This window comes from Mauremys reevesii, linkage group 6, assembly GCF_016161935.1.
Source record: "Mauremys reevesii isolate NIE-2019 linkage group 6, ASM1616193v1, whole genome shotgun sequence".
In the NCBI taxonomy this organism is placed as follows: Eukaryota; Metazoa; Chordata; order Testudines; family Geoemydidae; genus Mauremys; species Mauremys reevesii.
In genome coordinates, this window is record NC_052628.1 from 69,125,802 (window position 1) to 69,247,697 (window position 121,896).

A 121,896-nucleotide genomic window follows, 5' to 3' on the forward strand; every position below is an offset into this window, starting at 1 on the left:
ATGACAATGAAAATATATGTCCAAGGCCTAGTCTAAACTATAAGTTTCTGTCGAATTTAGCAGCGTTACATCAAATTAACCCTGCACCCGTCCACACAACGAAGCCATTTACTTCAACAACCTGGTTAGGTTGTTATATTTGTTAAAGGGCTCTTAAAATCGATTTCTGTACTCCTCCCCAACAAGAGGATTAGCACTTAAATCGATATCGCTGGTTCAAATTAGGGTTAGTGTGGATGCAATTCGATGGTATTGGCTTCTGGGAGCTATCCCACAGTGCACCATTGTGACCGCTCTGGACAGCACTTTCAACTCAGATGCACTGGCTGGGTGTACAGGAAAAGCCCCGCAAACTTTTGAATCTCATTTCCTGTTTGGCCAGTCGAGCTCATCAGCACAGGTAACCATGCAGTCCGAGAATCGAAAAAGAGCTCCAGCATGGACCGTACGGGAGTTACTGGATCTGATCGCTGGATGGGGAGATGATTCCGTGCTATCAGAACAATGTTCCAAAAGACAAAATGCCAAAACATTTGAAAAAATCTCCAAGGGCATGATGGAGAGAGGCCACAACAGGGACTCACTACAGTGCTGCGTGAAAGTTAAGGAGCTCAGACAAGCATACCAGAAAACCAAAGAATCAAACGGATGCTCCGGGGCAGAGCCACAGACATGCTGCTTCTACGCTGAGCTGCATGCAATTCTAGGGGGGGGGCCACCACCACTACCCCACCCCAACTATGGATTCTGAGGATGGGGTACACTCAGCCATACCTGAAGATTTTGCAGACGGGGAAGATGAGGAGGAGAAGGAGGACGACCTTGAGGAGAGCACACAGCACACCGTTCTCCCCAACAGCCAGGATTTTCTCACCCTGACTGAAATACCCTCCCAAGGCGGTATCCCGGACCATGAAGCCATAGAAGAGACCTCTGGTGAATGTACCTTTGTATATATAATACATGGTTTAAAGGCAAGCATTTTTTAATGATTAATTTGCCCTGAGGACTTGGGATGCATTCGCGGCCAGTACAGCTACTGGAAAAGTCTGTTAACGTGTCTGGGGATGGAGCGGAAATCCTCCAGGGACATCTCCAGGAACCTGTCCTGGAGGTACTCTAAAAGCCTTTGCAGAAGGTTTCTGGGGAGAACCAGCCACGCAGTGGGGGGAGGGGTAAAGCGATCATCCAAGAGAATTGGATGGAAGGGGGGAGTTACTTTGGTTTCTGCTGCTGCATGTTAACACGAAAACCGCAGCACTCAATGGGCTTTGCTTGTTTGTATGGGAAAGGAGGGCGCTGCTTTTATGAAGGTTGCAGAAGCCGAAAGACTATGGCTTATCGTGGCCGCCTGCAAGCCAAATTCTGTTGCCAGACCCTGCATCTGTGATCTCTAACACCAAAGTCACAGGCACTCAATATAAAAGACGCAAAATGCGACCTTGTACCAAAATCACATGTGCTATGTAATGTGAATAGTGTTGTTCACCGTGAAAGAGTATACCCACTTGTCTGTAAAATGTATCTTTTTAAATACTTCTCTCCCTTTTTTCCCTCCCGCAGCTGCAAATTTTCCAAGCCTTTCTCCTCCGTCCCGAAGGCTATCTCAGATAAGGCGGTGAAAAAAACGCACGCACGATGAAATGTTCTCTGAGATCATGCAGTCGACCCGCAATAAAAGAGCTCATCTGAATGAGTGGAAGGACACAGTATCATAGTACAGGAAAGCAGCCAATGAACGTGAGGACAGGAGGGACGAAAGTGAGGACAGGAGGGATGATCAAGGTGAGAGGTGGCGGCAGGAAGATCAGAGGAGGCAGGATGCAATGCTGGGGCTACTGCAGGATCAAACGGACATGCTCTGGCATCTGGTGGAGCTTCAGGAATGCAGCAGGATCACAGAGTGCCACTGCAGCCCCTGTTAAACTGCCCTCCCCCCCCCAAGTTCCATAGCCTCCTCACCCGGAAGCCCAAGAACGCGGGAAGGGGGGGAGGCTCCGGGGACCCAACCACTCCACTCCAGTGGACAGCGCAAGTAACAGAAGGCTGGCATTCAACAAGTTTTGAAGTGGCCTTTTCCTTCCCTCCTCTTCTCCTCCCACACCCCACCTGGGCTACCTTGTTAGTTATCTCCCTATTTTTATAATCAATTAATAAAGAATACATGGTTTTTAAACTATAGTGACTTTATTTCCTTTGCAAGCAAGCTGTGATCGAGGGGGGAGGGTGGGTGGCTTACAGGGAATGAGTCAATCAAGGAGGCAGGTTTTCATCAAGGAGAAACAAACAGAACTCTCACACTGTAGCCTGGCCAGTCATGAAACTAGTTTTCAAAGCTTCTCTGATGTGCAGCACTTCCTAATGTGCTCTTCTAATCACCCTGGTGTCTGGCTGTGCATAATCAGAGGCCAGGCGATTTGCTTCAACCTCCTACCCCACCATAAATGTCTCCCCCTTACTCTCACAGAGATTGTGGAGCACACAGCAAGTAGCAATAACCATGGGAATATTGATTTCGCTGAGGTCTGAGCAAGTCAGTAAAGTGTGCCGGCGACCCTTTAAACGTCCAAATGCACATTCTACCACCATTCTGCACTTGCTCAGCCTATAGTTGAACAGCTCCTGACTGTGTATGGCTTCATGAGCCATGGCATTAAGGGGTAGGCTGGGTCCCCAAGGATAACTATAGGCATGTCAACATCCCCAACAGTTATTTTCTGGTCTGGGAAGTAAATCCCTTGCTGCAGCTGTTTAAAGAGACTAGTGTTCCTGAAGATGGGAGCATCATGAACCCTTCCCGGCCATCCCACGTTGATGTTGGTGAAACGTCCCTTGTGATCCACCATTGCTTGCAGCACCACTGAAAAGTACCCCTTGTGGTTTTTGTACTGGCTTCCCTGGTGGTCCGGTGCCAAGATAGGGATATGGGTTCCATCTATCGCCCCACCGCAGTTAGGGAATCCCATTGCAGTAAAGCCATCTACTATGACCCACACATTTCCCAGAGTCACTACCTTTGGTAGCAGCAGCTCGGTGATTGCTTTGGCTACTTGCATCACAGCAACCCCCACAGTAGATTTGCCCACTCCAAATTGATTCCCGACTAACCGGTAGCTGTCTGGCATTGCAAGCTTACACAGGGCTATCACCACCAGGGGCGGCTCTACAAATTTGGCCGCCCCAAGCAGTCATGCCCGGGAGGCGCCCCCGAGCCGCGAGAGCAGCGGACCTCCCGCGGGCATGACTGCGGAGGTCCGCTGGTCACGCGGCTCGGCTGGACCTCCCGCGGCTCCGGTTGAGCTGCCACAGTCATGCCTGCGGGAGGTCCAGCCGAGCCGCGGGACCAGCGAACCGTCTGCAGTCATGCCTGTGGGAGGTCCACTGGAGCTGGCAGCCGAGCGTCCCCTCCGCCGGCCCAGCCTGCCGCCCCCCCGGGAAAGGGCCGCCCCAGGTGGGTGCTTGCCCCGCTGGGCTCTGGAGCCGGCCCTGATCACCACTCACTTCTCAACTGTGAAGGCTGCTCTCATCTTGGTATTCTGGTGCTTCAGGCCAGGGGAAAGCAAGTCACAAAGTTCCATGAAAGTGCCCTTACGCATGTGAAAGTTTTGCAGTCACTGGGAATCATCCCACACCTGCAACACTATGAGGTCCCACCAGTCTGTGCTTGTTTCCCAGGCCCAGAATCGGCGTTCCATGGCATGAACCTGCCCCATTAACACCATGATCTCCAAAGCGCCGGGGCCCACGCTTTGAGGGAATTCTGTGTCCATGTCCTCATCACTCTCATCACCACGCTGCCGTTGCCTCCTCCTTGCCTGGTTTTTCAGGTTCTGGTTCTACATAAACTGCATGATAATGCGTGAGGTGTTTACAATGTTCGTGACTGCTGCATTGAGATGAGCTGGCTCCATGCTTGCCGTGGTATGACGTCTGCACTGAAAAAAAGCACGAAATGATTGTCTGCCGTTGCTCTGGGGAGTGGCGACTGACGACGTGGCTTACAGGGAATTAAAATAAAAAAAGGAGGTGGTTTTGCATCAAGGAGAAACACAAACAACTGTCACACAGCATGGCCCCCTCGAGGATTGAACTCAAAACCCTGGGTTTAGCAGGCCATTGATTTCACGGAGGGAGGGGGGAGCAAATGAATACAAAACAAATCTGATCTATTTCTTGTTTTGATCCACTCCGTCTATCTTTTACATCTTAGGCTGGCAGCAGATGGTGCAGTATGACTGCTAGCCATCATCATCTCCTGGGTGTTCGGCAGAAGATGCTGCATTACAACTGCTAGCCATTGTCATCTCCTCGGTGCTCGGCAGAAGATGGTGCAGTACGACTGCTAGCCATCGTCATCTCCTGGGTGCTTGGCAGAAGATGATGCAGTACAACTGCTAGCCATCGTCATCTCCTGGGTGCTTGGCAGAAGATGGGAATGACCTGGCTGAGTCACTCCCATGTCTGCCCAGGTCGGCTAAAAGAGCACCCAGAAGTACAATGATGATGGCTACCAGGTGTAATGCACCGTCTGCTGCCAAAAGGCAATGAGCTGCTGCTGTGTAGCAATGCAGTCTCAAGTCTGCCAGCACTCAGGACACTTACGGTGACTGTCAGCTGAGTGGGCTCCATGCTTGCTGTGGTATGGCATCCGCACAGGTAACCCAGGAAAAAAGGCGCGAAACAATTGTCTGCCGTTGCTTTCATGGAGGGAGGGAGGGAGAGGGGGGCCTGACGACATGTACCCAGAACCACCTGCGACGATGTTTTTTGTCCCATCAGGCATTGGGATCTCAACCCAGAATTCAGGGGAGACTGCGGGAACTATGGGATAGCTACCCACAGTGCAACGCTCCGGAAGTCGACGCTAGCCTCGGCACTATAGAGGCACACTACCGATAATGTGCTTAGTGTGAACGCATGCACTCGACTTTATACAATCAGTTGCCAAAAATCAAATTCTGTAAAATCGGAGTAATTCCGTAGTGTAGACATACCCCAAGTAAAGCAACCCCAGTCCTGAGACATACCAAAGGGCTCAGTCAGAGACCTGTGTTAATCCATTTGCAGATCAGCTGGAAGCATCAATTTGTTCCAATAAACTATGGCTGAATGTTCTGCCAGGAAGAGGCCCTAGAAAGTGGACTCTTTAGAGTCTGTAAAACACAAAGCTGTGGCCAATTTGATCACGGGTGATAAACAGCCATCTTCTGTGGTGAAACACAAAGGGTTTGTCTGATTGATAAAGGTTCTATAACATTGCTGTGAACTCTCCTGGAAGCTTATCTTGCAAAATGATACCAGAAATCTCGGGGAGGGAGAAGTCCACTTGTGAGCTTTAAAGCTGCTTAAATCATCACTTTTCATTTAATTCACTGCCAGCATGAATCCAAACTCACATCGCTCAGGCATTGTTTAGTCTGTGTGATTTATGATGATTTTAATAGAAAATCAGTTCTGCATTGCAAGGCCTTCCATGATGACCACATAGATGCCTTAATTTTAGGTTTGGAAGGAATAGATTTGTATAGGTAAATGTCAGTCAACATCAGTTTCACTATACACACACAAACCAACAAATACTTCCATTGTTAATCAAAATGTACAGATAGGCAAAATAAGAAAAATACAGTTGAGAATGTGAATTTGATTTAAAGATACTTACTTTATATATTTTGACATGATGTTGACTATTTGTGTTTTAACATTCAAGGCTTTAACTGTTAAAAACACAATGTCTTACTGTCACTAAATAAGTGTCTGATAATTGACTGGACCTGCCCATATGTCACCTGTGAAAATTTATATTGGTGATCTTAAAAAAAGCTTAAAAATAAATCTTATCCATTGAGGTTATAAAAAAAATAAAAACTGAATTCTGTCAGGCCTACTTAATTTCCATTGCTTTTTAAAATCACGCTGGACTACTTGGCATATTGTCAAAAATAGAATCCATCTTGATTTACAAGATAATGGGACAGATGTTAAAAACACTATCAGCAAAAGAAGTTTGTATTATTTTTGGGCTGTTTTGTGCATGCACCCTGCAGCTGTCATTAATTATGTTGTGCTGAAACAGCTGTCCATGGACAAAATGAGCAATGTGAGTCAAGGCTCTGGTAAACATTTCGTGCCATTCAAAAAACTTGGCCTTCTTTAAAAACCGATAAAACTAGAGGAGACAAATTCCTCCCTGGTCTAACTCATTGAGTAGAGTTATACATCAAGTTTGATATGGCCCAGGGTATCCACTATATGGCATTTGATGTGCTATGGCTGATAGAGGATTCATGGATAGGCCCACCAAGAGAAATTCTGGGTCCCAGGACAGAACAGTCAATTGGCACTCTTCCAGCATGGACAGGGCTTCCACATGCCTGCCCAGCTGCCTTCACTGCCACCGGTACCACCCCACGCACGCCTAGGAGCCCTGCAGCCCGCCTGGGCAATTTAAAAGGGCCCAGGCTCCCGGCTACCGCAGCAGTGGCGGTGGCCGGGGGGCCCCTGGGCCCTTTTTAAATCACCCAGGCCTCTGGACAATTGCTCCCTTTGCCGCCTCCCCCCTCCCCCACCATCAGCAGGCCTGTTCATGGAATCTAAGTGCGTTTTGCACTGAGGCGACAAATACCACCTTCCTGACTCCATTACAACTAGGGTTACCAGATGTCCTTATTTTATAGGGACAGTCCCGATTTTGGGGGCTTTATCTTATATGGATGCCTATTACCCTCCCCCCCAATACTCTGTCCTGATTTTTCACACTTAGTAGCTGGTCACCCTAATTACAACTATGGAGTTGGCTGGAGATGGTGTGAGCCTTTTATGCAGTTAATAGGGAAAATAAGCCCAGAACAAATACTTATTTCTTATGGCTTATCTGCAGCTTGCATTTGCTGGGCTAGATTCTAACTGACTTCTTTTCCTAGGGCCCTAGGGCCAGATTTTTAAAGGTATTTAGGCATTGCTGTACTCAGTATTGTAATGCCTAACTGATTTAGGAGCCTGTCTTGACTTACAAAGGGATTTAGGCACTTGGGAGACAAAATCCCATTGACAGCTGATGTCATTTAGGCTCCCAAGTGCCTAAATCCCTTTTGAAAGTGAGACTGAGGCCTGGTCTACACTACAAGGTTAGGTTGAATTTAGCCGCATTAGGTTGATTTTATAAGCAATGTGGCTACACAACAAACCCTGTTCCGCCGACCTAAAGGGCTCTTAAAATCAACTGCTGTACTCCTCCCCGATGAGGGGAGTAGCACTAAAATCGACCTTCCTGGGTCAAATTTGGGGTAGTGCAGACGCAGCGCTGTGCAATTCAATGGTATTGGCCTCCAGGAGCTATCCCACAGTGCTCCAATGTAACTGCTCTGGACAGCACTTTCAACTCCAATGCACTAGCCAGGTACACAGGAAAAGCCCCGGGAACTTTTGAATTTCAAATTCCGGTTGAATTTCATTTCCTGTCAGCGTGGCGAGCTCAGCAGCACAGGTGACCATGCAATTCCAGAATCGCAAACGAACTCCAGCATGAAGTGAACTGGAGACACTGGATCTGATTGCTGTATGAGGAGAAAAATCTGGGCAGGCAGAACTCTGATCCTGCAGAAGAAATGCTGATATATATGCCAAAATCGCACAGGGCATGGTGGAGAGAGGCTACACCAGGGACACACAGCAATGCCGTGTGAAAATTAAGGAGCTCAGGCAAGCCTACCAAAAGATAAAGGAGGCAAATGATCGCTCCTGGTCAGAGCCCCAGATATGCCGCTTCTATGATCAGCTGCACACCACTACCCCTCCACTGTCCATGGACACCTGCAAGTGGGGAGCCTCATGCAACACGGATGAGGATTTTGTGGATGAGGAGGAGGAGGAGAAGGAGGAGAATGTGCAGTAGGCAAGCGGAGAATCCGTTCTCCCTGGCAGCCAGGACCTTTTCATCACCCTAGAGCCAATACCCTCCCAGGGTGAATTATTCCTGGACTTTGAAGGTGGAGAAGGCACCGCTGGTAAGTGCACATTTGTAACTACACTATGGGGTTAAAAGCAATTGTGTTTAATATTTGATTTGTCTTGAACAATTGGGATACATTCGCGGCCAGTACAGCTACTGGAAAAGTCTGTTAACGTGTCTGGTGATGGAGCAGGGATCCTCCAGGGACATGTCCCTGGAGGATCCCTGGAGGTACACTGAAAGCCTTTGCAGAAGGTTTCTGGGGAGGGCTGCCTTATTTTGTCCTCCATGGTAGGACACTTTACCACACCAAGCCAGTAGCAAGTAGTCTAGAATCATTGTAGCACAAAGAATGGCAGCGAATGGTCCTGGGTTTTGATCACATTCGTGCAACATTCGGTCTTTATCTTTCTCTGTCAGCCTCAGGAGGGTGAAATCATTCATGGTCACCTAGTTGAAATAGGGAAAGTTTTGTAAGGGAACAGTAATCCCCTCTGTTTGGTGATCCCCAGCACATTAGACCCCGGTCATGCTGGGATGTTTGCGCTTGGCTAAAAGGGATCATCCCAGAGAATAGCCATGTGGGTGGGGAGGGGTGTGCTTCACATCCACCCCAAAACCCACAGCACCTCCTTTTAAACGGCAATTGCAGGCCCTCCTTTTAAACGGCAAAACCAACCAGCATTGTTGCTATGGGAAAGGAAGGCGCTGAAGTTTGAAACCAATCCCACATGTTATGAACGCAGAAGAAGCCAACCCGCATACCCTTTGGCTTACCATGGCTGCCTGGAAACCGAATTCTGTTGCCCAGCCGTGTGTGATGTGTCACCATACTGGCAGACACTCAATATAAAAGGCAAAATGCAACCTTGTACCTAAAGCACATGTGCTGTCTGCTGTGAATTGCTTGATTCACTGTGAAAGAGTCTCCCTTTTGTTCTCAGAAATGTATCTTCTTAAATTCTACTGTCCCTCCCCCCTCCCTGCAAATGTTCTATGCTTCCCGTATCAACTCCATCCCTGAGATTATCACAGACTAGAAGGCAAAAAAACCCACACTCACGATGACATGTTTTCAGAGCTCATGCAGTCCTCGCACAATGATAGGGCACAGCTGAATTCATAGAGGCATTTGGTAGCAGAGGCCAGGAAAGCATACAGTGAGCATGATCAGAACACACAGGAGATGCTGAGGCTAATTGGGGAGCAAATGGACATAATGAGGCATCTGGTGGAGCTTGCAGGAAAGGCAACTAGAGTAGAGACCTCTGCTTCATCCATTGTGTAACCACCTGCCCTCCTCGCCAAGTTCCATATTCTCCTCACCCAGACGCCCAAGAATGCGGTGGGGGGGCCCCTCCGGGCACCCACCCACTCAACTCCAGAGGATGGCCCAAGCAACAGAAGGCTGTCATTCAAACAGCTTTGATTTGTAGTGTGGCTACAACAAGCAATGTAGCCTTGTCCTTCCCTCCTCCCTGACTAGTCAGTGTTGTCAGTGATCTCAATTTTTTTTTAAAATAAAGAATGAATGGATTCAAAACAATAGGGACTTTATTTCCTGTGCCAGCTGTGGTCGAAGGGGCGGGGAGAGGGATTGGCTAACAGGGAAGTACATTCACCAAAGGGGGTGGCTTTACATCAAGAACAAACACACACAACTGTCACACTGTAGCCTTGTCAGTCATGAAACTGTTTTTCAAAGCCTCTCTGATGCACAGCGCGCCTCAGTGTGCTCTTCTAATTGCCCTGGTGTCTGGCTGTTCAAAACTGGCAACCAGACGGTTTGCCTCAATCTCCCACCATGCCATAAATGTCTCTCCCTTACTCTCACAAATACTATGGAGCACACAGCAAGCAGAAATAACAATGAGAATATTGGTTTTGCTGAGGTCTAACCTACTCAGCTCAGTGCCAGCACCCTTTTAAACATCCAAAGGCACATTCTACCACCATTCTGCACTTGCTCAGCCTATAGTTGAACTGCTCCTCACTGCTGTCCAGGCTGCCTGTGTATGGCTTCATGAGCCATGGGAACGACATGTAGGCTGGGTCCCCAAGGATAACTATTGGCATTTCAACATCCTCAATGGTAATCTTCTGGTCTGGGAAGAAAGTCCCTTTCCTAATCATCCCACGTTGATGTTGGTGAAACGTCCCTTGTGATCCACCAGTGCTTGCAGCACCATTGAGAAGTATCCCTTGCAGTTTATGTACTGTTTGGCAAAGTGGTCCGGTGCCAAGATAGGGATATGCGTTCCGTCTATCGCGCCACCACAGTTAGGGAACCTCATTGCAGCAAAGCCATCCACTATGACCTGCACATTTCTCAGAGTCGCTATGCTTGTTAGCAGAAGGTTATTGATTGCCTTGGCTACTTGGATCACAGCAGCCCCCACAGTATATTTGCCCACTCCTAATTGATTCTTGACTGACTGGTAGCACTCAGGTGTTGCAAGCTTCCACAGGGCTATCGCCACTCACTTCTCAGCTGTCAGGGCAGGTCTCTTCTTGGTATTCTTGTGCTTCAGGGTGGGGAAAGCAACTCACAAAGTTCCATGAAAGTGGCCTTATTCATGCGAAAGTTTCACAGCCACTGCAATCATCCCATACTCAGAACACTATGCAGTCCCACCAGTCTGTGCTTGTTTGCTGGGCCCAGAATTGGTGTTGCACTGTATCAACAAGCCCCAATGCCACCATGATATCCCAACTGCCACATCCCGTGCTTTCAGGAACATCTGTGTCCATGTCCTCCTCACAATCTTCCTCGTGCTGCCAGTTCCTAGCTAGGCTCTGCACATACTTCAGGATAATGCACAAGGTGTTTACAATGCTCACAAAAGCAGTGTGCAGCTGAGTGGGCTCCATGCTTATCATGCTATGGCATCTGCACGGATAACCCAGGAAAAAAGGTGCAAAATGATTATTTGCTGTTGCTTTCGTGGAGGGAGGGAAGGAGGGAAGGGAGACTGACAACATGTACCCAAAACCACCCGCGACAATGTTTTTGCCCCATCAGGCATTGGGAGCTTAACCCAGAATTCCAATGGGCAGCGGGGACTGTGGGATAGCTACCCACAGTGCACCACCCCGTGAGTCGATGCTAGCCACGGTATTGAGGACACACTCTGACGACCTAATGCACTTAGTGGGGACACACATGATCGACTGTAAAAAATTGGTTGCTAAAGATCGACTTGTATAAAATTGACTTAATTTCGTAGTGTAGACATGCCCTAAGGCACCTAAATCAGTTAGGAATTGCAATACTAAGTGCAAGAACAGCTAAATACCTTTAAAAATCTGGGCTTAAGTGATGTTTGAAAATAGTACTTAGGCTCTCAAGTCACTTAGGGTATGTCTACACAGCAAAGAAAACCCTCGCGGCTGGCCAGTGCTGGCTGGCCAGTGCCAGCTGACTCAGGCTTGCAGTGCTTGGACTGTGGAGCTGTTGCATTGCTGTCTAGACTTCTAGGCTTGGGCTGGAGCCCGGGCTCTGGGATCCTCCCACCCTGCAGGGTCCCAGAGCTCAAGCCTGAGCCCAAAAGTCTAGACAGTAATGAAACAGCTCCACAGCCTGAGTGCCGCAAGCCTGAGTTGGCTGGCACTGGCCAGTCACAGGGTTTTTTTTGCTGTGTAGACATACCCTTAGACACTTTTTTGAAAAATTTATCCTTTATCTATTTAGCTAACATCAACTTAATTTACTTTAATGCAATGCCTACTTAACAAAAATTGTCTTTACATGTTAATTCTTGGCCAACCATTTACTCACTTCACACAGTCTCTCAAACACAACTCTGAAACTGTATAACTATTTAATTGAGTTAATTTGATTTATGGTGAATCAAATCTTACTTTTATGTTTTAAGATATTTATTTAATTCAGTTACATATATGGTACATAGAATATTTTTTCAGTAACTAAATTTCAAATTAAATTTCTGGCACTTTTTAGAGAATATAGTTTTATAGCTGCTTAAATGCAGTAAAAATCATAATCAAGTTAAACTTTTCTTTATAAAAAAGCATAAGTTCCATCTGGACTAGATTTTTCAATATTGAGTATAATTCTTGCACTCAGACATTCTTTTCATCTCAAGTTGTAACAATACAATTTTCAAACCTCAGTTCCAGTTAACAGTGTGGTTTTTTATTCACACCAAAACTAACTGAAGGAAATATAACTAACTTGTTTGCTGTATATCTTTCTTTGCAAAGGTGTCGGTTTTCCCAATCCTGGAAATACAGGTGCTTTTTCCAGAATTTTCCAGGCATCTCTGATTCCAGCTGATGTAGCCTAATTGACTTTCGAACCCACCATTGATACAACTACAGCCTCTTTTATTCCAAGTGAGGCAGACTGATGACATCCTCTCTTGCTCATATCCTGGGTTGTTGCTCTCACACAAATACACACGTAATCATGCAGCTATGGTTAATTGTCCAGCCATTAGTTTAGAGCTTTATGGTGAATGTCCGGGGGGGAAATCTCTCATTAATTTCCTCAGTAAACACCATGTCATAATAATCTTTTCCAAGTCACTAGATATATCTGTACAAAAGGCCAAAGTGAATTTTAGTCTGCAAAAATTAAGGTATTAGTTCAAAGCATGGAGGCAACATGCTCCTTAGAATATTGCATTTATATACCAGAAAGACATTGATATGTTGGACGGAGTTTAGAGATGAACAACAAACCTAATCAGAAGATTGGAGAAATTACCTAAAAGGAAATATTGAGATATGGCTAGCTTTCGCTAAGTGACATCATAGGCTACAAATGTTATTACTTTACCAAGGAGAGAGAAGAACTAGTGTAATATATGGGAGTATAGCTAGAGGTAATGAGATGAACTAAGAGAAAAACTAAGACATAGGGTGTGAAATAGTCTCCAAGAATAAATAGTGGAAGCCCCATAGCTTGGAACTTTTAAAAATTAGATTGAACAAAATGACAATGTTATTAGAACTGGGTAAAATTTTTCAACTGAAACTTTTTTGGCAAAAAATGCAGATTGGGTGACACTGAAATATTTAGCAGATTCATGTTGGTCTCACCAAATTGTTCAAGTGGAAAAACAGCCTCCCACCCCCAAAATTCAAAATAGTTAATGCTCCACTTATACATTTATAAAACAAAACATTTGATTTTTTTATTCAAAATGACATATTCAGAATTGTCCTTCATATTTATTTTTTAAAAAATCAAAAACATTAAAAAAATGCGTAATCTGAATTAAATGAATTTTTTTACTTTTTTGATTCACTGAAAAATTTTGTTTTTAGGTTGACCCAAAATGTTTTTTTTCAGTTTTACAGAATTGCCAGCAAACTGTAAAATCTGTTATTCATACAGTTTTAAATGTAATTTAGGGAACAATCCTGCAGTCTAAAAGGTGATTTCCATTTCTAGAATTATTAACTTTATTTGTATGGTTTTAGAACTATGCCCTGGTGCTTTTCACAAGAATAAAGCTGCTAACTAAATGTCCTGATGAAATTTCAGTCTGAATTGGTTTCATATTCTGCTTATTAAAATTTAATTGAAAATTTCAGTTGTAGATAGTTTAGATCAGGAAGTGAGACTATCAAGTGCACTATTGATTATCACATTTCACTTTAAAAGATGGTGCATGAAGTGATCCCATCAGGTCATATTTTTCCTTTGTCTTTGTCTTTTTTTTTTGTTTAAAAATCTGGACATCAGTAGGACATCTGCATAAAGAACAAGGGTGAAATCATGTCTGTAATCTGTAAATCAAATAATAGAATAAAGTTTGAAACATTTTTCATATCCTTAAGAATGCAAGGTGTCTGAGTACTTTTATATTATGTGATTTAATTCTACATTCAGATGTGTAATTTACTTATATGGAAGCCTCCTGCGTGCATCCAAGGTCAGAATTTGGCCTGATGTAGGATATGAGTGTAAAACATACCTGAAGTATAGTGCTTAATTGGCTGTGTCTGACCATATGCTTCATATAATTTCCACCCCAAAATCATAAATGTAGTAATTCTGTCATATGGTCAGCAAAATGGTGAACTTAACTATTTATAATCTACTGCATACTAATCTTTTTAAAATTTCAAATTGAATATTTTTTGTTACTGCCAAGGTGGGTAATCCATAACAGACAAATTTCAGTCCTCACCCTTAATTTACACATGTGCACAATTAGAACAACAAACCCCATACAAAATAATGGAATTAACAAGATGTTTAACTCCACGATGTAGTTACAATGCTTTTTATTTCTCCGAACATTCTATTACTTAATGTTCTATGTTAAGATTATAACTTATTTATTTGAGACCTTCTCTTTATTTCTGTCTGAAAAGCTCCTAGGAAACTATTGATACTATACATAAAATAATAATAATTTAGTTATTTTTATTGTAGTATGCAGATTGCAAATTGCTTTGATCAATTTCACTTTTTAAAGAAAGCATTATTGACAAGCTGAATTCTGAAACTAGGTGAAACTGCAAACTTTTTCAGAAAAAAATCATCACAAATTCATTTGAGGTGATTTTTATGTGTAAAATATTGTTGTTGCTTTTTCATAAAATTTCACAAAATGGTGTCTTCTAATGGAAATGTAGAATCTGATCTTCTCCAAACTGCGTGTCAAAAACATTGGAATTTTCACTCAAAATAGTTATTTTTAAAGCCAAAAAACCCCCAACCAACCAAACAAAAAACCACAATCTTTTCCATGATTTTTCACAATGTTGACTATTTTCACAAAATCATAATTAAATGAACAAACATCAGTTCCGATGTTTTGAAATATTGTGCACAATCCTACTCTATATTATAGATGGTGCAGTTAGCAAAGCCTATAGTTAAGATTGCCTGACACTTTCCATTATCTGACCCTGTTTTCAGTTGCTTATAACTTTGCGAAATGTAAAGTTTCAGGCTGAAACTTTCCATGCTAAGGGTCTGCTTAAGGCTGAATACTTTTGGAAAATTTCAACTGAAACATTACAGCTATTTTCAAGAATAATATTAGAGGAAAATACGTTGTTTTGCCAGTGTTAAAAATATTCTTACAACTGTTTCATTGATAAGGACTAGTGTCTCCATGCTTTGGAGCAAAGGCTTGAAATTTGACAGGAAAAATTGCTCCATTGTCAGAGAAGTGCCATTTCCCACCCTATGAAAAACTGACATACGTCTCTGAAAAAAAAATCACAGTTTGCACATACTCAGTAGAGGCTTGTTAGACTTTGGCTGCTAAATTCTCTGAAGAATTCATCTCCATTGAGAATGCTTCATTCTCTCTCAGATTTTATATGCTAACCAGATTTTGAGCATACTCCCTTCCAGGGCTGCAGGGGCCATGCAGGACTTTCAATGTCACTGCTCCTCCTGGCAGCTGGGGGGCTGCTGTGGTGCCAGGCACTAGAACTGAGAGCAAGCAGAGAGGCTGTCCCTCCTGTGCTTTCAGTGTTCCCCAGCTGGCTCCCAGGTGAGGAGGAGAAAGAAGCTGCCTGATTTGAATGGAGTGGGAGTAAGGGGAGAAAGGTTGGGCTCGATGGAGGGAGTATGGGAGCTTGCACGGGAAGAGAGGTGTTAGGAACAGGAATTGGGTGAGTGGGACAGCAGCAGATGGGGGAACAGAAGACAGAGGAAATAAGAACAAAGGAGGGAGTGGAGAGAGGGAGGGGGTGAGAGAGAAAAACAGAAGAATGAGCTCTCCTGTGACTTGTGGTAAATCTATAGAAGTGATGCCAAAAAATACAGCATGAAAAGATTTGAATCCTTGCAATCATTGTTATTGCATTGAAGTTAATACTGGCTAGTTGTTCTCTGATCTCACAAACAAAAGTTTCCTTTACTGTTTAGCACAGTCTGAGGGGAAACAAATGTAAAAACTGAAAAACACTGCAATTCTCCTGTGACAGTGGGAGGATCGCTGGAGAACTTATTGAACTACCAGGAAGGACACTAATGTTTTCTTCAGTCCTGTGTTCCTGCAGTATGTGTACAGTACTTTTCAAACAACTACAAAAGAGTACATTGCAGCACGTGTAGCACACAGCAGCCTTTTGAAATCAGTTCAGGTTCTTACTACTAGTTGTGCTTAATCCAGTGCAATTATTTAAAAAAAAAGTGCCATTTTTTGTTTCATTTGTGCACCACATTGCACTAATTTTCCTATATAATGACTTTTATTTATGATTCCCTCATCTGATTTTTTTTGGCTTGCTGGAAATGCAGCTGCCCAAGACACATACACTTTGCACATTCTAGACACTAGACTAATCTTGCTTCTGCAGAATAATTGTCTTAATAGTGACTTCCCATAATTTTCCCTTAAATAGAAGTTGGATTAGCAAATGGATAGTCTTCCTGGCCCAAATTCATCTTTTTTTTAATTTCTGGACCTCAACTCTTTGATCTTGCACATGACAAATCCTTTTGCCTGTATTTTGATTCAAAGCAAAGGAATACTGAGAAGTGAGTGTATTAGTGTGAAACATCTATAAGCATTGTAGAAAGTATCAGTGCATCTAAATGGTTTTTGAGATCCCTGTTTGAAGCGATTCTGTTTTACAGCTGGAGTAGATCTGAGAAGTGTTTCCGGAGACTTTGGAAATAAAATATTAAATTCCCATTAGTCTTCCTCTCACGTGAACAACAAAAAGATGCATTCAAAAGAGTTTCTGGTTTCCTCCAGTTAATTACTCCATGATATAAACTTCCCAGGAAAAATAGTTTTTAAAGTCTCAAGATGGGGACGGACGGGGCGGGGGGGGGGGGGGAACTTATCCATTCACTCTCCCCTTTGCATGGGGATTACACAGTACAAGCAAAAGTGTTTTATCTTTTTTCGACCTGAGCAGTTTGTCAAAATGTAGGATCCTGCAGGTTGTTTCAGTTAGGAAGGGAAATTGATGATGGAGTCCGGGTATTTCTTTGATGTAATCTTTTCTATTTACAAAGAATGTATACAAAAAATGATTACTTACCTGTACTGTAACTGCTGATCTTCAAGATATGGGTGCAGACATATATTCCACTCATGTGTGCATGGGCCCAGCATATTGAAGCCAAAGAACTTTGCTTAAAAGTACCCATCAGGCAGCACCTCCCCTTCCTAGGGTGTTTAAGGGCAGTGCCAAGCTGACTGTCCCCTCAGTGCCTTCGCACGAGAAAGCATGAGTGGGGATTCTGAGGCAGAAGAGATAGAGGGTGGGTTGTGGAATACATCTGCACCCACATCTGAAGTACAACAGGTACAGTACAGGTAAGTAATTGTTCCCCCTTCTTTGAGTGGTTGCAGGTGTGTATTTCAGTCAGGTGACTCACAGGCAATAACAGAAGGAGGGAGGACTCAGTCTACTTAAAGAACATCTGCAGAACTGCCTTTCCAAACTTTGCATCTGATTCAGACGTGGTCATAATAGCATACTGTTTGGTAAAAGTATGCACTGAAGACCGGTCAGCAGCCCTGCAAATGTTCCTGCAAATGTTCAATATAGAAACATCACTGAGGAATGTGATTTGAAGCCGCGTGGGCCTTCATCGAATGAGCGACAAGTCTCTGTGGTGATGTGGTGTGAGCTACCCATATGCTGTCGTAATGCAGGAAGTGATCCATCTGGAAATCATTTGTGTGGAGGCTGCCTGATCGTTTTTCTGATCCACATAGGAGACCAACACTTAAGGCGATGACCAAAATGGTTTAATTTTCTCCACACAAAATGCCAAGCATCATCTCACATCCAACATATGAAGACACTGTTCATTTGCATTTGTGTGCAGCTTAGGAAAGAATACAGGTAAGTATATTGTTTGGTTAAGGTGAAACTGTGAACTCACCTTAGACAAACATTTTGGATGTGGCCTTAGGGCTACTTTGTCTTTGAAAACCTGCACATATGGAGGCCCTGCCATTAGGTCCTGCAGTTCACTTACTCTCCTTGCAGATGTTATGGCAATCAAAAAAGGTGTCACTTGGCAAAGGAGGGACAGAGAACAAGTTACTAGGGGATCAAACAGAGGTCCCAAATGGGTGGGCAATACAGTGCTAAGGTCCTACAATGAAGCAGTTTCTTTCACAGGTGGAAAGAAATGGACCACACCTTCTAGAAATCTGACTACCATTGAGTTGGCAAAAATTGACATCCTCTGGATTGGAGAGTGAAATGCCGAGATCATGGCTAAAAAACCCTCAACAAGTTCAAAGTGAGACCTGAGAATTTCAGATATAACAGGTAATCCAAAATTACCTTAATGCAGGCAAGCCTTGGCTGAATTCCCTGAGTCATTAATCAAACTGAAAAATGTTTCCACTTGGCCAAATTAGTAGACGGCTTTCTACTACTAAGTAGGACATGCTGAACTGCCACTTTGCCACTGAACAACATTGCCCTTCCTCCTCATCTAACCCTGCAGTATCCATGCTGTGAGGTGTAGGCTGCTCAGTGCTGGATGCAATATCTGATTGTGGTGCTGCATCAGTAGGTTGGGAAGAAGAGGAAGATGTTTGGGGGGGCTGGACAGACAGACAGTGAAGACTGGAAAACCAAAATTGTCTTGACTGGTGCATTGAGTACCAGTTCAGCATGATCTAGCTTAAGTTTGAGAATAACCTGAGGGATGAGTGGAATCCGGGGTGGAGGAAGGTATACATCAGAGTTCTCAAACACGTGGCCTGCAGGGCCATTTCCTGTGGCCCGCCCAGCAGCCCGTGCCTGCCCTTCCCCCCCACCCCCGGCCTACCTCCAGGCCATGGGTGGGCAGACTACAGCTGCAGGATTGCCCCCCTCGAGCCCCTCATGGTCATTTCAGTTTGAGAACCCCTGGTATACATCGAGGCTGATCCCCCAATTCAGATGGAAGGCTTGAGATTGAGACCTCTTTGAGAGAAAAACTGATAGCAGTCCCTGTTGTCTTTCATTGCAAACAAGTCGACCAATGGAATGCCCAATTCTCTGAAGATAGATCCCTGGATGTTGCTCTTCAGAGACCACTCATGATTCTGGGAGAAATTCCTGTGAGGTGATCAGCCAAGTGATTCTAAACAATGCGTAAGTCATTGGCTGTTGGAATAATGCCTTCCTTGATACAGAAAAGCCACAACTTCGTTGCTTCCTGACAGAGATGGTAGATGTGCAGGTGAATGACCCCTGATGGTGTGGCTGATGTGGTTAGGTCCTATGATGGTGTCCCTTGAATAGCTGCGTGGACAGACCACACAACAGAAACACTAACCCAGGAACCAATCCCTGCAACAAACCACATTGCCAACTCTGTCTGCATATCTATTCAAGGGACACCATTATAGGACCTAATCACATCAGCCACACCATCAGGGGCTCATTCACCTGCACATCTACTAATGTGATATATGCCATCATGTGCCAGCAATGCTCCTCTGCCATGTACATTGGCCAAACGGGACAGTCTCTATGCAAATGAATAAATGGATACACATCAGACAGCAAGAATTTGTAACATTCAAAAACCAGTAGGAGAGCACGTCAACCTCCCTGGACACTTAATAACAGACTTAAAAGTGGCAATTCTTCAACAAAAAAACTTCAAAACCAGATTTCAATGAGAAACTGCAGAACTGGAATTAATTTGCAAACTTGACACCATCAAATTAGGTTTGAATAAAGACTGGGAGTGGCTGGGTCACTACAAAAAATAATTTTCCCTCTGTTGATATTCACCCCTTCTTGTCAACTTTTGGAAATGGGCCACATCCACCCTAATTGAATTGGCCTCCTTAGCACTGACCCCCCACTCGGTAAGACAACTCCCATCTTTTCATGTGCTGTGTATTTATATCTGCCTACTGAATTTCCATTCCATGCATCTGATGAAGTGGGTTCTAGCCCATGAAAGCTTATGCCCAAATAAATGTGTACGTCTCTAAGGTGCCACAAGGACGCCTCGTTGTTTTTATTTATTTTTATGCATTAGGGGGAGCTACACTTGTTCTCTGTTCATGCCCTAGAACAGTGGTCCCCAATGTGATGGCGCCCGCCAGGACATTTATGTGTTCCCACCTAGTGCCCAGCAGGGGAGAGACGCCATGGCCCCACGCCTGACGAGGACAGAGAAGTCAGGCTGCGGGCACAGTGTTCTCTGTTCCCGGCAGGCACAGGGCCTGTCTAGTGCCCAACAGGGTAGAGAAGCCATGGCCCTGCGCCTGCTGGGGACAGAGAACTCCAGGGCTGCGGGCGCCGGTGTTCTCTGTCCTTGCGGCTTCTCTGCGGCTTCTCTCTTCTCTCTGGATTCATATATTATGTAATATTAAATATGATGTTTTTTGTATTATTTAATGTACAAATACAAGATAAGCCTTGAAAAATTGTTGGCGCCCGCCACACTTCTGAAAACATGAATGTGCCACTGGCCACACAAAGATTGGGGCCCACTGTCACAGAATGTCACGGGGGAGGGCCAAAAATTGACTGGGGATGGCCAGATCCAGGTAGTGGCTCTAGGTTTTTGTGGGGCTGGCATTTGAGGATGTGTCAGGATAAAGTATTTTTGGTGTTGTAGGAGGAGCTAGACTTGTCCTCTATTTAGGTATTAGAATGTGAGGAATCGGGGGCTAAAATGTGTCTGACTCACCCATTACTGTACCGAGAGGCATCAGGAACCTGTGTGTGTGAGAGAGAGAGAAATAGGAGCGTCTAGATTCGTTCTCAGTTTTTGATTATACACTTTGAGGGCTTGGGGCCAAAGATGGGCAGGATCCAAGTGGATCCGCCTCTTACCTTTTCCCACCTCCAGAGCAAGCGGGGAGCCCCGGAGCATGGGCACCTTTCCCCTTCCTCCTGCCTTGCCCCTCGCCGGAGGGGCTCCACCTCCACCCGCGCTCCCAGGGTATTTGTTCGTTGCGCGCAGGGTGCAGCCCAGCCCCAGCCCCACTCGCTGCCGCGCTCGGAGAGTAACTGGGCGCCCCTAGTCAGCGCGGTGCTCCCGGCGCCTGCTGCCATGGGACCCAAGGCCGCCTCCGGCTTCTACCTGGGCAGGAAGCCCGCCGCCCTGCTCGCGCTGCTGCTGGCCGCGCTGCTGCTGGCCCTGGCCGTGCTGGGGGCTCTGTACGGGCGCTGCCTGGGGGAGGTGGAGGAGCTGCGGGCGGCCGCGGCTCCCGCCTCGCCCACAGCCGGCCCGGAGGAGGAGGGCGCCGGCTGCTGCCCCCCAGCTCCCAGCCCCCGTCCCAGTCCCGGCAGCACGCGCCCGCCGGGGCTCTGGGACAACCCGCGCCTGCCCCGCGCTCTGCTGCCCCTCCACTACGAGCTGCGGCTCTGGCCGCGCGTGAGTCCCGGCCAGCCCGGCCCCTTCGTCTTCTCCGGCCAGGTGAACATCACGGTGCGCTGCGCCCAGGACACGGCCACCGTCCTGCTGCACAGCTCCGAGCTGGAGCTGTGGGGGGCGGCCGTGCGGGGGCCCCTGCTCGAGGGGCCGGGCGGCGGCGGCGGCGGCGGCAGCATCGAGGTGGCGGAGCTGTGGCTGGAGGAGCGGCAGGAGTACGCGGTGCTGGAGCTGCGGCGGAGCCTGCGGGCCGGCGGGCGCTACGTGCTGCAGCTCAGCTTCAGGGGGCCCCTGAACGAGGATCTGGACGGGCTCTTCCTCACCCGCTACACGGACCAGGGGCAGAGCAGGTGAGCGCGCGGGCAAGCGGGCAGCTAGGCGCTGGGTTTAGCGTAGGGCAGGTGCCAGACCTCAGCGCCCAGCTCCGAGAACGTGGCCCCGAAGGGCGCCTTGCTCCAGCCAGCCCCAGAAGAGTTGCTGGCTAAGTCCCGAGCCAGTTTCTGAGATGACCGCCCGGGAAAGGGCTGGGGACACTTTTGTTCCGGACCCGGTCAAAGGCTGGGACACCAGCTCCTCCTGACTTTGGAGGCGCTTGTTTTCATAGTGCCATCAGATGAGCCTCAGAGGACCCGATCCAAACCCATGTAAAGTCAATGGAGAGATTGCCCTTGACTTCAGTGGGCTTTGGCTAATCCCCTAAATCAGTGGTTTTCAACCTGTGGTCCGAGAACCCATGGGAGTCCGCAGACTGTCTGATTTCCAAAGGGGTCCGCACCTCTGGTTGAAAAATGTTAGGGGTCCGCAAATGAAAACAGGCTGAAGACCACTGCCCTAAGTGCTTGTTTTGGTGGGGTTTGAGGAGGTGGGGGAGTGGGGGACACAGCCAGGTATCTCTCTTCTTTCCTCTTTTCCCAAAAAGGAATTATAAGCTTCTTAGAGATGGAGGAAGCTAAAACCAAAACCTCAGATCTGAACACATCTTGCATGTTAGGAAAATCAATACAAATTTGCAATCACACACACATCTAGTTAGTAATGTCGTCTAGGTGTATGCCAGGAAATAGAGAAAGTGGTGTCTCTATTTTGCATCTGATCTTAGCTGAAGAAAATTTCTTCTTTGCCGATAGCTTAAGTTCTCTTTTTGTCTGTTATGTGGAGTTAAACAAGAAAAGCACTTTTGTGGCTATAGAACATGTAAAAGACACTATAAAAATAAAGTAGTCTTGTCTGACAAGAGGAATATCCCTCCCCCACCCTCTGCCTTTCAGGTTTAAACAACCATACAGTTTGTTATTAGATAATGTGTTAGCAGATGCTCTATGAAGGAAAAAAGTCACTGCAACATACATTCATAAGTTGCTCCTTAACCTGTTCCATGCTTTTTATTTACCAAGGTCGTGGAGGTACTAATCAAGACTGTAGATTCCCTCTGCTGGCTTGCAATCTGTAGGTCAGGTTCTAGAGTCCTTATTCTTGCTGAGCAGGTAGCACTTATGCAAGTAGTTCCATTGACCTCAGTGTGAGAAAGTGCAGGATTGGGCCCTATGTTAGCTGTGCTTTATGGTATGTCTCTTCCTTCCTTTCCCCCCACAATTACATTGTGACTTGTTACGAAAAATAGATTTGGCAAAAGCTTGTGTCTGTTAAAGTTAACTGTTGCTGGATTATTGGCACCGGTTTCCTCTCAAAAGAGCACTACATGGTCAGCACTGTTGCAGTTATATAGAAGCTGTAGTTGACTTTCCTGTGATTATCTGATGTGACAAATCAGACCAAATAGTTGAAGGCTTGCAGAAAGATGCTGGAGCCCCTTATTTATATTAGCCCAGGTGTCCACCATAGAACCAATTCCCACCAAAACCAATTATGTGAGTAAAACCATACTGCAAAATGCAGCTCAGACATCTTTCAGCCTCCTGTAGATAAAGAACTACAGTCCCCATAAAGTACAAGTTTCTCATACATATTAGCATAACAGCTCAGGAAAAGTCAATATTCAAATTTTAAAGTGAAATAGATGGGGAGTTGTTTTTCTACCTACTCTAGGTCTGCAAAGACAAATCTGAACAGCCCAGACCTACTGGCCACTTCTGTTCTCCCAGACTGCTTCCCCAGCCTCATCTCCCTCCCTAGTTTACTGTTACAGCCTGTAGCCTAGTTGCCACAATGCCTTCCCACTCCACCATCTGTGATTCTTGTCATTCATGCCTCCTCCCCAGGCTCTGAGTTGTGTTGCCAAACTCTCCCCTGGCAGCACTACTCCTAGTCTCAAGAAAATCTACAGGCTTGTCAGAGTAGATTGTCAGACCCCCCTTCTCAGGAATTACAGGAGGTTCATCCTAGACAGAAGAGCTCAGTAGGGGAGCAACAAGCTCCTCATCACTGTTGCCATTAGCTTCCCTGATCTAGCCCCATCACATGAACAAGTGGTACAGACACATGCTTTGTGCTAAAGATGACAAACGTGGAACTTGCCATTCTGCTTCCAGTTTTGCTCCCCAGCCTTCTTACCATTCTGCATGTCTCCTTCTCCCCAACCTCCAGGGGCGGCTCCAGGCCCCAGCACGCCAAGCGCGTGCTTGGGGTGGCACACCGCGGGGGGCGCTCTGCCGGTCACCGGGAGGGCGGCAGGCGGCTCCGGTGGACCTCCCGCAGACGTGCCTGCGGAGGGTCCGCTGATCCTGCGGCTTCGGTGGAGCATCCGCAGCCAGAGCCGCGGGACCGGCAACCGCCCCCCGCTGCGTGCCGCCGTGCTTGGGGCGGTGAAATGGCTAGAGCCGCCCCTGCCAACCTCTCACACTTGCTAAGCTTGCCAATGCTACTTCTAGTCCAGTAGACTTTCTCAGGTCTCCCAGAGTGGGGCTTCACTCTGGCAAACCATAAAAGGTTTGTCAACAGAGGCAAACTATGCTGCTCTGTGCTCTGACTGCTTCAGATCTCCCCTTCCATTAATGATAATATGAGGGACTAGGACAGCACACACATCCAATGTATCATAGTCAGACTCAAATGCAAAACCTCAGATGTTTTCATGTACATATGACACATTATGCACTTCACCTGTATGTCTGCAGAGAATATATCTTAATTGCATTAAGGTTAGAGTTCAGGCTGTGTGTTTGAGGGTGGGTTTTTTTTGTTTTTTTGTTTTTGGTTGAGGAATTAGATGCATGCACTGCAGGTGTATGTTGGAATAAAATGGTACTTAGATGTAGAGTGGAGGAGTCTGTGAATGTTGTTGTTAGGTGGTATGGATGTTAGCATTTGCTTAACTGCAACTATAAAAATCAAATCACCAATGACAGTGCTTTGCACTTTCAAAAACCTGTGCACACAATATAGAGACACTATCAACTTAAACTTGGTCCAGTACAAGTTAAATAAAAACATTCATTTTAAATAAATTAACCTGCAAAAGAGCAATTATGTGCTTACATGCTGCATAGACTTTGTGCTGGCAAATTTCATCCTAAGAATCTGGAAACAAACTCATTAAACAAAAGTGAAACTTAATTCATTGATTTTTTCATTGTCCAAACTGAGATGCACACGGTAAACAAAACACATCAGAAAATGGGATTTTAATTTTTTTTTCATCTTTAATAATTTAAGGAGTAGTGAATTGCTCAAGGTCAGTAAAGCTAGAATTAGAATACTGGCATTCTTGGGTCCCAATCTACTGATTAGTTCACTAGATTAAGCTGTCTATTAGTGGGTTGGATATTATGAGAACGTGCCAAATAGATAATATTCATTTTGCTAAAAAAAAAATCATCCATTCATGCATGAACACACACCAATAAAAAAATACCTTAATTTTTTTGTTTTATTGAAATAAAAAGTGTCATGTGACCTTCATATAACCTAACTCCACTAATACCAAATTTGGAGAAGTTAACTTCCAATGACTGCTTTTTTCCTCTTTTGTGTGTGTGTGTGTGTAAAGTTGGTTGGTCTGACTGAAAAACAATAGGAGCTTATTTGTACAAATTTCTTCTATTTTTCCTGCAATCTTCATCTGTTCTTTCATGGATCTCTTTATACAATGGTATTTGTCTAATTATGGAGTTTGAGGTAAGGAAAACAAGAATATTTTGCTTAATTTCTTTAGAAAGCCCCTTTAGTTTTATACAAATAGGCATAGAAAATTACACCACTAAGTATATAAATGAATATCCTGTGTATGTATTCTTAGTACCCATTTACATACTGTTCTTTATGTTATGACTTCATTTTATGGTACAACCTCCCTAAATAGCTTAGCAAAGTGGCAAAATATTTATATGAATTGTTCCATTCTATCCTTAATTTACCCTGTAGTAACTATGGTATGTAAGATTGCAGTCTGGTTAAAAGATTCCAGTTATGTCCAGACAGTAGATTGAATCAAAGGAAGTCTATGGGTTGCAGATTTAACGTGTTGCTTTGCTTATCTGCTCTTGCCTGCGTTCTTGATGTTCTTAAGTCAATTTTTGCATATCTTTCCTTATTTTAAATGACTTTATCTGAACTTGATCCATGCAACACTATTTTGAAACTTCTCCTTCTTTCAGAGTGAAGTCTTCAATCTTACCATAGTAGCAGTTTCCTAGCTCTAAGTCTCTCACAGTTTGTGCTGCAGAAACTCAATCCTTCTCCGGCAGTATGGATGTATTTTTGGGACATCATTTGTAAGGTCTAATAAGGTACCTGACAAGGTTATTTTAATTATTTTAGAAGACAAATTCTAGTGGAGGATTAGATAGCCCAGGCGCTATGCAATAGGGCACCTTTCATCTCTAGGTCTTCAGTTCAAATCTAGTTTGATAGTCATTTTGGTAAAGTCACTGTACAACTTGCAGAAGATAATGGTTTTCTATCACTTTGTGCTAACAGTTTCTCCTGCTCAGATGTCCACACAGCTGTTGGCAGCTTAATAGAGGTGAAAGGCTTAATTGGCATTGAGAATGAACTTCTCTCTCACTTTGCCAAATCAGAGTTGAGACACATTGGTGAACTGGTGTGGAAAACCTGTGTCCATCTGTGCTATAATTCTTATAGAGCGAGAGCTCTCTAGTCCTCTCATAAGCACTAAACTCACAAATAAGAAAAAAGTAATATGAATAACAACACAATAACCATTAATGATCTGTTTGATTATAGGTAATGGCAAGGGATCTACGTTGCATGCTTAATCAGGTCTTGAAGTGTGGGGGAGGAAATGAAAAATGAAGGCACTATTTGTAGCCACTATGGAGTACATTTCTGCAGTGCTTACAGCACCAAAGGGAGTCAAATATAAGCCTGGCCCCACTTCTGGATGCTTTGCACTGGTCAGACAGTACAAAGTAGCTGGAAAGCTATCCTTATGGGGGTCAAGCTGGGAAATCCATGGGTGGCATATAGGTAAGAGAGTCATTGTCAGGATTAGAGGAGGCAGAAAGGTGTTTTAAAGACACTCTTGTCTTCCTTCGTCCTACTTCAGTTGTATTGGATTAAGTCCATGGAATTTGGGAGGCATATTTTACCATCAGACTACATGCAGAACTTTCACTGCTGTGAATTGAGTGCTGTGTGCTCAGATCAAGAGTAGTGCATGTCCCTATGGAATTTGTACTAAAGTACTGGCTTAATTTCATCTACATTTTAGGATTTTTGGGTACTATCCTAATCAGTGCAATTTTTCTTGGTACCCATTTTTTACACAATATAGTGTTGCCCTCTGATAGCAAATGTAACTGATTCTTGAAGACTCACAAGTTATTTACTGCTTCTCATAACACAAGAACTAGGGGTCATCAAATGAAATTAATAGGCAGCAGGTTTAAAAAAAAAGGAAGTGTTTCTTCACACAATGCACGGTCAACATCTGGAACTCTTTGTCAGAGAATGTTGTGAAGGCCAGGACTGTAACGGGGTTCAAAAAAGAACTAGATAAATTCATGGAGTATAGGTCCATCAATGGCTATTAGCCAGGATGGGCAGAGATGGTGTCCCTAGCCTCTGTTTGCCAGAAGCTGGGAATGGATGACAGGAAATGGATCACTTGATGATTACCTGTTCATTACCTCTGTGGCACCTGGCATTGGCCCCTGTCGGAAGAGAGGATACTGAGCTAGATGGACCTTTGGTCTGATCCAGTATGGCTGTGTGACGGGTTGGGTCACAGGACCCCCTTGGGACTGCCACCTGATGTGCTGGGACTACCTTTGAGCCTGTTTTTCCCTGTCAGCTTGGGACTTCAGTACACTGTCTTGTTGTGCCCGACACGCTAGCCGGCCACGTCCCCCAGGAGCTGCAGGCTTAACTGAAAGCAGCTTAAGAAGTGCTCCTGTCTCTAGCACCCAGATGCCCAGTTCCCAATGGGGTCCAAATCCCAAATGAATCTGTTTTTACTCTGAATAAAGCTTATACAGGGTAAACTCATAAATTGTTTGCCCTCTATAATACTGTTAGAGAGATATACACAGCTGTTTACTCCCCCAGGAATTATTTACTTGCTCTGGGTCAATTAATAAGCAAAAAGTGATTTTATTAAATGTAAAAAGTAGGATTTAAGTGGTTCCAAGTAATAACAAACAGAACAAAGTAAATTACCAAGCAAAATAAAACAAAAACATGCAAGTCTAAGCCTAATACAGTAGGAAACTAAACACAGGTAAATCTCACTCTCAGACATGTTCCAATAAGATTATTTGACAGACTAGACTCCTTCCTAGTCTAGGTCCAGCAATCACTCACACCCCTGTAGTTACTGTCCTTTGTTCCAGTTTCTTTCAGGCATCTCTTTGGGGTGGAGAGGCTATCTTCTGAGCCAGCTGAAGACCAAATAGAGGAGTTTCCAGTGGCTTGTATAGTTTTTCTCTTGTGGGTGGCAACCCCTCTGTTCTCCTATGTAAAATCCCCTCAACAAGATGGAGTTTTGCAGTCACCTGTGCAAGTCACATGTCTATGAATGATTCAGCTTTTTGCAGGCCAACGCCATTGTTTACATGTTAGTTTAAACGTTCCCAGGAAAGCTTAGATGTGGATTGGCATCTCCCAAAGTCCACTGTTAGTTAAGGACTCCCAATTACTTGAATAACCCCTTCACACTATGTTGACCAAATCTGCCTTATGTACTTCTACAGCAAACACTTTAAATACAAGCATAGAGCCAACGCTCATAACTTCGGATATAAAAATGATACATGCATACAAATAGGATGCATACATTCAGTAGAACATAACCTTTGCAGAGATATGTTACATGGCATATCTAGCATAAAACATATTCCAGTTATGTCATATTTACACTCATAAGCACATTTCTATAAAGCATTATGGGGTGTAACGTCACAGGCCATTCTTGTGTTCTTATGTTTTAAATGAACACTGGTAGGTGTTAATGGGCAATCTACTAGCTGTTCTGCTTTTTTTTAAATTGCCTGTATTATGTCAATTGATAAGGACTAGAAACAGGACTAATATGGATTACTGAGGATGATCCATTAAGAGTTACATACTAAGGCCTGTTGTCCACCCTAAAACTAAGATGGTTTACACTAAGCTATCTTCAAGATTCAATCCCCATACATGGTTCAAAGGAGTTGACTGTGGTTGTAAACAGCTTTTTTAAATTTGTAGTTGTGTGTAAACAGTGTTAACGATTTCAGAAATGTTACTTTCCTAAACAGTTGGGACATGGGGAGAAGGTGGAGACTGTTGTACTTCCAGTGTCATCCTAATACTATTATGTTATAGCAAGAAGGCTGTTAATAGGAGTTATTGCAGAAATGCCAGCTTATCACCTATAAACATGAAGTCTTTTTACATGATGAAAAAGATTTCTAGTGTTTTTAATTGAGTTCATTTCATACAAGGTGAGATACAACTTGGAATAGCTGAAGTAATTATGCCTTATTCTTAAAGAGCCTGTTAACAGTCAGGTTGCTCTTATTTGGGAATACTCTAATTTTGATTTTATTTTGCTAGCCTCTGGCACGGTTATACAACATTTCTTAAAACAGTTTATAAAAAGGTTCATTTTCTACAAATTTATTTGTGCAAAAGAGGAATAGTCGGGGGAGTTAATTTATCTGCTTATACAATCCTGGGCCGTAGGAAAATAAAATTCCATTTGGACTGATTTGTGTCAAATGTGGTAGATTTGCAATGTGGAATAAAGTTTACTAGCAATTCAGTCACATTAGGATCTTTTAAAAATAAGCAAGCAAACAAGCAGTGACTCATACCACTGCCTGACCTGAGCAACTAGGGGTGAAATACCCACTGTTTATGTACAGTAGATTAAGCATTTTCATTTTCTTTTTATTTTCTTTTTATGTGGAAATCTGCTGGAAAAACAACCTTTAATTCTTTTTGTAATAATGCCTTGGCCAACATATGTGTTGTGCTTTGTAATGAGAATTATTTGCAGGCAGTGTACCAAATTCATGCAGGCTCTCTGCTAGCTTCTACTGGCACAGATCCTGGCATGGTGTGTGTGTGGGGGGGGGGTGGGCAGAGACAGAAATTCCACTGGGGTTGGGGAATTTGCAGTGGTGTAAGGTGCCCACAACATCTCCCAAGACCAACAGCAAGCACTACCCTAATACTGGGCATTGGTTGGGGAGGGGCATGGTTAGGTGTCAGTTTTATGCACTGATATACTCATTAGGTCCACTCCTACATAGCCTACATAGCCTGTGCCATTGCAGCTCCTATGGAATCCATAGAGATTAAAGGTGCTCTCTAACTCTGTGGAAACCCTAAGGGAGGGCTATCATAGTTTAAGGGTGACTGCCCCTGTATTCCTCCTCTGTGCTCCCTTGAGGGCACCCATTTAAAGATTTCTGGCTCCCAGCCATTACCTCTTGGGCAGAGACCCACGTCTCACTCCACCCTGACTGGAGTTCTTTAAAGCTGCACAGCTCCCTGGATTTACAATGTGATATCCCCAGCAAGCCAGACTGCCTAAAAGGCCACCAGCTGTACTTTGTTTTCTCTCTAGAGAGGCTATGAGCTATGTGTTGCTTGCAATTTTAGGTTACCACAGAGCTCTTTCTAAGCAAGCACTTTTATTGTTACAGGGAGAACATTAAAAACAATAAAAGATCTTTAGGTGAGCAAAAATGCTTACCAGAGATCATCCCCAACTCCACCCTCAAGCTCTGGTCAGTCTTTCAAAACCCACAACTGGGTTTGCCCTGTTGTTACATGTTCATGACAATCTCAGATTCAGAACCAGATCCCTGGCTGGGCAGTTGAGCTGTTTCTTTATACGAGTCCTTCATCTCCAGTCTCAGAGAGGAGATAATGAGCATACAATGACCCCTTCTTCAGGGCTTAGCTGCAAAAGGCTGAGTTTTTGCATAACTAGAGATGGGGGATTTGCATTAACCTCTCCGTAAGTATTCCTCAGGAACTCCACTTCAAACTTATTGTCAAAAAGTTTATTCTTGTCTGGCACATTTTCAATATAGTCCTTTGAACTACCAGACTTCACATCACATCTCCCCTCTAGAGGGGTTACATATAATCCCAGCTCTAAATAATACATAAACTTAATACTATAAAGATTTTCAAGGATAAGTGCAGGAAATTGCCATATATCGCATCTCCCCTGCCAAAGTGGGTGTAACTAGGGCTATGTCTACACTACAGCTTGTCTAAAAAATTTATGTCGCTCAAGGATGTGAATATTCAACTCCCCTGAGTGACATAAATTACACTGACATAAGCGTTTGTGTGCATAGCGCTGTGTTGGTGGGAGAGCTTCTCATGCCAACATAGCTCATGCCGCCTGTGGAGGTGTTTTTTTATGCTGACAGGAAAGCTCTCTCCTGTTGGCATAGAGCATCTTCACCTCAGGTGTTGCAGTGGTGCAGCTGTATCAGTACAGATGCAGCACTGTACATACAGATATGGCCTAGAGTGGTTGACCTGCATCCTAGGGGAATCCATTTTCTTATTTCTGGACAGGGCATCAGCAACCAAATTTGCATTCCCTTTAACACAAATAATTTTCATCTTAGTCTTGGAGCACTAATCTCTATTTTAGCAATGTGGTATTTGTCCTTTTTATTTGATGTAGCCAGGTGAGTGGGGAATGGTCAGTGCATGCAGTGAAATGTCATCCAAAAGAGTAGGGCTGTAGTTTTCTGAGGGCCCACACCATAACCAAACATTCTTTTTCCATTGTTGCATAGTTGTTTTTTCTCAGGGATGCCATTTCTTGCTCCCATACACTATGGGGTGCTTCTCTTTTCACCTGCTTGCATCAGCATAGCCCTGCGCCTGTGTCAGAGGCATCTGTGAATACCATGGAAGCCTTTTCAAAGTCTGGATATACCAGAAATGGGTCTGTACTTATGTCTTCTTTCAGGTCACAGAAGTTGTATTGACTCTGTTTGGACCAGGTAACTTTGTCTGACCTACAGTGAGGGACAACCTCAGGTAACATTTGGCCATCCCAGTAAAGAATTGTACCTTGTTTTTCTGTATGGGGAGTGGGGCAATTCTTAATAACCTTCACTCTTGCAGGCTGCGGTTTTATGCAGCCCCTCTCCACTCCATGGTCAGAATAGCCCACTTCTGCCATCCCCACCTTGCATTTTTCCACCTCTACAGTCAGGCCTACCATCTGAATGCTGTAAAGCATCTTCCTTACAGGGGTCACATGCTCTTCCCAAATCTGACTGAAAATACAAATGTTATCTATATATGCTGGAGCAAGATTGTGACATTTTCCACAACATCAAACCACTTTATGCTCAGGATTTGGCACTGACAGCACATGTGCAGTGCCTCTAACACTGGAATGATCATCATAACTTGGTCCCCTGTACTATATGTCAGAGCACGTGTAGTGTGGTCATGCCAGACTTTCTGTTTCTTCCAAGCTCTAGATAGATTCTGTCAGTGAAAACTCAGGAGCTCAATGAATTTTTTCCCAGAAACCCAACAAGTACTCCACCATGGACATTCCCTTGGGAGAGGCTGTATGTTCCCACTCTGCCCTCATTAGGTCCAGGGGGCCCTGTACCCTCCTCTGATAGAGAAGTTCAAAAAGGAAGAATCCTGTGGATTCCTGGAGAACCTCCTAATAGGCAAATAACAGGTAAATATTTATCTCAATCACCAGGCTGTTGGTCCACAAAATTTTCAATATTATTATAAGGATTCCATTAAATCTCTCAACCAGCCTGGTAGTGTGGGAGTAGCAGGGAGATGACCAAAATTGTGGAACTGCACATTTCTCTCATAGCCTTTCATGTAGGGCAGACATAAGTTTACCCCGTGATCAATCAAAACCTCAGGGAAAACCGCCCCTGCCCCCAGCTGAATGTTGCTAGCAAGGTATCAGCCATCTTGTCTGCCTCTATGGAGGAGAGCTACCGCTTCTTGATAGCAGTACTACCACAAGAATATATTTTTTCTCCATATGGGTAGTTTTGCTAAGGGGTCCCACAATGTTCATAGCAATCCTCTGAAAGGGTTCCTCTATAATGGGAGGAGGAATCAGGCCAGCCTTGCTCTTATTCCAGCCATTTCCCACACTCTGACAGAGGTCACAGCTCTTACTGTATTTTTGCACCGCCTCAAAACCCCAAGCCCAGTAGAAATTCTGGAGTAAGCACTGTTTGCTGAGCTGTATTCCCAAGTGTCCCAACTAGCCTGAGTAGTCTAAGATGGTACTTTTGTGATACCACCAATTGTCTCTGTATACTCCGTGGCTCAATATTCTTAAGGAGCATCCACTCTCTGTAAAGCAACCTCTGATCCCAGAGAAACCTTTCCAGGTGCCATCCTGCCAGGAAGTTGCCAGGGGAGTCTGCTGCAGCCCTAGGTTTTCCTTGAGGGATCAATTAATTGTTTCTGCTTTATTTCCAAAGCGGAAACTGGGAGAGCTTAGTCTGATCACTGGGGCCCACTTACACAGACCTCAGAGGGGGAATCAGGAGGACTCTGCCTAGGCCCAGGCCATGCACTTACACTGTCAGGCAGCAGCTCAAAGCTGTGTGCCAACTTTCAGCTCGGTCTGAGGCAGGGGCTGTGGCTTTCTGCTTCTGGCTCCAAGTAACCATAACAGTGGTGCAGGCCCAGGACTATAGGTCATTTCCTAGCAAGACCTCTTCTGGTAGTTGGGAGGGTACCCCAACAGTGTTAGGGCCCTGATTGCCACCCCATTTCAGGTGGATCTGAGCCACAGGGACATGGAAATGGGGACCTATTATTCCCTGAATGGTCATGAGTCTATGTGGAATGATCCATGAGGGGTCCACTGATCATGGGCATACCAGTTACTTGGGTTCCAGTATCCCTCCATCGTTGGACTGTTTCCCATCCACCTCCACTGGGAAACAGGGTTTAATTGATTCCCATTTGGAGTCTGATAGAGTCACGTTCACTGATGGGACTAGTTTTGGTTCCACTGCTGGTGGAGTCATTGCCAACTGGATCTGCTGTGTGCTACAACTAGCCTCTGATCTTCCTAGAACCAGGCAGTATTTTGTCTTATGATCACTTTTATGGCAATAAAAACATACCTGCTCCCCAGGTTCTCTTTTTGGGCCCTTGTTATGGTTTGCCTCCTACCATTTCTGGATTTAGCCCCTTCTCCCTTCACGGGGGAGGAGGGGTCTTGATTGGGTGGTCACATTGGTGCTATCTCCCTTGATTTTTCTTTCACCTGCCGATGGACTGTCTGCATGTTGGTCGGCCCATTTCCCAGATATGGTCATGCCTCCAGGATCTTTGTCTATTAACCATTATTTCAGGTTGGGGTAGCAGAGTTTAAGGAATTGTTCTAAGCCCATTAATTCATACACCTCATCGACCATGGAAACCCTCCAACCAGTTCCCAATTTTCTTACATAGTCCATCATTTGAATTGAAACCTCAGCATAGATCATGTCCCTTTTTTTCTGAACTCCCCAGACCTTCTATATGCAGGGAGAAGTTTGAACTTTGACAAGAAAGCTTGTTTTTGTTGCCCATGATCTTTATATTTCTCTCTGTCCATAAGGGTGAAAATGTCTAAGTCCTTCATTTGTGATAGTAATGGAGCCAGGCACCAGACCATGTCCTCCTGCCCTATCTTATTCAATTCAGACCCCATTTTAAAAGAATTTAGAAACACATCCATATCATTCCCTTCCGTAAAGCAAGGAAGTCTCTGCCACCCATTGGGACAGATATGTGGGCGTCTGGTTTCACCTACTGGATTAGGGTTTTGCAGGTGCAATCTGTCCATTTCAAGGTGATATTGACATTCCCCGTCCTTCTCTCTTTCCTCATGCTGGCAGTGGCACTCCTTGTCTTCTGCCTCACATTGGTGCTACCCATCTTCTCTCTCACCTTGGTGATACCCATCTTCAACAGCTGGTTTTCAAAACACAGGTGGTTCATCTCCAGCTGTATCCTCTCATGGTCTACCTGTAGATCTGCCTCTAATCCCTGTTACAGTGATGTATTTGCATTTGGTTTGTACAGAGAATGGAAATTACCTCTGTCAGCATCTTCCCTGCTTCTCTCCAGTAAGGATTTTCCTCAGTTGTCTAAAGTTGGGCACCCAAAACCAGTGGACGCTTTTGAAAATTTGGCCATTGGGTCCACCAGCTTCTCCCCTGGTCTGCTGCACTCTGCCCCAAAGCCCTCTTCCAAACTACCACAAGTGGCATCTTGGAGCAGAGTTCTACAGCACGGAGGTGCTACAGGGTCCCCATAAGCATTCTGTCCATGGTGTTCCCCAGTGCCATAGAACTGCTGCTGTGCTGCTGATGTAGGGTTCTTCTGTGCCTGGTTTGAGTGGAGATGAGGGGCACGTTTTGCACATAAACACGTCCTATAATTCTTAAAATCCTTTAATAAACTCGACCTTTTTTAAAATAAGAAAGTTTGGATTAGAGAGAAAAGAAGGCATCTGCATCAAATCTACTTCTGATGCAATATGGGTGGCTACATAATTTCTGAGCACTTGACTGCTGTAAGTGGTCTGAACTATGTGTGAGACTTTAACACCGTATTAGAAATCAAATTAGAAAAATAAAAACAAATATATAAAAATGTGACCTCTTCAGTTAGAAAAGAAAGACATGTAAGAAAAGAATTAGCCATTAAAATGGCTAAATTAAACAAGGTGCAAATCTGCACATGGATCTCTGTGGGGGACAACTGAGTCATACATTTCTCTAAATAATGACTAACCCTTTTCTAAATCCACATATGTATATGATTTACCTTTTCTTTTTCTAACTTGGCAGATTTTGTGCACTATATAATGTTTTTGATCAGCTGCAACATGCTGGATTAACCCTATCTGTATTTCCAATTTAGTATGCTGATTGCATCACAGTTTGAACCAACATATGCCAGGACTGTTTATCCCTGCTTTGATGAACCTGCCATGAAGGCAACCTTCAATATCATAATTGTCCATCATCCCAGTTACGTGGCCCTTTCCAACATGCCTGCTATAGGTAGGTTAAACAATGGACATCTGTATTTCTCCACGTTACCTTAATAAAGGTTTGAATTTACTTCAACAGTGTATAATCATAGCACATTATTTTACTGTATCATCCTGTACTATAGTGATTGGTTATCCATGGACTAAAGGCTCAAATATTTGAAAATTCTGTTCAATTAATGTGTTCTGTCCTAGCAATACAGAGCAATAATACAGAGCATGGACTGGAGGTTAACTGTAAAAAAAGAAATGTACGTGGAAGGAGGTTAGCAGAACATGATGTTGCAGAGGTCAGGTTATCAGGTCTGTGTGGAAAGACTTTGAATGGTCCTATGGTAGTCCTTGCTGGTCAAAAGAGTGATGTTGATAGATTACTGGAGGAGGACTCCATCTCCTAAAAGGAGGCGGTTGCTCTCCTGTTTGGGGACAGAAAGGGTTAGGGTTTGTCTACATGGGGAGTAGGGTGGGGAAAACTGCTCCCTGGAGTGCCCCCACCCCCACCCCGCTCAGGCCCCTGCATAATGTCACTGGTCTCCTTATTTCCAGTGCCTTTTGCAGGCATCTGCCTCTAACAAGATCTTCCATGGCTCAGCCTTCCGGCCAAGTCACAAAGTTCAAACCCTGTTTGAGGTAACCGAAAGGTTCAAATGAAAATCAAAACAAGTCTGAATAGGTTTTTTTTTCTCCCTTGGGCTACTTAAGTCTTCTGCTTCCACTTACAAACCCTATCTCAGGGTTTCCTGACACAAAAATCTACTCTACTCCCTGTGGGCTTTTCTCCAAAGGAGAGTCCCGCCATCTCTGCAGTCTCTCCCTGGATCTTGCCCCCATTTCAGACCCACTACAGGGATTGATTCTATTTCTTCTGCCTTCCTAGTGAGAGGGAACTCCCTGCCTCCCCTCTCCCGGGTCTTCTTCCCTCAACTGAGCTCAGCTCCATTTAAGTTGTCCTCTGCGTCTGGGGTCAGTCATTCTAACTCCATTACATCCAGCTGGGATCACTAATTATCCCTACCTGGCTAGATCAGAGGAAAGATTGATGGGTAACTGCTAGGTCATGGGCAAGGCACAGTCCAACTTGCCTTAAAGGGCCAACCAGCCTGAGAGAGGGACTGATTTCGGAATAGCTATTCCTGATTAACTCCATGTGCAAACTTCCCCCTGGCACCCAGAATATGAGTGTCTTATTTTGGAATAAGAATCTGCACATGGAGTTAATCGGGAATACTTAATCTGTTTTGAATTCATACTTTTTTCCAGATTAGCTTTTGTGTGTAGGCAAGTCCTAAGAGACATGGGTTGTTGAGGCAGGAACATTATTTAGTAGGTCTGAAAAAAAAGTCAGAGAGGGTTAGTAAATATCTATAAATTCACAGGCAAATATGCACAGTCACAGTCTTGAAAGGTGGTATTGGGTCACCTTCCAATGGTGACATATCCATGTCGGGTAGCTATGGTGTTTGATAGCGCAACAGTTCATGTTTTGAGTCTTACCGTACAGTGTTTACTCAGTATATTTTACTGCATGACTTTTACTTCTGAAGTTGTGGTGTTGTACGTGTGAGAGCTATACTTCTGTTATTTAAGGACAGGGGGCAGGGGAGATTGTGTGTATCTTAAAAAAAATTCTTGGGTGCTTATGAAAACTGTCTTAACAGTCACATAATTGAAATCATCTGTTAATCCACAGAATAGACATGACAAGGTCAGCAGCAGTGCGAGCTGTTATATACTGCCCTGGCAATGTTTCTCACCACTGATTCTTACCTAATGTGGGATGCTCTGTGTGACAAAGATGCCAAATGAGGGACAGATAGTATTCATGCAGGAAACCTAAAAAGCTGTGAGATTCCTTCCTTTCGTGTGTAAATAAATGTCTCTTTTAATATCCTCATTGTCATGACTCTTTATTTCTCATGTACATAATTTTAAGTAAGAAAAGTCAATGGTTACCAAATCTGTGAAGCCATGTAACTTTGAGACTAAAACGGGAATATCTGTGAAGGTAGTCTGCAAATATTTCCTCTCTCAGAACATCCTTCCATGGGTTTTTCTGTGGATGGTTTGATTGGCCCTTTATTTGAAGCATGTGAGATTTAAGTATTTGATAACTCTCAGGCATGTTTCATATTTACTTGAGTGATATTATGAACATACATATTGTAGAAGTATAGCATGGGAGAATATGTTTTATGCTTTTCCACATTCCAAAACTAATGCACAGTTTGATATGCTTCATAGATTTTGATTAAGAAGTTGACAAGTGGAGTAGTAGAGTCTTTATATTTAAGGTAATAATTCCAGTACATGGAATGAGCTAAGTGGGAAAGTTGGCATGGTGCTATTGCCAAAATTATATGTAGCCAGTGCTGTCATACAGAGTATTGAAATGTAATAAAGAGATGTATAAAAGATTGGTTTGAAAACACAAACTCTTGTTTTATTGTATAGTAGCGATAGTTTGTTTCTATACTAAAATTGTTTTTGTTCTAGATACATCTGAAATGAAAGATGAGAATGGAAGCCTATGGACTGTTACCACATTTAACACGACACTGAAAATGTCAACTTATCTAACTGCTTTGGTGGTTTGTGACTTTGATTACATTACCAGGACTGAAAGGGGCAATGAGGTAAATAAGAGTTTGCATCACTCGTTAGAGCAGCTAACAGAATAAATTGGTTCTGTGGTGCACTGTATGTTTGATAAGCTGTAACTTGTATTGAATATATATCCTATTTTGAAAGTATTTGATTACATGGTAAAACTGTTAACATTTATCCAATAAATACATGTGCAGAAAAATTTCATTCATAATAATTAGAGTTTATATACTCTGTACAGATCACTACATGAATACATTCTGATGTGAATGATGAGCAGAGTAAAACGTCTCTTAAGTTCCTTTGAAAATCCCAACCCTAATGACTTGAATGGGAGCAGTGCTGTGCTTCAAGTCCTTAGTGTAGACTTATACTGTATAACATACTGTTTTTTAATATTGACACAATTTTTAACTTTTAAAAGCTCCTATTGCATGCCCTCAAGTTACTTTTTCTATGCAGTGAATGATGTCCATACCATGTTACAATTGTCCTGTTGTGGTATTGTATCTATAACTCTTTAAGGACAAAAATGTCAAAAAGATGTTATTTTATTATTATGTTTAATTTTGGTTGTTTTTTTATTTGTTGAAAAACAAAAGGCAATTAGATATAAAAATCTAGGCTAAAATAATATTAAGCCAAGGGTAAAGTTTACCCTTAGTATTTGATTCACTCAATGAATGACAGAGAAGTATTAGTTACATGGTGGGTCCCATAGCCATCCTACTACTGCAAAGCACAATGGCTCAGGCTGGTCCATAGAAGACACTACAAATGTGCAGCAGAAAGCACTCTACTGCTCCTTTATAACGGAGAAGCATACACTGATATGGTGCCTGTTGCACACCACATCAGACATGTTGGGAGCTTGGAGATCTGACCAAGCCTCCAAAATTGCAGACTATATCTTGCTGAGCCAAGACGTACTCATTAGGACAGTAGCCAGGCCCCCAAATTAGTACTTGTGAGCATTTGGTTGCAATCTTCCCTGCTGTTGTGAAGCAGAAGGGGCAGGATTTTGTCTTTAATTTTCAAACATAGATATCCAGGTTTCACCTCCAAAGTATGTGCATTAATGTACAAACAGTTAATTCTTTGTCTCTTTTGCAAGAATTATTTACAATAAATGTCTATTTGAAAATATATCGATGAGAGTCTGCTATACGCCAGGGTATTTAAAGTTAAAGCTGTCACTATGATTTTAACTCTACCCTTTGTGTCTGGGTATTGAAGAACACAATGGTATGCTGTTTTGAGACTCTTACAATACATTGGCAGAAAAGGGGATCTCAAGGCTGGAAAGACTATGTTAACTGAATACCAGTACTTTTTCACTTTAAATTAAATCTGGAGATCAAATGCCTCTAAAACTGTGCCCAGAAATTTTACATGTACAAGCACTTGCATGTGCGGAACTCACATCTGGGTTTAATTTTGCTAACTGCTATGTATTCAAAACTTGCTGGCTAAATTTTCAAAGGGCCTCAGATTAATGCATGTGCCCATATGGGCATGTTGATAGGGTAACAGTATATTTATCAGTTTATGCATGCAAACACCTAATCTGCCTGTCCAAAAGCCCATTTCTGACCACAGACAGGTGCACATGCCATTTTGCTGGTACAAGTTAAAATATCACTTTTAAATATGTGGTCTTCAATGTTATTACGTTATAAGGTGGTGTTTCATATTTAATAAAAGAATAATTAGGAAACTCTCTATATACATTTAGACTCAAATCTTGGTCCCTTTGAAGGCAGTGCCAAAACTTTCAATGACTTCAATGGGATTAGGATTTGCCCATTAGTTTGTTAGGACAAGTGATAAATTTGGTCTTTTTTTCTTGTATGAAAAGTTTAATTGCAGAATCTGATGCAGCATTTCCAAAACAGCTATTCAGAAATGTTACCTTCACAGAAGAGAGGTGAAGATAGTGAAAATTTAAATTGTCTAAAATAACATTTCCTTGTTTTATTATAGATACGTATTTGGGGTCGTAAAGAAGCAATTAAAAATGGGCATGCTGATTATGCTTTAAATATCACAGGCCCACTTTTTTCATTTCTGGAAGATTTATTTAACATCAGCTACCCTCTTTCAAAAACAGGTGAGGTACCTTCCTTTCATTAAACACAAATGGTTGCTGATGATATAACAGCTACAGAAATACTGGGTCCTGTCTTGCCAGACTCTTATTTTCAGCGAATACAAGCCCTAGGGTTGCCAGCTTTCTAATCGCGCAAAACCAAACACCCCTGCCCCACCCCTTCTCTGAGGCCCTGCCCGTCTGCTCGCTCCTTCCCTCCCTCCGTCACTTGCTCTCCCCCACTTTCACCAGGCTGGGGCAGGGGGTTGGGTGCGGGGCGGGAGGGGGAAAGGGCTCCGGCTGGGGGTGTGGGCTCTGGCATGGGGCCAGGAATGAGGAGTTTGGAGTACAGGAGGGGAGTCAGGGCTGGGGCAGGGTTTTGGGGTGTAGGGGAGGGTGCAGGGTCCAGACTCCAGGAGGAAGTTTGGGTGTGGGAGGGGACTCCAGGCTGGGGCAGGGGGCTAGGGTGTGGCAGGGGGTTTGGAGTGCAGGGACCCGGTGGCACTTATCGCGGCTCCTAGGAAGTGGCCACCAGGTCCCTGTGGCACCTAGTCCCATGGGCGGCCAGGGAGGCTCCGCACACTGCCTTCATGCCCGCAGGTGCTGTCTCCGCAGCTCCCATTGGTCATGGTTCCTAGCCAATGGGAGCTGCCGAGCCGGCACTTGGGTGGGGGCAGCGCATGGAGCCTCTCTTGCTGCTCTTGTGCCTAGGGGCCGCAGGGACCTGGCAGCCACTTCTGGGAGCCACGTGGAGCCAGGGCAAGTAGAGAGCCTGCCTGAGCCCCGGGCCCCCACTGCACTGCCGACCAGACTTTTAATGGCCCGGTCAGCAGTGCCAACCGGAGCTGCCAGGGTCCCTTTTCAGTCAGGCATTCCAGTCGAAAACCAGACACTTGGCAACCCTAACTAGCGCTAATCCTTTATTTTTCAATTTCTCCCCTTTTCCTCCCTTCTTTCTTTGCAGCATATTTCATGAATCTATGTCAGTGACTTCTTTCCACACTGACCTGGCTTTCTCTGAAACATCATTCCTAACATGTAATTAACCCACACCTCCCCAAACTTTCCTTGCTTCCTGTACTATGTCCCCATCTAACTTGTAAGTCACCAGCATCTCTTTGCACCTTACTAGCTTTTTGTACAGTGTCTTATCCTAACTTGTAACTCACAAACATCTCCCTGCATCTTCCTTCCTGGAAAAAAAATCTCCTGTATGCAAATTCTATTTCTGCTTAGAAAGAAATATGCAATAGCCATTTCTTAAACCTCATTATCTTCGTTTTATGTATACTCTGTGCAAAGGTGCTAGACATCATTATGGGTCCTGATTCACCACTGCATTTCTCCAGTTTTACACCAGTATAACTTCATTGATTTGAACAGAGTGACACCCGTATAAACTAGATCAGTGGAGTGGTGACATAGGCTTCTTAGTAACAATTTCAGCCTTGTGGTGATATGAGTTACTAAGTGGACTTCCTTTTGACTTCATTTGAGAGTTTGGCTTAAAAATCCATGGCATGACATGACCCATTGTGAACGGTTTCATGTAAATACTAAGCACATTTATTATGAGCTCAAAAACAGAAAGTTAAAAATCAATTAATTTCAGTTTAAAAGATCAATCAAAAGATTGAGCTCTTCTTAATATATACGAGCTAAAGAAAGCATTTTTAACCACCAGTTTCCTTTTATTTTGTACTCTGACAATTTAAAATATCTAAATAATTTTTAATAGTCTGGGAGATTAAATGTGCTCATTAGTTACCACCTATCTAGTTTTAAATGAAATATCCCTTGTTGTTGATATCCTTGATATCCATTCGAGATCTTTCTTCATTTCCTTCAATGTCCAAATCCAGCATGGATAAAATTGAAGATTAATTTTTTTTTTAATTGGATTTTTTATTTAATTTTTTTTATTATACTGTTTTTCTTTTTAAAAATAAACCTGGTTAAAATGACATCTGAATTTAATACAAAGGCCTAAACTTATTGTAATTTAGTTGTAAATGTGAAACATGTTTTGATGAGACGTTTATGTATCCAAAATATTTTGTTTAATAAACATTTTATATGCCATGTTTTGTGTTTAATTAAATCCCAGTTACCATCTTAGACACAAATCATGAGCAAAAAGTTAATTAACTAGTAAATAAACAATATATTATTCACCATTTTCTAACATACAAAAATATACAATTAATGAGAATCTGAAAATATTAAGCTAAATAATTCCTTAAATAAATGTATATAATTATAGTTACCTCCTAGGTAGCAAAACTATATACCAAATCTAGTGTAAAGGTGCTCTTTAGTTGTAAATCAACATATTCTTCACATAATGTCTCTGTGTGCGCTCCATTTCGGGTACATCTGAGTGCTGTGCCTTCAATCAAAGATTTTTGGTAGCAGTGCTCATTCGGCCCACACATGTGCCCCACATATCCTCGTGCCCAGCACCAAGGCTATATGTGGCTGCATGGGTGAACCACCTTCAGTCCCTTCACAACCACCATTGGCCTGTGACAGTGTCTACTGTGTGCCTGTTCTCTGATATTTAGCTTTTTTTCTCAGATAGTTGGTTACGTTATGGTTACTTACCCTATAGTGTTCTAGTTATTGGAAAAAATATTCCATTTGTTTTGCTTTTCTTTCCCCCCCCCCAAAAAAGCAAACAAACCCCCTTTTTATTCATATAGTTGTGTAGTTAGGAGATTTCCCCTCCTGGGGTTAAATTTTCATGAGTTTTACTCAGGAATGCTGGACTCCCCAGGATTCAAGAGGTGTCTCTCCTGTCATGAGGCTATTCCAATAAGAGACAGACACTCCCAGTGCCTCTGCTTCCTGTGTGGTACTCGTATCCCCAGTATGTGCAAGATCAGCACTTCCTTCAAGGGTAGATCCTGAAAAAATAGGAAAATTAAGTTTAAACTCCTAATGATGAAGCAAACTTTATGTCCAGCTTCAGATCCGGGGGTACATAGACCTCTCAATACAGCTAGTACCCCATCCACACTGAGATCTTGGTCACCAGAGACCGGTAGCAAGGCAGGCAGTACAGTGGAACTGAGTACATCTACGGTGCTGAAGTTCTCATTCATATCTGCCTATAAGCAGAAGGAGGTAAGGAGTAAATCTCCAAGAATCTCTCAGTCACCATCTCACAAGATGGCTACAGAAACCTCAAGTCCCAAGGGTAGTTCCATGTAGGTTCCCAGCGAGGATGGTACTGCAAAGGCAAAGAGGAGTCAGTCCTCTAAGACAGATTCAGTACTAAGTTCGGATTCCCATACCCAGAGCAGCAGAGACTTGGTTCCAAAGACCAAGCTGATCCTGCAACAATACTTGGTACCAATAACAAGATAAATAATACCAGACTGCTTGTCTACCTGTGATACTGAGGGAATCAGAGCCAACTCACTCCGATAGTAAGTATTTGGTATCAGCTGCATCGGTACCAAACCCATCCTCCACAGGTTCCCAATCAGCCCAACTTTGATACTGTTGGTACCACAAGAGTTTAGGTACCCTAAGGATCTGATAATATCTTGTGAGCTGGAGTATTTTCTGTGAATGAGTGAAGGTTTGTCACGGTCAAGATGCTTTCGGTGACCAATCCCTCTATCACCTAAAGCACCACACACACCCTCATCTACTCTGCAAGTGGAACAGCTATTGCCCCCTTAGAGTATGTGGAAGATAACTCATCAGAGTCTCAAATTTCAGTGCAGGTTCCCCTATCTATTCTGGGACACGTCACACTCCCTCCTGTAATATGTCAGTATCACTATACTGACATATTACAGGAGGATAGACATCAAAGGATGCCCACATGGCAGGAACACAGATGGTTGCCACCACTTTTGCCATTTGGGCCCCCTCAGTGGCCTTGCTGAGATCTGTGGGTCGTCTATCACTAACAATTTACATCAAGGTCTTTGCAACATTGGAGGGAACAGAGAGGGACCCATTCTTCTCAACCCCCTTTACCACCACCTATGCCAGAGGAAGAGACCTTTCAGGAGCAAGAGGCAAGGACTGATAAGGAAGTGACACCTCTTACTAATATTTCCTCCACATCTCATGATGAAGTTGTCATGTCTCCATCACCTTCTGTGGCAGATGACTTCAGGCAATTTCAAGAACTGAGGAAGTGGATTTCTGACATGCTGCAGATTCCCTTAGTGGAGATTCAGTAATCTTACCATAAACTCCTATATTTTACACACTTGATATCTATGAAGATTGCCATTCTGGTCAATGAAGCTTTTATGGTGCCTGCTAAGATGATTTGGCAAACTCCAGCTACCACACCACCTACCTGCAAGAGGGTGGATAAAAAGTATTATGTTCCAATTAGGGAATTGAAGTATCAATTTTCTCACCAAGTTCCAAATTCCCTAGTAGTGGAGGCCATTAATGAACAAGGCAGACAAACATAGCTCAAAGTCCACCCTGTACATGAAGAACCACAAGAGGCTAGATCTTTTTGGTCATAAACCCTATGCTTCAGCCATACTTCAGTTCAGAATAGCAAACCATCTGGTGCTCATGACCAAATCCGACAATTCTTGTATTGAGCATCTGCCAGAAAAACATTGGGATCAGTTTAGATCTGTTGTACAAGAAGGTCAGCTTCTGGCAAAGACATAACTCCAGGCCCCCTTGGATGCAGCAGATACTGCAGCATGTTCTATTTTCATTGCAGTAGTCAGGAGAAGAACGCCTTGGTTGCAGCTGTCAGGCTTTCCAAGAGAGGTTCAGAGTACTGTCAAAGACCTCTCCTTTGACGGTTGCAAGCACTTTGTAGACTTGATAGATACATCTCTCCACACTTGAAAGGACTCAAGAGCTATGCTGCAATCCTTAGGGATTTGCACTTCTGTAAATAAAAGGAGATTTAATAGGACTCTGATGGCACAAAGAACACACCAAGCCCCATATTCAACATATTGTAGGCCCCTTGAACCTGCAGCCAAGAGACTAAGATAATAATAAAAAAATCCTCCTTCATCTACCACTACATCTTCTCAGCCATCCATGTCCTCCAAGCGACAGTTTGATGGCTTGGTCGAGAGTCTCAACCATCTAACCAACATAGTCTAACAGCTGCAACATCTTATCCCCTTCCCCTTCCTGTTTAAAGGTTCTCAACAAGATCAAACAAAATTGAGCCAGAGTCATATTGATTGCACCAACATGGCCAAGACAGAACTGGTATCCCTATTTGATCATATACACCTCTCACCCTTTTGTGGAGACTTCCGATCAGTCTGACCAACATCCTGGGTCAGTAGGCAAGAACACTTCACCCCAATCTGCAGATTCTGAATCTCCAAGCATGGTTCCTTGATGGTTCTGAGGAATCGAGATATCCTGTTTGTCAGAGGTACAATACATTTTATTAAATAGTAGAAAAGAATCTATCAGAAATACTTACCTCCAGAATAGAAAACGATATTATCTTTGGTGTAATAGTCATCAAATTTTGCCAACTCACTCTCCTCTTCCCAAGGTACTGGATTACCTATTAGAACTGAAAACATCAAGTCTTTCTGTGAAATCTATCAGGATTCATTTAGCATCAATAACAGCTTGTCACACACCCATAGGGGGTTTTGCACTCTTCTCTCACCCAACTATGGCAAAATTCCTAAGAGGTTTATTGAATATATCCCCACAAATCAGAGATCCTACACTGATCTGAGACTTGATCCTAGTACTTAATTGCCTTATGAAACACCCTTTTGAGCCACTAACTATGTGTTCTTTATTAGATTTCTCAACAAAGACAGCCTTCATGGTAGCAATCACTTCTGCCTGAAGGGTGGAAGAATTTGGGACCTTATTGACAGACCTCCCCATTTATGGTATTCACCGGAGAGAAAGTGTTGCTGTGAGCACACTCAAGGATTTTTTACCCAAGGTTTCCTCAGAATTTCATATTAAACCATTCATCTCCCTCCCCGCCCCCCCCAAACCACACCAAACTACTCAAGAAGCCATATTCCATATCCTAGATGTCAGGAAGGCATTAGCCTTCTAGCTAGATAGGACCAAACCATTTAAAAGATCTCCTAGCCTATTTGTATCCATTGTGGACAGAAACAAGGGTTTAGTAATTTCAAAACTGAGGTTGTCAAAATGGATCTCTGGTTGTAGTAAGATTTGTTACAACAGAACTCATGTTCAACCCCCTTCAAGAGTGATAGCACATTCCATAAGAGCACTATCTACCTCTATAGCCTTACTTAAGGATGTACCAGTTACAGACATCTGTAGAGTGGCAACTTGGTCATCTGTTCAGACTTTTTCTAATCATTATGCCTTGATAACTGTGGCCAGATCAGATGCTGCTTTAGACAATAGTTCTCTCTTCTGTATTGGACTGTTCTGAATCGCTCACCTCCTTCATGGGGGGATACTGTTCGGGAGTCATCTAAAGTGGAGCACCCATAGGGACACTACACCACATTTATTTTCTAAAGAAAAGTGCCTTTTCATTGGTTGATATAACCTATTAAAAGGAGAAATTACTCATCTTGTGCTGTAACTGGAATTCTTCAAGATGTGTGTCCCTGCAGCTATTCCACTACCCACCCTCCTTCCCCTCTGCTTTGGAGTCTCCCTTGTGGGTCTTAGCAGTGGAATAGGAACTGAGGGCAGTTTACCCATGCAGCCCCATATAACCTCAGTGCAGGGTGCGAGGATGTGTGGGGCACATGTGTGGGCTGAACAGGCACTGTTACCAAAAACCTCCCTTCAAAGGCACAGGTGTCCCTGAAGTGGAGCACCCACAGGGACATCCATCTCAAAGAACTCCGGTTACTGCACAAGGCGAGTAACCTCTCCTTTTAATGGTTCTATCAATCAATGAGAATGGACCTTCCTTTAGAACAATGGTTCTCAAACTAGGGCCGCCGCTTGTTCAGGGAAAGCCCCTGGCAGGCCAGGCTGGTTTGTTTACCTGCTGCGTCCGCAGGTTCGGCCGATCGCGGCTCCCACTGCCCGCGGTTCGCTGCTCCAGGCGAATGGGGGCTGCAGGAAGGGGCACAGGCCAAGGGACAATGGGGAATACAGGGAAAATGGACGTGGTGGAGTGAGACTTGCTGTGAAGAGAGGGAGAAGTTGTTTCTGGGGCAACTTGATCCACACAAAAGAGTGGAAATGAGCCTCTCTGCTCACCCAGGGATACAGAGTTTGAGAGAGAGCCTTTCTTATCAGTAGCCAGAATGCAGAAAGAGGGGGAAATTACACACCTAGAAACCAAGACAGAGAGAGAGAGAGAGAGAGAGAAAGAGAAAAGATGTCTTTTTCTGGGGCAAAAGCAAGACAGAGAAAATGGAGAGCCAGAAGTACTCAGGAATGGGGAGAGTTGAATCTACTCTCTCCCAGCAGCTGGGAGGAAAGTTTCTTTATCAATTATTTTAGTTCAGAATGTACTTTGGTACATGAAACTGTTGAGGGGCTTGGCTTGGACTTAGTTGATTTTTGTTTTTCTGACTGAAAGGGCGGCATCCCTAGAGAGGCATAGCAGTGTCATAAACAGTTAAAGACATGAAATAAAACAATTCCAAAAAGCGTTTTCTAGTTTATTGCAATGGTACAGCAGAGAACTACTAAAACTATATCTTGTAATTGCACATTGGGTAAACACGGAACAGTCATGTAAGCATTTTACTCTTGAAAATTTTAAAGATTTTTTTTCTGTTTAAATCAATTTAGATCTGGTTGCACTGCCTGATTTTAGAGAAGGTGCTATGGAAAACTGGGGGCTAATGATTTTCCAAGAATCAACCTTGATGTACATCCCAAGGGATCAATTCGGAAGCAAAAAGGCTATGATTTGCTTAATTGTTTCACATGAGATAGGACACCAGGCATGTGGTAAAACATTCGGTATATGTATTTATCTATGAAGTTTCTCTTTTCCAGTTTATGTAGATGCAAAGTCACTGTTTAATGTGGGAACATAGCGACTTACATGTAGGGGCATAACAATTGATGGTAACTAGAGGAAGGAATGCTACAGCAATAACCAAAACCATTTTCAGCTGGTTGGAAGACACTTAGGTTATAAATTAACTTGGCAGATCAATATAAAAAACAAATTCCAGCATGACACAAGAACCTCCACCCAATATTTATTTATCTTGAATGAAATTTATAAAATACTGATAACAGTATTACCATTATTTGAAAAGTTGACTCAGATGGGTTATGGATATACACATAATGTCTACTAATGAACCATTTGTTTATTTTCTTACAAGATACTTGGATACCATCCAAGAAAATACTCTAGGAATGAACATGGTATGCATATAGAGATAGATTAATGATTCCTGCAATGCATTGATGGGAGAATACATTCCATAAAGAATGTTAATTTTTAATGGGGATAGATTTAACTATCGAAGAAGGCAAATAGTGACTAGGCTATTGAACTATAGAATGAAGGCATGGTAAACACATTGTTATCTGTAGCTGGAACTGTTTACATAATGATCTTCAGAATTTAAAATTATTTGGTTTGCAATGATAAAGCAGTTTCACTTCATTTTTTACTATACTTCATTTAATAGTACTTTGCCAAGAGAAAGTATTTTAAAAAATAAAGTTAGCAAAAAGAGTTTAACTTGGCTAGTCCACGTGTGTTTATTGAGGGCCAGCAAAATAAATATTATTACTTAATTAAACATAGTTTTAAAATAAAATAAACCTTAAGGATTAACAAATAATATATAATGAAATCACAAATCCCCAAATGATATATCAGATTTTTGTTAAATGTAAACTGCCAACTATTAGTACATCACAGCTGTTGTGGAAGTTTTATTGCTCACCAGGGTATAGATTTGCTGATTTTGGAAGTGGCTGTTTCCCCAGTTCTGTTTATCATCTATTTGACAATTTCCTTTTGTTAAGAACAAGGAAAAACAAAATAATATTATTTAATTGGAAAGAAGCTATTTGGAAAATACTTTTGTATATTATTTGAGAAATGCCATATTTTCAAATTGTAGTCTGGCTTTCTCTGCTAGATTTACAGATTTATAAGTGACTGCTTTAATTTAAATAGAATGGAGAGTTGCTTAAAATCACTGTATGTGCTTATGTTATGAAATTTCAGACATAGGAATTTAAAAATATACAACCACTGACCTGCATCTGGGTGTCTTTTCTCAAGTTGTATCTTTGCACTACAGAATTTCTAACAACTGGAAAAAATTATAGCATTTGATTGTGATAATGTATACACATTAAATAAAATCACACTGTTCTCTTGATCATTTGTATCTGTTTAACATGAAGGAATGAAAGCAGCAGTTCAAAGAAATGCAATCTGAGACATTTTTTCTTTTCTATTTAAGTGGTTTGGAAATCTGGTTACCATGAATTGGTGGAATGATCTATGGCTTAATGAAGGATTTGCATCTTACTTTGAATACATTGGTGCTAGCTACATGGAACCCAGACTACCACTGGTAAGTACCAAAACTGAATATTAACGCTTTCCCCTTACAACCTACATTATTGCCCTGATCCAACACCAGGGATGTGCAGTCAATGGGAGCTTTCCTATTGACTTTAATGGTCTCATCGTCAGTTCCCGTATAACTTTAAATGAAAATAATATAGATATTGTGTATAGAGCACTGTGAATAACTGATTTTTCAGTTCTCTAGCTGTTCCAAAAAGTAAAAATAAAATTCAGTTAGGATCAAACAAAACATTTAATTTGACCTAAAACCTAATGTTTCACTTCATTTTAGTTTTTAAAACATTCTAAAATAAAATTGAAACAAATTCCTAAATGAAAAGTCATTTTGAATTAAAAAAAATCAACATTTCATTCCAACATTTTCTAAATGAAACCTTTCAATTTTTTCAGGGTTTTTTTTAACCAAAATAATTTGGCACATTCAGCATGAATGCACAAAATGTTTCAGCTGACCCAAATCTGCATATATATATTTTTTTTGTTGGGGAAAAAAAAAGTTTCAGCCAAAACATTTCACCCATCTCTAATGGTGTGTGTATATAATATAGAGACAAATGTTGGCTCACAATTGCATCTGCTCTTTCAGCAGCACAGAGATAACATTTCAGTATTTGCTTTGAATCAGTTTGTTACTATACATTCACTTTGAAATGGTATTCACTATCCCTAATTGATATAGGTGGGTTTGGTTTTATGTACTCTGTTTGTACATATCTATGCAGCTTGTAATAATCTTTCTGACACTCCATGTTGTATTACGTCAGATAATAGAACATAACATTTTACAATGTGTTTCATATATTCACAGTGATCCAACAGGATTAATAATGACTCAAAAATGCAAAGCTGTATATTTTTCTTTATTGTGTGAGGTGGGGCTACTCCACATGAATGATTTCTGGAAAGCTGTTGCTTGTTTAGGTTAACTATGTGGTGCAATGAATGTAATTCTCTCTCTCCTAGTTTAGTATTCTATATGCAAATGACTCCACAACTGATAACATAAATGTAAACTTCTCATGTTTGAGACTATGGAGACATTGATGACAACTCCATAGTTAAGGTTGTGCTGAATTTTTCTTCTGAAAACAGGATTTCATTCTCTGCTAGGGATGAAAATCAGTGTTTGTAATCACCAAAATTACCATTTGCTATTTAAGCTTGTGCTTAAATTAAGCCACCACTTAAGTACTTTGTTGAATTGGAAACTACTACGGGCATGTCAAATACATTCTCTGGAGAACTTAATACTACAGGAACGTATAAAGGGCTAAGTTTTAAGAATGAAGCCTTCGTCTCTTTTTTTGTAGATGGAGTTTGCCCCTGTAAAAGTCTATGCCTGTTACTTTGTGACACAAAATGTATTGCAAATCAAATCACTTAACATCATTAGTTATGTGTACAGCTACAGATTTGTGTCTGGAATCAGGTAATTGCAGGTACCTGCACTAAGGGTTTTCACCTAAAATTCAAATGCAGGTAAAAAATTACAAGCACAGATTGCATCTGCAACATTTCAAAATTTGGCTCCCAAAATTGTTTGGAAAATACAAAATAAATAGACATCTCTTGAAAGCCTGTCTCCTCCTATTTGGTACTGCAGGTATTCAAAGAGACCTGTAGTGTTTTAAAAACACATTAAATAAAAAAACACCTGCTTGCAGACCCATGTTAGTAGCTGACCGTCCGGGTAGACTTAAAATGACAAATACATGTTCAAAGAAAACAGATGAACACAAGTTTCTTCTTTACTTACCTGAATATGAGACTTGGCTTCAGGACTCTGGGGTGACAAGTCCATTAAAAATAAGGGAACTAAGCTGATTTACATCAGCTGAGGATCTGGCTCTCCACATTTGCTACCCAGTGACATCTGAAGCTCCTAAAACTGCACTCCTTTGGATGGCTATTGTGTTACTTAGTCTTTCAACACAGGAAACAGAGAACACTGAATGTGTCTTGCCAGATAAGTGAAGCAAAAACTGATTGTACTTGAAATGTAAATATATAATTCATTTTTACATTTTGCAAGTTTTGTCACATTTTATAATTTTTACATTTTTTCTTAAATCGTAAAACTTTAGTGCTCTTCATGAGACCCAAGCCTGCCATCCTTCTGTGTGCAGAACTCCCACTGCCTTCGATGGTAGTTCCCCCTTTGGAGTATTTGCAGGATCAGGGCCCCAACCCCCTTTATTCTGGGGGGAGATTGCTTCCTTTTGAGCGGGGAAAAATGAGCTGAAAAGCAAATGTTAGCTTGTATGTAGTCTGTGTGGTTTATACAATTGGAATTAATTGAAATGGGAGTCTATCTTTTAATTTTCAGAATAAATTCTTTTATTATCACATATTACAACCTGTCTTAAGGGAAGATAAAGCAGTTCGGTCATTATCAGCAAGAGAAGAAAAAATCAACGGAACATTTTCACTAGTTGGCCTATTTGATATCCTCACTTACAACAAGGTAAAAAAGAAAAACAAATATTTTGCTTTTATGTACTTTCCAACAATTTTGTAAAACACAGATTTAAAAAGAAGCAGCAAAACATTTTATTGCAAAACTTACAATAGTTTAGTTATCTTTTCTTCTAAGATTTAATTTCCATAGTTCTATTTTTTGTTTAGTTATAAACACAAGTACATTGTGTGTTGCAAAAGTATTCATCTACAGGAAAGCGTGAATATTAATGCATTTGCAATCTATATTAAGTATTAAAAGTCAAAATAGAAATGATCAGTGTCACTTATGAAAAATATGGCTTGAATATCAATCACTGAATGGTTAAAGTTTATTTAAATAATAACTCATATGTTCAAACATCTCTTTTGTTCCATAGGGGGCCTCCATTGTCTGGATGCTTTCCAGCTTTCTGACTGAGAGGCTGTTTATCAAAGCACTCAGTGTGAGTTTAGAAAACTAAACTTCTTCCTCTGGGTTTATAAGTTTGAAAATAACAGTGAGCATGAATGAGTTTTTCTTTTTCTGATTTTTTTTATTAAAGCTTAATGAACTCTGATGTTTATATTTGTTTCATTGCAGTCATACCTGAAAGCATTTTCCTTTTCAATTGTTAACCAAGATGATCTGTGGACACACATACAAATGGTACTTATCATGTCTTGTTAGTACTTTTGTTTAAATGGTTGAAATGGGCCAAATTCTGCGCATATACCAACTGTGGAACTTTGAAGTGGAATTTATCTACTCCTAGCCTAGTTCCTACACCCCGCCGTTTGCAGGCTTTTTGTGGCAGGAGATTTGATTGGAGAGATGAGGGATGAAGAGTATGTCTACACTGCAATTAAAAACCTGCAGCTGGCCTGTGCTAGCTGACTTGGGCTTGTGGGGCTTGAGCTAAGGGGCTGTTTAATTGTGGTGTAGACATTTGGGCTCATGTTGCAGCCAGAGCTTGGGACCCTCCCATCTTGCAGGGTCTTAGAGCCTGGGCTCCAGCCTGAGCCTGAACATCTACACCGCAATTAAATAGCCCCTTAGCTCAAACCCCGCAAGCCCAAGTCAGCTGGCATGGGCCAGCTGTGGGTTTTTAATTGCAGTATAGATGTACCTAAAGGGCCAGAAAGGAGGTCTGTGCACTTACAACCACTTGCCTCTGTCTACACAAACCTTTAGAGATTATTCTTGCTCCGAATAAATTTTGTCATCTTTCACTTGGCCATTTAAATGGATAATCTTTTCTCACAGAGAGACAAAGAGGGCGTGGTAATATATTTTACCGGACCTTGGGTTGGTGAGAGAGACAAGCTTTCGGGCTTACACAGGGCTCTTCTTCAGTCTAGGAAATATACAGCTAAATACCAAGTGGAGCAGATTTTTTTATCATAAGTAGTAAACACATATTTTAAGGGACCATTCAAGGTGAAGTGGCTCATTAACACCTCTCCAGTCATAAAGGGAAAGGGGAAAAAAGCTGGGCAGTGGGGATTTAAGTGGGTTATAAATTGTTGTAATAACCACCCCCCAGCTTTTTTCTCTCACCAACTGAAGTCGGTCCAATAAAAGATATTACCTCAGCCACCTTTTCTCTTTAATATCCTCGGGCAACACAGCTACAACAACACTGCGTATAAGCTTTTCTGATCTTTATTTCTGTGTAACTTTAAGATCTTTTTCTGTTATACTTTCACTTTTATACATAGTAAATATTTTTGCTCAGACAATATTTTAAATTTAGTTTATTTATCATAAGTCACTAAAGGGTCAGGATTTATTCATGTATATTACAATGAGGGCCCAACACTTCAGGAAAACTCCCCACTACCAGCACCTTTAATATTTGCAAAAATTCTGAATAAGACTGGACGCTAAGAAAACAAATATTAATAATGGATTTTTATTATAATATCTGTACCAAAATTACTGTGGAGAAAGATTCCATCATGCTACAACAGAGTCTTACCTTAAGAACAGAGGATCATATTCTCATATGGCATAAATTGTTGTAGGAGTATTGAAATCAATGGAGCTATGCCAGTCCCCACTAATTGAGAATCCAGCCCAGAATCAGTTGTCAGGTGTTACATTATTTATTTAATTAGTTAGTTTTCATAGTGTCTATCTTATATTCTAGGTGCTTCACATGAATAGAATAAACAAAATCCCATACAACAAATTGTGTCTATCATTAACCACCCAAAAGTGCAAATATATTGAAATGAACAAGAGAAAGGTAAAGAATCAAGTTACAAGAATTAGAAATGTCATTGCAATACTTTAGATTTCCCTAAAGAGTTGGGTCCTCTATAGGTTAGTGACAATAATGCTTTTTTCCGGTTAGTTACAATGATTCTCAATATAAAATACACATGAATGAAGATTAAGCAGTTATAATTTCTCAGATACATTACTACATCCCCCAGCATGTTGCTGGGATCAGTATAAATAAACATTTCATGAATGTTTCTAATTCAGCCCTTTCTTGAAGGTTGTAGATGCACAGAATGAAGTTCAGTTGCCAGCATCAGTAAAAAAAATAATGGACTCCTGGACATGCCAAAATGGGTTTCCAGTTTTAACATTAAATCTGTCCACCGGCATTATCAGTCAGGAACAATTTTATAATAAAAGGACAGAAAACAATACTACTTACAAGTATGTTTAGTTCATATTTTAGCATTTAGCATATGTTTACCTTTTATTGCAGAAAAATATTGCATTAGCATATTATGTTTTGAACAGCTGTTTGTTTTTTCCCCTAGAATTGTCAAATGAAATCCGTCTGAGGCATGAGTTTGAAGTGGTATTGCATGCAATTCCCTTTTCCAACGGATTACTTCCCCCTGGGTAGCAACTGTGCAAGGCCATTATGTGGCTGCAAAAGGCAGACACAGAGACCAAGATTTTCCAAAATGACTAACTCTAGTAGCAGTAGCTTTGGTGCCCTTTTGCAGAAGGCTGGTGTGCTGCTTAGTGAGCATTCGGGGTCTCTTGCCTGCACAGAACTCTTTTTAGCAAACATGTTTCTGAAAAAAGGAGTTTTACAGGTGCTAGAAAGGGAATGAAGAGTTAAGAGTAATGAAAAGAGAGAATGTAGAAAAATAAAATCACTGTTAGAAGAAGGAAAGTAATCCCCAGAGAAAGATTCTAGTATCTGAGGATCTGCCAAAGGACTATAGGCTAAATCTTGGCCCTATTGAATTTAAAGCCAAAACTCCCTTTGATCTTCAGTGAGACCAGGAGTTGACCCAACTTGAGTACTAACATCTGAAAAGATATAGTGCATCAGAGAGGGGAAAGGGACAGCTGGAATTTTAAGAAATTACTTGCAATTTTATTCAACATCAGTTTAGAGCTTGTTTCCTTAACTATAAAAATTAATTAAATTGTCCAATTTTGTTTTTTGTTAAGTAACACATGGATTGTTCCTATTTCTTGGATAAGAAATGGATCTGCACAACCCTTAGTCTGGCTAGATAACAGTAGCAGTAAGTAATGTTTTTGTTCATACATGTGTAAAAAACAAACAAACAAACAAACAGAAAACATGAGTTATATTTTGAATTGGATAAGAAAGGATAAAAAAATCAATAAAAAACTCCACATTAATCTGCTTTAGTTATATCGCATGTTAAAATAAGTACATTTTCAAATAAAGAAAAATTATGTGCAAAAATCTGTTGTAACTGTAAAAGTACTGTTTTAATCACACAATAAAATGGACATTGTGAGATTTCCATAACAACTAGAAATCTGCCATTTTGTACAGAGGGACAAACTCTGAGGTCCTATTCAGGTTTTACTCATTCCTTACACAGGCTGCTTCCACTGACTTCAGTGGGAGTTTTTTCCGGACTGAGGAAGGACTTCAGGATTTGGCCATTATCAAAGGGTCATAATCATATAATACCTAAATACTGTAAATAACTCTATAGAGTAACTCAAAATGCCACATTTGTACATCTAAGCAAACTGAAAAGGTGGTTTCAACAATACATAATTGAATTTGTTTATATCATTTTAAAAGAAGAGCAGAATTAAAATTAATCTTAAATGCAACTGCATATGCATCCTCAGTTATAAAAAGGTGCAATTCCTTTTCATTTACTATTCTGCAATAAGCAAGTACATTTAGACAGAGATAAGGGTATAATCACTGCTACTTTAAACAAAAAGAAGCTTTATTAGATTATTGCCATTCTAAAAGCTTAAATATTTGAAAGTTTGGACATTTTGAGTTAAGGTTCTAGAAACAGCTCTCATTCTAACCTTTACTCCACCACACTATGAACCTTCTATATGAGGCAGACACATGCTTCTTCAAATACTTTTTTCAGTTCCTCACTACATAATAATAATATCATATACTGTATACCTATGTCAGCTCTCCTCTGTCCTGTCTTTGGAGTGGGTGAGGTAAGGTCAAAAACTGTTTAATCTATTTTGAATAATGTGGCTATCAAAGTGAGTATCTAGCCACAAGTGGGTGGAGGAAGCAGATAAACAGAACAGTATTTATTCACCCCAGAGAACACTTGTACTTTTCAATTTAAAATTCAATAAGCCACTGCATGAGTGATAAATTAGCAAATTAGGGCTGTTGCAGGAAAGGGATGTTAAGTAGCAGTGCTCACTTTGAAGGTGCTATACAGAGTTCAGTGCTATGGATTAAACTTGTTGTAGGATTAAAGAAAGGCTCCACTTCCTCACCCATCAACCTGTCACACATTCTCTATGTGCAGCTCTTAGAATGACCAAAAATCCCCATGAATTAACATTTGGAGCATTTGTCTGAAGAAAATAAAATACTGCACATATTCAGTACTCCCTTTAAAAATATTGTAACCAAATGTCTTCAAATCTATCAAAGTCAATAGGCCTCATTCAAGGCTACTTACACACCAAGTCTGAAGTTTTAAAACAAAGTCAATTCTGATTTGCTGTACCAAAGTTCAAAAGAAAGCAACTGAATGTTTTCTTAAAAGGTTTTCTTAAAAACACTTTTTTGCACAAATCACTCAAATAGCTAAATTAATTGTCATGAAATTTCTCCTGCACTTACTCCCTTAAAATAGAAATCACTTCTGGGTGACACCAACTATAAAAATTTTAGCTCAAAATTGTTTCTTGGGAATAGATTAGGCAGAGGCCACTCAATACAATCTGCTACTCTATGGGTATGTCTACACTACGAAATTAGGTCAAATTTATAGAATTCAGTTTTTTAGAAATTGTTTTTATACAGTTGATTGTGTGTGTCCCCACATAAAATACTTTAAGTGCATTAAGTCAGCGGACTGCGTCCACAGTACCGAGGCTAGCATCGACTTCCAGAATGTTGCACTGTGGGTAGCTGTGGGTAGCTATCCCACAGTTCCCACAGCCTCTGCCGCCCATTGGAATGCTGGGTGGAGATTCCAATGCCTGATGGAGCAAAAACGGGTGGTTCTGGGTACATGTTGTCGGTCCACCCCCCACCCATGAAAGCAACAGGAAAAAATCATTTCTGACCTTTTTTCCTGGGTTACCCATGCAGATGACATACCATGGCAAGCATGGAGCCCGCTCCGCTCACTGTCGCCATACGTCTCCTGGATGCTGCTGACAGACGCGGTACTGCAGTGCTACATAGCAGCAGCTCCTTGCCTTTTCAAGTTGGCAAAGATGGTTACCAGTCATACTGTACCGTCTGCTGCTGTCATGGGTGCTCCTGGCTGGCATCGGTGAGGTCAGTCGGGGGCGCCTGGACAAAAATGGGAATGACTCCCCACGTCATTCTCTTCTTAAAGTTTTGTCTTATGGAGATTCAGTCCTGCCTAGAATATCAGACAAGCCTACTAAAGAACCACAGATGCAAATGGCCGCTCCGGGTCAGAGCCCCAGACATCCCGCAGAAATGATGAGCTGCATGCCATTCTAGGGGGTGCCCGTAAAACAACCCCACCCATTGCTTCCCTCCTCCTCCACCCCTTGGCAGTTATCCCCCCATTTGTGTGATGAAGTAATAAAGAATGCATGAATTTGAAACAACACTGACTTTATTGCCTCTGCAAGCGGAGATCAAAGAGGGGATGGGAAGGCGGTTGGCTTACAGGGAAGTAGAGTGAACCACCATTCTGTGCTTGCTCAGCCTATAGTTGGATTGCTCCTTACTACTGTCCAGGTTTCATGAGCCATGGAGCAAGGGGCAGGCTGGGTGTGACCGTGCGGTGCTGCCGACTGGGAGAGCAGCCTGAGGCAGAAGCCTCCAGCTCGCATGATATTCCAGGGAGGACTGAATCTCTATTACACAAAACTTAAAGAGAGAATGACCTGAAGTCATACCCATTTTTGTTCAGGTGCCCCTGACTGACCTCACTGAGGCCGGCCAGGAGCACCCATGTCTGCCCAGGCGCCCCCGACCAACCTCACCAAGACCAGCCAGGAGCACCCACAGGACGATGATGACAGCTACCAGTCATACTGTACCCTCTGCCATCCACAAGGCAAGGAAAGGGGATGCTGCTGTGTAGCGCTGCAGTACCGCATCTGCCAGCAGCATCCAGTAGACATACGGGTGACAGTGAGAAAAGGTGAGAAAAAATTTTTTCCCGTTGCTTTCACGGAGGGAGGGAGAGGGAGGGGCCTGACGGCATGTACCCAGAACCACCCAAGACAATGTTTTTGACCCATCAGGCACTGGGAGCTGTACCCAGAATTCACGAGGCTTTTCCTGTCTACCTGGACAGTGCATCCAAGTTCAGATTGCTGTCCAGAGTGGTCACAATGGTGCATTGTGGGATAGCTCCTGGAGGCCAATACTGTTGAATTGCGTCCACACTAACCCTAATTTGAACCGGCAATGTTGATTTCAGCGCTACTCCCCTTGTCGGGGAGGAGTACAGAAATCGATTTTAAGAGCCCTTCATGTCAACAAAAATGGCTTCATTGTGTGGATGGGTTAATTCGATTTAACGCTGCTAAATTCGACCTAAACTCGTAGTGTAGACCAGGCCTTAGTGACAATTTTCAGGGCCCAATCCTGTAGTCCCCACTCACTCAAAACACCCATTTAAAATCTGATTCTGCAGTCTTTATTCCCGTACTTATTCTGATACTACTTACATCAGTTTTACTCCATGATCTTATCTAGACTAGGGAAAAAGATTGGATTTTTTGTTTTGTTTTTGTTTCTTTTAAATCAGGTTAGCTTAACTGCAGTTGAAACATTTGAAGCACCTTGTGTAGGTGCAGTTTTTAACACCTTTAAAATTGTTTTAGCTGCTCAAGGTCTACCCTAGACTCTGGCTAGCTAACTAGCTAACCACACTTTTTTCCTAGTCTAGGAAGACCCAGATGAGTACCAATGGCAGAATCAGGCCCTTGATGAGTGATCAGACTGTGTAAGATCTGAAGGATTGGGCCTTGTATTTACAACAAAACTATTTAGTTGGATGGTTTGCTACTGTTGCATAAGCTTACCCATTCTGCTGCCCCCACAATGGCTTAGATTTATATTTGAACGCCGATAAGGAGGCAATTCTAATCTAAGATAACAGTGAGCCCTGTTATGGCTTGAAGATAGAGGCCAACAGTGGGAGCAGAGTGGAGGCACGCTGCTCCAGGGAAAATTCTAGAATGTATTGAGCCTCAGGTGGACACAGTTTCTCCCAGAGATCTTGGCACACAGGCAGAGCAAGTCTCCATCCATTAGGAGGATGAATCACTCATTCCACTATACTGCCAGCCAGCCAGCCAGCTCCTTTGGTCAGTGAAGGAGCAAGATGCGTCCATGGCTCTGCCTCCTCCCTGCCTCCTTTGCAAAGTGCCTTAAAGGGATAAATTCTTGTATTCTGTAGAACACAAGAGTGTGCAATTGGGCCTGGTGCATGTGGGGGTCATGTGCTCCCCCGCCGGGGTGCTTGTGCTCCCCCCGCCGGGCAAAATCTGGGTCCACATGTGAGCTTGTAACTCATAAAATCTTGAGAAACTGGCTGAGTTCTTTTGCCTCACGCATAGTAGTGTCGAAGAAAAACTCAGTTCTCACTTTTTGTTTGGATGCAGCAAAATCAAATACTTTATTATTTCTCCAGTAATTACCATGGAGGGAGAGAGTGCCATAGGACACAGGGTCCTGGACAGGTCTCTCAACTGGTAAACAATTACAGCAAGCCTTTATACCTTTTACAGACAATTTCTAGCAATAATACAGACAGTAAAAAACAACAAATACATTTTGTTTATACATAAGTTTTCCTGCTATCTCACTAGAAAAACAAGACTGCAAGACTGCACATTGCAAGGTCGTAATAACTTTCACACAATTCACTCTGTCTTACATTATCTTGCTTCCTCACGTCACCAGGGTCACAGTTAACCTAACTCATGCTAACTAACATTCATTAAGATCTCTTCAAAACCTTGTTAATTATTTACTGGCTTCCACACTCCCCCCTTTTGTACTTCTAGTACAACAAACATTTCAAATCCCAATTTGCATCAAACCATGGATATCAGATTCTACAGCAAATATGTCAATCTTAGGGTTTTCATGGGGTGTAATGACAATGCATGATCAGCACGAACATGAAAGGTATTGCTATTCTTACGTTATTTACAAGAACAACAACAATATAATCCTAAATTAACTAACAACACTACAAATAATAACAATCCTATAGGAATAATATAATGGGGCTGTTGTACAATCGTGAACACAAAGCACAAAACATCATACCTAGTACATAAAGTAAACACTCTATAAGCTGTATGAAAGGCATTCCTTCCAGCTTGATATACATTCTAAAACATGGGAATTTGCCCTTGCAATTCAGAGATTCTGCGAACCTTTGGTAACAATGAAAGCAAATTTTGAAACCAATCAGGTACTATTCTAGTCCAATTAAAATATACCTGAAATCTAAGAGCTACATGTAACATTCTATCTGCAGGCCAGGAAATGATAGGATTGCCTGCAGCAGTGGTAAGATCAATATGTATATCTTGTAAAGTGGTGTCATTAACGCACACACAGCTATCATTAGCTTGAAAAGTGGGTGTCCGTCAGGTAGTTCCTTGACCTCCACCCTCTCAACAAATATTGTCATAAACAGTGACAACTTCCCCTAGCTTCAGTTTATAGATACACTGAGCTGTGGTGGTTCTAACGGCCAAAATGTCCATTGACTCTCTATTCTTATCCAAAATGTCAGGTGTCATTCCAGGGGTACTGTCTAGAAATCAGTTGGAGATACCAGGTGGTCTAATTTCCCCAGATGTCTCGGTAAACAATTACAGTCCCACAGGCATCCTCCCCATGGACCCAGCAGGATTCGGTATGTGGGAGCCCACACCCACCCTAACCGGTCCATATGCTTGGAAGGAGCACTGTGAATGTCCACACTTCCATCCAGAAAGTGTCCAAGTATGTCTTCATGACCACAGATCAGATGGTACACCTGACGTGTCTGGAAGGGCAGTGGGCCAAGTCTGGTCCAGATCCCACTGCAATACCTTCCCAGCCTCAGTGATATGCAATACCATCTCTGTCAGTAACTTCTGGGTCATAGAACTAAGGGTGGAAATTACATGTAACTCAGCAACTCCAGCCTGTACTGAAGATAGCTGAGCTTCAAAAATAAGACTAGTGGCCTTTTGTAGTTGCCCCAATTTCTTATCATGTTCTTGGCCTGGAAGAATAGTCCAAATGGCTACTACACTATTGGCCAGATGAAATAACCCAGCCCACAGGGATCTGGTCAATTCCCTTTTTGTCCAGAGGAAATAACCCAGGCCTTTTTGTTGTGCTAATCTAATGGTAGCCCCTTGTGAGCAATCTGGGTATGTAGAAAACTGGATAAGGGCAATGTCAGGTAAAATCCAATTAGGGAGGGCAATACATACTGAAGGATTTATCCAGAACACAGGGCGCAGCCTGTAGAATAAACCCCAAAATCCAATTAATACCACAGTCCCAAGCATGGGTCCGACAAAGTACTTCCTGCCAGTATGTAATTCTTTGTTTCTTCACCAGGGTCAGTTCTCAGTGTCCTTTTCAGTCAGGAATTCCTGGACTTTAGCAATGTCAGTGGAGTGAGTGTGTCTTCTTCTTTCCCAAAACAATCGAGGCTTAGCATCCTACAGGGGAGAGGTTTCCAGCACATATCACCCTGTAATAGCTGTGCTCTTTTCTAGAAAAGTCTAAAGGCACAGTTGGTCCGTCAGTGGTCAAGGGAGCTTTTTCCTTGCTGTCCAGAAGTACAGTAGAACTAGAAGAAAGAATAGGCTAACCATCAATAGGAAAATTCTTCAGATGTGGAGGGGTCTTTTTTGCAGTGAGAATCCTGGGTCCAAGCAGTCAGTTTGTGGCACTTCACAGCGGTGTCGGTAGTCAGCAGGACTGGGAAAGGACCTTTCCAGCATGGAGCCAAGGCAGTCTTTCGCTGATGGATCTTTATGTAGACCCAGGCTCCTGGTTCCAACGAGTGGCAAGGTTGCACAGGATCCTTTGGTAGTGCTTCCATCACCTGTGTATAAAAAGACTTAACACATTTCATTAGTGCCTGACAATATTTAAGCATTATGTTATCCAGCAAATGAATGTCCATCTGAGCTGGGGTTAGCGGGGGTGCAGTTGGTAGTCAGCATTGGGTGTCCTGTCAAATTTCATGAGGGCTGAGTCCAGTCGTTCGATTGGGAATGGCTCTCATACACCTCAGTGCCAAAGGAAGGGCATCTGGCCACTTTAAGTGTGTCTCAGCACAAATCTGGCCAGTTTATTCTTTAAAATCCTGTTCTGGCGTTCCACTGTCCCAGCAGATTCTGGGTGGTGAGGGCAGTGAGTTGCACATAACTCCTTTACAATCTGTCCAGTAAAAATGAATTCCACGATCACTGTTGATACCCACAGGGATGGCAAAACGTGGCACAAAATCTTTAAGCAAAATGTCACAACAGTCCTGACACCTGCTTCCCTGCAGGGAAAAGCTTTAACCCAATTGGTAAATACATCAACTAAAACAAATACATATCCAGAACCACAACATGTAGACATCGAAATAAAATCAATCTGAATATTCACAAAAATTCCCCAAGGAGGAGAGTGGGCTGGCTGCTGCACACCAATCTCGTGTAACTGCAACAACCATTTCCCCCCCCCCCTTCCCTTGGTAGGCAGCCAAGCGGTGTCCTTGACTGGGGCCAGCGCATGTTAGCCATTCTCTACTTGGCTTTTTTTTTTCTTCATTTAACCTACAAAGGAAACTTTTACTCTTCAATTATACACCTTTTTCATACCATGAACACATAAACAGTACTGTTATACAGTACAGAAGTATTATCATTCAATGTATGCCACATATACCCTTTCACTAAAATAACCTTATTACAGAACTTTGGAAGAACAAGCCAGGACAAGCACACCCACTTTGAGAAGTTCACTTAATATAACTTCTAGTCCAATAGCTATCCACCATCCCCAGCCCTCTGGCTAAAAGTCTGAGGTAGCCAGAAGGATCCCTCGTACAATATGGGGAGTGGGTTAACTTTTCATGTCCTTGCTTCCAAAGACTGTCAGTATGCAAATTTTAACAACAATTCTCAATTAAAAGATTTGGCCAATGTAGTTTCTTTCCCTTACTGAAGAAAATGTATTAGACTTTAGTATATCACATTTTTCTGATGTAACCAAACACTTTGTACTCTAAGTTGAACAAAACAAGTATCTGCATTGCAATGCAACATTTTCGCTTGATGTCAAATCAGACCATCTCATGAAAATATTAAACACAACAATTTTTTTGGCAAAACACCACAAAACAGAACATAGAACACACAACATAATTGTGACTGCCAGTAAATCATAGTATGTTGAATGCTGTGTAGCTGGCATTAATGTTCTTTGATTATCTGAAAGACAAAAACAGAGGTCCACCCCTTCGGGGCAGTTAAATACTTAAAATATACAAATACTCTTGTTGATTCTAGGCAAAACAGAGGAATTACCCCATATTTTCTCGTATGTGCTTCTTAGACAGCCCTGGTTCAGCGGCCTCTACCTTATCAGTTAGTTAATTTGCATTAACACAGATGCTCTCCGGCTTGCTTTTTATTTCTTTTAACTCCTGCTTTTAAACACTGAAAGAAAACATCACCACTTATAGTGCCTGTAGGGCCTAATACAATGTCATTACATAGCACTGTATACATTCTTCAACTGATTTAACAAAATTGTTCATAGCCAAATGAGTGCAATCTAATAATTTCTTTGCCTGAATTCATTCACAAACATGTCAAAGACACCAAAAAACTGTTCTCTTCAGCTTTTCACAAAGTTCAAGTGTTGTTCCCCAGCAAACACAGAGTCAATTTTTCATTTTCCCTTAAAAATCAATTGCTTTTCCTTCCAACAGCCACTTTACCAATGCAAATCACCATTCCAAATATCCTCTTGAGTATGTGAAATCCTCATGCTTATTTTCACTTACTCCTTCTTTCCACTACACCCTCAAAAATTTCCAACCTGTTTTCCAATCTCTCTGTCTGTTGCCTGCCCGTCTGGGCCCGATCCTTTTTTCCTCGCTGAATCGTCCCGTCCATGGACACTAGCTTGTTCCACAACCAGTTCTTAGCTAGGAGGGTGAGCTCCTCAACTAGCCCCACCCTTCTGGTCTTTTCCCCAAAACATTTCTACTCACAAGACTACCCAAGTCCTCCCTAGTAAGGCTTGCCACCTGGGCAAAAATACATGGCCATTCACTTAACACATAATCCAAACCCCTTTGGGGGCATACCCAGAGACCCACCCATTTGTCTGCTGACACTTAAACAGAAAAGAAAATTACACAAAAAACAAAGAAAATTACAGTCTAAGCCAAATTTTTCTACTTCTATTATATTGTCCGCTACGGGGGGGCGGGACTGTAAAAATTTCAGGACAACCTCAGAGCTTCATCGCACACATGGCTTCCACCCTGAGGAATTACGAACGAGAAGTTCAGTTCCGCTCACACACCTAACGCCCAAATGAACAGAGCAGAAAAACATCAGTAACCGGTTAAACAAAACAGAGCCAAAGCTAAATAGTGCACCAAAACCAAATAGTGTTTCCTTATTCTATTAGAGCTCACCTATAATCATGCTATTCTTAACACAAAACACCAACAGTACCAAACAAAGCAAACATAAACTAACAAGGGTAAAACAGATAGATGGTGTAAATTCTGCAATTGCTCACCAAATTGTGATAAATTCCTATTACTAATTTATCCCTCATGTCAGGTGATCAAACTGACAGAGCATATAATCAAATTTTAAAGCTTCATTAAAATAATAAAACAACAATGGAGAGTGTTGGGAATGCTCCCACATCACTCGGGAAAAATATGAATGCCCCAAGCCTTAAGCCACTTTAATACTTACACATATCCAGACTGGCATGTCTGTGTATAATGTTCAGAGAAGGGAAATAGGTGGACGGGAGATTATCCTGTATACAGCTTGTCCAGCATTTCCAACATGCTGCCACTCTTGGGATGGCTGTTCTTTTACACCCTGGAATCTCCTGCGCGTCTCTTTCAGAGATTCCAGTTCAGGTCAGCTGCCTGTCCGGCTTCAGGGTTGCAAAAACTGTTGGATCTCACTGAACCGTTAAGCTTTGCAAATGCAATCTCAGTTTTGTAACTTATACTGCTTTTTTTGGTTTGCCCTTTTTTTTTATTTTCCACAACCAGTTGGGGCTGAAGCAGTTTTACTTAGCACTTAGCATAGTCCGCACTAATTCATGACCTTGAAGACAAAACAACTTCTCCCTTATCTCAGGGCTAAGCCGAATTTCAAATTAACCCGTTCCTAGACAAATTGCTCACACTGTAACAGAGGTTTTTCTTTGTGAATAAAGCTCCACTGAGATATATGATCTTATCTAGATTGAAGGTACCTTCTAATGGGCATTGTTTAAATGAATTTTCACGCGTATACAGATTCCAATCATTTAAATACCTGCAGGTTTTAGGACCATAATGTACGTACATGTAATATGCTGGAGCACCCTTAGGGGGTAAGGTGGAATATTTAGACTGTCCCTTACCCATTTTCCACTCACACAGGAGAGACTCACAAGGAAAGGGGAGGGAAGATGGGTTCACACACTCCTAGACCCAGGCAGCTTCCTCGCCGGACTATGCCAGGCTGAGTCAGCCCACCGTGGGTCGGATCTCCTAAAGATCCAGTAGTTACTGGGCTAGCCCGGTAACAGCCACTCACACTGGTGTACACACACACACACCAAGGCCTCTTTTTCTTCCTTTTTCTTTTTCTGTCTTTTTTTTTTTTTTTAAACCATGATGCATCTTTACCTGGTCCGGACCAATACCATGAGGCGGTATGACAACCCCTCTTGAGGCGGTAAAAACCCCTCAGCACCGGTGCATTCTAATGCATTTACCTATGCATTACCTTATGCATTACCTTATGCATTTCAACTCAGCAGGTCCCAGTACTGCAATAAACTAACCTTATTGGGGCCTCTCCCCAATACCACTTTGCATCTGATCCTGCTGCACAGTCAATAAGTTCAGATGGCGTGAGCCCAACAGAGAGACAGACGTCCTCAGGGAAAATCCTCCTCCGATACCCCAATAGAGATTTCAAAAGGTCTCATACCTCTCATGTGGCGCCATGGGGTTCGAAGGGGAATGATCCGTAGTAGTCGTCTGTGGGTCCGTGGGCGTTGCCATCCCGGACGAGCCCCCAAATTGTCGAAGAAAAACTCAGTTCTCACTTTTTGTTTGGATGCAGCAAAATCAAATACTTTATTATTTCTCCAGTAATTACCATGGAGGGAGAGAGTGCCATAGGACACAGGGTCCTGGACAGGTCTCTCAACTGGTAAACAATTACAGCAAGCCTTTATACCTTTTACAGACAATTTCTAGCAATAATACAGACAGTAAAAAACAACAAATACATTTTGTTTATACATAAGTTTTCCTGCTATCTCACTAGAAAAACAAGACTGCAAGACTGCACATTGCAAGGTCGTAATAACTTTCACACAATTCACTCTGTCTTACATTATCTTGCTTCCTCACGTCACCAGGGTCACAGTTAACCTAACTCATGCTAACTAACATTCATTAAGATCTCTTCAAAACCTTGTTAATTATTTACTGGCTTCCACAGTAGCAATATAATTTAATGATGTGGTGATGTACATGTACATATATCAGATTAAAACTGAGCTCATGTTTCATAGCAGTGTATAACATTCTACATACCTACATTAGTGATTGGTAGTGTAGACCAGTGATTGGTAAAATGATACAGCCTTTCCATTTTCAAATGTCCCCACAGAAATGTTTCCTGAAATGCAAATATCAGATTCAGAACATGACTGGATTTTGTTAAATGTGAATATGACTGGGTACTACAGAGTTAATTATGATCCATTACATTTGAAGAGATTAGCACAACTGCTTGAAAAAGACCCAAAGGTAAGATAACTTGTTTATCAATGAGGTAAACAAATTCTATACAATCAATTTCTTATTGCAATCATTACCAGTAGTTACTTTAACTGATAATTGAAAGCTAGTGCATCACATGCAAAGGGTTCAGATCTGTGCCCATTAGAGCTACTGACAAAATTCACTTTGACTTTAGTGGGAACAAAAGTGGGGCTAAACTAGCTTTTTATTTCAAGTGTATGCTGAAAATTTTTTCATTAACATAGGACCAGATTCTATCTGTAAAGCTCTCTTAATCAGCCCTGGAAGGATTTCCCAGTATAAGGAGGTTTTTCCATGACTTCAAGCCATTGCAAAGCCTTACCAGTGTATGGGTGTTGCTGGGATTTACCTGCACATAGACTGATGGAAAACATTCTGACAGAACACTTTTCCATCAGAAAATGCCGATTCAACAGAATTGTATCATTCCACAGGAATGTGTTGATTCCATTAAAACTTCTGATGAAAATCTCCCTGACTCCCTGGGCAGTGGCCTTTGAGTCTGCTCAGCTCCCTGGGGACTTGGGCAGCCACGAGAGGCAGCACCCTGGGGAGTTGGGTAGCCAGGAACAAGCTGAAAAAATTCCATCGGGGTTCTCCCAAAATGGAATTATTTTCAGAGTTTTTCCTCTCATGAAAAATTTCAATTTTTTTGCAGGAGGAAAATTCCATTTTCCAGCCACTTCTACTAATGTTCTGCTAATCCCTGGTTGTCTTTTCAACACCTTGTGACCATTGAAAGTTAATATAACTTAAGGCAATTTCATGCTGGTCTGACTTACATCAGAGAACTGGCTGAGCAAAACTTGGGCTCAGGGTAAAGGGAGCATAGAGATGAGCTTTAAGGCACCTTTACATTCTGCCTCAGTTGAGTTGCATGGTGTAGCCCAAACCCCATGAATCACTTTTTAATTACAATGTGTAGAAAATGTAAAGGCCACTGAAAATAGTTCAACAGGGCCAAATCAACCACTCTGCTTCTGCTACAAAGTATAGGAAATAATGACCAATATTGGCATAGGAATGGGGAAAGAAGGAAAGGGGAAATGCATCCTATTGGTATTGCTTTCTTGACTTTATGGAAACTGGTCCGGAGGAGTTGCAATCCATGGGTGTGGCAGGGTTGGAGACAAGATGCATTCTTTTTCTTTCCTTAAAACCTGTATGGATTTCCTGATCACGCTAATTCTGAATGTCAGCCTAAACTTAGGCGGGCTCCCAATCCATGCTTTGAATCCTCCATTGGCATTTGTCAGTGGGAAAATCCATGGGAACATGACGGAGCCATACTGCTATGCAGGCAGGAGAGAGATAAGCAGGGGCCAGGAGTTTTGATACAAATGGACCTGAACTCTGGTAAATGCTAGATTCACTTGGATTGCAGGAAATCCACAGATTCCTTGGATCAACCCCCCACCCCCATGCAAGTTCTTTTGAGGCTGTTGGAAAAACTCTACCAAAGGAACAGTGTGAAAGAAATTTGCAATTTAATTCCATTATACAGGTTTAACCCACATAATTGCCCAATTAAGTTTATGTTAAGAGATATTATAGGCTTTAAATATCTAGAAGCTACTCCTGTAAATAGAAATAGGGAGGAAAAATACATGTGTAGAGGAGAATCATATAGTAAGAGGGTGGGCAAGCTGTGCTCCTACTCTGCTTCCTTGTCGCAGAATTTGCATAATATGCATAAATGATGGCCAAATAGGTGTATTTTCCACAGCTGCTGGGTGCATAGTCTGTTTTGCACCAGAACCAGGAGCCTGTAGTTCTTTTTACAGATTCTGGTTACAACATAAATAATCTTTGCACTCCACATAATCCAGTGCAGGATCAGCCCGAAGATTTATTCAATGGAGAACAGAATTACTAACTGGAGTTCTGCCTATGGTCTCCTGTAGCCAGAACAATTCAGAATTCAGAACAAAAGTAAGACACTCTAGTCTGGACTGGTGTGAGTACTTGATTATGAATTGAAGTCTCAAAAGGAAAAAAGTCATTGTCAAGCTGAAGAAATCAGGATTTATTTTAGATACTGTAGAGCTTCCTCACTTTAATTTGCAATATTGCACATACTTAAGAGGATTTTTCAAGCTTAGCAGTTCATTAGCTGTTGCAAATGGGTACCAGATGTAGAATTTTTTAAGTCCACATACACAGAAAAAATTGTTCTTAAAGGCACATTGAGTAAATTATTTCAGCTCAAAATATGGGACCAAATCCTGCCATCCTTACTCAGGCAAAGCTTCCATTAAAGTCTATAAAGTTTGGCTTGAGAAAAGACTGCAGGGTTTGTCCCAGACTTTCAAAACATAACTAAGTAAGCCTTCCTCAAAATGATATGTTTGATCTACTAACACCACATGAGTGCTTTCTGCAGGCTATTCCAGTTGTCAACAGGTTACATTTGATAGACGATGCTTTTACATTGGCACAGTGAGTATATTTTGAGTTTATGATAGAAAATTGTTATTAATGAACTATTACATGACACTGTTATACTTCACATTCCTATTTTGACTTTGCTCCTTTGTCTCCATAAATACCCTGTAAAGAAGACAGACTTGACCAGGGAACAGTTTAAAAATCAACTAGGTCATCTAGTTCATCCCTGGCCAGTGCGGAGTAGTTCCTTACAGTATCTTTTCTAACTGTTTGTCCCAGCTCATTTGTTTCAAGCAGTTGTGCTGCCACAATTTCCATCAAGAGACTTTTCTACAAGCTAATATAGATCCCCATTAGGAAAATTTCTTAATGTTAAGCCTAAATTTCCTTTTTCGTACTTCATCTCAGTTGTTTCTAGCCAGGGGCGGCTCTAGAGCCCAGCGGGGCAAGCACCCGCCTGGGGCGGCCCTTTCCCAGGGGGGCGGCAGGCTGCACCGGTGGACCTGCCGCAGTCATGCCTGCGGGAGGTCCACCGGAGCCCGGGGATGACCAGACCTGCCGCAGGCATGACTGCGGACGGTTCGCTGGTCCCGTGGCTCGGCTGGACCTCCCGCAGGCATGACTGCGGCAGCTCAACCGGAGCCGCCGGACCAGCGAACCGCCCGCAGCTGCGGGAGGTCCAGCTGAGCCGCGCGACCAGCGGACCCTCCGCAGTCATGCCCGCGGCAGTTCCGCTGCTCCCGCGGCTCGGGGGCGCCTCCCGGGCATGACTGCTTGGGGCGGCCAAATTTGTAGAGCCGCCCCTGTTTCTAGCTATACCTCATTGTACTCAACAATTCCTTTCTGTTCCTGATAAATAATCTTCCAACTACTTGTAGATGATTATCCTGGCCTCTTTCATTATTGACACTGATAGAGACAGTGCAGAGGGGTGGGATTGCCCTGACAAGTGTTGGGATTCTGCCAAAAAAAAAAACAAAAAAACCCCACATAACTTACTTGCACAGTTCCCTTCTCTCCCCCTCCCCATGGGAAAACTCCTTTAAGAGATATCCAAGACCAACTGCAGGTGGGGGCATAACAGTTTAATTGAAGCCATGCTGCCAGGGAGCTAGGGAAAACAGCAGGGAGACCAGGAGTCAATGGTTGTCCCTGTGCCTCCACCAGATACCTGAGATCCACAAAGGTATCAGAATCACTGTAGTCTATAGGTGGGCAAAGCACCCCCACAACACTGGAGGAGTTTGGAGGGAACTCTGTCAGGGGAACCTTATAGTTTTCCTCCCCTCCCACTTTCTGTAGGTTTTCCCACCAGAGGGCACAGCCTGGCCTGTAATAAGGATGTGTAAAATGTGCTCCTCACATATAGTTATGGCAGGGCTTCCCATGAAGGGTTTTGGATGGGCCCTCTGCAAAGAGTAAAGTTTAGCCTAGAGTGTATTGGTGCCATTCTAATAATTAATTAATTAAGTTTAAATATCCCTGAATTACCATTTAATTGTTCATGCTTTTCGGGTAATGGTTATTCCCCAAAGCATTTATAATGAAAATCTGCTGTTTGAGTATTTTAAAAAGACCATAAATATTGTATCTCCAAAATGTTATTACATAAAAATATAGAGGGAATCTTCACTTTATCCTAGTGAGGATGTAAAGTGGCAGTAGTGGACCTAGGCCTGATCCTGCCAACACACCTTAGTGTAGTGTGTGCTCAATGTTTTGAGTTAGTTGAGTTTTCCCATTGGCTCTTGGTAACAGCACGTGGCTCAGCAGTACGTGTTTGCAGGATCAGACTCTTAAACTGGTCACTATTGTATTATATTTATTCTCATTGTCTGTCTTTTTTCCTAACCCCACAGTATCTAGATGTTTTTTCATCAGTATACCATTGTTGAAATGTGTGTTTAACTTGAATACCTATGCTCAGTTCTGTATTTTCTTTTAAAATAGGGCTGGATATATTGAGATTGAGTCTGCATTTGAACTAACAAAGTACCTTGCCAAAGAAGATGAAATGTTTGTGTGGTATTTAGTACTGTCAATCCTAATACCTGACAATTTGGAAAATATTCTGATCAACTATGAATTATATCCCTTTTTAAAGGTATCGTCTTTCTTTGTTAAATATTGGACACTTTTGACCATTTAAATGACAGTATCCTACATTAATCCTTTATAAATGCTCAAGGATGTACCACAAGGTACATTACTTTTTCATTAAAGTTTTATTCAGCCTTTTTTTTTCTTTTGGAAAGAAGCTAATTATGGAAGCTAATTATTTGATTTGTCTATTAATCAGTCACATGCACATGCATCAATTTTTACAAAATGGGGTCCTAACAACCACCACTAGTTGTATAGAATGCAACTGTTTGCTTGCATAGTAGTGCTTCTCCTAGAGCAGAGGTTCTCAGAGTATGGTCCGTGGACCACCAGTGGTCCCCAAGCTCCATTCAAGTGGTCCGTGGATAGTTCCCTCTAATGTGTGCACCTGGGCAGCCATGCACGAGAGAATAAAGGGCCACCCACCTAATTAGTGGAGCCGCAGAGGTGTGGCTCCACTAATTAGGTGCCTGGACCCTGGAGAAGATGCACACATAAGGTGAGGTGGTAGCCTTGAGGGGGAAGTGGGGTGAGAAGAGGGGGTGGGGGGAATTTGGGATGCGCAGAGCTGCAGCGGCCAGAGAAAGAGGCGACTTTGCCCAGCTCCAGGGCTGCAACTGCCGGGGAGAGATGGTCCTCCTTCCCAGCCTCAGTTCTGTGGCAGGGGAGAAACCCCCATCCTTCCCAGCCCCAACTCATGGGCTGCTGCGGCAGGGGAGAGAGAGCACATCTATCGCATTAGAAAAGTAAGACTACTAATATTAAAATATGAGTTGTGTGGTTTTATTTGTAGAACAAAAAAACATTAATTATTATTAAGGTTTTTTTTAATATAGTGCTTTTATCCAAAGCACTTTACAATAGTTAGCTAACAGTACAAACAACATTTGGAAAGATCATTAAGTGGTCCACTGAGACCCTCAGCAATTTTCAAGTGGTCTGCAAAAAAAGAAGTTTGAGAACCACTGTCCTAGAGAACACACTACACCTGTGATTTGTAATGGCTTCTGGTTTGTTTTAACCTGTCATGTACTAAATCGTTTAGGTACAAAATACTTCAGGCTGCCACTCTCCCTGTATGGTAACCAGGTGAGATCATTTGAGGAAATTGAGCTAACAGTTCCCTTACTTAGTCCGCAATTCAGCAGGAACTTAGGCATGTGCTTAACTTTGAGTAGTGCCATTGACTTCAATGGGGCAAATTACATGCTTAAAGATAAATGTGATTAAGTACTTTGCTGAATTTTTAATATGGAGGAGGCAGGAGATTTTTCCAGTATCTTCCTCTCTGGGACTTGCTTTCTTAGTTGTTCTTCCAGAGTCTGAGTTTAATCTTCATAGCAAGTCCTAAAATTCATCTTCTCTTCCAGGGCTAAGGGAGCTGTAATGGGAACACCTCTGTGTGAGTGGTTCAGGGATAATTTTGTATTTTGGACATTGATTCCAATTTTTATGTTTTATTTAAATTTTGTACCTGTACCCAGAGTTCCAATTTAATGATCAAAATAAATAAATAAGTAGAGAAAAATACTGCAATATCATATGTAAATGAAAGCAATTTCTCTTTCTCTTCTTTTAAAAGAAATATCTGTTAAAGAGAATGTTGCCAATATACCATTATTATGCAAATATTATTCGTCAAAATTTTGATGCTTTGGCAGATGACTATTTTGATCAGTAAGTATTTTTTAAAAAAAATCAAATTTGAAGTGATTTGATTTGATAAAGACTTTAATGCAAATTGAAAACAGTATGCAGGAAAGATATTTTAATTAATTTCAGTGTAACTGAAACATTATTATTAATAATGTAGTACCATAAATGTGTATGATACGTGAATTTTAAAATGAAATAGCAGCAGCAAGATGAGCTGCCTGTTTTATCAGGAGGGGGAATGGGGTTAGTAAATTTAGTACTAGAGAATGATCGTGATTTAACACCCTGGAGCATTATGTCCCTGATTTATCCATAGAATTTTTGCATCATAGCTATTAGCAGGGCGAGTAGGTCCTCCTGCTCCTTTGTACCTCAGACCTGACCTAAAGGAACCACTTCTAAAGATTAGAGGTAGTTCAGTTTGCATGGCCATTGAATCCTTAACATGTCTGCTGAGACATGACTGTTATAAAGATAGGGTCAGATCTCACAGTGGCAAGTGCAGTGTAAAAACATGGACAGATAGGTTTGTGGTGGGACTAGAATACATTTAAACCTTGCTAATCCCTACAAACATCTCTGTGCCATGAGACTGCTGTTTGATTATGTTTTTATTATTGAACTTGCTGTTATTAGCAGACAACTTCCCGAGATACAGTGTCATTTGATAAAAGTATGTTTATAGTTAAAAATTATTCATTGGAATAATGCAAAATGTGTAATATGTGTCCTTTTTTTTACTTCCCTTCAAGAATTCATTTGGAAAAATTTATTAATACAGCATGTTGGCTGGGTCTCCAAGACTGTTTAAACCTATCTTCTGAACTTTACACTAAGTGGATGGAGAACCCTGACAATGAGTAAGAATGATACTGTAATATTATAGATATGTATGTGTAAGTCAGATTTAAATTTAACAGGCAACGTTACATGGGCAGATAGTGTAGGGGAGGTTCCTTGTGTACTTCTCTTCTTCCTATATAGATTGGCAAGACCTAAATTGTAAAAACCTAAATTGATATAATATTTAGTGCTTTTTCAGGTAAACTTGACTTTCATGAAGGATGCAGATTGACTGCCCTGGAAATTGAATTCTGTCTAAGCACCAAAGAGGCCAAGTGCAGATAGGGCTGTGGAAGTATCCCTCAGCACTCTGTCAGTTTGCCTCAGTTCTAACCTCTGGGTATTGTCTGCACCCATTTAATCTTTAGCTGAGCCAAACACTGCCAGTTGTGGTAGTTGTTTGTGATGTGGACACTTGTCCATACCAAATCATTTCATATGTGCTACTTAACAACTACAGTATTAATTGTTAACAGCTTTTAGCCATTACAGACCCAGGGCCTGATCAGGCAAAGGTTACTCTAAATTGGAATATCATTAATTTCAATAGGTCTCTAAGAGGATGTGTAAGCAGCACATGACAGCTGTTGGCAGGACCAAGGTTCTAGGCAGGATTTTAATAAGCAATGCAGAAGTACCAGTCTGCCATGACATCAAGGTTGAGAATGTAAACGAATAAAAAGGCAGGCAATTAAAAAAGCAGGTTCCCACAGGGACATTAACTCTGTTACATTGCATACACTGTATATGTTACTGTGTGACTTTCACAGCTTCAACAGTAGTCTAAATTGTGACATACAGCATCATTGTGGGAAATTTTACAGTTGTATATGGCATTGCTGTGGGGGGAACTTTGAAGTTATAATGTTTTATTTTTGGTAGGTTTTTATTAAGGCTGTGTAATATGGTAAAAACAAATCCACAATAAGAACATATCCAGAAGCATCCTAAATGGATTTCACAAACTGAAATCAAAAGTGCATGTTGGACTTTTATGTAACTAAAGATGGCCTATATTTGTCAACAAAACCGTGTTAGAGTATTCCACTGCAAAAAAAGCCCATATGGCATATTGTAATTCTCACTTCTCTTTCCCTCCCTCTTTTCTTGTTTTTCTATGCAATTATGATAGTTTTGGCACTGGTGAGTCTATGTTCTGTTTATTATTCTTATCCTTTTTATATTTTTATTTTACCTATTATAGTATAGTTAATAAATGCGAACAAAAATGTTGTCAGTTATTATTTGAATCTATGTTCATATAATCAGATGGCTAAATCAGCTGAACTTGTAGTATTTATAGTAAAGTTTGTGGGGGGGGGGAGTTAAGTAGCTTTGTAATGACTGACCTCATAATAACTTCTTTAAAGGTAAACTGAAAAGCTTTAAAACTTTACTCACTATTTAGTATCCAAAACAGAATATTCTTATTATTGTATAATGTCAGCTGTAAATACTGCAGTTAAGGATGCAAGATGATTTTAATCATAATCCCCTATTTTCAGTTGTTCATAATTAAGGCTACAATTTTGGCACAGAAATTTTTAATACATTTCACAGCAGAGGGTGTGGGGGGGAATAAATTATGGAAGGATGAGGATCACCAATTAATGTATTTCTTGCTACTTGAACCTACAAAAAAGCTATTAAATAGCAAAAGCAGCTGTGGGTATTAATAAGGGTGAAGCCACGGTTGGGCGTATGTTGTAGAGTGAGCCCATCCCCACTTAACCTACAGTGGAACTGCTGTCCCAAGGGGCTGGGCCTGACTCCCCACTTCAGGCATTGCAATCTGGAGCACTAGGTTACAGCACCACTCAGGCTTGTCACCTCGACCCCTTCACAGATGGAGACAGAAATTAGATGGTTCAAACCTAGTGGCACTGCAACCCGTACATCAGGTCACAATGCCACTCAGCTGCGGGAGCGGGGGAGGAATCAAATCTGTTTTAATAGCCGTTGCCAAGATTTCACAGACTTTATTCAAATTCATGATTTCCATGACCTCTGTGACAAAATCAATGTCTTATGAATATTTCAAAAAATTATGAATCTTTCCATGCTTAGTCTGAATCTAAAATCGCACTTTTTCAAAAGTTTGAGTTTCTGTTTTTGAGTTAGGTGGAGAAAAATATACTTGTTCTGATTTCATAATGAATAAGACCTTTCTTTCTTTGCACACAGTTAATTCACACGACAGCTAGTCTTTAAATCTTCACATGTGGCCAGTTCTCACTAAGGAATGGCTGCCATCTATATTTGAAAAACAAGTGCAATTAATGAAGCTATAAGCAGGGCCAGCTCCAAGCACCAGCTTTATCAAGCAGGTGCTTGGGGCGCCCACTCTGGAGTGGGGCGGCACTTTCAGGTATTCGGCGGCAATTCAGCGGAGGGTCCCTCACTCCCACTCGGAGCGAAGGACCTCCCGCTGAATTGCTGCAGATCGCGATCGCGACTTTTTTTCTTTTTTTTTGGCTGCTTGGGGCAGCAAAACCCCTGGAGCCGGCCCTGGCTATAAGTGATTCAAATATGTTCATTACTAAGTTTTAATGAGGAAAAAATAGCATAGGGGTGAGGAGGCTCCCTAAATTTCAGTTCATGAATTTTTTCCCCCCCAGATTGATCTAGGGAGGTACAATTTTTCTACATGCTGAACTGGAAAACACACCAAACCTGTAACAGACACAAGATCGGCAGAGAAATCCTTTTGGGTGCTGACACAGTGCATTCATGCTACTCCCCAAGTTCCTTTTCTCCCACAAGGCAGTCATTCTGCCATAGGCTGATAATGTCATTATCTTCCATAGTGACATCCCCACAGGCTTGAAAGAGGATATTGCTATGGAGAGCAACCAACTCCCAATCCCTTTCTGCCTAGGCACACTTCCTCCTGACCTATGGAGCTCCAATCAAGTGGACTTGGGGTAGTGGGTTTTTATAGGATCTGTGGAAAGAGCACGCTGTGGAGCCCCTGCTCCCCTCTTCCCACAGCCACCAGCCACTATCTTCCAAGTTTTTCTTCCTTTTACTCATGGGAGCAATATGGGCCTAACCTATTCCCTGTGGCATTGGAGAACTGTGTCGCACTGCAGCTCTACTGAGCTGTGTGCTGCACATGTGTATATTGCTCTAGATAGACTCCCCTCTCCCCCCAGCATTTTCAGAATGGTTGAGGTGCAAAGCCATGGAGCTGTGTAAAAACAAAATGATATAACTCTCTCATGCCAGAACTAGTCCCCTGCCCCATTGTTTCTCCTCAGTTATTTTCCTGTCCATGGTGTTCCTTTTTTCTGTTTTGCCCTATTCTTTTAGAGCAAGGAAATTAAATTTAAAAAAGACTATGCTAGTTTTAATGGTAAGTAATTTAATACAGAGACATTAGGAAAATAGAATGTTCAGAGTCTTCTAGCAGTGGGCCCCTTCCTGCCATAGGGAATTAACCAAAAAATCCAGTTGATATAAAATGTTTGTAAAGTGCATAGAGATCCTCACATGTATGATATGTTATTATTTCAGTAGAATAGTTAATATTGATAACACCAAAAAGATTTAGCACCCTGTGCTGTTTTAGGGTTAGTGGCACTTTTTACTGTTGCAGAAGAAACACAAACATTTTCACTCTGGTCTCAGCATGTAAAATGTAGCAGTAGGTGAGCCCGAAGGTGTTTTGGATTTGGGTTTTTTTTCAAAATTCATGATCACTTTGTAAGACCCACCCTCTGAAGTGTGGGTAATGGGAGACAATCTGCTGCATGGAGAGGCGACCATTCTCTTTCTTCATCTTGCATTCTCGAAACATATGACACTCTTCTTGAAATGGACAGTGTTTTCGTATCACCTGCACTGCTGGGATAGGCCCTTCCAAAAGGCCTTTCTGAGATGGTGTTTTCATGCAAATGTCATCACATTAGGATGTGACATCACCATATTGTGCTGTGACACAAGGGTGTTAATTACGTTGGCTCATATGAACTATTTGCCCAGCCATATTTAAAAAGCTATTCAGTTCACCTTCAAGCATCACTGTTGAGGTAATGCTTGAATAATAAATGTAAAAATGCAGTCCTCAAATCTAGTTGCTTTTCAGATTTTTGTTCTGTGCTTAGTGCTCTGTTGTGATTATTTTAGATTGTGACTGGTGAACATAATATATAATCTTCTGCCGCTTGTTTTCATTTTATAGCAATATGGTGTCAACAACTATTATTCTATTTTACAGGATTCCCTTTACTATTAAAAGAACAATCTGTTGTTATGGTGTTGCAATGGGAAGTGATAAAGAATGGGACTTTGCATGGAAAATGTATAATCATCATAATTCCACAGGAATAGATAAGAATATAATGCTCTTTGCCATGAGTTGCACCAGAGAGTCATGGTTGCTTTACAGGTGACTTTGATCAAATCATATCTTTAATGTATTTAACAGTAAATCATTAATTTCTTGGCTTTAAGGGCAAAAATAGATATTAATTCAATAATAAGTTATCCATTGTTTAAAGTGCAGTGCTACTCCTAAAAATGGCTTTGTAAACATTGCATTATTGAGTCTATAATTACCATAATTATTATTTCTCAATGGCTTCAAAGAAATACTGCTTAGTTTATAAGTAAAAAATATAGTGAATCTGGATTCTGTGATCGTTTATGTCCACTTTGCACCACTGAGAAGCACAAGATAGACAGGCAAGTACAGCATCTCTCTCTTATTGAGGTAAACTCCACTGATACAAAGCTTGCAGAGGCTGCCTCCTACAGCAGCCAGTCCTCTGGCATGGAGGACATGGAGGGAGTATATTGGGGGTGAGGATAGGAACAGAAAAGACATGATAGAGCAGAGCACTGCTATGCTGATGATCCACTGTTCTGCGGCCATTTAAGGACCTTATGCCACTTTTATAAGTTAGAGCTTGTCCTCACCAGCTCTAACCTGTTCTGGGAGCTTCCCCTGGCTCCCTGATGGCCCTCTCCTCCCTGTGCCTGAGAGAGTGAGACTCCAATGCGTTTTTCCAAATGGCAGTCTGCAAAGTCACTTAGGAAGAGGAAAGTCAAAATGGGCTTGTTCTGTCTCACAAAGAGTAAATATTCTGCAATTAGAAATTAGTTAACAATCCTGTCTCTGGTGTGCAGCCAAAGAAAATTCAGGTGACCTGCACCTGCCTTATGCACCTGTGCATGTGGCAGCTACCAGTGGAGAGCCTCTGAGAATGCAGCTCCTTTGGCAGCCATGTTGCACTGGAGGGTGGGAAGCACTCCTTAGGCAGTAGGGACTTAACAGAAATGCCACACATCTCCTGGGTATCTTGACATACCCCATTGTGGCATGAAGGGTCCTGCTGCCTGCTCACTCTGCAGGAGGGCAAACGCCAACCTTGCTCCTGACAGGATGAGTCCATAGAAACTAAGAGTCCATGGATTTTTTTCTGTGGAAGGGATAATTTGCCCCTAACATTTTCTGAGAAGTGTAAAGATGAGGAAAATGAATATGCCCATACCCTGTGCAATGTAGTGCAATGCTCTTTCTGCATTGAGAATGTAAAGTCAGTAAGTAATGAAAGGTTAATATTTATATTAAACATGGTACTCTAACGATACAGGCAGCTCAAAAGGTCAATGTTTGTATTCTAAATAATTATATTTTTAATGTATTTTTCCAACAGATATTTGCAGTACTCACTCAACAATTCATTACTGTCTTCTGATAAAATATCCATAGTCATTTCAAATGTGGCAGCTACTGAGATTGGCCAACGCATAGCATGGGAATTTGTAACAGAAAATTGGCTACTTTTAAATGAAAGGTATGGTAAGCAACCAAATTATGTAATTCATCTTTATTTCTGCAGTTGTTTCTCTGACTCTCTTCTCTACCTTAAGTTTGAGCTGTAGAGCCCAATGGCAGATGTTCTACTCCAGAGGTGCCTGCATTTCTGTGGTGGTCTAAGTGATTCCTACATACAAAGGCTAGAATTATCGGAAGGGCTCAGCTTTCATTAAGGCACCAAAATAAGTGGCTGGATTTTCAAAGAGCTCAACAGAAGTATGTGTGTGTCCCCGTAAGTGTCTCAATGGGAGCTAAGGGGTATTGACCTGCTTTAAAAAATCTGAACCCTATTTTGGTGACTAAATGGGAGCTGAGCTTTTTGAAAATCTGGCCTCAGCTGTAAGATGGTGAGCATTTAAAAATCTGACTCACAGCGCAACCTTATAAAGTGCTTTGTGGCGAAAACATTATAAAAATGTGAGGTTTTTCTTATTGTTAAATAGCATGCAAACTGGTGTACTCTGGAGAGTTCTATATACTCCATACAACACAAATATTTAAATTGGAAGCACTGGAAGGTAGTTGGATCCTATAACTCATTGGTAAGAGTAGGAAAGGGTATGGCCCAAATATTGTGGCAGGAGAATGGCTGGTCACCTAGGAGTGAGATGTTGGGGGCAGATAAAAAAGGAAGGATTAGTATGTATGTGGTATGATTCCGGAAGCAAGGAGAATGAACAGAGGAGGTTTGAAGAGTGGTCAGACATGGGGGAAAGGGTAAGTGGACCGAAACACTCTTGGATCAGATGACATGGGAGGAATGGGAGGCATGTCAGGAGATGGAGGGAGTATATTGGGGGTGAGTGTGGGAACAGAAGAGACATGATAGAGCAGAGCGCTGCTATGCTGATGCTCCATTGTTCTGCGGTCATTTAAGGACCTTATGCCACTTGTATAAGTTAGAGCTTGTCCTCACCAGCTGTAACCAGTTCTGGGAGCTTCCCCGGCTCTCTGATGGCCGACCATCCAAACTTTCAGATGGAAAATGCTATTGCTGTTTAGTTTTATCCATCATGAGTTTATCAAGGCTATCAATATAATGGTTTAAGACACACAGGCTTCCTGTATATGAATATGAAACTTTCCAGTTCAGCCTCTTTACAGAGTAGATTAGGCTTGGCGAATATGCTTGCAGGAGAGGAACGCAGGCTGATGGCATATTTACCAACATATTATCAAAATGCTTCTCTTCCTGTCTGATATTTATATTACTTTATAGGCATAGGAATGGAATACTACAGAAATTATTGGGAGTTATGGAAAACTTTGTCAATACAGACTTACAGATCCAAGAAGTAAGTTACTTATATGCCATTGGATAAATAACTAATTTAAACCTTGCTGTCAATTTGTAAATAGTTTTTTTTAATTACATATTTATTAAAAAGAAAAGGAAAGCATGAAAGGTATTGAATAAATATATGGAAACTCCTTTATGGTTTTCACTGAGACATAGAGATAGGGGTGCAACCAGAATTTTCCTAATGTACCTAGCCCAAATCCCTCACTGCCTCTTCACCCAGACCTGTTTCTCTCCCCTGCACCTAGCTCTACACACAAACCCCTCCTGCTGCCCCACACCCAGCCCTGTGCTTTCCCCCCATATTTCCATGCCCCAGCTCCAAGTTCTCTCCCCTGTACCCAGCCCCATGCTCTTACTCAGTGAGGCACCATCCTCATCAGGAGGCAAACTGCCGTGGGAGCCCTTGTCCCCATCCTCCTCCTTCGTATCGGCTTCTCAAGGAAGCACCAAAAGCCCAGATTTAATCCTCCAACTTTCCTGGGGGTGTCTAGTGCCCCCTGCTCCACTTCTCCCTGGGGGGTGGGGCTGCCTAATGCCCATAGGCACCAAGAGGACTGCAAAGATGGGAGAGCCAAGCAGGTGCACTGTGTCACAGAACCACTCAAATTTGGCTGGCTACCCTTCAATCCTGATTGAGGGTGAGGACAGCAGGGCCAAATTTCCAGTCAGGCTCCAGTCAGGGGCCAAAGGCAAGCCTGGGTCCCCTAAGCCTCCTCCCACATTGCAGCTCTGCTCAGAGATCAGTGATTTTAAAAAAGTTACAACCATGTGTAACGCACACACCTCCTGGGTGTGGTGTTCTGTCCCATCTAGTGGCACTGAGACCACTTAGAGAGAGTTAAATGAGTCTACAGCTTTAGCTAACAGCCAGTTGGCTTTTAGCTCATGGGGTAGAGGCTCATGCACAAAGGTCCCAGGTTCGATCCCACCCACTGACGACCAGGGTCTGTCGGTGTTACAAATGCACAAGAAATAAACTTACAAATGTGCACCCAGAGTTTCACCTCCCCAGTCAGAGGAATGCATGTGCAAATGTTAGTTAGTCACCACTGCATGAGTGAGTGTTTGTACAAATGATTGTGGCGGTCTCCCTTGGGTCCCAGTGGCAGTCTCCTTGCCCAACCCATTCCACCTGGCTCCCAGTCTCCTTGTCCAATCAATCCCAACTTCCCCTCTCCAGCTGCATTCCCATTCTCCTTGCTCCACCTCTCTTCCCGGCTCCCAATTCTAGCCTTTTGTCTCTCCCCCCTCCCCCCAAGGTTTTAATCCCATTCAAACAACCCAACCAGACCTACCCTGCCTCTCCTCCCTCTGGCCCCCAGTCCCAGTCTCCTTGCCTTGCTCCTGCTCCCCTGCCCAGCTCCCAATCCCAGCCTCACCAATCGCCAGCTCCCAGTCTCATTGCCCAACCAATCACAGCATCCTCCCCTGAGCTCCCAGGCTCCCCACCCAACCTGTCCTTGCCTCTTCCAGCTCTTAGACCCAGTCCCTTTGTTCAATTCCTTTCAGTCCCCCCACCAATTCCCAATCACAGTTTCTTTCCCTATGCCAGGCCCAGTCTCACCAGACTCCTTGTGCCAGTCTACTTCCTTTCCTTCCTTGGGTCTGGCTTTTGTCCCCTGTGCATTTGGATCAAATGGCTTCCTGAGCCCAGCAGAGGGCCATTGATGCCAAAAGAGAGACAGGTTCCCTGCTCTCAATTGTGGTGCCTGGCCATTAGAGGGAAAGGTTGGCTTGGCCCCTGTAGCCCTAGGCTGGAGCATGCTCATTAGCTCTGTGGGATGGCACATGCACAGTCTGGTTACAGGTGGGAGCTGTGAGAGGCTCAAGCAGGCACAATCTTTGGAGAGTTAACCGCTATAATCAAAGAAGTATCTACTGAGCATATGCCAACTGATTCCCTGCTCCCCCCAAAGGCTTATAACCTGGCTTTATCTGAGTGGATTTTCATGGGGACAGCAAAAGGCACATCCGTGACATAAAGATCCCTCTGCCAAATTTCAAGTCCCTGCTCCAAAGCATAGAACTGTTCAAAAAAAAAAGGTTGCTAGAAATTTTTAACATGGGAAAAATAATGTATTTTTTCCCTAGCCTCATTCTTTGAAATAGCTAAACAATTTTGGATGAAAGTTTCCAAAAAATTCAGTCTGAGTCAGACTCAGAATATGGAAAATTTCAACCTAAACTATTGAAATTTTACCAAGTTCTAAGCAACTGAAAACAGGCACTGGGAACCGTTTTTAACAAGCGTCACTAGCAATCTCCCCTATAATGTATTTACATGTATACATAATATGATTTCACTACAGAGGAATTTTAAAGTTGCAGTTAGCTTTTCAGTTAAAACAGAGTTTTTAAATTTTTTGTTAGGCATAAAAACAAATATTGATTGTAACAAAAATAACAGCATTTACTCCTAATCCTTATCTACTGTAGGCTTCTCCCCCCCCCCCCCCGGTGAAAATTTCCACCAATGCTAACACCAGTGCAGCTCAGTTGGTAGGAGCAATTCTGGGAACAATGGTGTTAGGGAGACCAGACAGCAAGTGTGAAAAATCAGGACACTTTTTTTTTTCCAAGGTGTATAGTTGCCTATATTAAAAAAAAGCCCCTAATAGCGAAATGTCTGGTCACCCTAAATTGTGTAGTCAGGACACTAGTAGCTGCTGATGTTTTTAACAACATATTGTGTAGAGCTGCTGTGAACAGACTGAGATGACATGATGATTAAAATGTCAGTGGCTGCCAGAAGCCTAATCTAGGATTGTACGGCCACTTTTACTGCCACCAGTGGAGCTGCTGTAATGGTGGGAAATTATTCCAGGGAAAAAGTCCTAGAGTGGACAAACTCGTAAAGATTGTATTTTCCAGAAATGTACACATAAATCCATTCAGGAAATTAGTAGTCTGAAGAAATTAAAATTGACTCCATCTTACATTCATGGCTGCAGACTAAAGCCTTTTCGGATCTTTCTAGCCTACAAATGCCTCTCTCCTCTCTCTTTTTTGCAACATTTCTACCACTCTTTAGGTAGATGGCCATAGATCTCATGCATAGGCTAGTCTAAAAAAAATCATAGCTGTTTCTAGTTGTACCATGGGAGCAATTATTCATCAAAAGCTGATGTCTAAAATTTTATACATCTGGATAGAGCTCCTTGCTCTGGCTCCTTTATGCTGAGAAGTGGTGGTGTGGTGTGAAGGGGACCCCCAGCATGCCTCCCAGCCCAGGTAGACAGACTTGCACTAGAGTGGCTGGAGGTAGCTAAAAATAGCGGTGTGGAGGTTGCGGCTTCAGTGGAGACCGAGCTAGCCACCCGAGCTCAGACCCAGGGGCTCCCTTGGAGGCTACCATATCTTAGGCCAGGTGTTCTCACAACAAAATTTTTAGTGGCCTCAGAATGTGGCCACCAACTCTTGCTGGTGGTCGCTTTGACAATTTTTCCTAAAATACTTAATTAACTTTAGGAAAAACAAACAGATATGCACACAGCCATGTCCAAAGCATTGTAATTTATCTATGTAAGGGTTTTGTTTTTTCCAGACTCAATAATAAAAATAATGTACAGTTATTTATTCTTTACTGGACCTAACAGAATAGCAACACAAATAAGGTGCTTTGAATGTTTTTGTCTTGTTTCTTTTGCTTTTTGGGTTTTTTTTAAGACTTGCTAGCTATAAGTAAGTCTGCTCTTAAAAGTGATATTTGTATGTTTGTTAATATCACTTTTCACAGCAGACTTACTCAGCCCTCACAAGCCCGGGGACAAAGTAAGCCCTGGATGGGGAGGTAGCTACAGAGGCAATGGGGGCCAGGGGCAATGGGGACTGGAGGAGGCAGTGGGGGCCAGAGGTAATGGTTGGGGGATGAGGCCAGAGCCCACCACTGTGCAGCCAGGGAATGGAGCCCAAAGCCCCACACCCAGGGGACAGCACCTGGGGACAGAGCCCGAAGTCCTGTAGCTGGAGCCTGCCGTCTGCCACCCCAGGGCTGAAGCCCAACTCCACCACCCTCGGGAACGTGGAGATCTCATTGACTGCCTGCTCCTCCAGCTTGTGTGTCTCCAGAGTGGGGCAGGGCCCAACCACTGCTGGTGGCCCCTGGGGAGGGGCCGCTGCTTTGCCCTCACTCCACCTCCCAAATCACTGCCCAGGAGGCTGTGGCCGCAAGAAAAGCCCCTGGTGGCCACATTTGAGAAACCCTGACTTAGGCTATGTCTTCCCTGCAACAAAGTTGTGGGGTTTTTTTTACAGCAGAATGACTAATGCTCTTTACTATCCCACTGTAAAATCCTAGTGGAGACAAGGCACTGACATTTTTACCATGAGGAGCTAGGCAAGGTCAGCACTATACCCTGGCCTCTGGTGGGGTATAGTGCTGACCTTCACCAAGTTTACCAAGTGGTAAGACTACAGTGCCTTGTCTGTGCTAGGATTTTACAGCAGGATAGCTAACAGGCATTAGTTATCCTGTAGTAAAGTCACACTTTTTTGGTAAGCCTATAAGTTACACTGGGTGCCTCTCCAGCCCACAGACTTACCCAAGATCAGGAGGGCATAAAAGTGCTTTAAAGCCACCTTAACCCCCTTCCTCTGGCTGTGTGTTCTATGCTGTGCCTCTAAGGGTACGTCCAGACTACCCGCTGAATCGGCGGGTAGCGATCGATTTTGCAGGGATCGATATATTGCGTCTCATCTAGACGCGATATATCGATCCCCGAACGCGCTCCCGTCGACTCCGGAACTCCACCGGAGCGAGTGGTGGTAGCGGAGTCGACGGGGGAGCCGCGGACGTCGATCCCGAGCGGTGAGGACGGGAGGTAAGTCGGGATAAGATACTTCGACTTCAGCTACGGTATTCCCGTAGCTGAAGTTGGGTATCTTACCTCGACACTGCCCCCCAGTGTGGACTAGGCCTAAGAGGCACAGCACAGACTCTCACCCCAGAACTCTGCTGTCTGTAACTATAGGTGTGAACTATTTTGAAAGAGAAAAGAAGGTGCCAGGCCAGTGAAGCCTCAAAGATCTGCAGAATTCCTACTTTCATCTTTAAGGAGCTCAATTTTCTGCAGTGCTGGGCACTCCCACTCTGAAAATCATCCCCTTTAAGGTATCCCAATTTCTGCCCCCCAAATCACTTGTCACTTTTGAACATTTAAGCCACAGTACAGGAGCTTTGCAGAGTAGGCACCTTCCTAAACTAAAGTTTTAAGTGTCACATTCTGGCTCCATTGATGTCAGATGCAAAACTCCCATTGATTTCAGTGAGATCAGGAGTGCACCTTAAATGTAAATTTAAACCTTAAATGTAAAAAACAAGCTCTTATCTAGACAGTTCTGTCTAAGACATCTGTCGAAAGTGCATTCAATTTTTCCACTCAAAGTACTCTGTAGACTAACTTTATGTATTTTTTTAGTTGCAGCTTTTTTACAATACTACTCTGGACAAGGATCTACAGATTGCTACTACTGAAATATTGCAGTTTGCAAAGTTTGAAAATAAGGAAAGGAGAAAACTCAGAGCCAGATTTACTGATTGGTTACAGAAAAATATAGATGACTGACTTCTGAAATCTGTTTCTCATATGTATTCTAATATATATTAGAATATAGCTTGCTAGCATTTTTATACTATTTTATGATTTAATAAAGAGATGAAGCACATGATTTATATTCAAAACCAAAGATTCTAACCACAAAGCCAGGCCGACCTCATTCACAGTCGAAGGATAAAATTCTACAGAAAACATGCAAGAAAACTATTTGCATATTACATCTATCTTATTTCCATACAGGATGATGTTTGAGAGACTTATTCTTAAATAAAGTCAAGAAAAATCTGCAGAAACATTTTTTAAATAGCCGCAAAGAGTCCTGTGGCACCTTATAGACTTATTGGAGCATGAGCTTTCGTGGGTGAATACCCACTTCGTCGGATGCATAAATATGTCAGCAGTTTGGAGGAATCAACCCTGTGATTAAAACACAGGACTGGAAGTTAGAAGACTTGGGCTTTATTCTCTGTTCCCCTGCTGGCTTGCTGTGTGACCTTTAGGCAAGTCACTTAATCATACTGAGCCTCAGTTTTTGTATTTGTGAAAAGAGAATGGGGACAATAATATGTAAGTTAGAGCAGTGTTATGGAACGTTAACTCTTGAACATTTGTTTGTGAAGTGCTTCTTGATCCTCAGAGGAAAGGCACTCCAGGAATCCAAAGCTTAAGTTTGTATACATTGATTGCTTTTTCATCTACACTAAATTCCATTAGAAAATTTGTAGAAGTTTTACTTTCTTCCTGCCTATTATTAGGCTTAATGGAGGTGACTGACAGCCAAATAAAACCCAGTGAAGAAGTAACAGGCAGTGTTATAAAGGAAATAAAGAGCACAAACAGAGCAATATCCAGGATTTCAAAATCGGAGTTTTCAATGTGGAAAATCCTTTGTTGAGTTCCCAGTGCACATCCAAGGAAGCTGACAGCCACATCCTTAGCCCCAACTTAGGATCTGTTTAAACTTGAAGCTGGGGGTTGCGATTCCCAGCTTGAGGAGACATATAGCTGTGGCAGCGCTGGCAGCAGGAAAGGCTAGCCACCCTGAGTATGTGCCTATGGTCTTGGATGGATACATGCTTGGGGCGGGTAGCCCCTCCCACTGCTCCTATGGCTGTGGCTACACTCTATTTTTAGCACACAGTGGTGCAAAGTATAATTAAAGCTGCCTTAAGGCAGTACTGGAGGATTCTGTCAGCACAGGGGATGTATATGCTGATGTAGCCAGCTCTATGCTAGACACTCCTGGTCTCCCCAGCACCCATTCCAGGATGGGGAGGGTTTGGGGGAGGAATGCAATATGTTCCACTGCTCATGGATAGCAAAGGAGCTGCTCCCTGTTGGCATGACTTAGAGCTCCTTCATAGAGATTCAGGGACTGATTTGGCCCCCTACAGGAAAGGTAATGAAATGACACCGAGGCTACCCCCAGGTGGGCACCGCTCTACACAATCTCACTGCAGGATTTATGTACTTAACTTTCAGCACCCAGCCTATCCAAACCACTGTCTTTCCCAGCTATTTGTAACCATTCTCCCCTTTCCTTGTTTACAGAAATGTCAGGTTTTTTACCAAATAAAAATATGCTAATAATTTAATCACCAATCTGTAAATATTTACAAAAGCAATTGTAAATAAGAAAATATTTCAAAATCACTATTGATTAATTGTGTGCTTCTTTAATAACATACCCTTTGTGTCCTTACAGCAACAATATAGTGATTGATTTTCCTAGGGTTTATACCATATTGTACGTCTCTTTTCAAGCCTGAGACTAAATAGCAGGAAGAAAACATGGAATTACTTGGTTCTTAATGTTGGCAGCCACTCATAGAAAAGGAAGGCGAATCTTTTACCTCTTGATATTGCTTCTTGCTATGCTGAGAATAGATAGTCGAAAACATGTCTAAGAACATATCCCTTTTCCAGGTAATTCTGTTTGAAATAACTGTAGAGGCAGAATAGCAGGGAGAGAATTACTTAGATTTGTTCAAGGATGAAAATAACAACATGGTATCTCTAGTACTAGCCCTGCCCTTTCAGCCTGCTGTCATAAGAGAGAAAGAGAGCCTCAATTACTGATTCCATTATGGACCCAGGCATGCTAAAATTGGACCAGAACTAAGACAATTGATTTTAAAATATAATTGTTTATAAACATTAGAGGCTGATTCACAATTAACGTCAGATCTCTCTCTTACTAGACCTGTCAAGAAAAACTACTTCAGCCTGCTCGGTGTAAGTCTCTTTTGACACTAGCTTGCCTTAGTTTGTAGCAAGACAAGTCATCATGGAACTAATCTCTTTGGTCTCTTTAGGTCAAGAGAGAAGCAGCAACTGGGCAATCAATATGTAAAAAGCAATTGGTATGAATTTCCTCTGTTATCTTTCTGAAGGCATGTCAATAACACACATAGAGTTTGTAGTATTTATTATTTCCTCATTTATTACAGGTGTTCTCAGTTCAGTTCAGCTAAAGCCCAATTTATGTTAGGTGCATTAGAGAAAACAAAACAGATCACAATCAGTGTATCAATTCTCTTTATGGAAAAGGATATGTGTTATGATACATATGTTTTGGAACAGAAAAATAATGACCCATCACCACATTCAATTTTCTGTGAGAATGAAGTCTACAAAACACATTTTACTGCATTCACCTATATGGAGGCTGTCTCTCTCTCGGAGTGTTCTTTTGCCAGGCCCAGCAGGAAGAATTGTGTGCTCCTTGTAGGCTGCAGGAGCAACAACTAGTTAAGGGAGGTGGATGGGGAGGGAATGCCAAGCTTCGACTGGCACAGGCAATTCATTGGCAAGCTGCCTAAGAGTAGGAAGTGGAGCTGGGTGAAAAATTTTGACCAAAGCTTTTTTTCCAGCAACAAATGTAGATTGATGACTCTAAAACATTTTGCAAATGTGTCAATTTTGCAGAATTGTTTCAGTAAAAAAAACAAAAAAACACAAACCAAAACAAACAAAAACTCTAAAAAAACTTCCAAAAAATTAAAATGTTTTGGTTCTCATTTTCCAAATGAAACATTTCAATTTTTCAGGTTGAAATGAATTTTCATTTTAAAATTTCCTTTAATTTTAGTTTTAATTTTGTTTTTAATTTTTTTAATTCAAAATCAAAATGAAACATTTTGTTTCAAGTCAAATGAAATATTTTGTTTGATCCACAAAGTGATTTTTGTAAACATATATATATAATTTATATATATATATAAATTCACCAAATTTTTAAACAAATGTTGTTTATGGTTTGATCTTATTTTTGGTCAACTTTTTTTTGAATTTTCAGCAAACCACACATCTCTACTAGGAAGCGCCAGGGAAGTAAGAGGTTGAGAGGGAGCCCAACCAGAATGTACTCTCTGACACTGCTAGTGGCCCCCCCTCAGACTCAGTGGCCAACAGTAGTAGGGTGACAAGTAGGGGGGAGTGACTATGAAGAGTAAAGGCTCAGAACAGGAAAATAGATGATGCAGCCAGGGGAAGAGAAGTGACTGGGAGAAGTTGCTGTTACTGCGTGGAGACTGTGGCTGACTGGAGCATGGTGGAGGTGAAGGGAAGGTTGCTGACTGGCAGCTTGGTGCTGAAAGTGACCTCAGTGTGAAGTATTCAGGACTAGGAAATCATGGGGTTTGGCGAGCAAATCGCAGGGTGTACGTAGGTGTTGAGGTGCATATAGCTGTCAGTGCGTATGTGTGTGGGAGATGGGTGAGGAAGGGAGGTTGTAGATGGCAAGGTGTGAAGAGGAGAGGTTGTAGATAATGGGAATGAACAGAAAGGATAGGTGTTGGGTAGGAAAAGAGGTCAAGGACTTCAGTTGGCATAATAGTGTAGCTCCACTGAGAGAAGCAGTTATAGTTGCTGGGCTGTGATGGGGGAGGCGGTAGGTGGTGGGCTGTGAGGACAAATTGTGGCTATCATGATGCAAGGTGTGAGATAAGGCTTGTCATTGCCTCCCCACCTGCTCTTCACAGTTGTCCCAAACCCAGCTCCTTGCCCCAAGCACATTTCTCAGATTTACTGCTATGCTGTCTTGCAAACATAGGTTACTGTGCTGCTCCTTCCTTCTCAGTGTCTTGGGCAGCAGGGGACTGTCTCCAGAGGGCAGAGTCAGAGAAGGGCTGCTGTGGGTGTGCTAAAGGTGAGGTGGCCATGGGGGCAGGAAGGAGGAGCTGAGGTCAGAAGTGAACAGCAGGAACTGCAAGGAGAGAGATATGTGAGTGGTAAGGGAGGCTCAGAAGAGAAGGTATATTAGGGGAGGGAGGCAGAAAAAGGGCACGATGGGGGAGAAGCATGTGAAACCAGATTCAAGGGGCAAGGGGAGACTGGGGAAGAAAGTGAGAGGAACTGCAGGAGAAAGTGGGGCGACCTAAGAGAATGGGAGGAGGAGAATGGGGAAAAGAACTAGGAAAGAAGATGTGATGTGGTGTACAAACCCCACACTAGGCAATAAAGGGTTAAGGCACTACTCTGGGCTCAGCCAGCCCTGCCCTGCTGCACCTGTAGAAAATGCACCAGCTGGAGGAGGAGTTAAAAGGCAGGAGAACAGCTCACTTGGTGCTAGACCAGGAAAGAAAGCAGACCTGTAACTCCAGCAGAAGAGAGCTGAAGGAACAGCAGAATTTGTTCTTATACAACTGTCCAAAGGTCCTTCCCTGAGGGGAGGGGAGGGGAGGGGAGGGAAGGGAAGTCCTGCTACAGAGAGAGCCTGATAGGGGAAGCATTCCCCACTCCCTCTCATATGAATTCTGGGTTGTGTTAATTCCCTTTATTTTGTTTGGACTACCCCAGTGGGGAAAGCTCTAAGCCTGATCTGGCCCAAGAGGGAGGCCCACACCACAGGAGAAGGCAGTTGCCACCCTGAGAGAAAGGAAGCTCCCATGTTGCACAGATGCTGGAAGACCCCTTTTGGTGAACGGACACTTCACACCATCTTGCCCTTGGGACAATTGCAGGGAGGTGGTAGGAAGTGGCTCAGGGAGGGCAACCTTAAATGCCCCTGGCTGTCAGATCATTGATTGCCCTCAAAAGGCTCTGGGTTGGAGCCTGATGGAATGGGAGGGCCTGGGCTCCCCTACAGCCACTGTCCCTGCCTTACTATGCATTCTACTATGCCAGGGGACCCAATTATAGCACAGCGTTACAGGATCGCCAGTCCCAAAGGTGCAAAACTCATGAGTCAGACCATGAACAGCATGAGATTTTCAAAAAAGGTTCCATGGTGTGTTTTGGTTTTTGATCTTTGAACCCTGCCCACCCCCAGTAATTGCATGGATCTCCCACGTTTATAAAGGAAATTGATTCTGACCCCTGCTTCAGGTGCTTGCACTGATGGCCTGGTGATGTGGAGCTTCCAGCTTCTTCCAAAACTCTAATCAATTAATTAAATTCTGTATTTCCCCCGCCCCCCCCACACACACCTGCCCAACCCAGCAATTAATTTGCACCTTTCCAGCCCCCAAGGTTGTAAGTGAAGGAAGAAATTGTAGGCATCACGGTGTGAGGGGAGAGACTGTAGGTACTGGGGTGTGAAAAAGGTTATGGGTATCGTGTGCATGTGGAGGGGGCTGTAGGTATAGAGGGAGCAGGATGCTGTGTGAGGAAGGGGTTGTTTGCAGCTGAAGGTTGGGGAAGTTCAGCTTTTTACCACAGAGAGGAAGTAGGGAGTGTTATCTTTCTTTTTACTCCTCACAGCACTTGGTTAAAGCGAGCAACCTTTACAAAAATAAATATCTACTCTTCTGGCCTCCTAGGAACATGGGTTGCTGGGCAGTTGCCTCTCCCTCACTACAGCCACAAGAGCAGGCTCTTCTGTTTTTACCATGCTGGTTACCGCCTCTCCCTGTTCTCAGTGCAAAGAGAGATGAGTGGAAGAGACAGCTCTTGACAGTGTGTGCCAAGGAGGAGCCACCTGGGGGTGCAGATTGTAGAGGCAGATGGGGCAAGGCAGTATGTATTTGTGTATGTATGCGTGTCTGTGGACTGCAGGGGGACAGGTAGGTATTTGAGATCTCTGTGTGCCAAATAGTAGGTGGTTGAGGATACAAGAAGGAAAAGCAGTGGGGAGAAAGGGGCGCAATTCCCTAAAGGAGAAAAGAAATGGTATATTTATTGAGAAAGGGACTTGAAAAGGGCAGAGAGACAGAGATTGAGATCAAGGAGAACAAAGACCCAAGGGAAGTGAGTCCAGGAAGAAAGTCAGAGGGAGGGTGCCAAGGCCACTGAGAGTGAAAGACTGCAGAAGAAAGAAGACATCCAAAAGGGAAGAGCAGGAGCATGAGAGTGGTTATGAGGAGAATGGAGTAATGAGTGATTGAAGAAGAGGGATCCATAGAGGAAGGGCAAGATGTTGGTCCCATCTATACTATAAAATGTACCATGCTTGTTACCAGTTACAAAGCAATCATACCACGGTTAGTAATCCCAAACAGCTCAGGGTTGCAGAGAACATGGGACCACACCATTTTGATTAACTTTGTTGGAGTTTTGATTTATTGCAGAAGTCATGAAAACTGCTAAAACATGGTTCTGACTTGTCTTCACTTCAGGATCAAATCTATTCCACTATTCTGGAGGAGAATTTTCTCTAAACATGGATCATTAATACAGAACTCTTTAAGGTCAGTCAAGTTTGTGCCAATAAGTGTTTCATTTGTCAGTAACAGTTATCAAAATGTACTCTAAAATTAGAAATTTAAACAATCAAAATAGCTACTTTATATTTACATGTCCCAGGTATTAATAACATTAAATCATAGACAATTTTTCTGCATCACACACATCCACTCCTAGGTATAGCATATATATGCCCTGCATGATTTTTAAACTGCTTTCTGATATCTTCTGAAATTCAATTTAATTAGGAATAATTGTAGGTGTTGGGATGAGAGAAAGAGGAAAGTTATAGAGAGGGTGTGTCAGAGCGAGAGATTGTAGGAGTCCAGGTATGAGTAAGGAAGGGACCATCTTATCCATACTTCCCCCCCCCCCCCCCCAGGATCATTTACAAGAATTCTGGCATGCTACCCTACTCAAAATCTACTACCCATCCCAAAGCAGTTTCTACCAAAACGATCAGCAGAGAAATAGTTAACATTTTTCACATGGAACTTATCTTTGGGTTTCAGATTCAACATGTCATTGAAATAAATGGTGCATTCATAGCAATCTTGGTGCTTTTGATTCAATCTGTCTATTTACAGACTCACACTATTGGTGCTTATTCAGAAAATTTATTTGCAACCCTGATGTCTAGCAGTTTAATTTTTTAAATTAAAAATTAAATACTATGTCAGCCCTTGAGGCCACCAGAGAAGTGGCTGAACACAGTGCCACAGTATTATTGTCTCAGTGCAAGTCTTGCACTTCTGTGCTTGTATTGCTTCAGTAACTCTTGGACTTGCATTTTTCTAATCTCATTGGAACATTAATCAGATGATCAGAAATTATTTTAGATGGTTTTTGTTTTAAACGAAAGTGTATTCACATGGTGCATAATGCAAAGGCTAGACATGTGTCTCGAGACTACATCAGAAGGGCTGAATCTGATGAAAAGGAAAAAGCAAGATGTTTGTGGCTGCTGTTAAATAGAATTATGCTGTGATGGCAGGGGATAAACAGTGTCTCTTACTGGCTCTCTTATGTCTCAGTGGAAGAGATGCTAAAATAATGTTATGAGATTTGTGATGTGCAGATCTGCTTCTAAGTCTTGTTCCTTCAGGAGGAACAAAATGTCCTCATGTTCGGTTGATTTTTTTAAGCAGAATTAACAGTATATGGGTATAAAGGATTTTTTTGCACTAGGTTTCCAACAAGTCATTTACAGTCTCTCTTGTTTTTGAAATCAGACTCATTAAAATTGTCCCATGGCTCTACAGGAGCTAGAGATTTTTTCTCCTCTTCTTTCTCCATAATGAGTATCATTAATTTGGGAGGAAAGACTTAGGAGTCAGAAATATGGGAGAGAGAAATTAGAACAGTAGGGAGTGAGGACAAGGGGAGGGATAGATTAGAAAACAGAGACTTTAGTTTAACATTCCATACAGTGTTACGTCTTTTATATTTTCACATCCTATAATAAAAGCTCAGTGGATTATTTGATAATGAAGAAAGAACCTTACAAACTAACTTTAAACATTAAAAACTGCTGTTTAGTTTCTTACAATGCCCATTTTGTAATTGCTCTGGAATGCTGTGGAGCAGACTATGCAGCAATGCTTATTAAAATACACCTCAGCTGCACCAGCGGCATTAATTGGCCAAACACCAGTCAGTTGTGTCCTGTTGCTTTATCTAAGAACAACCAGGCAGCAGAAACAAAGAGTGTGTTTCAGGTCCACAGCCAAGTTATTTTTTATTTCTATTTAATTTTACTGGGGAGGGTGTTTGTACTGGGGAAAACTGAGGCAAACTCAAAGTGAAATTAGATAGTTCCATGTACCTGGAGAATAAAGTCCTCCCAGTGTAGGGTGACCATATTTCCCTATGCTGAATACAGGACACCTGGTAAAATTGCTCGTATTCAAGCGAATTCAACAGCAATCAATCAGAACTATGCAGTAGCCCTCTTCTCCACCCACAGGTTATAAAAATTCCAGGGCCCAGCAGGGAAAGGGGGGCCTCAGGCATAGGCCTAGTATGACTTCTATTCTGGGGGCAGAGGCCAGTGAGGCTCAAGCCAGCTCCACATGCCAGGTCCAGGGAGAAAGTGCCACCTACACCCCCTGACTCACCTCAGCAGGCCACCCAGCCTGTCTTGGTTGTGGTGGGGGGGGTACAACCAAAAATTATATCTCAAAGGTGGGTCTCAGCTCAAAAAGTTTGAAAACAGCTCAGGGTGCAGGGAGGGGGTAGCTGGGGGCTGTGGGTGTGGGGGTGTAGCTCAGGGGGCAGGGAGGGGGTAGCTGGGGGCTGTGGGTGGGGGGGTAGCTCAGGGTGCAGGGAGGGGATAACTGGGGCTGTGTGGGGGCAGGGGAGGGTAGCTCAGGATGCAGGGAGGGGTAGCTGGGGGCTGTGGGTGGGGGTAGCTCAGGGTGCAGGGAGGGGTAGCTCAGGGGCAGGGGTAGCTGGGGGCTGTGGGGGTAGCTCAGGGGCAGGGAGGGGTAGCTGGGGTTGTGGGGGTAGCTCAGGGTGTAGGGAGGGGATAGCAGGGGCTGTGGGGGTAGCTCAGGGTGCAGGGAGGGGGTAGCTCGGGACTGTGTGCAGGGAGGGGGTAGCTCAGGAAGCAGGGAGGGGGTAGCTGGGGGTTGTGGGGGTGTAGCTCAGGGTGCATGGAGGGGATAGCTAGAGGCTGTGTGTCGGGAGGGCTCCCCTATGGTCCCGTTCCCTGCGGACTCTGCCAGCCATGAAGCTGGGTCCCCCACCACTGCAGCTCTTATCAGCTGTAAGAGAAAAAGAGGCTGGGAGCTGAGGAGCAGCTTCAATCCTCTGCACCAGCAGCAGGAGAGGAGGCACCAGCCAGAGGAGCAGCTGCCCTGCACTGCTGGGCTCCAGATTCCTGCCTCCGAACTGGCCAGGGGGTGGGGAGAGAAAGTGTGGGGGTATGGATTTGCCCCCAGGACAGCCATGCACTTGCATTTCAGTTTGAGGGGGCAACATCCCCAGTGCCCCCCAACTTTTGCCAGGGGTCTTGGAGGGCTTCTGCCCCATGGGGATCTGGGATTCAGCCCTGCGGGGGATGCTGGGGCTCGGGCTCTGGGTTTCAGCATCAGTGCACAGTGGCCCCCCTGAAAGTGCATATGGATCCCCATTGAGAACTCCTGCTTTAGGTTTCACATGGTGAGGGATGACAAACACCCATACCCCTCCCTCCCACACACACAGGGCTGCCTCTCCTCCTACCTGATATGGCCTCTTCCTGCCTCTCCACCCAGCCTGAGGCCACCATGTGCTCTCACTTACGAGCCACTACCTACTTGCACTCACCTGCCAGCCGCAAACAAGGAGCGGCTGGGGCTGTGCTGACTGACCAGCAGGAGGAGTGGAAAATATGGGACAACTTGACCATTTTAAAAAAAAAAGGAAAAAAAAAAAGAAGGGGGGGTAGGAAACCTGCAAGAGGGCTTAAATACAAGACTGTCCCATTAAAAATGGGACGGATGGTCACCCTATCCCAGTGCAATGTTTATCTTTTAAATGTCATACTGACATGCATAAAGAGGATGGGTGAGGTGGAGCGATCTAGTTTCACATCAGAATGATGTTTAGATTATAGCTCTAAATAAAATAAAATAGAATAGGATATCCTGTATCCTTTAACTTAGCTTGGTAGTTAGAGAGCCCGCAAAAATCCCACCTACTGTTGCTGAAATGGCCCCAACAAGACTGGTTAGACCATGGGTCATCCAAGAGGGTAGGGAATTGGGCCAACAGAAGGCCTTGGAGCACTTTGACAGGCTGTGCCAGCACTAGCCAGGAAAGGGAAGTTGCCTTCTCAGTTACCTGAAAGCCTAAGCCTCATTCAAAGATCCAGGCAACATGGGGTGTCATCATGTGGAGAGTGAGACTGCGGGTCTGGAAATAGGTAGATGGGAGTGGAGAAAAGCAGTCCTGTGGCTGTTGGAGGAAAGCCAAGAAGCTTAAAAGAACTTGGTATTTAGAAATATAGCTGCTTATACGTTAAATAGTTCTTGTACTTTCTTCCCTTGTTCTTTATTATTATGGACATCTGTATCACATCATGCAAGACGTGTTCATAATCCCGCATGCTCTTGCATGGGGGTGGGGATTCTGGCCTCCATGGGGCTAGGATTTCACCTAGGATTTTAATTTGTATACATGTGCACCCATACCTACAGGCTGACTCAGACACAAAGAAAGTACTTGTGTTATTTTCAGTGGATTGCAGGTTGCTACTTAACATGATTCACATGTCATAATTCATGGTCACTCATAGTCATGCAAAAAGTTAAGACTTGGGTGCTGACCGGCACTGTGTACTTAGTAATAATGGAGTGGAAGAGGCTGACCTAGAGGAAAATGATCAATTTGAGGTTTTACACACAAAACCCTAAATTCAGTTTTAATTGGTGCACTAATAGACACGATAACCATTGTTTGTCCTTACTCTACATCCACAGAGAAACCTTCATTTTCAGCTTCAGGCAGCTTGCGATGTATTGTGAAAAATGAGAGAATAAAACCAACAGGTTCCCATTGTAATTCTTTTTCTCTCCTGCTATTGTAGAAAGGATTAAATTACAGTCAGGAGCGCCTCGGAGATTTTATAATTTTTCCCCTAGAGAGATTTGAGGTTTATTTTTCAAGACAAAGAACCTGAATGCAATACACAACGACTATCCACACACTGTCTTTTAAATCCGTTTGGTAAACTGTTTCCTCTAAATTTAATGTCAGCATTTAATTTTAATAATGGTCAGAGGAAAGGAAAATAATATAACCAGGAACTTACAATGGGTTAAATTAACTTGCTGTAAGGCTGAGCTGTAGCAAATGCCTTAAAGAGGGAATGGATTGAGCTAATGAAGATTCCAAGATTTGTGCAGGACTTACCAGAACTATTTGTTTTCACAGCACAGAGGGGAATTTAGCATGATGTCAGTACACTGACTAATTGCCAATATTTAAAATTTATGGGTTTTTGATCATTTTAAACTTGTTCTTTCAATGTGACAGGGAAAAGTGATAGGAAAAGTCATCGATGATCTTAATATACTGGAAATTTGAAAAACTCCCCAAAGTGTCAAAATCAGTGTGAATTGTTACTTTTGGTCTTATTGTAAACTAAAGTACAAATCAAAGGCAAACAATGAAAGCGTGACAGAGTTGCAACATTTTAGAGATTTGGGGAAAGTTTATTTACTTGATGACTTTACGCTGCAAGAGGTGGCTTTTAGTTTGTAAGATGTTTTATGTAACTTATTTAGTGTAGTAAGATATTATCCTATTATTACCATGTTGTTTTCTTTATAGCAACCTTTTTTTAAAAGTGTAAAAATTATTGTGGTCTTATTGGTTACTTTTCAGTTTAAAAAAAGGCCTAAACACATTTTGCATGGTGTATATATGCCATAAAGAAGATACATGCACACAAGAAATGAAGAATCACATCCAAGTTTAAATGGATTTCTCAGTTTTATGTGTTGTATGCTAAGGACTGTAAATAATGAGGTGAGGATGAGGTCCTTTAAGACTTTTACCTGGCATTGTCTTCAGCGCTGTCCTCCTGGGACCATTATTTTGATGCTTAGTCTTCTGTTTCAGTCGCTCTGGCTGATGTCAGGATCTTACTATCAGAGCACTTGTGCAGCAGTAAACCTAGAGTAATCTTTCTTCTGTGTGCCAGGCTGTTTGGTTGGTAAGTACAATTTAAAATTTTGGAAAACTCTTTTTTCCTCAATAACAGATCTGAGTTGGAAATATAACCCCTCAAACTGCAATTTTTCATAGGAAGAATTTAGCACGCCTTTCCTATTTGTTACATGAAGCCCAGAATGAAAAAAAATGATTGTACAGATCATCCCGCAGAATTCAAACCCAGTGAAAAGGCCTATCACATCCTGCTATGTCAGAAATAACCAGGGAAAGGATGTGTGGGGGACAAAATCTCCACAAGGAGCCTATTGCAGAGTGTCTGCCTTGTTGTTCTGTTGGGGGATGGTGAGGGTTAGGGTGACCAGACAGCAAATGTGAAAAATCGGGATGGGGGTGGGGGGTAATAGGAGCCTATATAAGAAAAAGACTCAAACATCGGGACTGTCCCTATAAAATCGGGACATCCAGGGGCGGCTCTAGGCATTTTGCTGCTCCAAGCATGGCAGGCAGGCTGCCTTTGGCGGCTGCGGGAGGTCCTCTGAAGCCGTGGGACCAACGGACCCTCCGCAGGCATGCTGCCGAAGGCAGCCTGCCTGCCGCCCTTGTGGCACCAGCAGAGTGTCCCCGCGGCTTGCCGCCCCAAGCACACGCTTGGCGTGCTGGGGCCTGGAGCTGCCCCTGGGGACATCTGGTCTCCCTAGTGAGGGTTGCTTTCCCCACTCTTCCCACAGAATGGGCCATTGTTCTGTCTCTACATCTTATGGATTCTCCAGGATACTGGCGGAACTTCAGGAGGCAGGGGCTATCCCTGCATATGTTCTGTGCTTCCATGCTGGCTCTGGAGTCCCCTCCTGCTCTCAGGAAGCCCAACTCCATTTGAAACTCTGCTGCCAGGGAATCACTAAATGGTGGCTCACCCCCAGAACACCATCCCCCCTCATATTTACATAAAGCATTTCCAAGTGCAAAGAAAAATTCATTCATTCTCATGCTGGATTAAATTTGTGTTCAATTTCCTGTATAGTTTAGAGAGGCGTGATGCATGTGTCACAACATCAGCTGCTGATCCCTGGGCCCACTGAGCTCTCCGCAGGTTTGGGGCCAGGAGGAAGTTGGTACTACAGAAATAGCTGAGCCCAATCTATTTTTTGTGGGGGATGGGGGTAGATCTGTGAGGAGGATCTCCTCTGTACTGGTCCAATGAAAGGAGTGATCAGACTTAAATATTTTAGGCTAAATTCAGCCCCTGTTTACACCAGGGTGACTCTAATGGAGTGGACTAGTATTATTAAGAATCTTGTAATTATGTAAAAGTAAATTAAAATTAATATGTACTTTCACTGTGAAGATACCAAGCAGCCTGTAACTATTAAGAACTCTGCTCACCATATCTTCTACCAGCTGAAGTATTTAGACAGCACGGGCTGCAAGACCCATGAATAACAAGTAACAATAATAAACCCTTGAAATAACAATGAGGAACATTTTCCTTTATAAAAATCATAAATGAATGTTATGCCTTCCAACTCCAAACATTTCCTGATGCATTGCTCTTTCTGAGCAGAAACATCTGCCTCCTTGACAACATCTCCAAGTCTCTTTATATTACTTCTCCCATTCTGTCTTCAGTGAGTTAGCGCAGTCTTCCGTCTATGTTTAAGTTAGCAAACATTATATCCTTTACAGAGGTCACATTGTCTGGTAACATTGAGAAATGCATGTTCACAGCAATGAAATACTTATTCTCATCAAATTGTATGCAAGGTCAGTGTTTTGAGAGGGAGGTGGGATAGGAGGAGATGGACTAGAACTGACTGCTTTCCCTGTACACACACATTTCAAAATGGAAATCCAAAGAGACATTAATGCTGCTTGGACCCCTGGCTAGATTGGAGGGATGTCCTGAGGGAGGGAAAAGAAGGTCCTGATATGGAAAAGGTTGAGATTAGAACCACTGAGTTAGAGGTCTGGCTAAGGAGCAGCTCCTTTTGTTCTTCTCACCTCCCTTTCACCTCACTGCAAGGCAGCTTCTCAAGTGCTTTTGCTGTTATGCCTCAACTTCTTCCTCTTGCCCTGCAGAGGATGCTATAAGCAGGGAGGCTGAAGGCGTCCACCACCTTTGCTGGTTCTTTCAGCTCCCTTTGTCTCTGCAGTCACTTATAGGAGGAAAATAAGGCAGGTAAATTAGAGAGCAGTGCCCCACCCCTCCCCGCAAGGGTCACAAGAGAGATCCCTGAAGGGGAGGGGCTTAAGAAGTGTGAAGACAACCACCCCACAGAGAGACCATTGCAGCAGGATTGGGGGAAACCTGAGACACTGTCCACCACCATGAGGAAATGACTGGAGAGACCCCAAATAAAGGACTTAAAACCCCTCCATGTCAAAGTGTCAGAGATCCCAAGTGTGGGGCACTCCGGGAGATCCACGAGCAGATGGGGAAGGCTCTAAGAGCCTCACATGGAGGAGGCCCTTGGAGATGCCCCTATGGGGAAGTGAGGGGCAGAGAGATCCCCAGCAGACTGGAGAGAGCACTGAGATGTTCCCCAGCGGGCAGGGCGTAGAGGAATGAATGGGTGTTTGATGGGGAATAATGAATGCTGGTGCAAGCTGTGTGTGTTGCATGAGTGATTCTATTGTATTCAAATTCTTATACTGCATCCATCACCTTGATTTCTAAGCACTTTCCAAAGGTGCATTAAGTGGCAAAACCAGCATCTGTCACATGCAATTCTCTCTCCCTTTATCCTTCTGGGGGAGAGCTGTGTGACAGTGAGCAATGGAGGAGTGAGAGAGTGTGTTGGTTGGCTGATTATGTGAGTGAGTCCATAGGTGTTTTATTAGCAGAGGGAGTGATGCGTTTTTTATGTTAATCATTAAAGTAGACTCCAAGTATAAGCAAAAATAGTGCAAAATGAAAAAGTGTGGGTTTAACAGGCAGAGTTTTCACCTCACCTGTCATTTAGAGCCTCCAGTACATTGATGAATTGTTATGCTGCTGTCTGGAATGATAGAAATGTGGCATATATTATTGCGACACATCTTTTGGCGGTCCATAAAATATGACAAACTATAGCACCCATACCAGTTAATTTGCTTACACAGTGAATGCTTTTAAAAAATTGGTTGACCATGACCTTATATTACCTGTGTAGAACAACAGTGACACCTAATGGCAAGTTAAGTTAACGATCTGTACATGTATTCTCCACATCTGTTGCATATCATTGATGGCTCCAATTTGCTTTGTGAAAATGTTGGTATGTGTTTTTATATTCCAGAGAGTAATTTACTGTTTCAATAGCTTAGTGACAATTCCTTAAAATGTTTTTTCTTTGATGTCTTAATGTCATGATTTACCCAAAATGTGTTGGAGTGTCTGAAGATCATCATTTTGCACTTGAAAATATGCAGCGTTGCTGTACTGTAACATTCCTGCCCCTGAATAGCAAAAGATGAAACAAGACTTGAGTATTTATTAAAATCATACAGAAGAGACACTGGAATTATGCACCTGGGATCCTGGAATTATGCAGCACCGCCCTCAAGTTCTCTCTTCCTCATCACCCGTTCAGCAGTCGTCCAACCAGTACGATATGCCCTGATGTTGTTTGTTTATTTAAGTTGATACTGAATTAAATCTATTTTATTATGCCCCCAAATTTCAATGTGCTGCACACTTTGGTATTGCAATGCTTAACTGCATTGTACAAGTTATCGGAGAAGAAGTCAGAGGTTTTGCAGATGGGGAAGGGACACTTGGGGCTTTTGACACACAGGAATATATGGGAAGCAGTTTTGGTTTTTGGCATCCAGGAGGCAATTGAGGCTTTTGATACTGCAAAGGGAATGTATCTCTTCTTACTTTCCTCCTTTTGGGCTCAAGGGAGATTACTTTAAATTTGGGAGAGGGGTTTGAATTCCTTGTTCCTCATCTCTTCAGCTAGTTGCCACTCTACTCTGCCCCAAAGTCTGCCACTACTTCCGGCAACAATGGATGAGCACATTAGCTTGATACTTTTGCTTTAAAGATTAGCAGGAAACAGTTAACAGTGTTGTCATTTAAACTCTGGTCACTGGGCTTCAGAATCAACACCCCATTGTGATGAAATGGAATCTTCTTTCAAAGTTATTGTTACTGGCTGTCTTTACAGACTCATGCAGAAGGCACTACATCTGTAGCACCTGGTTCACATCTTGAAGGTTTTCTTCACAACCATATTGAGCTACAGACTTTATGATTTTAAGTGAAAGGTTCACCTGTGGAGCTCAATTCACCTGTAATTTCAAAATTACTTATGCAGCTGCATAAACATAGGGTCCGTCTTAAACATTTCAGATAGCAAAAATGTAAATGACCATTGACAGTTCAGGAATCATTTAAAAAATGTATGCCCAGAACAATGGCCTAAGGCTCTTTGGAGGAATATTATGCTTGCCCTGCAAAGTAGTCTTCTTAGTTTATTTCAGTAAATAAAAGGAAAAGGGTCAAACTGTTCAAATGTTGGTGCCTAAAATCAAGCACTTACAGCCATATTTAGTTAACGAGATAAAATAGAAATAACAAATAATTTATAATAAAATTTAATTAAGAGCTGCTGAGTGCTCAGCACCTCTGAACTTCTGACCATTTATTTATGCACTTAAACATTGATTTAGGTATCTAACTTTAGGCATCCAAGTTTGAAAAGTTTGGCCAAAATTTTAGACTAAAACTACTGTGCTACAATTACGGTTCCTCATATATACCCTATATAAGATGACTAGCTTGTATGGGTAACAAACCTTATATAACATTTAAAATTCCTTATTTTAAATGGATTCTATCTTGATGAGCTTTACAATAACTTTTCTGTATCAAAAATTAGATTTTAGAAGATGAATTGTCTCACCTATAGCCCAATTCCAAAATAGGAAGACTGCAGTAATTGCTTTGTATCCAAAAGAATAAGAACAATTGCCTGTTTTGAGATTAGATGAGGAAAAAGTGGAGTTGATGACATTTATTGCAAATTTGAATTTATTTTTTGCTGATGGACTGTTGAGTAACTCAGTTTTGTTGTGTCAGGGTTTTTTCCACTTGTTGTTTTTATAGGGGGTTTATAATGAATTTTCCTGTTTCCATAACGTCCTTTTGAGACACTGAATCCAGATAAGACCTTGCCAGTTTCCTCAATAGTGGTCTTATGTGCCTGAATTTATGATATTTTGGGGGAGGGTCACAGACCAACAGTCTCTGTAATATGGAAAATACAAAATATTTTTAAATTGCTGGCTTAAGCAGAACTTTTCCAAGTTGATGCTTACTAACAGTAACCCAATACAAAGTTGATTGGATCAAGTTGCATAGCACCAAGGTAGGCTTTGCATCTGATTTGTCTAAAGACCTTGGAGGGAAAGCTTCAAGGCAGAGTGATTAACACTGTAAATGGTGTGAATTAAAGGTAAGGCTGAGACATCTGTGGGTTTTTTTGTTTGTTTGTTTTGGGGAGGGGTGTCAACAAGACATCAGAGGCAGACTGTCATTCCAGAATCTTCAGGACTGATCACTTTGGGGAGAGCAAGTCATGGCATCAACAAACAGGCCAGCTCAGCCTTTGACCAGTCTCTGCCAGCACCCAAAGAAGTTCTGTTAGCGAGAAGTGTTTTGCCAACAGAACATTGTTTGCACTCCTACTCAGTGAGAGTCCAGAAGACAGAGAGCTGAAGAGTTTGCAAACATTTTAATTACCTTATTTTTCCTTTTTCTATTTTTTTCTTTTGCTTTTATTAAGTGGAAGAGGTCTTAGCCTTTTTATTTTCTTTATTTTTAGGGCGTGGAAGTAAAAGTGTGGCTGTGAGCATGCACATCCAGAAAACCCACATGGGGAAAACACCAAAAAGAAAAGTTCCCCAGGTTTAAACAGCCCTAAATTTTTTCTTATAAAGACACTCATTACAGTATTCTCTGTATTTAAAAGTCTTGAGAGACTTTAGATTGTCACCTGCAATTTCTAGTACATAAGTTGTTACATTTCTGCTTACAGAGAGTGTTCTGTTAAAGGTTTGTATTATAATATCGGCGTTGGGGACAGGGAAGGAAAGGGTTAGTTCCACATGAGAATTGAAGTCTAAAAGGAAACTGGGTAATAGCTCTGAGATTGAGGTTCAGACATTAGGTAATAGTTTAGTTTCAATATTAGGCTTTTAAACTAGATTCAAATTACACACTTGATTGACCATGGTAAAATTCTTTGGTTGGGATATATACCCAGCTGCACAGCCACATTCTCAGCCTCCTTAGCATTTATATGAGGATCATATATTTTTTATATTAATTTGATGATCTAACTCCAATCCACTATTTAGCCTACCTTGTTTGATTTGTTGATTTGATCTTTATTTGATTCTGATTTGGCAATGTTTTATTTTTAGTTAGTTTATTAATAATAGCTTACCTTTGGTGATATGTTTCTAGGTTTTATATTAGTTTGTTTCACAGTTTTAATAACATTTCTAAAATAGAACCGGATACTGACACATTTTTTTCCGTAAGCAATGTGGGTCCAGAACCTTTGAAGGTCTGAGATGGATACCAGCTGGTCAATTTAAAAGTTTGACCAGCTCCCTGTAATAAGTCTGTGGTTCTCACACCTGTATATATCTCTTTAAAGTGCTCAGTTTTTGATGTTTCCTTTTTTTAGTGTCTTGAAATGAGCGATCATTTGGAAGAAAACTGTACTGAGAAAAGCAATTCTGCCCATGAGGAACCTGCAGAAGTATATGCCACTCCCGCTAAGGATTGTCAAATAGCACAGAAGCAACTGGTATGACTTCTGAAGTACTGTGTTACTGATCAGGGGCTGGAGCAAATGTGCAAATACAAGTAAAAGCAAATAGTGAAATGACAGCAGTAAGTGCATGGTACTTAACAGAGTGTTTAGAGCCATTCATAGTTCTAGCAAGGGAGGAGGAAGGGAAGTGGGACAGTCCTCTGAACAGGAACTAATCTTTGTAATTAATTTTACCCTTAGCTCTGGAAGGGATTCCTTGTCTTTGTCATTTCAGCCTCCATTGTTGTCTATTATTTGCTTCCAGTTGGAATGTTTGTAACCTATGAGTAGGGACTACATTTTAAGAGTAAAACCCAATTTCTACCCACAAAATGTAAATGTCTACATGTGGCCAGCTGATGAGGTTGTCCCTCTGCTTATCAGAAGACCAGTGGCTTTAATTTTCAGTACTTGATGTCAGCCAGCTTGCAAATAAAAGACCTTCAGTTGGCTATTGGACATGTGCCACAAGAACGGAGAATCTGCTTAAGCTCCCACTGCTACCACCAGTGTGGAGTGACTGGAGCCCTCCCCTGGGACCACACTGTTGTTAAAAAAAATATATAGACTGTGAGCGAAACAATATGGTGGAGTCTGAAATGAAGATGATGGAAACTGATTCACATCAATTTATGTATGAGAAGATAAGATCAATTTATAAATAAAATACCGGTAATCTACTATTACAGAAATCTTGAGAATCCTAAACAATATTACCACCTTGCACCTTGTATCATCATTTACTACATCATGTGTATAGTGAGTGAAAAGTGGATGTAAAATGCTACTCTTCTGACTGGTAACATTTTATGCTCAGTCGCAATTGCATTGTACAGGTGTAAATGACAAACCAAGTTGTAGGATATTGGACAATAAGGCCCATTTTTTTAACCCCTCCAAACAGTTTAATACGATTATAGATCCAGATTTCCAGCAAAAATACAATAAAATAACCCTGCTAAAGTACTGTCAATCTCTATGAATTGTTTGCTTTGGCTCCTCCAAGTTGTTCCTTCCAGCACTAATGATCTTCCATACCTTCTCCTTGCCCCCAGATTCTTCTTAGAGAGATAGGTAATGGGGAGCTGAGGGAACAGAGGTGGGTAAGAGAACAGAAGGAATGATCTAGCTAAGATTAGGACAGTGACAGTATTTTCTTTTACATTGTAGGCTACTGCATTACTTCCTTAAAGGCACATTGTGTACTTTAGTGGACCTTCATTTTATTGTATAATGTTGAAATAATGCTTTCCTTGAACATTCAGAATAATTAAAAATGATGCAATATCCTTATTAAGGTTTTATTCATATGTTGAGATATATATTCATATTGGAAGAACAGTCTAATAAACTGTAATTCGAAGAATGCAAAATTAGGTTCACTGGGGAAAATTTGGAGAAGAGCTAATGCAACACAGATAGGGGCCTGGACTAGGGTAGTTGGTAGGGATTGTGCAAGATAGATATAAACAAGGAACAGGGCAGAAAGGCCCCAGGCAGCATTGTGAAAGGGTGTATTACTGAGAGGCAGAAATCAAACAATCTTTCAGCAACTCTATTTCCACTAGAACTTCTGTTTTGAAACTTGTTCTGATTCAAAGGAAAACACACAAGAGCAACAGTATGTAACTGCAAAATATTTTAGAATATGCAATGTCTGCTTTCTTACATGGCATTTATGATGTGGTCCAATCTCTCTGACAGAAAGTGAACAACACAAGTACTGAGCTCCTTCTTTCCTCTTCTCGAATTAACTCTAGCTAGGCCTTTACAAGAAGGGAGTGTTTCTGCCCACAGTGATAATTTTTCAAAAACCAAGAGAAAACCAACCAATTTTTGTGGTGAGGTACTACAACCTGAGCTCTCTGGTTGTGTCTACACTGCAGTTGGGAGAGAGCCTCCCAGGGCTGGCAGAGAGATTTGCACTAGTGGGGCTTGATCCAGCACACTAAAAATAGCAGTGTGGACATTGCAGGTTGAGTTTTCAAGCCTAGGGGCTGTCATGTCATGCTTACCCACCCCTCCTTTCTCTGCATTCCCTGCATAACATTGGAAATCCCTGGCTATGCCCTCTTCTGTTAGCTGACAAAATGGGCCTTGGGCATAATTGGCTAAAAAATTAATAGATGGATGAACTGTTTTTTAAATGGGACTATTGCTACAGTAGGTCAGGTTTTTGCCTTACATGCCAATCACTGTGTCCTTTTATATTTTTATTATGAAGATTATTAATTGTTGTAGTAAACTAGCAAACATATATGGCAGTAAATAAAAAAAATCTAGCTAGCTTTGGTGTTTATAGTCTTTCCTTTGTTTGTTCATTCATAGCAACAAATAGAGCGGCAACTAAAATGCTTAGCATTTCAAAACCCAGGACCTCAAGTAGCTGACTTCAACCCTGAAACTAGAGAGCAGAAGAAGAAAGAGCGTATGGCAAAGATGAACCAAGATTTTTTTTATAAACACAAGTAAGATGGTATATTTGATTTATTGTGTGTCTTTTGAAATTGAGATGTTTACTCAATATACACAAAATTAAAAAAACAAATATTTTCATAGACCTTGTTAAAATGTGACTGTTTAGCAGAGTAAATAGACTTTCTCTGTTTGGTTTAACAGAAGATTGACTTATTTTTGTGGCACACATTACTTAACATTTAATAACTGTCTATTATTAGCAGAATCTTATATTGGCATTTCATTATGTTGCAAGAGTGTTCAGAAGAAATACTTGCTCCTGTGTAGATTCTTCCTCATTAGCTTACTTCAGTCATTGAGTGTGTTTGAAATATTCTCTGTGGGTCACTGTTTTTTCTCTAACAGAACTATGAAGAAGTATGACAAACATGGCAGGCTGCTTTGTAATAACATGGATTTGTGTGACTGCCTGGAGAAGAACTGCCTGGGTTGCTTCTATCCGTGCCCTAAATGCAATTCGAACAAATGTGGACCAGCGTGTCGCTGTAATAGAAAATGGGTTTATGACAGAATTGAGACTGAAGCTGGTGAAGTGATAAGCATGTTACCATTTTTTGTCCCTGAATGATGTTTTTCTGCTAGCTTTTGTAACTGAGCAATGTTTTTCTTTTCATTCTTTTTTATTTTTCAACCTTTAATAAAAGTTTTGGTTTTGTGAAAGGGGCTGGATTGACTTGGCTAAAGTACCTGTTGGTGGTGCTCATGCACCTTTCTCTGCCTCACCAATGTGCCTTAATCTTCACCATTAGGGACAAGTATATATTTCATTCTCCTTAATCCTTGGCAACTTTGCTGAGGCAGCTAACAAGGTCCTCCTAAATCTTTACTTTCTAAAATTACAGGTGTCAGGAATGCTGTGGTCAGACAACTTCCTTACTCTAGAAAACAGGATCACATTGCTTTGATTCAAGTTTTCCCTCAATAATTTTTTTCACACATGCACATATACAGACATATGACAAATCCATTCTTCTTCGAGTGATTCCGCTTGTATTCTGCTCCTCCTGGTGTGAATGCACTGCATGCAGGCGGGTAGCAATGTCTATTGGGGCTGCACTTGCACCCTGCATGCCCTCCAGTGGCCCGTAGCTGAGGGCATAAATAGCAGTGCAGCCACAACCATGGCCGGCTCCAGGCGCCAGCGCAGCAAGCAGGTGCTTGGGGCGGCCAAGGGGAAGGGGCGGCACGTCCAGCTCTTTGGCAGCAATTCGGCAGTGGGTCCGTCAGTCCCTCTCGGAGGGAAGGACCTGCCACTGAACTGCTGCTGAAGAAGAAAGTGGCGCAGTGAAGCTGCTGCCAAAGTGTCGCTGATCACGAGCACAGCTTTTTTTTTTTTCTTCCCCCCTCCGCTTGGGGCGGCAAAAACCCTGGAGCCGGCCCTGGCCACAACTGCCCTCCACTTCCTTCTTACCGTTCGTGTCAGTGTCTCTGCTCACTGTGTGATTCTTTCTTTGCTTATTTGTTAGTAGTTAGTTATAGATAGTGTTCTAGGTATAGAACACTAGGTATAGAACACTATCTAGGTCAGTACAGTTAAATTTCTACTTTTAAGCCTGTTGCAAAAAAGAAAAGTAGAAAGGCTTCACGTCCAGAAGGTGCTCCGGCACTGGACACCTTGGGACATGGCAGATTCGAAATCTTCAGGATTCATATCCTGTCCTTCCTGTGAGGCAGCCATTCTTATCAGTGATGGACACTCTACAGCTTCTGCCTTGGTGAAGCACATGTACTACACAAGTGCTCTATATGTTGCTCCTTTTTGAAAAGGCCCCCAAAAGTGAGGGAATCCCAGCTGAAGGTCTTGCTCTTAGAGAAATCTGCAAAGACCTCTTTGGTTCCCAAAGAAGAGAAGACCACCTATCCTGACCAGACCATCCCAGTGTTTGCTCTGGTAAGACAGAGAACCACCCAGTGCTCCTGGGCTCATTTGGTGGCAAGAAAGTCTCACTCCTCCAACTCCTTGACTATGGAGTCAGTAAGAGATTCCCTCCCCTTTCTGACCCTCTCCTTCTGAAGGGAGAGGAAGGAAGAAGCACCACTCTCAGGGTGATTGGAGTCACAGATCTCCCTCTTCAGCTCTGAGTAGATCCAAAGCAGGAAGCAGTTTCATGCCCAAAATGGGTCCTGCTGATGTCTTGGCACCAAAGGGTCTCCAGATGACCTGGGTGACATTTGAAGAAGCTTCTTGGCTCCCCATCAATGCCAATGCACCAGCACCAAAACACCTGGCACTGACACTAGAGCACTCCATCCTCTGTGGTCCCTATCATGTTCCTGGATGTGGATGAAACAACTTTGGAACCAACCTTCTTGGTACCCATGAGATTCATGGTATCAGGTGTCCTAGCAGTAACCAACCAGCCAGAGTCAACATTACTAGCCTCCACAAAAAAGCTGTTGGCTCCAGAGCTATCCACATCTTACACTTCAGTGACACTCTAAGATGCTCTGGGCCATCCAAAATTCCTGGAAGAAGGTTACACTTGTCAAAGAGAGATGATGTGGCCCTACATCTTTGAGGATTGCAAAACACCCTAGTACATCAACTCACGGACAGTCATGAGTGGTCAGTAAAGGATTCAGTTCCACATGACATCTCCTCCAAGTGGGGACACCCAAGGATAGACCTTTTTTGCCACAGAACAAAACAAAAAGTGCCAAGTGTGTGCTCCAAAAGGGGATCCAGCACAGGCTCTTATCAGACACTTTCCTCATCCCTTGGACGGTTGGGGCTCCCCCTACACAGATCAGGGCCCTTTCCATCAGAGCCCAAGCAGCTTCTGAGTTTCACTAAGAGGGATTCCAGGCCTGGAGATTTGTGGATCATCTACCTGGAGTTCAGTTCATCTTTGCCCAGCTCTGCTTCTTGGTAGAGGGAGCCAGAACTGATGCCTGCTTTGCAGAGCTGACTTACAATTATTGATTCAGTAGACTCTGACCACCCACCTCGAAGAATTGGGATTAGTGCTTGTGAGTCACTAGAAGTAGAATAGATGTGGACAATCACTCGAAGGAATGGTTATTTACCCTACAGTAACTGTGGGTCTTCAAGATGTGATGTCCACATGTATTCAATGACCTTCCCTCCTTCCACGCTACTTTGGAGGTCTGTATCAATTGTTTTAGAGAGGTAACTGAATGGTCCTTTATGCTTTTGGTTATGGGGTGCTGGAGAGCATGCAGCGTGCAGGCATGGTCCCAACAGACACTGCTCTTCAAAAAAAAATTCCACACTCATATGCATGGGGCACAGGCACACCAGAACTAGAATACATATGGACAACATATCTCAAAGACTAGAGTTACTGGAGGGTAAATAACCATTCTTTCTCACATGGAAACATCCCCAACAACAGAATCTCTATAAACTAATCAAGCTGTTTCTTCTTCCAGGATGTGAAGGAAGAGAGATTATTATTATTATTTTTTTAATACTTTGTTGATGGTCATATAACTGGCCATATAGTACAATGACGGGGTGATATAAGTAGTGCTGGCCAAAACTTGGAATTTCCAGTTTGTGGGAAATTTCGCAATTTGGTTTCAGTTCAATTTGGAATAAAACATTTTTGGAAATTTCCCATGAACTGGAAATGGTAAAAAAATATATTTTGGAAACTCTGACACATGGTGCTATTGAAAGGAAATATGCTCCCTAGAACCACAGCAGCTGCTGATTAAAATTGACGTTAGGGCAGTTGATTAATCACTGTTAACTCAGGAGATTAACTCAAAAAAGTTAATTGCGATAAAAAAAATTAATCACAGTTTTAATCACACTATTAAACAATAAAATAGCAATTGAAATTTATTAAATATTATGGATGTTTTTCTACATTTTCATATATATTGTATTCTTGTGGTAATTGAAATCAAAGTGTGTATTATTTTTAATTACAAATATTTGCACTGTAAAATAAACAAAAATAGTATTTTTCATTTCACCTCATACTAGTACTGTAGTGCAATCCCGTTGTTGTGAAAGTGAAACTTACAAATGTAGATTTTTTAATGTTGTTGTATAACTGCACTGAAAAACAAAATGATGTACAACTTTGGAGCCTACAAGTCCATTCACATGGCACTTTTGTAGCCGGCATTGCAAAGTATTTACATGGCAGATATGCTAAAAATTCGTATGCTCCCTCATGCTTCGGCCACCATTCCAGAGGACATGCTTCCATGCTGATGAAGCTCATTTAAAAAAAAATGCATTAATTAAATTTGTGACTGAACTCTTTGGGGGAGAACTGTATGTCCCCTGCTCTGTTTTACCCATATTCTGCCATATATTTCATGTTATAGCAGTCTCGGATGATGACCCAGCACGTTCTTCATTTTAAGAACACTTTTCTGCAGATTTGACAAAACACAAAGACGGTACTGTAGGAGAAAATTCTCTAAATACCTGCAGGTTTTAGGACCATAATGTACGTACATGTAATATGCTGGGGTACTTTTAGGGGGTGAGGTGGAATGTTTAGACTGTTCTCTACCCATTTTCCACTTACACACACAGAGAGGGTGCCGCTAGCGGCTTAGAAACTAAGGATCTTTCCGTACAGGGTACTCACACGGGAGAGACTAACGAGAATGACCACGACTCTCCTACACCTCCCTTCAGCAAAGAGCGTCGGCTAGTCTTTGGGAGACGGCACCGCTTACTCTGATTGCATCCAGTGAGATGATCAGACTGTCAGTAGCCCACATGGAAAGGAAAGGGGAGGGGAGATGGGTTTACACACTCCTAGACCTAGGCAGCTTCCTCGCCGGACTATGCCAGGCCGAGTCAGCCCACCGTGGGTCGGATCTTCTAAAGATCCACTAGTTACCGGGCTTGCATTAGAGTAGTCCTGATCACGAGCATTCGCTTCACAGGGTACTTTGGGGGTCTTTTGGTAACAGTCACTCACACTGGTGTACACACACATACATACACCAAGGCCTCTTTTTTTTCCCTTTTTTTTCTTTTCCTTTGTTTTTTGTTTTGTTTTGTTTAACTGACGATGCATTTTTACCTGGTCCGGACCAATACCATGAGGCGGTATGACAACCCCTCTTGAGGCGGTAAAAACTCCTCAGCACCGGTGCATTCTAATGCATTTACCTAGGCATTATCTTGTTGGCCAACTCAGCAGTTCCCAATACTGCTATAAACTAACCTTGTTGGGGCCTTTCCCCAATACCACTCTGCATCTGATCTTGCTGCACAGTTAATAAGTTCAGATGGCGTGAGCCCAACAGAGACAGACGTCCTCACGGACAGTCCTCCTTCGATACCCCAATAGAGATTTCAAAAGGTTTCATACCTTTCATGTGGCGCCATGGGGTTCGAAGGGGAATGATCCGTAGTAGCCGTCTGTGGGTCCGTGGGCGTTGCCATCCTGGACGAGCCCCCAAATTGTCGGAGAAAAACTCAGTTGTTGCTTTTTTGTTTGGGTGCAGCAAAATCAAATACTTTATTATTTCTCCAGTAATTACAATGGAGGGAAAGAGTGCCATAGGACACAGGGTCGCCCCAGTCCTGGACAGGTCTCTCAACTGGTAAACAATTACAGCAAGCCTTTATACTTTTGTTACAGACAATAACTAGCAATAATACAGACAATAAAGAGCAACAACTTCATTTTGTTTATACATAAGCCATGCTGCTATCTTGTTTTTTCACTTCTAAAAGTGAAGGCTGCATATTTGGTTATCAGTTACAAGGTGGTAATAACTTTTTACACTGTTTTTTTCCTCTGCCTCACACTATCCTGCTTCTAGAAGTCTCACGTCATTAGGGTTACAGCTGGGCTAACTCTTGCTAACTGACTGACATGCATTAAGATCCCTGACAAATCCTTATTAATTCTTTCCCTGCTTCCACAGTACCAATGTGAGATTTCTAAAGATAGCTACAGCATTCAACCCAAGGTTTAAGAATCTGAAGTGCCTTCCATAATCTGAGAGGGACGAGGTGTGGAGCATGCTTTCAGAAGTCTTAAAAGAGCAACACTGATTCGGAAACTACAGAACCTGAACCACCAAAAAAGAAAATCAGCCTTCTGCTGGTGGCATCTGACTCAGATAATGAAAATGAACATGTGTTGGTCTGCACTGCTTTGGATTGTTATGGAGCAGAACCCGTTCCCTGGAATGGTGGTTGAAGCATAAAGGTACATATGAATCCTTAGCGCATCTGACACATAAATATCTTGTGATTCTGACTACAACAATGCCATGAGAACCCTCACTTTCAGGTGACATTGAAAACAAGAACTGGGCAGCATTATCTCCTGCAAATGTAAACAAGCTTATTTGAGCAATTGGCTGAACAAGAAGTAGGACTGAGTGGACTTGCAGGCTCTAAAATTTTACATTATTTTATTTTTGAATGCAGTATTTTTTGTACATAATTCTACATTTGTAAATTTAATATCATGATAAAGAGATTGCACTACAATACTTGTATTAGGTGAATTGAAAAGTACTATTTATTTTGGGGGTTTTTACAGTGCAAATACTTGTAATAAAAATAAATATAAAGTGAGCACTGTACACATTGCATTCTGTGTTGTAATTGAAATCAATATATTTGAAAATGTAGAAACCATCTAAAATATTTAAATAGAATACCATTTATTATTGTTTAACAGTGCAATTAATCGTGTGATTAATCACGATTAATTTTTAAAATCACTTGACAGCCCTAATTTACATGATTTATGGCAGTTTCATTGTTGCTATTAGTCCCCGTGGCTGGGTTGCCCTTGAGCAGGGGACCCCAGAAACCTGGGATTTTCATCCCTGGTAGTGCTGCTCCAGAGCCATGGAAGAAAATGAACATTCTCTTGGACAGATTCAGCTAGACACAGATTACCCTTGATAAGTAAATCCCTGAAGCAAGTGATTAAAAACCAGAATAATGTAAATCTACAAAGAAATCCATTTACAGGCTCATTATTTGTCTGATAGTAGCACTTTGAAATCCTAAAATGGACCTTGACTCCATTCTGCTGGGCATATACAAACACTGAGTGAAAGACAACTCCTGCTCTGAAGAGCTGTAGTCTAAATTGAATATGCAACAAGTGGTTGTAAGAAAGAAAAAGGAAGGGGGGCGGGAGGAAAAGGGTAATAAAAATAATATCACGGTACATAGGGAACAATGACACAATTTGAAGATGGTTCTACCTGTTTCCAAACAATGTTCCCTCTACTGTATGCAGAATGAGCAGCAGTCAGTGCACAAGTTTAATTCACATGAGCACAGTTGGAGAAAACAAAACTACACAATGTCAACCATATATTATTTATTGATAGTGAAACTCAGTGACTGATGTATGTAAGAAACAAGTAGTAACAATAGTGAAACAAAACTTAGGCATTTGCCTATTGGCTGTGTGTAGTTAAATGTCAAATATTCAGTACCATGTTAGAGGGGACTTGCAGGTGATCTTTAGTTAAAATCTGTCAGCAACAACATAAAGGGAAGGTTTGGATAATTTCCCTGCCTCCTGCAAAACCACCCCTTCCCATAATAGTACTAAATCATTTTTTTGCCTCATAAAAATACTTTAAAAGAGCAAATATTTTGCCTTTTGGAATAACTTTGTTCTAGAAGGCTAATTAAAAAAAAATACAGGGTCGGGGGTGGGGAGAGAGAGACCATCTCTGGACCACCCCCCAAGGTCTGTCCACGCATACACTCTCTCTCTCTCTCTCTCTCTCTCTCTCTCTTTCACTCACACACTTCAAATTAGCAAAGAGTCTTGTGGCACCTTATAGACTAACAGACATATTGGAGCATGAGCTTTCGTGAGTGAATACCCACTTCGTCGGATGCTCATGCTCCAATACATCTGTTAGTCTATAAGGTGCCACAGGACTCTTTGCTGCTTTTACAGATCCAGACTAACACGGCTACCCCGCTGATACTTGACACTTCAAATTATAGAAGTTAAACAGTGTGTTATACTGTCATTATACTTAGCATATCTATTCAGTACACACACAGCTGCTTTTCTGACAGTTCCTAGTGTCTCAGAGTTCTCACTATGGCTAAAATAAGATGAAAACCCAGATACATTAAAAATATAGACTGATTAATATAAAATACCATCACATAATCTTCTTATCCCGTCACCCAGGGTTGGGTCATCATGCAAGCATCCACCATCTTTGTCTGTCTGAGACAGTACTAAGGTCTTTCTGCTTACCATCTTTTTTGATGCAATCCAACCAGCTGTCCATTGCTTCCTTGGCTTTCCATAGGTTCTCCTTACTACCCTCACCTCCTGCCATGCTGTCTTCATCAGGTCCCCTTCATTCGTCCACTTCATGTGTCTGAACTAGCAAAGTCTTGCTTCCTGGATTTTTTTTCAGCCACATCACAGACTTTTCTCCCTGAAATTCTCATTTGCTTGGACATTGTGTTGTCTAAACTCTATATGACCACAAAGAGCAGCTAAGCAAATTCCACCTTTATGGTCTTGACAACTGGGAGAATAAAATAGAACCACTGTGAGATTCAGTTTCTGTTTGGGTCTCAGCTTCACATTTTTATCATACTCCATCAGATTTAGTAAAGGATAGTTAGCAATTATAGAAGATAACTGCTATTTAATCACATGTCCAGATCTGTAGCATAAATCATTGTAACTCCACTATAATCAATGGAGCTGTGACTTACACCAGCTGAAGATCTGGCACATTGAATTTTATAAATAGTCATGTCTAAAATGTCAAGCAGATTAAAAAAAAAAAAGCATGCTCATGATAGCTCATGTAAAAACAGGGCTGACTCACTGTATGACCTTGGACAATTCACTTCACCTCTCTGTGCTTCAGTTTTCCCATCTATAAAATTGAGATATTCATATTTATTTTTCTTTGTTAAACACTTGGAGATCTCTGGGTGAAAAGTTATTTATTGGAGTTTAGTATTATTATTTAGGTAATTCCTTCCACCCAAAGGATCCAAAAATACTTTAAATTACAGTGTCTACATACACCACCACCTTTTGAATGGAGGATAGCAGCCAAATGGTCTTTGGCATACTGTAAAACAGCAGGTGATGGAGACCCCCCCCCTATTTATATGAAAAGTGTCATATGATCCTGTCCACATGGAGTCTAATTTTACAGTCTTGTCCAAAAGATCCTCACCCAGTAAATTGTATGGTACTAAATGTATTTATAGTGCTTAAGAAGGATGAAGGACTGTCAGCTTTGAGAGAATTCAAATCTCTGGCTCCAGAGTGTCTAGATATTTCAATCCTATGCTTAGACCACTAACCCATTCCTTCTGGTTTAAAATAAACTTCTGTGTATTGGCTAGAAGCCAGTCAGATCCACTCCATCATTTAGAGGAAAATTAATCCATTCTGTTATTGAACTTATACATGTCAGCATCTGTTGAGGAACGAACTCTATATTAACGTTCACCAGACTCTGCAGTAACAAAAAAACTACTATGCTTTGAAGCCTTTTCCAGGCAACTCTCTTGATCCCTTTAACACCCTCTAACAGAGCAAAACTGAGCTCAAGCACTATTTTCAAACCAGATTAAGGACTCTAGCCCCAAACCAGTAGAACTTGAGACATGCCCTAGATAAATAGTTTCACCAGAATCATAATACCCTAGTTCTGTTGAATTTCTTATCTTGTTACAAAGACAATGCTTAGTCTGTAGATTCTCACTTTGGCACACTAGACATAATCTTTAGCATTTTCAAATAAATTATGCATGCTTCAGTAACCCATATCTGATCTCACTCCACTTGGAAAGTAGATGCGTGGAATTTGGGCTAACAGCACCCTTTGTACGTTTGTTACAATGTAATACTGGCACTTCATCAACTCTGATTTTGACCTTGGCATAAAATATACAAAGGTTTTTATCCTTTTTTTCCATCCATAAAAGTAATTGTATTGTTCTCTTGGGGCCAGCTCCTGCATGGTACTGAGCTCCCGCCATCTCTATTCAGGTGGGAGTGTATGGACCTTGGTTCCTCATAAGATCATGTCTTACGTGTAGGTTCACATTATGAACAAAATATTGTCTGCAGATACTGCTCTTGATTATAGGTTAGATTATGCAACCCTTACATTGTGAAGCACTGACTCACTTGAGTAGTCCCACTGATTTCAAAGGGACTACTTATGTGAGTAAGTGCGCACCTGCATGAGTAAAAGATGCACAATGTAGTCCTAGAAATACACAGTGATTATTTACATAAGGCCACATTCTAGCACCCTTGTACATGTTGTGTGCGTAGTATCTTACTCTGTAAGTAGTCTCATTGGGTTCAGTGGAATTATTCAAAGAGTCGGGTATAACTCAGTGTAAGGGTAGTAGAATCTAGCCCATAAAAATATACATAATATACAGTTCATCAACAGAAACCAACAATGGCAATGCTTGTTTATGATGTACACAGCCAAAATGAGGATATATTTAAGATGTATTTTACAGGAGGTTTTTTTATTTCCAGCTAGATTTTGAACTCCAAATATATAAGATTGGATGTGTTCCATAACAACATGGTAATCCTAGTAGCTATTTTCAGTCTCATCTCTTGCCTCACAACTTTATAGTTTGCTAAATTCTTTTGCATAAACCATTTGCTACATAATTGGTTGCAGTAAGAGAAAGTTCATGTGAAACATTATTTTATTTTTACTTAGTAGCAGGATGATTACACAGTCAACCTTTAGGGCCAGGTGCCTTGTACAAATGGCATATTGAAAACAATTTTTAAGTAGTTCAATATATTCATGTGTGTACATTTGGAACTAAAGAGATAACATAGTGTGTTCAAGATAAGGGATATAAGATTGTGCTTTAGAAATAAGGAAAAATGCCAGAAGAGGGCACGTGATGAAAGATAAATGAGGGGGTAGGAAAAGAGGAGTGAGGGAGTACAGAATGACAATGAGAAGAACAAATTGTGGGAGGGGCAGATCCAAAAGATACTTTGGAGCTGGAAATAGCAATGAATATGAACATTTTCAAAGCATCTTTAATTATGAATATTTCCTCTGTCTTCTGTAGGAGCATTTTAAAAATTAAAAATCACAAAGGAAATTCCTGCACGAATTCTAACTGAAAAGTTGAATGAAGAGAACAGGCTGTAAAACATTTCTGTGCAAATGATAGGAAAACAGTATTTAAGGGTCTATTGGTACTTGTAGATCACAGTCTACAATAGAACAGAATATATGATTCTACATCTGAGAAGGGTAAGGCATAGGTGGTCATGGAGACTGAGATTTAAAAAGCTGTTCAAGGGATTTAGAAGCCCCATGTTCATTAGCTAAATTCCCTAAAATCTCAGCCATAATGCCTAGGACCCTGATCCTGCAAAAGATTTCTGTAGATGGATTAAAATGCCTCACCACTGCCCAGTCACTTCAAGATCTACAGCAGTATGTCTAGAGCAACAAAGCTGGGCAATTTTATGGTATTGATATACTGTTAGATGGTGGAACAGTTTTGAAAAGATCTGTTAATCACATTGCATGAATAAATCACTTGAATAGGTGTGCAATTTTTTATCATGTTTTTCTACCCAAGAAAAATAACTACCATATTCAAAGGACACTGTCAATTTAAAAAATCCCACTTATGTCTGAACTTTTAAAGCTATTATTGTTACATGAAACACCTAAAATGAGTATAAATGAAAGACCTGAGGAAAAAATAGGTTTTTTTCTCTTTTCAGTTATACTTTGTGTGTTTGAAGCCCTTTGTGTATAAATAGTTTAACTGTTTACTCTCTCTAATCAGTTTCCTGTTATTTTTGTGTGTCTTTCATACAGTAATAGGTGAGATAAAAAGATTTTAAACATAGGAAAATATAACTATAAACCCAGAACTGGCAAGGAGATTGTGGAGCATATGCAGTACCTGAACTAGATTGAAATCCTTTTTTAAAAAATTATCTGGATTTCCAATCTACCTTGTCCTTTTAAATGGTTGATCTTTGAGATTCTCCAGGCACGTAGAGCTAGTGTGAAATCTTAACTTTTTGGCCAACTTTAATATGATTTTACTCTATTCATGGGATTGTATGTCTTCTGGTGGTTGCATGAAAATGTGTAAAAATAAATGCAACGGTTGCATTTAATTATCTTTTATAGGATAGCTTGAAAAAATAGTTGACTTTCATGAAGGACATTGTGGATTTAAATCCTGCTAATATATTTGGTGGGAATTCTGTTATTCCCTCACTCTGGAGTTCTCCACTTTAGAATTCAATTCCTCTGTTGGGGTAAGGTCAGTGGTTTTACTCAAGACTTTTTTCTGGGGTGCAGTATATAATGAATTCTGTTCTGAACAAAGGATTTACTTAAATAGCTACTATCCTTTAAACAGTAATGGATGAAATCCTGGCCCTACTGAAGTCAATGGCAAAATTCCTATTGACTTCAACGTGGCTAGGATTTCATTCTATATGTTTAACACATTGCTTTCCATAAATTATTAATAATTTCTTTGACCAAGGATTCTCAACCTCTCTCCATCTGACTCCAGCACCTGCCATGGTTTCCTGCCATGACTCCAGTTCCATAATCTTTTGCTATTTATTATATATTAGATGCTCTTGTGTTCTGACATAAGGCAACACAATCTTTCCACCTCCATTTGTCTAATGCTATGTTCTTTGCTCTGTTATAGTCTGTTTCCATGACAGCAGCATCTTTCTCAATGATTTTCTTCTGTGTCATGTGTCCTCCTCTTTTCTGCCTCCAACAAGGGGCGTCCAATCAAGGGCTTGTCTAGTAGTACAGTTTCTTGACATCTGTACCGCATGTCCAAACAACGTCAGCCTTCTTTCTGAAATCATTG

The 121,896-nt window shown here is 42.1% G+C and overlaps 2 protein-coding genes and 1 long non-coding RNA gene across 17 annotated transcripts; 2 read left to right on the forward strand and 1 right to left on the reverse strand.

The window, feature by feature from the left end:
• The first annotated feature begins 20,927 nt into the window (after window positions 1-20,927).
• LVRN (laeverin) lies at window positions 20,928-89,088 on the forward strand. Its single transcript, XM_039543034.1, has 20 exons — window positions 20,928-21,598; window positions 35,547-35,689; window positions 38,173-38,312; window positions 40,267-40,393; window positions 48,101-48,255; window positions 49,750-49,863; window positions 52,207-52,344; window positions 52,718-52,783; window positions 52,921-52,986; window positions 54,824-54,990; window positions 55,747-55,823; window positions 67,666-67,805; window positions 70,204-70,259; window positions 72,159-72,312; window positions 73,894-73,988; window positions 74,720-74,827; window positions 79,030-79,200; window positions 80,471-80,611; window positions 81,854-81,929; window positions 87,355-89,088. Exons 1-20 carry the CDS (start codon window positions 20,928-20,930, stop codon window positions 87,499-87,501), a joined length of 2,952 nt encoding a protein of 983 aa, XP_039398968.1. The 3' UTR covers window positions 87,502-89,088.
• A 2,961-nt stretch (window positions 89,089-92,049) lies between these two features.
• ARL14EPL (ADP ribosylation factor like GTPase 14 effector protein like) lies at window positions 92,050-109,725 on the forward strand. Of its 15 annotated transcripts, XM_039542896.1 has the most exons (8): window positions 92,050-92,148; window positions 94,050-94,121; window positions 99,487-99,630; window positions 99,724-99,817; window positions 105,585-105,667; window positions 106,455-106,577; window positions 108,912-109,051; window positions 109,407-109,725. In XM_039542896.1, exons 5-8 carry the CDS (start codon window positions 105,614-105,616, stop codon window positions 109,627-109,629), a joined length of 540 nt encoding a protein of 179 aa, XP_039398830.1. In that variant the 5' UTR covers window positions 92,050-92,148; window positions 94,050-94,121; window positions 99,487-99,630; window positions 99,724-99,817; window positions 105,585-105,613; the 3' UTR covers window positions 109,630-109,725. The 15 variants fall into 15 exon arrangements, with proteins under 15 accessions (XP_039398830.1, XP_039398828.1, XP_039398832.1 ...); XM_039542898.1 differs by lacking the exon at window positions 105,585-105,667 and having other exon boundaries at window positions 92,057-92,148; XM_039542894.1 differs by lacking the exons at window positions 99,724-99,817; window positions 105,585-105,667.
• LOC120407358 lies at window positions 101,353-103,150 on the reverse strand. The gene is made up of 3 exons (XR_005599910.1): window positions 102,919-103,150; window positions 102,727-102,773; window positions 101,353-101,930 (listed from the first exon to the last, which is right to left on the reverse strand). It is a non-coding gene; the product is annotated as an uncharacterized LOC120407358 (long non-coding RNA).
• Window positions 109,726-121,896: the final 12,171 nt, after the last annotated feature.

Coding starts and splice junctions, on each gene's coding strand:
- LVRN (XM_039543034.1), top strand. CDS start 20,928: ATGGGACCCAAGGCCGCCTCCGGCTTCTACCTGGGCAGGAAGCCCGCC. Junction 74,828..79,029: donor ATGGAGAACCCTGACAATGA/GTAAGAATGATA, acceptor TCTATTTTACAG/GATTCCCTTTACTATTAAAA. Junction 80,612..81,853: donor TGGCTACTTTTAAATGAAAG/GTATGGTAAGCA, acceptor ATTACTTTATAG/GCATAGGAATGGAATACTAC.
- ARL14EPL (XM_039542893.1), top strand. CDS start 104,009: ATGATTTTAAGTGAAAGGTTCACCTGTGGAGCTCAATTCACCT. Junction 106,578..108,911: donor AAATAGCACAGAAGCAACTG/GTATGACTTCTG, acceptor GTTCATTCATAG/CAACAAATAGAGCGGCAACT. Junction 109,052..109,406: donor GATTTTTTTTATAAACACAA/GTAAGATGGTAT, acceptor TTTCTCTAACAG/AACTATGAAGAAGTATGACA.